The 112,500-nt window shown below is 42.9% G+C and overlaps 2 protein-coding genes, 1 non-coding gene and 1 pseudogene across 7 annotated transcripts; 2 read left to right on the plus strand and 2 right to left on the minus strand.

The window, feature by feature from the left end:
• The first annotated feature begins 2,637 nt into the window (after nt 1–2,637).
• On the plus strand, nt 2,638–7,416 carry Nxph3 (neurexophilin 3). The gene is made up of 2 exons (XM_032913601.1): nt 2,638–3,145; nt 5,736–7,416. Exons 1-2 carry the CDS (start codon nt 3,092–3,094, stop codon nt 6,438–6,440), a joined length of 759 nt encoding a protein of 252 aa, XP_032769492.1. The 5' UTR covers nt 2,638–3,091; the 3' UTR covers nt 6,441–7,416.
• A 16,229-nt stretch (nt 7,417–23,645) lies between these two features.
• On the minus strand, nt 23,646–103,927 carry Spop (speckle type BTB/POZ protein). 5 transcript variants are annotated; one of them, XM_032914526.1, is made up of 12 exons: nt 103,873–103,927; nt 103,636–103,708; nt 60,243–60,293; nt 44,766–44,909; nt 44,126–44,247; nt 41,087–41,238; nt 40,875–41,002; nt 33,820–33,997; nt 30,537–30,592; nt 29,893–30,015; nt 26,544–26,686; nt 23,646–25,323 (listed from the first exon to the last, which is right to left on the minus strand). In XM_032914526.1, the coding sequence occupies exons 4-12, from the start codon at nt 44,841–44,843 to the stop codon at nt 25,179–25,181; spliced, it is 1,125 nt and encodes a 374-aa protein (XP_032770417.1). In that variant the 5' UTR covers nt 44,844–44,909; nt 60,243–60,293; nt 103,636–103,708; nt 103,873–103,927; the 3' UTR covers nt 23,646–25,178. The 5 variants fall into 5 exon arrangements, with proteins under 5 accessions (XP_032770417.1, XP_032770415.1, XP_032770413.1 ...); XM_032914524.1 differs by lacking the exon at nt 60,243–60,293; XM_032914522.1 differs by lacking the exon at nt 103,873–103,927 and having other exon boundaries at nt 103,636–103,820.
• LOC116910598 lies at nt 52,252–52,506 on the plus strand (annotated as a pseudogene).
• On the minus strand, nt 80,999–81,142 carry LOC116910677. The gene has a single exon (XR_004389208.1). It is a non-coding gene; the product is annotated as a small nucleolar RNA SNORA4 (small nucleolar RNA).
• Nucleotides 103,928–112,500: the final 8,573 nt, after the last annotated feature.

Genomic DNA, 112,500 nt, shown 5'->3' on the forward strand with positions numbered 1-112,500 from the left:
CCCTGCGGCCCACTTTGCTCCTGGTTGCCTATCTGCCCAGGAGCTCCTGGGAGTGTTCTTCCTTTGCCTACTTTTTAAATGTCAGGTTGCCCAGAGCTCCTCCTCCTGCACCTCCAACTCCCAGCACACTCCACATCCCAGGACAGACTTTCCGGTGCCCTTGGATGGCCAACAGCAGCACAGCATAAAGATATGTCATAACCAAGGCTGAATTCCCCCAAGGCATCCTCCTCTGTAGACCAGGGCACCCCCCCAAGTCACCCAAAACAGGACACAGCCTGGTACCTTTACCCGCTCCCTGCGTCCTGTAACCTCAGCAACAGCCAAAGCCTGGCTGGTTTTCATTTTCCGGTTTTGCTTGCTGCCATGTCTTCAGCCCCCCCCCCCCAACCCTAGCCTTCTAATTGCTTCCCCTCCCCCTCCTCTTCCTATCGAATTCTCAGAAAGCTGTAACCAGTCCCTTAAAACCCTTTCAAGTTTCCCCATGAACATAGTTCCAGACCCCTTCATCTGATCACTGCCTCCTTTCTTCCCCGGGAGGACGCACCCCGGAAGAGCGAACTGCTTCGTGCCACAAGTAGCCCTTGTCAGACCTACTCCTCTTGACCTCCTGGATGCCCTGACCTTCCTGCCCCTCCCCCACCTCTCCGGGTGCATCCTCAAGGCCTTATGGGGACTGTGTCATTGCATTCGCCCCAGTGAGTTATAATGATCGATTTTCACACACAGGGTGAGGAGATCCTTGAGGGCAGGAATGGTGTCCCATTCATCTCTGTAGCTCAGACTCTGGCCTGGAGCCTGGTATGGAGGGCAGGCTCCACCATTGGCTGATGGATGAAGGCAGAGAAGAAACTTGAAGTGGGAGCCAGGAGTGTCCAAGACCGGAGTGGGGGCAAGTGCGGCAGGAAGAGCAGCCAGAGCAAATGTGTGGGAAGTGAAAAAGCGAGCCCTTCCATTCACTGCACTCCCACGGTGCCGCCAACCATGGCGCCCTCACTGGGTGCACACCTGTGTCTTCCCGCCTCCAAATGAAAGGTCTGAAAACTGGCATCCGAGCATGGCAGTAACCTACCCAAGGTCACACAATGGGCCAAGGCCTGGAGTGGAATCTAAGCCTGTCTGGCCTGAAAGCAGTACCCCTTCTGCTGGGTCACACTGCTTTCGGGGGGGGGGGGCAGGACTTGGAATGGGTGAGGAGTGGATCCAGCTTCGTCTCTGTCTAGCCGAGACCGCTAGCTGCGAGCGGGAACTAGCTGCCCACGCTCAGACCAACAGCATCTTCCTCCCAGCTGGACCAGAAGCTCCAAGGCCACACAAAATTTACCTGTTCCTCTCCCTAGCTTTGGGAGTCTTTTGAGTACACACACACACACACACACACACACACACACACACACACACACACACACACACACACACACCCCCCTCAAAGAGCCCCGGAAAGGCCCAGGGGTACCCAGGAGACCGGGGCTCATCCAAGCTTCTTCCTTCTGCAGTCTCTCCCTCTTCGCACTTGGCCCAGGCTGATATTAAGATTCATCTGCATTCCTCACACAACGCCTGGCAGATGGTGGGGGAGGAGGCTGGGTGTGAGCTGGGGGCTGCAGCCAGGGACCACACTGGATCTCAGAGGGCCACAGGAGCGCGTGTGGAGGGCTTCTCACAGGCCCAGTGTATGCTGGGGCCACTCCAAATGCCTCAAAGGGGTCCTAGGATTCGACCTTTTGTTTTTCTAAAGACTAAAGGAGTTCTAGAGAGCTAGGGAGGAGGTCTAGCCATTGAGAGCAGGAGTGACGGAGGGTGGTCCTGACCCTTTGGGATCTCTTGTCTAGGTCTTAATCTTTCTTGCTTTGGAGATTTGAAGAGACCAGGGCAACCTAGGATCCCACTGGGGTGGGGCCCTTCTCAGCCTGGTGAGCACCTGTGCCATGGGGAATGTGTAGGGCAGGATGGAAGGACATGCCCTGAGAGGCCTTGTTCACAGCATTCGCGCCTCTATTTCTCAGGAGGCAAACCCTTACCTCAACCTCAGAATGCAGTCTGGTCCCTAGTGGTCTTTTCAGCCCAGTACCAAATGCCTCATAATGATTGCTCTTAGGCTGTCTAAGAAGAAAAGGAACAAATGTGCTAAGAAAAAGGGGTGTGAGCTAGACACTTAGAAGAACTTCCCTCAGCACCCTCATCAAGTCTTGCAAGAACCAAGCAGCTGTGGTCCCTTGTTAATATCCTTGGGCCCTTAAAATTGGGTTTGGGTAGAATTGTCTTTACAAATTCCAGGACTCCTGGGGTGAAGGTAGGTAGAGCGACAGATTCCCGGGTGCTTGCTACAGAAAGAAGGCGCGCTGCCAGAAGGGCGGAAAAGCTAGCGTCCCCATCCGCGGTCTTCCAGCCTCTCCCAGTCTCCTCTCCCAGAGCTCCTCCGCCCTCCTGTCCCCTACGCTGGAAAGTGGGCATCCCAGGTCCCCAGGCTGCTGGCCGGCAGGGGAGGAGTTAACTCCGGAGGTACGGACTGGGCTCACCGTACCTGCCGCCGCCGCCGCCGCCGCCGCCGCCAGTGGGAGGGACGAGGAAGCGGGAGGCGCCTGGGCGCCAGGAGCGCTCCAGTCTGGCGGGGCGCAGCGCGGGGAGCGGGCGGCCGCGGCTCGGCGTGGCCCGGGGCGTCCGCCAGGGGGCGCGCCGCGACGGGGCGGGAGGGGCCGTCTGGTCTGGGGAATTAGCACCGGGGACGGGCGCGCGCGCAGGTCCCCAGCACATCTGGGTAAGAGCCGAGCCTCTGGAAGCGAGCGGGGCGCCGAGCGCCTGTCTGGAGCGGCAGAGCCACCACGCAGCCGGAGCCCCTTCGAGACGCTCGGGGCGCACATCTGGGACCGGGAGAAGGGACCGCGCGGCGCGCAGCTGGACGCGGGGAGGGGGCGGCGGCTGCACAGCTGGACCGAAGGGGGCGGGGTCGGTCCCAGCAACTGGCTGAGGGGAGGGCCGCAAGCCACCGGGGACCGAAGCATGGGACAGCGCGCCTGAAGGAGCAGTCCGGGGCGGAGGGGGCCTGGGACCCCGAAAGGAAAAGAGAGACGGGTGAGAGCAGAGGAGGAAGATGCAACTGACCCGCTGCTGCTTCGTGTTCCTAGTGCAGGGCAGCCTCTATCTGGTGAGTGGTCCGCGGGGAGCGGCGCAGGGCGGGGGCCAGGGGATGGGGAGAGCGCGGGAAGCTGCGGAGCCCTGAAACTTTCTCCCTACCCCCACCCCGGCATCCCGGGGTTGCGGTGAACGCTGGAGGCTGGGGGAGAGGGCGGGTCCGAGGCCAGAGGCCGGACTGTAAGGGTTAATAGGGGCGGGGAGGAGGGTGCTCGACTGGCCCACCCACTTCGCGGCTGATGGCAGGAGGTGCGAGTGACACTAGGGAAAAGGCCCCCCAAGCTGAGTAGCCAAGGATTACCCGACCTCTCGTAGCAGCATCCCAGGACGCGCGAAACGGGGGTGGGGCAGGTGACCTGCCTGGTCAGGGGACGCGGTATTCTTCTCTGACCTCTGGGGCCCAGAGAATCCCGAACTGTGGGCCCTGGCGCGCCAAGCCCGGGCGGACTGGGGGCGGCCCCCGCGTCCCTGCCTCCCGCCGTCCCTCCCGCTCCCTCCCTCCTCGCCTGTTGTTTTCCTCGCCTCTCCCGGCTGCGCGCAGCCCGAGCCCCACAGGACCTGGGCAGGCGGCTCCCGCCAGGCGCTCAGAGCAGCTGAGCTGAGCGCCCAGACCCCGCTCCCTCGCGGCCCAGGATGCTTTAGAACCCCACCCCCGACCCTAGCACGGAGCTGAAGTCCCTCGCGACCCGTGCCCGCCGCCCCACATCTGCCCCGACCTCAGTCCTCTCCTGGAGAAGCCTTAGCGCCACAGGAACTGCCCCCTTCCTCAAAACAATTCCCATTGACAGCAACCCTCCCACCCCTAGTCCACTCTCGGGGAGGAAGTCGTCCCTGCTTGGCCCTTTCCGGTGGCCCTCTTTAGTATTGAGCTAGTGACTGTCTCAACCATTCAGTTAAACCCTAGAGCCAAGTACGCACAGGTGGACAGCCTTGAACCCAACCCCAGGAACCTCCCTTCTTTACTCTCCTGACCCTGGGGCACTGGGGACTTGGAAGGCAGGACCAGTCTTAACTCCGGGACTGGCTTGGTAACCAAGGCCAGAACAAGAGGCATAAGGACTAAACCCTTTGGAGCCTCCCATCCCGTCTCCTCAGGATTCCCTCTGCCCCACCCAGGTCATCATCAGTCCAGATGTTGTGGCTGAGCTCCTGTCCCCTCATGGGTGACAGACACACTGGTAAGAACTCGTTTTCAGAACCTGAGCAAACACACATCCAGGCCACTGAGCCTAGGGAGCCAGGTAACCTCCCTGTTGCCCTACTGAGCCCCACTGGCTCTTTCCGCTCAGACTCCCCAAGGTGTGGCCTGTCACCATAGCTGAGCCTGCGTAAGCAAGACAAGCCCTGGCAGAGTTTGACAGGGCATTCCAGGTGGAAACAGGGCTTTGGTTAAAAAGTCTTTTGCAAAAGGTCGTGAGGTGGGACTGTGTCTTGTAATGGGAAGACTGACACTTGTGGCCTGTGTCTTGTGGTGATGTAACCTTCAAGGCCCGATGTCCTCACCTGTGAAATGGGACTCACAAGAACTGGTCCCTCATCATGCAAGTGCCATCTTGGCGTGTCATCATGTGTTCCCCAGAGAAGGGTTTTTCTCTCATAGCGTGGCCATCCTGGGTGTGGCACTCACTCCTGGTCTCCTAGCCTTAGCAAAACCTGAACCAAACTGGTACCTGACTGGGATTCTGGCTGGGTCCTGGCTTCTTGTTTTATGGTGTGTAGACTGTCTTTACCTCTAAGGGCAGCAGTTGTGCTAAGCTAGGAACACTGTCTCAGCAGGAGACTAAAATGTCATAAAGGCATAAGGTGTGTGTGTGTGTGTGTGTGTGTGTGTGTGTGTGTGTGTGTGTGTGTGTGTGTGTGTGTGCTGACAGAAGGGAGCTCCCAAGGTAGGATAGGGCTCCCCAAATAATTGCAACTCCCAACTCCAGGTGAAGGACTTCTGGAAGACAGCAACGAAACTTCCCTGGCTCCTTGGACATTTCAAGGATAGAAATTCTCCCCCTTGCAGGGCTTCTTGTCTGGCCTCAGAGGGAGAGGAAGTACTTAGACTTGCAGTGACTTGAGGTGTCAGGGTGGGTTGATATCCGGGAGGGACCTCACCCTTCCCAGAGATGAAGGAGAGGGTGAGATGGGGAAGGGCAGTTGGGAGAAGGGACTGGGAGGAGAGGAGGTCTTTGATCAGGGATATAAAGTGAATAAGAAAATGTGAGGAAAGGGGTAGAAATGCTACATCCCCTTCAGACTGGGGGGTTTCTGCAGGATCAGAAGCCAAGCCCCTCCCATCTGACTGGGGCCTATCTAGAGAGTAGAGTTGTGTGTCTCCAGTCCCCTAGTCTGGATTTTTGAGTAGCAGCCAAAGGCAGGGCAGTGAAGAAGGGTCACGGAGATGACTGAAGCATCAGAACATGAGGGTGGATTATGAAAAAGCCAGGATGCGCACCTGACCCCCCCACCCATCCAAGGGAACAAGCTCGTGCTTCCCCCTCCCCTTAGCCTGAGTAAACAGGGACAGAGACTGTAGATGGTGATGGGGTGGCCAGATCTCAAATCTTCTAGGTCCTCTGGGGACAAAGCTCTAATTCTCTTTCCAAATCCTTCCATAGGTCATCTGTGGCCAAGACGATGGGCCCCCTGGCTCAGAGGACCCTGAGCATGATGACCATGAGGGTCAGCCTCGGCCTAGGGTGCCTCGCAAGAGAGGTCACATTTCACCTAAGTCCCGCCCCTTGGCCAACTCCACCCTTCTAGGGCTGCTAGCCCCACCCGGGGAGGTTTGGGGTATCCTTGGGCAACCCCCCAACCGCCCCAAACAAAGTCCCCTACCCTCGACCAAGGTGAAAAAAATATTTGGATGGGGTGATTTCTACTCCAACATCAAGACAGTGGCCCTGAACCTGCTGGTCACAGGGAAGATTGTGGACCACGGAAACGGGACCTTCAGCGTCCACTTCCGCCACAACGCCACGGGCCAGGGTAACATCTCCATCAGCCTTGTACCCCCCAGCAAAGCTGTGGAATTTCACCAGGAGCAGCAGATCTTCATCGAAGCCAAGGCATCCAAAATCTTCAACTGCCGGATGGAGTGGGAGAAGGTAGAACGGGGCCGCCGGACCTCGCTCTGTACCCACGACCCAGCCAAGATCTGTTCCCGAGATCTTGCTCAGAGCTCCGCTACCTGGAGCTGCTCCCAGCCCTTCAAAGTCGTCTGCGTCTATATTGCCTTCTATAGCACGGACTATCGACTGGTGCAGAAGGTGTGCCCAGATTACAACTACCACAGTGATACCCCCTACTACCCATCTGGGTGACCTAGATGGGCCACAGAGGCCTGTGCAGGAGGCTGGCTGTCTGGACACTGGGCAGGGAAAGGGATGGGCCTCAGGAAGGGAGGGGGTGGAGAGGAAGAGAGGCCAGGCGGGTCAGGGTCAGGCCTCAGGTGTTGGGGAAGGGTCCCCAGTGCTGCGCCCAGCCTGAGGTTAGAATGTACTTGTTATGGAAGAGAAATGGGCCCTGGGCAGCCTTACAGGGCTTTCTCTCCTATTCAAAGCCGATGCTGAGCCCTGAGGCCCCTGGGCAGGCAAGCAAGGTAACCCCAGATCAAGCCACGGAGAAGACCTTAACCCTTGGCTCTCTCCTTGCCATTCAGAAGGAGGACAGTCGTCGGCAAAGGGGTGTCCAACTGTGTAGGCCAGATAGACAACTTAGGATGGAGAGCTCAATGGTTTGCCCTGTGGGGGCTGGCAGTGGGCAGCCCCAAGCCCCTTTCCTGCACTGAGGCTGAAGTGGCAACCTCATCCCCACCCTTGGGTGTTTGCTGTCATGACTACCTGTCACCAGCCGGGCCATTCCTTTCCAAAATCCCCTCTCCCTCCAGCACCTCTGCACCGCTGACACCTCTTGCTGATGGCACACCACCCTGCCCTTCAGCCGAGACAGGACTGCTCTTAGGTCCTGTTAGCATGAGAGGCACAAAGCAGAAGCTCGCCCGCCCTCGTGCTGTGTGCCTGTCCTCTGCCCTAACCACCTGCTGAGAGTGCTCCCTCAACAGCCAGCTCTACACGTCAGACTGGGGCATTCTGCAATAGGGATAGGGCCCTCTTTGCTGGGCCATGGGGCTATCAGCAGAGGGAGGCGCAGGAGGCTCTGTGGCCATGCTGGAACTGTGCCCTAGTGTTGTCTGTGGGGGTGGGGGGAGGGGTGGGAAGTCTTGTGAGATGCCCTGTCACTTCTCTGTGCAGAGTCTTGTCCTTGGAGCAGGAAATAAAGCTTTCCCAGGACACCGTATTCTAGTCCAAGTTATCTCGGGGAGAGGGACCACGGGCCGCCTGTCTGGCTAGCATGTTCCAAATGGGGACCAAAGCTGTAGATGGCTTGGAGCTAGGGGCTCACTGAGGCTTTTGGACTGACACTCTGATTGGCAAACTAGTGCCAGAGGCCCTAGAAACACTTACGGGGCTGGACATGGTACTGGTAGGTGCCAGCAGGGGAGGTAAGGATCTCATCTTCCTCCCTGGATTCTCCCTGAATTGCCACGTCTGGCCCTGCAGGGGGCAGTGGTAGATGCCCAGTGGTGCCCCAGCTCTGCCAGTATTGTGCTGCCCGGCCTGATCAAGCTCACTGTCCTCGCTGGCCCCTTCCTGTTTCTTCCTCTGTATCATGCAGCCTTCGCACCCATGAGACTCACCCAGAGGGCTGGTGCGCCTACGGTCTCTAGGGTCCTACCTAACTCAGCAGGAGCGTCTCTGGGACCTGGGCCCGGAGAGATGCTGACACACTTTGAAAACTGCCTGATGACCTCTAAGCCAGCTTGGCTTCAGCTCCAGAGGATGAAGAGATTCCTCTCTGCTCTCTCCAGCTGTGACTCCCATCTGCCTCTTAGGGGAGAAGGAACAGAGTGAGGTGGCTTGGGGACAAACAGAGTATGAGACTAGCCACGTACTCCTCCCGCCAGAGACAGCATCAGAGTGGTTAAATGCCCAGGCAAGGCTCCTTGACATTGGGGGCTCGGTGAAGGGAAGGCTGGAGCCCCCGCTATGATGTCCCTCTCTTTGGAGGTCAGCATTTAGGTTCCGGGTCCCTTTTCAGAAGTGTAGCCATAACAGGGAGAGTCCCAGAGTGAAGACCAACGGCCTAACCACTTCTGGTCATTGCTCTCTGCCCACTGGCTCTGAGCCCAGATGGTGCACAGGTACACACTGCAGCACACAGACACCTGGTTGTATGTAGCCCCTCTGTATGGGAAATGACCTAGAAACCAAGTTGGCTGGGGGTGAGCGGAGCGGGGAGCGGCACACTCCCTTTTCCATCTATGCCCTGAATCACCCTGAAGCCATTTCTCCTGAGGAGACTCAAGACACATGCGCCCTTACACAGCTTTCTCTCTCCCCGCCCTGTACCACTGACCAGAGTTAGAGCTTGCGTTTGGCCCCTCCCAACACCCCACCTTGGCTGCTTGAATCTGGAGGGTTCTCCCACCTGTGCCTCTTGTCCCAGGGCACCTGTAGGGTCTGGTGGACAAGGAAGAAAACGGTGAGGAGCCCCCAACCCCACCTCTGTGTGAAAACTAAACTCTAACAGAGCTTGGGCACTTTGACCCGCCCCTCCTCCTCCTCTTCCCCTGTGGAGAGCCAGCTGCTGCCGACAGCTGGAGGGCCCGGCCTTTCTGGCACACGGTACTGCCTGCACAGGGGGTGGGTTCATTTTAATAACTTCATTTCACCCTCATGCACACTCTGCCTCCTCTTCCCTGCCTATCTGCCTTCCCCGGCAACCAGGCCGTTCTCAATTCAGATTTGGCTAACAAATATCTTCCCAAACCCTAATTCATTAGTTGAACCCTCTGGTCTCTCTCTCTCTCTCTCTCTCTCTCTCTCTCTCTCTCTCTCTCTCTCTCTCTCTCTCTCTGTCCATGAGGCCCCTTGAGCCCCACAAGGGTAGCAGATCCATTTCCCCGGCTAAGAGGAAATAGCTCTGCACTTCTGAGCATCGGCTGTGACATCTCCTGTAGGGACGGACCTTAGGTCCCACAAGGTACCCTGACCTCTCACGTTGGCCTTTTGGAGGAGCATCCACAGGAAATTGGTTCTTCTTGACAGAGCCTTCCAAAATAAGGTCAAGGTTCCTACCTAACACCAACCCTGCAGCACCTTGAGGGCCAGCCTGCAACCTTGACAAGCTGTTTGGGGACTCTACTTCTGATCTGGCTGCTCCCCACAACACACACCCACTAAGTGGGTAGGGTCTTCTCTCTCCTATGGGCGTGGCCCCGGGAGCAAGCCTACTCCATCCTCTTCAAGGATGTGGCTTATGTCTCTCCATCAGAGTTGGGAGGGCATCTGAGGCATCCTCATGTCTCTTTCAAACCGTGAGCCTCTTTGAAGAGGAACTGGGTGGTGCTTCAGACTGAGGTAAAGGCTGTACCTCCCTCATCAGAGTAACATCTTCCTGAGGAGAACACTCTCTTCTGAACGCCAGGGACGCCTGGAGCTGCTTTGCTCTTCAGCACACAGGCGCCACCTGGCTTCAGCGGCCTCCATACTGCAGTGACTTTCTCTGTAACCTGTGAGCCAGGAGAGGCTTCCCTGTGAGCAAAGCCCAGTTAGTTCTCCTCCTAGTGAAGCTTAAGGCAAAACTGAATGGGTTCCTGTGCCTCCTCCCTCTCCCTCGTTCTCTTCCCTAGATGAGCAAGCGGGAACTGAGTCACCCCCCTTCCCCATCCTTGGCAAGAGAGCCGATGACCTTGCATGTGGCAGGCTCCTGTGGCGAGGCCCATTGCTCAGAGATACACAAGGTGGGTGGGTGGAGAGGGAAGCTGGAGGAAGGGGTCTATGGGGGTGGAGGCAGCTGAAGGTCATCGGGTGACCGGGGACTTGGATCATCGAGTGGGCTTTTGCAATAGGTTGCAGGAAACTCAATGAACCAGTTACTCTGAGTTGGGAAGCGATCCAATGTCTTGGCTGGGAGTGGGAGAGAGGAATGTTACTCCGGAAGATTCCTAGTCCTGCGGTGCTGCCTGGAGAACTGGGGGCTGGGGTGACAGGTGACAAGAGACTCCGTCAGTCCCACCAGGCAGAGGCAAGGTGGGATGGGGGCGGCACCTGCCAAAGTCACCCCCCCTTCCAGGACTTATGCCAAGTCACGGAGTGGCACGAATGCCACAAAAGAGACCTGGATCTTGCTGGTAAGGGGACAGGTACTGGCTCCGCTAGGAAACTTGTTTCTGGTTGACCGATTAAACTGTAAAAGCTGATGCAGTGAGAGGAGTCAAGGTTGCTGAGCTCCAGGCTTCTCGGTTCATTATCTCAGAGCCACTGGGCTAGGTGTCTCTAGGACTGTGCTAATTCCTCCGGAACCACAGAGGCTTCTAAGGGAATGGCAGCAAGACATGCAGGGAGCTCAAGATGGTCCCTAAGGTGGAATGGATCATCAGAAGGATCTTGGACAAAGAACCATGTCCAAGTGCCTCTTTGAGAGTGTTTTTGTTTTGCTTTGTTTTCTTTGTTTTGTTTTGTGACTGTTTCTGTGTATAGCCTTGGCCCGTCCTGAAACTACCTGGCCCGGGACTCAGAGATCCACCTGCCTCTGCCTCCAGAGTGCTAGGAGGAAAGGTGTGTGCCACTTCCCCCTTGAATATTTTGAGACGGGGATGTCACTATGTAACTTGGCTGGCCTGGAACTTGCTAAGTAGACCAGACTGGTCTCAAACTCAGAGATCCACTTGCTTCTGCCTCCTGAGTGCTGGGAACAAAGGTACGTGCCACCCCACTCAATGAGCCCCACCCCTCATTTGAAAAAGTGAGAGTTCTCTCTACCTTGGTGCATCGTTGGGGAAAATGTTGGCCCAAGGCTGGGCCACAGTGAGACATGATTCCTATTCTAGTTCTGCTCCATGATGCCTATTGGCAGAAATGGCAATTGTCTCATACTGTGTGAAGGCTAATCTACGTCGTCAGCCTGACTGGATGCAGAACTATATTAGGGCCATATCTATACCACTGTGTAGTGTCCACAAAGGTGTTTCCAGAGAGGTTTAACTGAAGTTGGAAGATTGGCCCTGGGTGTGGGAAGACTGATGTCCTAGATTGAATAGAAAGAAAAATCCATTCTTTCTCTGCCATGAAGGACTGTGTCTCTTCAAACTGTGAGCCTAAACAAACAAACAAACAAACAAACAAAGCCCTCGTTCATTTTATATGTTTTTGTTGTTATAAAAAAAAGAGAATTAACACACTATCAACGTCCCGTCTCCTTCATAATGGGGATCCCCAGCTGCTAGTTGGGCACACAGCTGTCTGACATGATCCTACATTTCCCTGTCCCCACCTGTACCCTTGTCTTTTACTTGTGACCATGTGACTGGGATCTGACCTTTAGGCCAACTGATTATACAGTAAGTTTCAAGCATCTTAAGATAGAGGTGTTTGGGGTTGGGGATTTAGCTCAGTGGTAGAGCTCTTGCCTAGCAAGCGCAAGGCCCTGGGTTCGGTCCCCAGCTCTGGAAAAAAAAAAAAAAGATAGAGGTGTTCACCCTTCGTTCCTTCTTCATACCTCATGAACCCAGCTATCTGGAAAATGTGGGCAATAGCCCTTAGACTGTAGCGTAAGTGCCACAGAGAAGTGGGAGAATGGTAGACTGAATGAGGACACGGTCTCCGAGAACCCTAAGCTGCCTGCAGACTTCTGTATGTGAGAAAAATGAAATTCCCAGCATCTTTAACCCTCTGTTTTAGGGTCCCCTCCTTCTGAGACAAGGCCTCATATAGCCCAGCTGGCCTAGCCTAGCTATATATACCAGAAGCTGGCCTAGACCTTTTCCCAGCCCTCCTGCCTCTACCTCCGAGGGCTAGGGCTATAGGCAGGGGCCCTCATACCCTCGGGATCTCCATTTCTTGAAGCTGTTGTTGAATCCAGTGTTGAAGCACTTCAGTTCCTTCAGACTTTGGTCTCCTCATCTGTAGAACCAAGCTAACACCCACACATGTCAACACATCCCAGAAATGTTAGAGACTCCTGGGCAAGAAGGAAAGTGCTGCTCTCCCCCTTCCATGGACTCATTTCTGGAGGTGGTACAAGTTGCTTTATTTCAGGGAGCCCCAGGGATTCTCTGTCCCCCTCTGAAGGACCTCCAGGCCCCAAATTCAGTCCTCACGTGTCTAAGTTCCCCATACACAATCTGATGTTGGTGACACACAATCCTCGTTAAGGGCCTGACTGATCCCAGCCAGATGGGATCCTAATTTAATTAAAACCCTTTAATTACCTGCAACAACACTGCTTTGGAAGTCCAGAGGCAGAAGGGGGTTAGTGACGGGAGGGGGTACTGTTGACAGGGCAGAGGAGTGGCTGGCCTTTCAGCCCCCGGGGAGTTGGCATTGCTTCCCATGCCTCCCATTGTGGTGGCTATAGAGTGTCTGGAGTAGCCAGCACAGCCAGAATTCTGGCTTGGTCTATAGGGCACAGCTGGGATGTGGTGGGGAGTGGTTTTGCAGAACAGATCCTTGGGAAACAGTGTACCAAGCTCTGAAGCCTGATGCTGTCCTTCTTGGCTCTGAGCTGAAAGCAGGACCTGCATGGCTTGGTTACAGGACCCTGGCCCTGCCCAGGCCAACCTGGGTAGAAGAAAGCACGGTTTGGATTCCTCCCCAACGGTCTGGTTAAAGAGACAGGGGTACCTCTGTACCCACCGAAGGAAAGTGGTGTCCCTATAACAATCTTTCTTCAGTCTCATTGCCTTGGGTGTGGAAGAGGAAAAGAATCACGTTGGTGGGCTGCAGAGGGGTTGTGTAGCTGAAGGATCCCTTCCTGTCATGGTAGAATGAGTCCGGCCAGGCCAGAGTCTGCCAAGCCCTGGCAAGGACAGACCGAAACCCAGACTCATGAGCTGGGCTATTTATAGGCCTCGTGGACATCATCCGTTAATACCCCTTCTGTTCTTCCTTGGTACTTATTCACTCAACAAATATTGTTTAATAAAGCCTCTCAAACTTCCAGCTGGTCTCCGCTGGGCCAGGAGACCCAGACAAGAGGCATGGGTTCACACTGGAGTGATCGCCTCAGAGGAAGTGTTCTATTGGGGTCAATGAGCTGCCAGGGGCTAGAACAGACTCAGGAGTTTCAGGAGGAAGTGACTCCAGGGTGTGGGAGCCACAGGGCCCACCCCTTCCCCACCCCAGTTTCCCACCTGAACTACAGCCCAGGAGCTTCTGGGTAAGCTTTATGGATAGGGTCTTTTAATACCTCGGGCCTTTGTATGACATCCTTACCGTCCTCCTGTACCTGATGCTCCAAAACCTGCTTCCTCCGCTCTCCCCATCCTCTGTAGAATCGGATCCTGAATTGGACTGTATGTGCAGAACTGTGTATGTGTATCTACTTACTTTGGGACTCTTGGAAAATGTGGACATCCCCAATGGACTCAGGAAAGGGGGGGGAAGAGGGAGGGAGGGAGGAAGAGAGGGAGAGGGAGAGGGAGAGGGAGAGGGAGAGGGAGAGGGAGGGGAGAGGGAGAGGGAGAGGAGAGGGAGAGGGTACATAGCACACTGTTGTTAGCCTGGAGTGTCCCTGAGGCAGGGGGATATGGGACCACATCTGGTCTGGGTGGTACTTCCCCAGGACTGTAGCGTGAAGCTACCTGAGAACCCAAGTACCCTGGCACATCGAGCTGTGTGTGTGACATCGCACCAATAGGACAGGAAGTGGCTGCACCACTGGCACCCCTGCATTCCTACGAAGAGCGAAGGCAGTAGAGAAAACACAGCATCAGTGTTGGCACACATCCATCCCATCCTCAGGGGACTATGCTGTTGAGCTACACTGTCGCAAATATAGAGTGGTCTTCAAAAACCCACAGTTCACTCTTGGGAAATAGTGACGGAGTGGGGCTAGGACCATCAATTGTAAAATAAATAAATCTTCTGGCCCCTAACTGTCATCTTTTTTATTCCAGGAAGCCTCACTTGGACTCCGTTTGTGGCTTGGGACAAGAGTAGTCTCCAGGGTGCCAGGGAACCTGAGTTCCCTTCTCCCTGACGTTAGGGTTAGGCTATGTAGAGTCAGCATATGTCTGAAGGGAGTTGGACTTCAGTCTTCCTTGCTAGGTGATTTTGATGAAGTCCCCTGGCCTCTCGGAGAGGGGGCAGTAAGTTCCCCCCATCTATACCTGCTCACAGGGTGGCTGGAAGGATGCACCTCGCCAGCAGTGAGAACCATGCCAATGTGATAGGTTCTGGGTTGTGTCACTCAGCTGCCGACCTCCTCTCATAAGCATCTCACAGGAGGAGCAATGATTTCTCCTTCGCAGGGCAGACGGTGTAGCGCAACAGCTGAGGATCAATTCTGGAGCCAGGCTGCCTGGATTCAAATTCTTGTTCTGACACTTCCTCACTGCAGGCCTCAGACAAGTTGGCGAACAACTTTGTATCTGAATTTCTTTTTTGGGGGGTGGGGTGGGGAGGCGGTTTGTTGAAGCAGGGTTTCTTTGTAGAATCCTGGCTGTCCTGGAATTTGCTCTGTAGACCAGGATCTCCTCTAACTCAGAGATCTGCCTGCTCTGCCTCTTGAGTGCTAGAATTAAAGGTGTGCGCCATTGTCTCTGGCTTGTATCCGAATTTCTTTACTCATAAAAAGGAGATGCTCGGGCTGGAGAGATGGCTCAGTGGTTAAGAGCACTGGCTGCTCTTCCAGAGGTCCTGAGTTCAATTCCCAGCAACCACATGATGACTCACAACCCTCTGTAATGGGATCCGAGGCCCTCTTCTGGTGTGTCTGAGGACAGCTACAGTGTACTTACATATAATAAATAAATAAATCTTAAAAAAAAAAGGAGATGCCCCCCTCTCTGAAGGTTGTTTTTAGAATGAGTTAAGTATTAAGAAATGTGTGTAGCATGACTGTAGACTGCAGCCACACATTACAGCCATCCAGGATTCTGGGTGAAAGGCTTGGAGGATGGCAGCTGTGGGCTCTATCATTTCCTTGCTCCAAGAAGAATGTGCAAGGGGAAAAAAATCTTAGGGAAGGTCAGAAGTCTTCCACGGCTTTTTACAAAACACATTAAAGACAGGGCCCTTGTTTGTATCCTGTAGCTTCATGGGTCAAGACCCCACTTCTGCAGACTCTAGAGAAGCCCCATCCTGTACACACTGCATATCTCTCCACACCTATACTCACAAACAATACATAATCCGGAGAGTGTGGTGGCCAGAGCGGCTTTATTCAATGAGATAACAATCAGAGTGCAGCCTCCAAACACACTCTAGGCCCGGGTGCTCTCCCATCCCACTCACCAGGGTTTCAGTCCCACTCCGGGGTCCTGAGCTGTGCCCAGGCCAAACTCAGCCCTTTCCCTTTCTCCTTGGCCACCTACATCATCTTCACCCACTTGAGAAAGAATGGTCTCCAAGGTGACCAGGATTCTCTTTCTCTGGTCCTGCCAGCATGTTTGAAGCCAGTTACATGTGAGTCTTAGACCTCTCCCCACTTCCTTGAGCATGACTAGTCCATTAGCATGGATGGCCCCATGGTCCCTTGTTAGTCCGCTGTTAGTAAGACATGGCTCTGCCTTGGATGGGGCCCTTGAGGGTGGTGACAACTGTTGTGCCTCATGGCGAGTTCTCTGATGGGCCCTGTGTGAACGGTGTCTTTTATATCCTGGTAGGGCTGAGGGCATGGGGGGGACACAAGACTTAGTCAGAAAGTCTCAATTACAGGTAAGTCCTGAACTTAGTAGCTATGTAGAAGCCTTCCACAGGGACAAAGAAAGAGCTAGAGAGGGGCTGCACTCCTCCAGGCTGTTTTTTAAGGACATGGCTGTTTCTGGTTTTGGGGGAGCACCAAGTTGAAATACGCAAGTGTAGGAAGGCACCTAACTCGCCTATTTACTGGTCCTGGCAGTTCCCTGGCCCGGGATGGGGGGCTACTGCGGCTCAGTCAGGCTCTGCCATCTGCCGCATCTCCGTGGAGATCAGAACTGAAGGGCTCATCGGAGGCAGGATTTTTTTTTTTCTTTTTCTTTTTCTTTTTTTTAATGCAGCAGGATCGGGCTCAAGATGTCACTCTGGTGAGCGGGACTGGAGACGGGAGGGAAATGTCTAGGAAAACAGGGGAGAAATAAATGGAAGCTTCCATGCTCCAGGAGGAGGGAGGACCAGGGAACAGCAAAGACAGGAAAATGAGAAAAGCAAGAGGAGGAGGATTGTGCAGAGAGGGGCTTGATTTAGCATCCATCTTTCCCGGGCCGCTCAAGGCAGCAGCAGCCCAGGAAGCAGGGCTCTGGGCGTCAAGTGACTTCCTCCTGCCAACCTTTATTTTTGTATAACTGCTGGCAGAAGTGGTTCTGTCCTGCCTTTTACCTCCTTCCAGAATGTCTGCTCTCCTGACCTTTGGAGATAGCAAAATAGTGACAGTGAGAATCAAAACTGGGGAACCCAAGAATGATTTCCCGGTGACCAAGATTCAGGGCAGGCTATTCCCTGGGACTTCTGTGGTCTCTTCCTCCTCCAAACATTACGACAATGAGACACCTTGAATCCACAGGATAATGGCTAGCCAGGCGCAAGACATTTTTTTCCAGAGTGAATCCTGCTGTCCAAGACCCTTGTACATCCAGAGGTGCTCGTATTTGTCAGTACCTCACTCCAGATTTGTGGTCAAAGAAATCCTGAAAGGAGATGGAATCTAAAGCCACCCATGGCACAGATTAGAAATGGAAATCACCATACAGAAACACCCATAATACCGCCAGCTGTTTTTCTGGAGGCTTTATTCAATGCCAAGTTCTGGGTTAGGGACGTGACTTTATTTGCTCCCCAACCTCTTAGACATCTGTCTGATATGCCCACTATACAGGTAAGCAAGTAAACACTTTACTCTGGTCTGCACTCAGGCCAGTGTCACTTAAAGCCCAGACCCTGCACGGTAGCACTCAGTGATGCCTAGGTGCACCACCTCCCACTCCTCTTCTACTCTCTCCCAGTTGTGGCCATGACCTCATTTCTACTTAACTAGAATGCACAGGTCAGGTGTGGTGACAAACACTTTTAGTCGCAGAGTTGGGAGGATCTCTGAGTTCCAGGACATCCTGGTCTACCGCAGCAAGTTCTAGAACAGCCTTATCTACATAAGAGATCTTGTCCCCACCCCATTCCCTCAACCCCCAAACAGACCAAAAAATGTGTCACTAGACACAAACAAATGTGCTTACCTCCCCACTAGTGGACAGGCCTGATGGTTCAGCACTGCTTGAGCCCACCTAGCCTTACTGTAGATTGAATGGCTTCCTCTCCATTGGGTTCTGTCTCCTTTGTCTGTCACCCCACCACGTCCAGTTCTAAACACGCTCATGTCTTGTCTGGAGAGATGACTCAACAGTTAAGAGCAAGTACTGCTGTTGCAGAGGACACAGCTCAGTCCCTGGCACCCAGTTCAGTCCAGCAGCTTACAGCCACCTGTAATGTCAGCGCCAAGGGGGCACCTATCTCGAAGCTGCTTCCACAGATAGCTGTGCTCATGTGCACGCACACTCCACCCTGATATGCCCATGATTAAAAATGTGTGTGGGTGTTTTAGCTGCATGCATGTCTGTATACATATGTGCCAGATGTCTACAGAGGCTAGAAGAGGGTATCAGATCTCCTGGAACTGGAATTATGGATGGGTGTGAGCTGCCAAGTGGGTGCTAGGAATTGAACCTGGATCCTCTGGAGAAGTGGCCAGTGTTCTTAACTCCTGAACCCTCTCTCCATCCCTACACATAATTTTCAATAATGAAAAATTCTTTAAAAAAACTTTCTGTAGAACACAGTCACACCCTCGTGTGACTGTCTCCTTTGTCTGTCACACCACGGCTGCACCTCAAAGACTTGCCTGCATACCTTGCCCGTTGACTACCTGCTCCATTTGTAGCCTTACCCTGAAATGACATCAGACACCAAGGATCGCTGCTGTGCCAATTCTTCTTTGCCTTCCAAGAGCTGGGATCAAATGAGCCACCGCCACCCAGCTGCCAGGTTGACAATTCTGTTTTTTTGTTTTGTTTTTTTTTCGGAGCTGGGGACCGAACCCAGGGCCTTGAGCTTGCTAGGCAAGTGCTCTACCACTGAGCCAAATTCCCAACCCCCAGGTTGACAATTCTTTTTTTTTTTTTCTTTTTTTTTCTTTTTTCTTTTTTTCGGAGCTGGGGACCGAACCCAGGGCCTTGAGCTTGCTAGGCAAGCTCTCTACCACTGAGCTAAATCCCCAACCCCCAGGTTGACAATTCTAATGAACATTTTTTACTTTTTCTTGACACTTTTAACATATTTTGTCCTGGTTCTCCTAATTGTATTTTCCTCTAGTTATCATCTCATCTCCATTGATGAATCTTCCTTTAATAAATATTTTTTTTTTTTTTTTTGGCTCTTTTTTTCGGAGCTGGGGACCGAACCCAGGGCCTTGCGCTTCCTAGGCAAGCGCTCTACCACTGAGCTAAATCCCCAACCCTAATAAATATTTTAAACAGTATTTATGGGCTTATTATCTTCTGCTAAACTCTAAACTTAACAAGGAAGAGTCGGTTTTACTTGTGGCTATGTGCCTAGAGACCAGCACAGTCCACCTGGCATTCTGTTGGATCAATAAGTGAATTATTAGCAGTAAACAGAAACAGCATAAAACCTTTAAAAATATTTATTTTTAATTATGTGTGTATATATATGTACAAATATGTACATGTGAGTGCAGGTGCCCTGAGGCCAGAGGTGACTGATCTTTGGGGAGCTAGAGTCACAGGCAGTTGTGAGCTGGGTGCTGGGATTCCAACATTGAGTCCTCTGCAAGAGCAGTAAACCACTGAGCCACCTCTCCAGCTCCCAAAGATTATTTTTATTTATTTATGTGTGTGTATTTGTATGCCATGTGTGCATGGGGTCTCAAAGAGGCCAGAAGAGGGTACTGGACTCCCTGGAGGCTGACGTTCCTGGTGGTCGTGAGCCACCTGACATGGGTGCTGGGAAGCTAACATGGGTCCTCTGGGTGAGCCAGGACAAACACTTAACCAGAGCGTTAGCCACTTTAGCTTCTCTGAAACCTTTGTCGAGCCAAATCAAGGCAAAGATTTTTTAACTTTAGTGTGGGGGGTGGGCTGGGAACCACCCACTGCCACCTGGACACACTCAAATGCCCTTTCTCTTCTAGAGAACTTTGAAGGATGTGCAGAGGAGGCCATGGCCCTGGAAGAACCGCTGGTAATGCTGCATAACTCCTTGGTGTTGATGTCTGCTTTCCATCAGTGCGCCAATCAACACAGATTTCTAGTACTGCTGAGACAGAAAATAAAAATGTGTTAATTTACCCAGAGAGATCGAAACGCGCAACCTGACAATTGGTTCGTGTATCAATGTCAACAGATCTAAAGATGTACAATAAAACACTATTTCATTTTGCCATTAAATGACACAAGGGCATTTTACATTTTAGTTTGATTTTGTGTGTATGTAGATTTGTCTGCTTTGTCCGGTCACCACAAGCATGTTGGTGCCCAAGGTGGCCAGAAGAGGGTGCTGGGATTGGAAGAGCAGCCAGTGCTCAGAGCTGCTGAGCCATTTCTTCAGCTCCACAAGGGCATTATTTTAAAGTACTGTGGGGTAACAGTCAATAATCAGGCACAGAGAGCTCAGAGGACAATCTAAAACCACTCCAGGGGTGTGCTACAGCTCGTTCACACTGGCTTTCTAGAGCCCACTGCTAAATTTTCAGGAATCTTAAGAGCTAGCTGCTAGATTACTATTATTAAGAATTAAATTGTATGACCATACAATTAGCAAAGACAATAAACACTCAATCTCTTCCTAATCACTTCGAGTCTTACTCCTGTCTATGCACATGAGGTTATTTGTATGTAGGGTGTCTGTACAGGGAAGATTCTAGAAAAGGGCCCAGAGCACATCTCTTCCTAGCTCTCATTCAGTAAGGTCACCTTGAAGATGCGAAGTGAGCCGTGGTGAGAGTACTTGCATCCTGCAGACTGGCAAAGGGCTTCTGTATTTAGGAGCTGCATACCACGCCTTTCATAGCCCGCCAGTGAACCAACCACTGGCCCATGAAAACATTTAAGGTGTGAAGCAAACTTTTACTTGAAAGATAGGCTGAAGCGGCACAGAAACGAGTCTTTAGGGATTCGTTCTCAAAAGAGTACGGATTGAATCTGGCTGTTTTCTTTCTCAACTGGAAGCTACAGTTATTCTACAGACATGACTTTCACAACATCAGTCAACCACGTGAACAACCTGTACACCCTTGCACATAGAAATAAACGTGTTCATTGACTTGACCGAATACGTTCTTGGGCGTCGGTTCCCTTCTTTTCTTTCTTAGGCAAACAGTAGCTTGTATCAATTTGTTGATGTATCCTTATTAGCTTTGGCTTCTGCCTCCACCGTGACTGAAAGTGCTTTACGGTAACCATTCTTGTCCTAATGCATGCTTTCTAGTTCTTAGTTCTAAGGCCCCTCTCTCTGGTTTACTTAATCGGTAGAGCAGAAATCCTATCCTCTATCCTAGAGCTAGCCCCGGGAAGTCTGAGCTCTCCCGTGCTACCTAAGCATTTGCTCTTAGTGGCCTAAGTTTTAGTCTCTGTCACTTTGAGCACACATCTTCTCTTTCCTGGACGTCTGTTTTCTCTGATAGGGAAAGATGAACTTCTTGGCCATTTCCTTCTTCAGTTTGGGAAGTAACCTTTAAGATATTTTCCCTGAGCATTAGTGGACAATCCCACGTTACTGCCAGGCCAAGTTGGCTTTTCACCTTCTCCTTGGTCCTTGGGGATATTCTATTGTTTTGTTGTTATTTCTTGGCTCTGGGCCAGGAGGCGTGACCTTGAGGAAGTGACATCTCTACCTTCCCAGTTCACACAACTGGAATGAGAGCCACGAGACAAACCAGCAAGTGCTCAGAATGCCGGTGACATCTGTCAGCTGCAGGTACATTCCTATACTGGGGTGGCCTGCATTTTATCTTCATAATGTCTCTCCCCCCAGAGTTGATCCCCTTTCAACTCCTTAACCATTTCTGCTGCTTATATCGAATTCCCTCAAGTTTAGAATTCCTCTTTTCTCAGAGTGCAGAAATCAGCAAACAGTCTGCAGATGTCACTTCCTCCTCCTGCATTAGAGGCTTTACAGAGGGGGGGGCCTCTGCACTTTGCTAACTGTTTAGAGATCCCATCAGCCAGCAACATTCAAGTTTCTGTTCTCATCTGGAGGGCAGAGCTTCTGGTTCTCCCAGCTCATTATCCCAAAGACTCATCTTCTACATCTGCTTTCTTGTTCACTGCATCCGAGAGGCATCCACCTATCAGGTCAAAGGTCCCACAGTGGCACAGTCACCTCTGAAATTAAAAGCGGGAGAGTATGGCTACCTTGTGCATGCACGTACACAGCAGGCCAGTGAGACTCACCTGAATGTCTGATTAGTCAGCAAGCCATCAGAAATGAATCTAAAAGATGGGGGGCACAGTACGGTGAAAAGTCAGGAGACGAAGGAAATACACGGGGCCCAGGCTGATTAAAAAGATAATTAGTTGTGGAAAATAAGGCTGGGCTCCAGCCAAGAATTTGTCTTTGACGAAGGTATACGGAAAAATGCAATGCGGCCATGTTGCATGTTGATTTAGTACTTCTTTTATAGGAGTTGAAGGGCCAGAACAAAGCGCCAGTCAGCCTCACGTGCAGGGCCACCCCTTCTGCCTGGCCTGGGTGTTTGCTCACAAACACAGACGCTGTTTCCTTTCATCTGCCTGGGTTCATCCAGTATGGAGAACCCATAATAGGCTGAAGCCACATTTTAAAAGGAACTCTCAGAACACTGGTCCAGCCAGAGATCTTCTGGCCTGCCTGCCGTAGGATCTTCATGTTCCTGGCTGGAATTAAAAAGAAAAGAAAAAAGCGGCAGTAGCTCTCTGACAGCTGAAGGCCGGCAGCCTTATCATGAGAAGGGAAAGAGGGACGTTTCTTTCCTAATTTGTTCAAACCTATAAAGGTCTCCAAGCTGCCTAATAACAACAGACAGGTTTAATCTTCATGTAAGAAATGGGGAAAAAAAAAATCTTCCCCCATGGATGGTCAGATGAGGCAGAGGCTGACCACAGGGAGGTGGGGAGATTGGGACATTGCCAGATATTCTATTTGGCCCCCAAACCACAACTCTGAAGGTTCTGTGGAACTACTTGCCTGAAATATTGTTTTGATAAATAAGCCATATCCTTGTGGAATTGCCATCTCCAACTGTTCCACTGGCACGGACATCTCTGCCGTGACAGCACATGCCCCAGATTGTGGAGTTAACTTGAATTAAATTTCAGATGTGGGGGAGCTAAGGGAAGAGGTGGTGGCAGTGGGAGGTTTATGAACAGTATGCTGGGGCTCTGATGTTGTCATAACCAGATGGCTTCAACTGTATCGTTTAAACAAAAACAAACATGGCCAGAAATAATGTAATAACAGAAGCATTGAGCCGCTCCATCTACACCTGAAATTCCACCAGTTTCCGATCCACAGTGAAGTCCGTGCTGGAAATTCTACAAGTATGGAAAATCCCAGAGCAGACCTTTATCCTGCCAAGAGCCAGATGTCAGGACAGCGCCCTTCCTGAAAGCGCTTTCTCCGAGTCCTCCATCTTCAACCAGGACGGTGTGAGGGAAGTTCAGGAAATCTGTCTCGCCCTGCTGGAAGCTCTGAGGAACAGGCCAGCAGAGGTACCTTTCTGGGGCTTTGTTCTTACTATTCCCAGAGGAAGCAAGCTTCACTTCCAATTTTGTACCTAAGCACTCCAGAAATGGAACTTCCTCCATTCCTTATGTAATCGTCAGGATATGACATTAGACGAGCTGGTGCTCGGTACTTGTGTGACCTTAGGCATGCGCCTTCCTCGGGTTTCACTGTTTCCAGCTATGGGTCAGCACTACCTGTCACCTGTCCAACCAAACTCCGTGAGAGGTCAGGAGGTTTGAAAAGGACCCTGTAGATGTAGGTCTGCTGAGAACTGAGAACTACAGAGCCCACACAGAGGCAGCATGGGTAGAGAAGATGCTGTACCCACCTGTCTCACTATGTCTATGCATCAATTTAGAAGTGGGGGTCAAAGTGACAGTGGCCAGTAGCCAGTACACAGGGAACCGGACACTTCCTTATACAGGTCATACTAAGGCGGAAACTGGGAAGTGCCACAGAGTACAATAAACAAGTCCCACTTGCGTAAAAACTGCTGCTCACCCACACATACCCAGCCAGTAGTAGGTACACAATGAAAACCAGAAAATTAGCCAAGAGAAAAGTCACTAAAAGATAATGGAATATGAAAAGAGCTAAAGTTCCTTCTAAGGTTAAATAATGCAACCTTGGCCACACAATGTATGTTTTTAGTGTGTTCCACTATCTGGCCAGTACTGTGTAGCTTGGAACCCCACAGTACTCTTGTGAGCTCCCTGGAAGTTAAGACCTTAGCTTTTCCAGAAATACATCAGTCAATGACAGGAACCAGAAGACACAACAATTTCCCTTTATTTATCTCCATGTTCATGACCCCTAAATATTTCTTTTTATTTTGTTAGGAGAAAGGAGATTTGGGATCAGGTATTAACACACACAGGGTGCAGAAGAGGCCCACTACAATTGTTTGCCTTGGTGGAGTGGGACCTGGTCCCAGACTCTCACCAGGACATGGTTGGCAGAACCTCAAGGAGGACAAAAGACTGGCAGATGCTGAGCTCACAAAGAAAACTTGAGACTATGGAGAATAAATAAACCCCTACTGCTTCTTAGACATTCTGAACATAATCCCTGCAAGATGAAGCTCAAACCAGGGCTTCGAAATCTCACAAGCAAGAAACTGAGACCCAAGAGGAAGCCAAGTGAATGAAACAAAAGACCAGAGATACCACACAGTACAAAATAGTAATTATTTATATTTTCAAAAAGAAAAAGTTAACATTTGAAGTCTCCCCTTTGGAAGAGGGGCTAATCAGAAGTGACAGGACCGGCTCCTATGCAGGCGACAAGTCAGGTACAAACAGCCAGGCCATCTGGGCTGGGATTTTTTTTTTCACATAGCAATAATAATAAAATTTCCTTTTCTCTTCTTTTCGTTTTATGTATTTTCTGTATTTGTTTCTCCTCTCTCTCCCTCTCTCTCTCTCTCTCTCTCTCTCTCTCTCTCTCTCTCTCTCTCTCTCCCTCTCTCTCAGAAAAAGGGAAGGGAAAACATAAAATCAGAGAAAAATGCCAAAAAAAATCCATTTTCCACGATATCTAAAAAACAGAATCATAGTTTTTATCAAGACAGTATGAATTCTGGATGAATTATTTTTTCCAGTTTTTAATACCAGTAAGAATTTCTGCAGAAGCCACTACTGTCAAACACTCGCTTTCCAGATCAGATGACTTCCTCCCTTTTGCCGTCATGGGCCACCTTTCAGAGGATAAAGGATGGCTTCTTCTTGCAAACAGTAAGTGCTAGCGAGAGAGCTCTTCTGACACTTGGGTGGTGGTGAGGAGTTTTCACAAATATCCACAGTTGGAAGGACTAAAATTTGCTTCTTTCAACATAAATACTACTGGAATCCACAAACTGATTTTCGAAAAAAATCTTTCTTCTTTCCTTTTTCCATCTCTTAAAACTAAATGTCCACTTGTTTCTGCTTTTTTTTTCCTTTTTGCTCCAGGCACCTGACGATTTGTTCTGCTCAGTCAGATGCCGATTTCTCCGAAGTACCACTGCTGGGATGTGCTTGAGGCCGGCGCCTAAACTGAATCCCAGTGTCAAACTTGGTCAGGCCAAAGGGCACACGGTGACAGAACAACAGGGTTTCATTAGGCTGAGTGGCCCGAGTCCTGGGCCCTTCCCTCCCCCAGCTCCCCTAAGTTATTTAGTGCTGTTAAAGTCTGGGTGGCCATGGTGCCATCTCCCCCGACACAGAGTAAAAGCCGCACAGACCGCGCGGTCTACCTGGCAGTCAGTGGCAGCAACGGTGGCTGCTGCTGCTGGAAAATGAATGGAGTCTCCCAACGGGCAGGATCTTAAGATTGCTTCAGGCGTTTGCGCGGGGGCCCCAGGAAAGGGCATTGTGCGGAAGCCAGAGAGCGGTACGCTTCTGCCACTAAGTGGGGATGTGACACCACCATTGACTTCCACCCAGAGGTCTCCAAGACATCCGAAGCATGACTAGGAGAAATGTGGAGAGAAAGGTTACCAAAGGGAATGTGCAAATGGACCAAATAGCTACCTAGATAGCCCACTTTTCCAGTGTGTAGTGTAGAGGGTGTTAATAAAATCAGCCCGACCCAGACAGAACTCTTAACATCCACGAGCTTGTGCTTCCTAGACAGTGTGCAGACCAGCAGGCTGGGCTGTGGTTCTTCTAACTCTGAAAACCTGGACTCTGAGGTAATACACTTTCAAATGTGGGCTGTACATCAGCTCAACTCTGTTGAAGACAGTTAAATTCGTGGATGCTAGTAAAGAGGAGCACAGCTCTGACTCCACCGCTCTGCCATTTACTGGTTTTGTTGACCATAAGGCACATCACAGCCAGGGCCTGTTGAGGGTCAGAAAAAGAAGCTAACACCCACCTTTTGCTCAATGGTTGTTGCCTTCTAAAAAGTAGCATCTATCCAACATACAGTGCACCCTGAACAGATCTGACACTTCCTGGTCCTTCCTTTTCTCTTCTGTCTCAGGCTACTACACCTTAGGGACAACCATGTAACTAGACCTAGAAGACATTATTTCCCCATATTTGGGTATTTTCTGTGTTACAATCCTTCACTCATCTACCCGAACATCTTAGACTTGCCAACCCCAAAGTGCTGTTAGGAGGGCTCCCCATCACACAAAGGAGTAATAAAGTGCACCCCAGTGAGAAGGACTATACTTATAACCTGTCCTGGCTCCTTCAAAGTACTCTAGAGAGTACTGTGCTGAGCACCTGTCACTCGGATTAAGTGGCAGATGTGGCAGATGTCTCCTTTTTAGAACAGTCTTTAACAATCAGTTAATGCCTGCTCCTCTCTTTCCCTGGCCCACCAGACGATGCAGCACATTTTACTAGCTCATCGTAAGACAGGGGCCTCTACTCTCCTGCAGACTATCTTGATTTGTCGGTCAAAGTAAGGGAGCTGCTGTCTGCCTAGGGAGCAGACAGCTTTTCCAGGCCAGCTAGTGTCCCTACTCAGTTCCAGCACTGTCTGGAAGGAAGGACTTCCCACGTAGAACCTGATCTATGCAAGCAAAACCATTCCTCACTGTTGAGCTGAATGCAAGATGAAATTTTCTATTTACTACCAAAAGGTTAATGAAGCTGCTTGCTCACTTTACCCACAAATGCAAAGTCTTTCTTACGTTATCCCAACTGTTCTGAAGGAGGACTCTGAAGATGTACTCACTAGTTGATGAAATCCACTGCCTGGGTTTTCAGCTGATCTGCGCTGTGGAGGTCAGCCAGGATGAGAATCTCTGCAGCGTTCTCCACAGAGAGGTTACTGCAGAGGGCATCCTCGCACATGACCTTCAAACGCTCCAGGGCGTACTGTGAAACAAGCAGTGCTGTGGTCAGAGCAGCAATGGGTCAGGGCTGATGCCACCAAAGCCTTCTTCTTAGGTGTGTGGCTGGGAAATTAGGCATCTGAACACAATTGCAGAGTGCAGGAAAAGTACCAACACAGTCATAAACACACCACACTCTGAAGGGCAGCTGCTTAAGCCTGAAGTGAAGAGAACTGAAATAATGTGGATAGCCTTGTCTATCAAATTCTAAAGTTCATCTCTTAGGAAATGACAACCAGAGCAGATTTATATCCCAACACTTACTTAGCACCTGCCTTTCTTACACAACCACCACCTACCCGGACAGTGAGGCACTAGCCAGCTGCAAGCCAGCAGGACATTCTACCACAACTTCTGCAGTCCTACCGCTCATAGCTGAAGCACTGTTTTGTTGGGGTGGGGTTCCCTCCCTCCCTCCCTCCCTCCCTCCCTCCCTCCCTCCCTTCCTTTTTTTGTTTTAGACAAGGTTTCTCTGTGTATCCTGGCTGTTCAGGCTGGCCTCAAACTCAAGAGATCAGACTGCCTCTGCCTCTCAACTCCCACCACATTTGCCACAGTTCTTTTTTATTTAAACATTGTTACTACCCTGGCAAAATACCCCAATTGACCTATCAAGTTGTGCAAAGGGACCCTGTGGTGGCTTTCACCAGCATCGCTGACACATATTGTTCCTGAGTGAGTGTGAGCCAAGGGCTCAAGTCTTATTTTATTGTGGTTGAGGTTAAGATTCTGAGGGTAAAAAGGACAAAGCAGAGATCCTGGTTCCAATTTCAGTTTGAACACTTCTATTTTCTAAATAAACAGCACACACATTCTGGAAGCAGAAGGTCTAGGTCGATGCTGGTGCGCTGATCCAACTGATTAGGTCTGATGACCCTTGGCTACCAGCTCTTTACCATAGCACGAACTTCCAGAGGAATAAAGAAGGCATGAAATAAAATGCCATTAACTAGTTCACAGGAGAAGCGTTGCTATGAGGCTTTCCAGAGTCTCTCTATAGGCCTCTACCTTCAGGGTCTCAGAATTCATGACACGATGCCCCTCCAGGCTGAATTACGGCAATCAAACCACTACAATTTTATTATGAATTTCAGGCAAGGAGGCAAACCTGCTGGCACTGTGATCTCCTAGAGCAAAAAGGAGTTTTATTGGTTTTGGTGTCACTTTAATTTCTTGCATTTAAGTAACCAACCGGAAGACAGTTTCCATGGAAAAGGGACATGACACTAGATAATCGAGAAATGACAGTGCTGGGAGGGGCTGAGGAAAACATGGTCAGCCTTTCTACAGGGCCACAGGGACTGTCCCTCTTATCTTTCTTTACACATTCTTTTAAAAGGACTTCTGCTGTGAATAGCTCTGATCCCGCCTGCACAATTAGACAAAAGTAGCCACTCATGTCTCTTGGGGGGACAAAGTTTTTTTCTTAATTATGCTTCTGAAAGCCTTGCCTAATGGCAGTGCTTACTCGGGAGATTGGAACTCTGTCTCTCAGGCCTGGCCAGCGTGTTTTGTTTTGTTTTTAGTCTAATTACACATGTCCCCAGGAGATTGGTAAGGCTCAGAAGAAGCTGTTTCAGCCTCCTGGGTAAATTCAAGATGTTCAGATCCTTCCACGAAGGATTTTTCACTGTTTTCCTAAGTTCACAGAGAGGTACAAAGGTAAAGCATGCTTTCAACAGGCCTGGAGCAAAGGCACCCCATGGGAAATTCTGAGGGAAGTTGAAAATGCACCCATTAGCTGCCGACACCTACTTCCCTACCCGCTACCCCCAAGATAAGGTTTCTCTGTGTAGCCTTAACTGTCCTGGAACTGGCTCTGTAGATCAGGCTGGCCTCAAACTCACCTACTGCTTATCTCTGCCTCCTCAGTGCTAGGATTAAAGGTGTCTGCCACCACCACCTGGCGACTTCTCATTCATACATTTATAGGACTGCTGGACTCAACTGCTTTCTTTTTAAAAATCAGAAGGAAACATGGTGCACTGAAAACTCCACCCTCGAGCAGCAGTTCAGCCTGATTCCCTTGCTCCCTGACCTGATGAAAACCCAGAGATACAGAAGTTCTAACTTCAGTTCTAAGGATGTAAAGCTTTGATCCTCAGTATTTTTGTCTAAAATATGAACTTTCTTTACAGTACTCATCACCCTTATAGGACTTCAAAGATAAGAGAATACAGACCTGAGATGTATAAGCATAAATGAGTACTTCACTGGATACTAGCGGCAGGTCAGACAGAACCACAGCTACTCTATGAGGCAGGCTTGGGACAGGCTTGGGCACACACAGCTAACCCCTAATACTTAGGACCTAAGCAGGATGACTGTGAGGTCAAAAGTCAGCCTGGGCTATAGAGCAAGCCCCAGTCTCAAATAAAATGAGCAGTGGGCAGTGCTAATTTTACACAGCTTAAGGTTAATACTCTTATTGCTTTTAATGAAACTAAGTTTCTCCTAGTCAGAAACGAGGCTGACTGGAAGAGTGTGGCATTTTCATGTTGCTAACTATTAGTCAAGTCTTAAAAGGTAGTAAGAATAGAGTTACTCTCTCAATCTTCATCAACAGAAACAATTGGTCTGGTCTATATGCTCCATAATGCTGATCAGCACAGAAAACCTCTGTTGTATATTTAGGCACCATCTTCTGTCCTTAGAAGAAGTCAATTTTCCAGAACAAACCCTAGAGAGGCTCTGGTGCTCTTGGTTATAGGAACTTTTTCTTCAGAAAAGTACCAGAACTCAGAACACAACAGAAAGAGGCAGTGCTCCCAGCAGACCTTTGAGTTTACAGTGAGAGTTCTAGGAAAGTCAGGGTTACACAGAAAAGCCCTGTTTCAAACAAAACAAAACAAAACAAAACAAAACAACAACAAAAAAAACCCACAAAAAATAAAATTTAAAAAACCACATCTATTTACTTATTTAATTCTTGACAGGGTTAAATTTCAGGTAGAACAAGAAGAGGGGTGAATATCAAACACACTCTTCTTTTCCATAGTTAAGGTGACCCTGAGAGTTTACCATATCGAGCAGGACACTTTTAGTACCAAAAGTACTGTGTTGGAACAATGTATTGCCTAAATAAAGATATATGTATGTTCAATTCACCCATACTAACACATACGCCCTTTCACAAAACTGAAGAGGTCACAGTAAGACCTGGTCTTACAACTATTTTTCTGTTCTTACCTTGTCAGCAGCTGCCAGCAAATCATCAGCCATTTTGTCAAGGTTTGGTGCCTTCCCCGTGTAGATGAAGCACATCATTTCCTTAAAAACTTCAGGTTCTACATCGTTAATTTCAACCCGATTCTATGCCAGAAAAGCCAAAAATGAGAATGAACCATCCTAACAGAACAAAATTCCTAAACTATATTCATGATTTTAAGTTCTGGTGAGGAAAGAAACTTGTATGAGTTAAACCTAAAACCATGGGTAGAAAATGCCTCCCCTCCCCCCCCCCGCCACTCACTCACTACAGTAGCTTTCCTCCCATCACTGTATACTAACTACCTTTATTTTCTCAAACAGTAGCAAAACAACTACTAAAATGTGTGATTAGTTTTTTTAAATCTCTGGACTTTCTAGTATCTTTAATCCAAACTGTTCAGATGACCTGCTCAGCAAGTACGTCTCCGTCACCTGGGACACTTCAGATCACCTCTCTGCTCTCAGAAGGTGTCTGTTCAAGAAACTGTATTTTAATAACACAGCAAGAAAAAAAAAAAAAAACACAGCAAGAGAAAGATAATTAGGAAAATAAGCCTGCCAGAGTGGTAAGGTCTGACTTTAATCACCCGGTTAAAAAGAAGCACATGCATCCTGGTACACACCTTTTTGCTCTCCTCCATTTCATGTTCAAACATGGCACTGAAAACTGGAGACCGAGCTACAACATGAGAGGGAACACTAAGGTTATCACGTGGGAATTGCTCAACTGTCCCAGTAATAATGAAGATCTTTGTTCTTCCTATCCCATTTCCAAGGATATGCTCTCAGATTCAAATCATATCAGAATTATAAAACATATGCTTTCAAAACATTCATTGGCTCTATTTTAATCATCTACATTTTACAGAAATTATTTATCTGTGTAGGACAACAATGGCATATGGGCTACCTGTATAGACACTGAAATTCCAACGGAAGGAAGGTATCCTATGGTCTACGTGGGGTGTCTACTACTTGGCTGTCTGGCTGGAACAAGGGCACCTCTAGAGAGACCACACAGCGAATGAGAAGGTCCGGAGTTGGGCTCAATGGCATGTGCCAGCTTGGTGATGAGCCCTTTGGTAAGCTGTCTCTCTTCCTCCAGCTATGTGTTCTCAATGAAGGTGGTACTGTCCCCAAAAGGCTATAGAAACCTTAGATTAAGTATAATGGTTTATGGCCCTTCAAAGCTCCCTGTATTTGGTAAAACCATCTCCCTTAGCATTTAATTTCTTTCATTATGGAGAATTCGGTTTTTTCCTTTAGAAATGGGAATGAAGAAAACAAATCAAGAAACAGAGTCCATGAACATTCTATGAACACTCATGAAAACAACACACACACACACACACACACACACACACACACACACACACACACACACACACGCACACACGCACAATTTACTTTCAACCATGAAGAGTAATAAAATGACTAAGAACTCAAAAGTTTTCATGTTTCTGAGTAAATCAGGGTTGGAGTCCCAGTTGAAACTCCCAGTCTAATACCTAAGAGTAGAAGAGCAGATGGAGAGAGTAGGAAGGTGGCAGGGACCTGGGACTTTTGGCCTGTAGTTTATGTCAGAAAGAACTAATTTTAGCCCTGTCATTTTCTAACCATTTCCTCTGAGCCCCTCCCCCCTTTTTTAAATTAACCAGCCATAGTAGTGTTTACTTGTAAGGCAGGAGAATTCTACACATGAGATCAGCCTGGGTTATATAGCAGAAATTTCTCCCCACTTTTTCAGATTTCAAATGTGAACATCATTATTTTAATCTATTTCAGAAGGTTATCTCTATGTTCTTATCTCAGAAGAGTTATAGGCTATACGGTACTTACAAGCTGGTACTTTGATATAGGGGGTGCACAGCAGCAGGCAGGGCTTAGAAAGTCATCAGTAGACAGACTGCAGCTGATGCAATGGGAACAGAATCACCAGAGAACAGAGGGAACACTGAAGCAGACCCTTAGGGCTGGCTGATGTCTGAAGGGACAGGTGAGGGAGAGGGAGGGAAGCCACACAGTAGAAATAGCTGGAGCAAGCAGGAGCGACAGCTCAGAGATGGAGTGCTTGCCAAGCATACATGGGGCCTAGGGTTCGATTTTCTGAGCCATAAAGGGAAAGAACAAGATAGTTGAAGAACTGAGAAAAAACTGGAGCATGGAGTCAACTAGCACATGATTGAGCCTCTCAAACTTAGAAGCTAGCAGGTCATTCATCTAACTTTGGAAAATTGCTTTTCTGGCGAGGAGGTGAACTGAGGACATTGTGGGGAAAGGAAGTAGACAGTGAATGTGCTACCTCAGAGTGTGTGGGGAGAAAGGGAGCACATACACCGAGAGAACGAGGTTTCTGGGAAGGCAGGACAAGTTCAGAGAGCCGAAGTATTCAAAACAATCGATTCTGCAGATGAGCAATAACTCCTTGCCAATGAGAAGGCAGGTGACAACAGCAGGCATCAAGGCTGTTCTTACAAAAGGGCGTCTTAGAAGGCAAGGAGTTAGAGGAGGTTAGAGAGGAAAGGCTGAAGTCTGAAATATCTACTGTTGGGGGGGGAAAGGAAGCTGACTACATCTACAGAAAGATACATGGGGTGGGTAGGAGGGCTGAGGAGACAGCTCAGTGGATAAGGGCTTGCTGTACAAGCAGAAGGACCTGAGTTCAGATCTCAAGCACCCACTTAACAACCAGGTATGTATCCGTAACTCCTGAACTAAGTGAGGACACGGGAGGGATACGAATGGATCCCTAGACCTCACTGGTGAGTCAGTAGTGTAAAAACAGTGAGCTTTATGTCAAAAAGTACAGTAGAGAGTCACAAAAGAACACATTCAACCTCTGACCTCTCACATACACACAAAGTACATGTACGTGCATAGACATGCACACATACATGTTTGTACCACATACACAAACAAGAAACAAACATTCAAAGGGAGGAGGGCTTGGGGGAAGCAAGCATGTTGAGGGTCTCGCTATACAGGTAGATATTAGCCTAAGTTACTCCCTTTCTTCAGCACTGACAATACCACCTAGCTGAGGCAGAGAAAGGAAAGTTGTCACATGGGACAGGCTGAGCTCATCTCAAGTGTGTACTTTAGAATGATGGAGCTGAGACATCTCAGCAGAGGAGCCTTGGGAAATCGTCTGTTACTTGGAGAGTCACTTAATACTCTGACATGCTCTATGGTGTGCAGAGCAGTGTGTGGCTACAGCTCTGCTTTTCTATAAGGTGAAGTCAGCCCTCACTCAGTTCTTCCTTGGGGTGACTCTTTCTGGTTTTAAAGATCAAGAACCTGACAAACAAGAGCTGATCCTCAGTAGCACGGTCCCGTTCTTCTTGTATGTTACAGTGGAAAGATGGCTTCACCATTCTGAGAGGCCTAGGTGTCAGCCTGACAGTACTTAGTCCCAGAACAGAATGCTCTCTATCACATCCAAAGCCCAGCTAGCAGCTACTACTTGCTCTTAGGTACTCCAAGAGCTACTTTCCCAGTACAAAGACATATAGTACCTTTGTATGACCACCATTTATACTTTTGAAATAGTACCTAAGACCACTTGAGATAAACCAGAAATGCCATTTTTATGAAGAGTAGCACTTTTGGTTATGAGAACTGTCTTTAGAATATAAAATACTGAATGGTGGCATATACCCATTACTCCGGCATTGGGGACTGGAAGTGGGGTGGGAGCTGAGAATTGAAGTTTGAGGACAGTCTGAGCTAACAATAAGTTCTAGGTACACATAAACTGTAAAGTGAGTCCCTATCTCAAAACACCAAAATGAAAATGAATTTTAAAAATGTATTTAGGTGCAGAGTTCAAAAGTTGAAGTTATTCCAAAAGGCAATTTGGTAGCCACTGAATCAAAATTATAAAGTGAATCATGAATAAACACCAACCTGCTAAGATAGCCTTGTGAGCCTGGAATTCTTGGCCAGCCACACACAAGCAGCAGTCTGTGAATCGAGAGTTCTCCCACAGCCCTCCTAACTCGTCAGCCAACCGGCATTCAGGGACCTTTACCATGTTCATAGTGTTCTGCCCAGAGATATTGACAGAGTCTTGGACTACACTCACCTGTGAGATAGGGAGACAGAAACAAAGCTTTTGTTACCAGCTTCACCAGGTGGAGAGAGGACTTCTACCTTAGTGCCACACATATTTAGATACCACATTTTCTTGAAATTACCTCGACAAATCAAGACTTTCTCCTTTGGCTTAATTGTCTCCCTATTTATTACAAACACACCTCTTTCATACCACACCTTAGGACAGTGACAGCCTCACAGAACAAGTTCTCCTACAGTTTCTAATGAGTCCCATCCCTTGCAAACTCAAGCACAGCTCCCAAGGAGAAACTGACAAGAACAAATGCTAAATTTCAAGTATTCCCCTTCTCCTACCTTAAAAGAAAGCTTACACATTAGAGTTGCTATAGAAGTCATCATATAAAACTCTAAACCATTTCACTTACTTCAGTTAGGTCAGGAAACACTGATAAATTATAGTTTCTATAGGGCTAGGTAAGTAACTGGTATTTTTCAAAGACATTTGATTAATGAATATGATGGCCCAATTCCCTTAAGGACTGAGCTAGAAAGGCCTTCCAGTAGGGATAGCTGGGTGAGTATGCAGTAAGTTTTACACCTGAACTCCATCATCTGTGACAATAACATTCAAGATGACTAACTTCAATTTACACATGCCTGGAATAGAATGACAGTGCCAAATGCATGAAAAGCTCCAACTTTCCACTCTGCCTTCAGTAGCATGTATCAACTAGTTGAATTAATCCAATCTAGATAGAAACCAAGCTAAATTTAGAGATGAGTTTGTGAAAGTCAGGTGTTAGGATATCAATTACAAGGATTTAGAAACCACATTAACATTATAAAATATGCTAGCCACCAAACAAACAATAAGCAGCCATGCACCCAACGACATTGCTTTTTCTCCTACAACCACACGTCATGTTAGAAAAGTTAAGTCTAAGCAGAACTCAAGCCCCGAGAATCAACTCCCTGTTTCTCTGCTAAGAGTCTGATGAGAAAGACAGTTTAAGAACATCCTTGATGACCCAGATTTCTTTTGACCTTCAAGATGCAAGTCATCCTTTAGCTGCAGTCATAAACCCAGAGGCAAAGTTAATGCTTGATCGAAATGACCTATAATACCTTCTTGTAAGAGTGAGAGGGGTTGGGGATTTAGCTCAGTGGTAGAGCGCTTGCCTAGGAAGCGCAAGGCCCTGGGTTCGATCCCCAACTCCGGAAAAAAAAAAAAAAAAAAAAAAAGAGTGAGATATTTACTACCAGGTCAAGAAATGTACTCATTTCTTTAAAACAAGCTGTTAGGATCTTGCACAAGGAGGGAGTCAAGTTAATCAATTATGAATGTGCTCAGCATTAGAGCACATTTATCAGTGACAGTTTATAAACAATATTTTAATAGCCCAGAACCCAGCACAAACCACCCCACAGAGATCCTCTTTTGTCCTTTGTAAGATTTCTAATTTGGTTCAACTGTTTTCTCATATTAGCACCCTCATTTCTTTGATATAATATTAACAGTAAAAGAGAAAGTTGTCTGTTCCCAGTTATAGTTCTAAATACTGATTTAAAAAAAAAAAGGAAAAGACCAATTAAATCCAACTTCCTCATAGGGAAAGGCAGGAATCCCCAGGGATGGCCAATGAAGGGAATAGAGAAAGCTTTTGGCACTATGTTTCTAGTTTGAATTAAACCAGGCTGACAGGAGCCCAAAATCATTAACACTTAATAGCAATTGAGTAGACTGGGTAAAATGAATTGGCAAAAGCTAAGCTGAGTTTCAAATGAACTATGGTTACCAGTGGACTTTCTGCTGGCTAGATACATGCTTGGCAATGAGTGGGGCCCAAAGTCTATGACACTTCTCCGGAGGGCAATTCTTCTCTCTGGACACAGACAGGGACACAGCAGGAAGGAGAATGTACCTTTATGGTCTGAGCCAGGCTTGTTCTGTAGATATATGGATGCCTGGATTCTCTAGAGCTCTGAATGTCTGGCACCTCTTACCAACATTAAATTCGCTTAATTAAAAATAAATTTTAAATGGCACTCACAAATGAGTCTTCAGAGCCCAAACTTTTAACTTAGAGAGGGATTGTTTTCCTCTGCAAATGATGATGCTAAAATGAGACCATTTTGAGAAGAACGAAAGATGTTTTTATGCCTATAAAGTTGACTACAGAGACTCATTCAGAAGTGCAGCTGTGAGGATGACGTGTCTGTGACATTTATGTCGTCTTATAAATGAACGCATGAAAATGTCTCAGGAAGGCTGTATAATCTCCTAAGCTCCAACTTCTTAAGGAGGGCCTCATTTTTTACATTTAATTTTTTTAAATTTATTTATATATTTATTTATTATGTATTCTGTCTGCATATATGCCTGTAAGCCAGAAGAGGGCATCAGACCTCATTACAGATGGTTGTGAGCCACCATGTGGTTGCTGGGATTTGAACTCAGGACCTCTGGAAGAGCAGCCAGTGCTCTTAACCACTGAGCCATCTCTCCAGCCCCAAGGGTCTCACTTTTAAAGTCAACTTCTCTTCACCACCCCCACGCCCCTCTGGTTTTTCAAAGACAGGGTTTCTCTGTGTAGCCCTGGCTGTCTTGAAACTGGCTCTGTAGATCAGGCTGGCCTCAAATTCAGAGATCCTGCCTATGCTTGCTGAGTATGGGATTAAAGGAATGTGCTAACATGCCTGGCTTCAACTTCTCTTTTGTAAAACAGGAAATTTATTTTAAAAGGAAATTTCATGAATGACTAAGGCTGTCCAGTATTGTATATTCACCCACATAAGAAGGAAATCCACAGAAACATTCAGCACCTATTAACAACTAAGGACTGCCAAATCTTGTACACTCATCTCCGTAAAAAGGAAAATCCATGAAAAATACTCTAGTGCCTATACAATAATTAAAAATTGAAAGAATAGGGGCTAGAGAGAAGGCTCAGTGGTTAAGAGCTCTTCCAGAGGCCCTGAGTTCAATTCCCAGCAACCACATAGTAGCTCACAATCATCTGTAGTGGGATCAGATGCCCTCTTCCGGTGTGTCTGAAGACAGTCACAATGTATCCCTATGCATTAAAAAAAATTAAAAAATATTTTAAAAATTGAAAAAATAAGAAAACACCACACACTGTTTATAGTGTAGCACATCATTCAAAGCAACATCAGCAACAACCTGAATGTCAGTCAGTAAGAGAAAAAACAGTACAACCATAAAACACGCCCCCCCAAAAATAATAATACTACAAAGTATACATCTTAGAAACAATGTTATATAAAGAAAGCAAGTCCTAAATGACCCAAGTCCATGTCTTATGAGTTTTATAAAGCTCAAAACCAAGTAAATCTAAAGACGGTATCGTTGAGGGAACAGCACACACAGGTTATCTTCAAGTGAGGATGTATGCTTATTATCAACATAGTTTGTAACCTACAAAGACGCTGCATATCAAGCTAACATCTTTGTAGGTCAAGAACAAACTGGTTGTTTTGTACAGTGCAACTATTGCATACCAACAATTCACTAATAAAAGAAAAAAAAAGAATAGACATATTTATTTAAAATTAAGTAAAAATACATATTCTGAAGCGTCAAAGGAATATTCTATGCATGAGAATGAAAAGTTATGTTTTAGAAGCATAAATGTCTGGCTATTTTGTAAGTGGTATTTCATATGGTGTTTCCTACTTCATTTTAATACCACCTTACAAAGGGAACTCTCTGATCTTCATAGGCCACGAAGGGGAAATCCATGCATCTTCACTGCTAACTAGTATTTGTTCTCAATATAAGTAACTAGAAAGGGTTAACGGAAGCTGAACATTTTTACGAAGCTTTTCTATGGCCCAAATTATTAAGGAGGAAATTAAAAATATAATTTAAACATGCTTTTTATGTCCTCCCTTTCATTACCAAAGTAAATACTCTGTTAAGAAAACTTGGGAGAGCCCTTGCTCTCTTGAGTGAATGGCATTCTGTTCCCCTGAATTCAGCAGGCAAGAAGTAGGAAATGAAGAGCTGACATGGCCTTGACATGAATTTGCTGGACAACGTTAGGAAAAATTACGTGACCTCCCAAGATACTAGTTTCTCTCTGTATAACAAGAAATGAGGAAAACAGATCTGAGTTCTAAAGACTGTGATAAGGGATGATACAAGAAATGCTTAGAAATCACTTCTAAGTATGTTAATTAAACAAAATCAATTTGGAAGGATTGACATATTTCCTAATAGACAAAAATCACAGAGATCTAAAAATGAACCCTGTGTGGCACATTACAAACAAGCCCACCCACCAGTATACTCAGTTTATAATCTAACTGAAATGTTCAGTAGCAGTAACACCATTGAGATAAAGGCCAAATGAACACATGTGTGGGCCTCAGTCCTTAACTTCAGGGTTCCCTTAGGACTGCTGGGTGCACCAGGATCCTTGAAGCAGCCACACTCAGAAGTATCTAGGCACAGCCTGAGGACGCACTGTAGCACAGTGGGCATTTGCAACTAAATTTCCATGTGGATATCCTTTCGTGAAAACCCCTAAATAATTAGAAAATAATTAAAATAGAAAATAAAATATAAACATGAATTAAAATAAACTTGTTTATAAATATCTGCTGATATAGGGGAAAACAGGTCAAAGGAACAGGACTTAAATGGAAAAGGTTTAGCTGTGAAAAGTGCTAAGAACTTGGATGAATTGCAGACATTTTAAAAACCCACACATCCAATACACACCCCCACGCAACCGTCTTGCAGTGTTGAATGCTACTAAGTCCACAGAGAGCCTTGGAACAGGAACGAGTCTCACTAGGCACAAGACCAAGTACGAGAAGCAACACTCGGCACCTGTGGCCAACTGGGAAGTGTGAGCGAACAGATGGCACACCTGGTTCTATGGTGAGAAAGCACGGCATCAGCAGAACTCAGCAGACGTTTCCCTGTTCAACATCTCCTCATCTCCAATGTGTCATCTCACTTCCCTTCTAAGTCAGTAAGGCAAAGCTAAACTTAACCACAGGATTTCTCCTAAGAGAATTTCATATGGGGAAGTGAAGAGAGGATGCTGGAACTCAGCCTCAGACCTAACCATAGGATAAGAGTAACCAAGTAAGGGCAGGCCAAACGGTGACAATCCAGGGGTTAGTGCAGCTAGAACAGTGTGGGGAAAGAGGAAGGGGCAGATGAGAAAAGCACTGACCCACAGCAGACCCACAAATGCTACAATATAAGTTGCAGCATTGCCAAAGGTGATATTTAGAGAAGATTCGCTTCAGAGAGGCTTGAAGACTAGCTTTCATTTCCAACAAAATTAGAATTTTCCACTGTCTTAAAATTTTTCTTGGAACACAAGTCTTCAGCACTCAGGAGGCTAAGCAGGAAGACAGTAGTGAGCTTGAGCTCATCCTGAACTACAGAGAAACCTCCTGTAAACAAACAAACAAACACCCCACAAATCCCTAGGACAGGCAACAGGCAAAGATCGAAACTGATGCTATTTATACCCCAGCTGTCCTCAAACAAAGCCATATAATATTCTCATTGCTCCATTGAGCTAAATGTGTGTGACTTGCAACTAATAAGACTAACATGAAGCTCACATTTCAAGTTCATTAAACATAAAACAACCGCCACATTTCATACACTTATGTAGATGCTGATACACCACCACTTCATGCAGTTACTCTGCAATTAAAACGGAGAGAGGATGGCTAGTATGCAAACTAGAGGGTTGGGGATTTAGCTCAGTGGTAGAGCTTGCCTAGGAAGCGCAAGGCCCTGGGTTGGTTCCCAGCTCCAGGAAAAAAAAGAACCAAAAAAAAAAAAAAAAAAACAAACAAAAAGCAAACTAGATTTTACCTTTACAGTGTGCAAAGCTTTCTAATCGTCAGCAGTGTCTGTTACCATCCACAAGCCTGTTACTGCTGGCCGTGCTTCTTTCACAAGAGGGACAAGCTCCTGGACTGCACGGTGTGATACGCCTTTAGAAAGGTCGTTAACTCACAATGCAGAGCTGGCAGTTGGGACTCTTGGCCTGGACTCTGCCTCCTGAAAAGCACGGTGCTTAGGTGCCTCACTCTCAGGAAGCGGTTCCCTGCCTATGAGATATACAGGAGCTAACATTCTAGTTTACAGGATAGAACTTGTATTTATTTACCCAAGCTGCATTTCTAATTGTATGGAAAGTGGCATAAAATGGCTCACTGCCATATTCAGTACCCATATTAAGAATTCCCTCTCAATTAGATCTGGGACTAAGGAAGTTTTCTAAGCTTCTCCAAAGGCTCTTAGGCCTCTGGTGAGAGAGACTGACCTTTTGGTCTGATAACAGCTACCTCTCCCCTCTAAGCCTCACGTTTCCACAGCTTTCACCCTAGGAGAAGTGGTCATTCACCTTCCAATCTTGTACTGAGTCCAGCAAGACAAACCATGTACACTCAACTCCTGCAAAGAGCCACCGAGTCCACAGAGCAAAAGAGGAGAGCAAGCAGTAGTTCAACACACCCAAACCTGTCCTTAGAAGGGGCCAGGAAGTTTAAGCAACAGATACCAAGTCGCAGTTGCTGGTCACTGCTCAGCTTCAAGTATCCGACCTTCCAAACACTATGTGAAAAAGCCCACAGGGTTGTTTTTTTTTAAAGTGAGGATCCCGACTCAAGCAACTGAAAACTGACAGATACAATCTTTGTTCGTATGAACAGTAACAAGTGGGGAGCTCAGGTGCCCAGCAACCTTGAAATCATAAGGCAGTTCAATCAGTCACATAAATAACATTTGTACAGAACCACTTCCCTTGGGGATTTTTCTCATTCCACATCCTTGACACAATACAATTAAGTCTACCAATACACATCAGGTCAGGGAATTGCAAGTCTCAAAGCCGGGCAAAAGGACTCACCTCGCAGAAGAGGGTGAGCTTGTCATCAGGGAGAAGTCCATTGGCCTCGTCCAAGAGAAAATCTCTACGGATGAATTTTTTGAATCCCCAGTCTTTGCCTTGCACGAACCTATAAGCTCGCTGGCTCTCTGGGATAGAAAAGTCATACTTAGTTACACAAAGACCAGCGTATCAGTGTATGGTGGGACTGATGTGAAGTAGAGAACATTTACCCATAGCTTTGGTTTCTTCTCCCTTGGCATTCAGGATGGAGAACTTGAACTTGGCCCGAACCTCACTCTTTGGACAGCTGACCAACAACAGGTAGAGCGACAGGTAATCTTTGCTTTCCTCATCCAGCCCTTTCGGGTTTACTCGCAAACACCTGCTCACCACAGAAAGAGATGTGCATCAAAAGAACCCTTGTGGCTCCTGCAGCCTAGCATGGACATCAGAATCCGGAGAGGAAGATTTGTTTCTGTTGATGCTGTTGTTAGGTTTTGCTTTTTTAAACTCTTAGCCCCTCACCAGGAGACAGACTTAATAGAATCGAAAACAACTTTTCTACACCATTTGGACCAACTTTTAAAAAACAGACAAGAATCAAGGAGCATTTAATCCCTTACTTCTCTGCCATTTCTTTAGTAATTGCCAATTCATTAACCTGTCTCACCCTAAAATATTTAAGAGTATTTAAGACTAGTCTGTTTTTCATTCTTCAAACTCAAAAAGGTAGCCCTTTAATTTTTTTTAAGTCAAAGAGCCTTTCAGTAACACTGTGGGAGAAAAATGTATTCTGGAAAAGTATGCACATGATACATATTCTTTGTTTTTCAAGGCAGGGTTTCTCTGTGTAAATAACCTTGGCTCTCCTAGAACTCACTGTGTAAACCAGGCTGGCCTTGAACTCACAAAGATCTGCCTGTTTCTCTTTCTCAAGTGTTGGGATTAAAGGCATGTGTTACCACACCTGGCTGATACATACCTTTGTAGGTATTTGAGTGTGTGTGTGTGTGTGTGTGTGTGTGTGTGTGTGTGTGTGTGTGTGTGTGTGTGTGTGTATGACACACCTGTGGAGACAAAGACATGGGATCCCTCCAGAGCTGGAGTCAAGGAGTTATAAGTTATTCAATGTGTGTTCTAGGAACTAAACTCAGATCCTTTTCAAAAACAGCAAGTATTCTTACCTGTTGAACCATACCTCTAACCCCCAGCAATTATACTTTAATATTTAAAATAACAGAGGCATTGTGGAAGAAGCACAGATAAAAGTAAAACTTATTCTATCAGGGAATGTTCCAAGTTTGGCTTCTAAATAAGAGTTTGAGATGCCAATCTGTTAAGGATGATTCAAAACAGAATCTAGACACAGAACTTAACAGGTTCAACTGAGTTAAATTGTAAATGTCATTAGCTAAAATGCATGCAGCTCAGACACTGCTCTGCTACCATAGAACACAAGTCACGTGTATTTCAGGCCTTGCCAAGGTTGTGCCACCTCTCTCAAACAGGTGGTCTAATCCAGTGCCTCTCTAGGGAGTACAGCTGCTATATATATCACTGTACAAGATGCTAGGGAGATTTAAATACATGCCTAGAACAAACATTTCGCTCAGTATATAGTCTGCTACTTAATGTACAAAAGTCAACAAATATTAAATTAATGAACTTTTCAATGGGTTATTGGAGATCAAAGTGGTGGTTCAGAGACAAAATATTTTGATCTTTGCTGGGGACATATGGCTGCAGCCTTAACCACCTGCTCCTATACCTCAAGATGATACTTGGTTTAGAAGGCATTAATCCTCATTCCCAGATCATATTCACCTGGCATTAGGCACTAGATCAGAGATCCTAGACTTAACCCACTCAGTGCGTGAACAACACACACTGGATTACACAGCCAATTCAGAGGAAGCTCGAAGACTTGTTGGCATGTGGTGGATATACCCATTGTTACTTCAAGCACAGGAAGCTACATTTAAGACATGAAAATGAGGTCTGCAATGTAATAAATATGTCTCCTGGAAGAAGCTTATCTCTACCCTGCCAGTTACAAAGCCAATGAAATCACCTTTATTGTTTAAAAGTAAGCTATTATTATTTAAGACAGGATCTTATATGGTTCAGGCTGGCCTCAAACTCCCTATATAGTAAGGGTGACCTTTTTGAGAAAGAGTCTCATTATATAACCCAGGCTACCCTGAAACTTGCTATACAGACCAGGCTGGCCTTGAATCCAGAGTTCCACCTGTTCCCCACCAAGTCCACCTCTCCAGTGTGGGGATGAAAGGCATGCGCCAGCACACACAGCACACCCAGCCTACCTTGCCTACCCTTAAAACTCGTGAGAGGTGGAAACCTCTGCCTCTGAGCAATGGGATTCAGGTATCTGCCTCCACACTGCATTTATGAGCTCTGGGGATGGAGTCTAAGTCTTTATATGTGTGCAGAAAAACTTAAAAGTCAAGATTTCAAGTTAAAAAACTTGGCTGTATTGCTAGATGTGATGACACACACCTTTAAATCTCAGCACTCAGGAAGCAGAGGCAGGTGGATCTTTTTGAGTTCAAAGTCAGTCTGGTCTACATGTTGAGTTTCAGGCCAGCCAAAACCATAGTGAGACCACATCTCAAAACAAAGTCACAAAAATTAGACTTTTTGCTTTTCTTGAAAAAAAAAAAAAAAAAAAAACCCAACAACAACAAAAAAAACAAACCAAAGCAGAAAATCTGATGGTGGCAGTCCCTTCTCCACACAGAGCTCTGGTCAGCTAGAGCAGGGTGGCTGCCAGTCCTTAGTATACTTACGGCAGTGCCGAGAACTCATACATGCTAGGTGAGCACTCTGCTGCTGAGCTACATGTCCAGCCTTTAAAACATTTAGATTATAGTTATTCATCCTTTTGGGTGTCCACAGTGTATCCATCCGTGCCATGGCAGTGGAGGTCAAAGGACGACTTACAGAAACCAGTTCTTTTCCTTGTACGATGTGGGCCCCAGGGATCAAACTTGGATCTTCAGGTAACATCGCCCTCTTTATTCATTTATATTATCCTATACTATTTGAGTTTGACAAATTATACTAAACTCATTAAATTATTTCAACCATTTGTTCTTGAGTACCTGTCGCTTCTGCAACTATTCTAAGCACCGGGAATAAGAAAGTAAGGTCCCTGCCTTTAAGAAGTTACATTCTGTCCATATCCTCTTCAAACCAAGCAAACAGGTAACTTATAGAAAAAGTTTACAACTAGAGGTGTTCTTCCTCACCATTTCAGCTTATCATTGGCTCCTGATGAAAAAGTTGAACTTTTTATGACTTCACCCATTTCCTCCCGGCAAAAACTAAAGTTATTGATGGTCCACATGTAGGAGAACTTCACTACCTTGATCTGTTGATAGAAAATTAGGAAGGCATTAAATAGGATGTGGGCAACCTGGAAAAACAGGCTGAAAAATCAGACAAACATCCTTCCCTTATCCCCACAGGAAGACATCAGTTTATTAAAAGAAATTAAAGAAATCTCAGTGACCTACTGGTTTTTAACCTTTTCAACTTCTGAAAACACTGGCTGTAAGTGAGAAAACCCCAGTCACAGAAAGAACAACGGTAATAACAAAACATGAGCAGGGCAGGGGAAGTCCAAGGCTCTGCAGCCCTAAAGAGCCTGTAATTGAGACTGATGCCATTCCTGGGGCTGAGGATCTCAAACACTGCTCCAAGCTTTAGAACACACCCCATCAGGAGGAGGCAAAGGATCTAGCCCAAGGTTCCCCTTCAACTGCCATGGAAAACCACTGGCCTTGGGGATTCAGATTCTGTCAGAAAAACAAGGCCAACAAGAAACCAGGAAACTCAGGTTAGAAAGTGATTGTGCTGCTTTTGCCCAGGAGAGAAACCTGACCTTACCTGTGTATAGCACCAACTCTCAGCAACAGGACCACTCGACATTTCTGCCGGAGGTGGAGGACTTGGAACCCTTGACATCGCCAGTTTGAAGGTTAAACTGGGTCTCCAAAGTCAGGGGGCAAAGATTTCTGGTCTTTCTTCACCCTGGTAAGATCCAATAATTAAAGACTTATTAGACTTTTTTTTTTTTTTTAAAGAAATTGATGTTAAATCTCAATTTTTAAATTATGCTCTCATATAATCCATACCAGCTGCAGTCTCCCTCCCTCCAGTTCTCCCAGGCCTCCCTATCTCTTCTTTCCCTCTACTATCCTATGATTTGATTAATCTTCGAAGAGACTGGAAACTTTGTGGCCCGTTGAAATGTTCTATCCTGATTTAAAAATTAACTTCAGAGAAGACCATGTAGTCTCTTGGGCAAAATTACATTATTGTTCAGGCATGGTGGCTTACACCTCTAATCCTCTAATCCTAGCACTCAGGAGGCAGACTAAGGTGGATCTCTGTGAATCAGAGCACTGCACAGCAAGTTCCAGGCCAGCCAGTGCTACATGAAACCCTACTCAAACAAATGAATGAACTGAATAAATAAAATCCCATTACTGTGCTTTGCCCTTATGCATAACGTTCAACATTATCTTAAAAAAAAAAAAAAACCAAAAAAACCAAAAACAAAACAGCTGGGCAGGGTGGCACACACATCTTTCATCCCAGCACTCTGGAAACAAAGGCTGGTGGGTCTCTTGAATTTGAGGCCAACTCAGTCTACACAGCCAGTATCAAGTCAACATATGCTACAGAGTGAAATAAAACAACAACAAAAAAGACAAGCTTAGCTGGGTACAGTGGTGCACACCTTTAATCCCAATACTTGGGAAACAGAAATGGGCAGATCTCTGTGAGTTCAAGGCCAGCCTGGTCTACAGGGTGAATTTCAGTATAGCCAAGGCTACACAGATAAACCCTATCTGGAAAAACAAAACAAACTTAATTAAAGGATATATTAAAGCAGATTTCTAAAAAGGCTGCTTGACAAACAGATAACATGGTTAATACTAGATATCTCCTTGCCACCAGAACCTGCTCTTAGGACACAAACGCTCTACTCCTGTTGAAAATGACCTTGATACCCTACCCTCCAATTTTCTTGTCTCCTGTGCCTCCCTGCAAACTTAAGAACAGCCTTCTGTTCCACTCCTCTGCCAGCTGCTCTCTTAAAGGGCAGCGTTTTTACACCTCTTTTAGATGTGTTCCTTTCTCTGCAACATCAAGTCAATTTTTCACCTGACTTTCTACATTTTTCTTGCTTTCTTTGCTAATAGCTCCTCGATCTCTACTTCTCTTTCTTTCTTCTCACCTCCCTCTGCCTTCGGAGTACAGGTATGAAAAGTGAGTGCCACATGTGGTCTTACTCAAATTTTTTTTTATTGGACTTTCTTTGTTCACTATCACTCCCCATAGTTTAATTCTCAATCATTTTCTCAATTTACATTCTTATGGCAATCAATCATTTCCACAGTATCAAATCTCACAAATATTTCCAAGTCCCTTTATATCTTTCTTATGGCTCCAGGCCCCTTTCCAATAGCTGCTACACACCTTGATGGGATGCACCACTAACAAATAAAATTCAACTCAAATTATCTTTAAAAATTTAAGTCATGGACCAACATAATGGTGCTTGCCACCAAGCCTACTGGCCTGAGTTTTTTGAGGCCTAGAATCCACAAAGTGAACTGATCCTAACCACAAGCTTCTAATTCAACTATTTGGGATGGAAAGAACCAAGCCCTACAAATTTTCCTCAGACCACATGTGTGTGCTGTGGCATATGCATGACATCCCCACAAAATAAAGTAAATGTAACAAAAGTATTAAAAATGTTGAGTTAGGTCAGGTATGCTCATATATACCTGAATCCTAGCATTTGGGAGTCAGAAGCAGCAGATCTCAATGAGTTTAAGGCTAACTTGGTCAATATAGAGAGTTCTAGACCAGCCATGACTAAACAATGAGACCTTGTCTCTAAAAACAAGCAAGCAAGCAAGCAAGCAAGCAAGCAAGCAAGCAAGCAAGCAAGCAAGCAAATAAACTAAGTCAAAGGAGGCAAAGTTGCAGAGATATAGGACAAAGACATTCTCATGACATTGGTGAGACAGTAGATCAAGAATTATACTAAGCGTGTAGTAATTTGGTCCTATCTAGCAAAGTTTAAAGTATACATACCAGAGAACTTAGCACTCCCACTTTGAACAGAATGCATACTGCAGCAGGGACTGCCAAGTTTGGAAGGCAACAGAATTACCTCTTAAGAGTATTGATCCTACCCCAAGCTTCTGATTCAGCAATTTGGGATGGGCCCAAGAGACTGCATTTCTAGCAAGGTCCCCAGTAATCCTGCTGTGCTAGTCCTGCAACCACAGTAAGAACCACTACCCTAGAGAAATTCTGCACTTATGCACAAGACAGACTAGAGTACTGATGTGATATTGTAATAGTAAAAAGCTAGAAAGAAACCAAAAACACTTTAGTAAGGAACAGGTAAGTAAATTGGGTTATTTTCAAACTATTTTAGGATTTAAAGTAACAACTAGATCTGTTACAGCACGGTCATCAAACACACTGTGGTACATTATTTCTGCAAATATAAGAACTGGTACAGACAAATGAATGCTGGAGAAGGAAAAGGAGAATAACAAAAACATGGCAAGCTGTTACTAGGAAAAATGAGGTTAGAAGAGAAGACACTTAAACTTCATCTCTCATGTTTTTGTTCTTAAAGATTTTTCTTTATTTTATGTATATAGGTATTTTGCCTTATATATGTATGTGTGCATATATGTGCCTAGTGCCCAAGAAAGCCTGAAAAAAACCTTGGAGCCGGAGTTATGACAGGTGCTATGTGAGTGCAGCAAATTGAACCCGGGTCCTCTGAAAGAGCGGCCTATGGTACTAATCACTGAGCAATCTCTCCAAGCCCTCTGATATTTACTTGAAAATAAGGATGATAGAAAGCAAATAAAACAATACAAGTCTTAGAGAACAGCTGCTTGAGTACCTACTATTCTTTTAAGTCAAACTGTTTGGCTTAAGTAATTTTTAAAATGATGATAGTATGGGTACAATGCACACATGTGTATGTGTGTGTAGGCACATGCCATGCTATGCATGTGGAAGTTATAGGACAACTCTTTACTCTTTAGCATTAGTCTTCTCTTCTCCTTTTTACATAGACTTCAGGGCTCAATTCAGGTAGTCAGGCTTGCATGGTGAGGAAGTGCTTTACTTACTAGGCTATCTCACCAATATGGTGCTGTCTGTCCTTTTGGCCTGGCTACTTGGAAGCTGCAAGACAAATTTTTTCGACTCATCTCCTAAAATGACATGTTTATACTCCTGCTCTATAAGTGCTGCTTTCTATGTAATTACACATTTACTCTACGTTAGTTTCAATTTCATGAATTTTGTCTCTTTGCTATAATTCATGAAGCTATTTTATCTATCTGTCTGTCTTTCTGTCTATAGTTTGTTTGTTGAAATAGGGTTTCTCTGTGTGTAGCCATCATGGCTATCCTGGAACTCACTCTGTAGACCAAGCGGGCCTGAACTCACAGAAATTCTCCTGCCTCTGCCTCCCAAGCGCTGGGATTAAAGGCGTGAGCCACCACCACCAGCTGAGCTTCTACTGTGTGGTGTGTGTGTGTGTGTGTGTACACCAACATGTGACAGGGTGTCTTCTTCTATGGCTCTCCACCTTATTTTTTGAGACAGGATGTCTCCGGGAAACTACGGGAAACTAGAACTCAGAAATTCAGCTAGGCTAGCTGTCCAGAATCCCTAAGCTCCAGGGATCCTCTTATCTGTGCCTCCACAGTGCTGAGATTACAGACCACCATCCACTATCCATGGTTTTTCATGGGTGCCTGGGATCAGAACTCAGGCCTTTATGTTTACATGCGTGTTTACTGACTAAGCTGTCTCCCAAATATATTTTTCAGTCTGCTTCAAATCCTGGTGGGGGATGGTATAAACGAGTAAGGGCAAAATCATCCAAAAACAATTCAACTCACACACAGTTGCTTAAGATAGCATTGACAGGATTAATAGATATATTTGTACCTATCCAGAATAAATATACTGGATAACAAATAATAAATGTAATTAAATGTTCCACTGGCCATAAACACTACCCTAGAAACATTTATAATTAAAGCATCATTTGCCATCACAGATGAAGTTAAGTGTCATATATACATGGCATACTGTTTCATTTAATCTTTCAAAACGCTGCATTCACCTGCTTGTTCAAGTCATAAGACCTGGTTTCACAGGCTCGTTGTCTAGTAACAAGGAATACACCTCAGGCAGTTTTACAAATTCCAGTTACCACTGCTGCCTGGAATGACGCTTCAGATCACCTACTTCTGGGCAGTGCAGCAAGAAGAAATGAATTTAACACGTGAGTTAAGAGCTTAAAACCTGGCTCCTGAGGCATGTGTTGAAGGCTCCACTCCACTTTGAGTCATCACAAAACACTGATTTAAACTTATTTTGAAGGTCTTTGATTTTTTTTAACTTTCACATCCATCTAACGGCTTTCAGGGCTGGAGATGTAGCTGAGTAGTAGCGTGTTTGCTGGGTTCAATACCCATTGCTTCAACAAGTACAAAATTTAAAAGTCTAGGAAAAGGACATATTTTTTAAGTGACATTCTTTTTTTTTTTTTATTAACTTGAGTATTTCTTATTTACATTTCAGTGTTATTCCCTTTCCGGTTTCCAGGCCAACATCCCCCCCTAACCCCACCCCCTCCCTTCTTTATGGGTGTTGTGACATTCTATTAATTCATTAGTTTCTTCCCTCTGGATATTCTCCGTTATAACTGGTAATAAAGACTGCTATTTTGTTGGGGTTGGGCAAGTATTTGTTTGAGTGGCTACGTTAGTCTATTATTTTAAAAATTAAAATAAAAAGAATTTTAAAAGAAATACTATTTTGGTCTTGGCCATTTTTCTCCCTTTTTGTGTTTGATTTGCTTTATAACCAAGTCTTTCTTTGAAAAACCCAAACAAACAAACCAAACCGCTTATTATCTCAATATCCAACCCAGCACCTAGGAGAACTGGAGACTCAGTCTCAGTTGGAGAGGCTCTAACCACACAGCCTGCTGGGAGAAAAATTGACTGCAATGGCAGAAGTTTAATTAATTTCACTCACAGTGAGCACCACGGGCAAAGTGTTCATCAGCAAAGTAACCTGGTACTGCATGAACTCTACAGTACTTCACGCCAAGTGCTGTAGAAGCTCGGCAAAAACAATCTTGGGAAGAAGAGACCTATTTGAGGGTCATTCTTTTGCGAATGTTTGCAAGAGACAACTTGAGCCAAAATATATTCTTCACAGCTTCAAACATGTTAAGACATGACCATCCAAGTTCTTTAATGAAAAAGTAAGTTTCCCAAGATTACCAAACGCTACTGCACTGACAACTCTAAGTTGAGAATACCTTTGTATACCACCATATTATTTTTCTGCTGACTCTACAAAATCCTGACCAGTAAGGAAAGACGTTCCTGGACTACACAGACAAACTACTTCAACATAGTCCTCTCAACTCTATTACTGGTTACAGTATTACAAGCTAATTGCCATCTATGATGGGATGTCTCCTAGCACTAGTATACGACCCTGAAACCATTAACCATTTTTTTGAAAAAGGATGGTTTATTGAAAAGAGATCAATAAATACCATATGATTTCTAACAAGAAGGTTAAACTGTGGAAGGCAGAGGAACTTTGAATGCTATAGTGGAAAAACAATATTTAAACTGAGTCTACACAGTTCAGTTTTCAGCTGAACCACCTCTTCCTGCCTTCTTGTAAATGTATAAACATCCTGCTACCTGCAGTAGACTTTAAAGTGACTTTAACATAATTTGCATCTGTTCTTTGCATCCATCCCTTTACCATCTAGCATGGTGTCTGGAAACAAAGGTATTAGTCACTCAGTAAAAATACTTTGCCGATTAAAAGATTTATCTAGTTACATTAGTCAATTTTTCTGGTTTTTATTGTTTCTTTTTGACAGATCTCTAAGGCAGGCTTTCAAAGAACACTAAATACATCAGATGTGTGATTTAATGACAATCAATCAGTAATTTGTTCTCTTCGATAAAAGATAAATATAGGTCCAAACTCCTAGCTTGTAATATCAAATCCCAGATCTAAAACAATGAGGCTTTTGGTCAGTATGAATTTATATCTTTCTTTTTCAAAGAAAAAAATGGCTATAATTTCCTTCATTTTAGAAACACAGGTATCAAGTGGGCTAATTAATTGGGGTTAGCCAATAATTAATTTGGGCTAACTTCTTATATAATCAGAATTCTTTCAAGACAGATATAGACAGATGCCATTAACAGTAAACAGAAAAGCCAATGGTTGATGTGTGGTATTCACTGAGCTAAGATACAGCATCTCTGAAAACTGTGTAAACACACAGTTTGTGCAACACACAGTTTCTGCTTAATCTTTCATAAGCATTCCTTCAGCAATCTAATCTACTCATCCAGAGAATTAAAATAAACCAACGTACACAGACATATATCTCATACATTCTCATTACATGCTATCTGAGTTAGTTGTATATCCATCAGCCTTAAAATGACAGGAATAAGATCATGAAGATACAAAGTTGAACCACGAAACTTGTTTTATGTGCCAAAGTAGGTTTGTGTTGTCAATTCCATGTGGTATAACAGAATGCCCAGCACAAATGAGCTAGAAATGGAGTGTGAGCTACGAACCGAAGTTTTTGCCAGAGAACAGGTAAGAACTCTAAAAAGCCTACCTCTACCTTTTTTTCTCTTTAAAGACTTATACAGTTTCTAAAGAAAACTCCCAAGGCCAGAAGTATTTTAAACCCGAGAGACACTTCCATTCTCTAAAATACAAGATGCCAAAAACATTGTTGATTTAAAAAAAAAAAAAAGTATAAAAGACTTGGGTATACTCACTTTCAAGAGGCTAATGTGACCTAAAAGGAGTTTCTTCTGTTACTGTGCTCAAGCATCTTCATCCCAGGAGGTAATAATTCTCATTATCTTAGAGACAGCTATGGCAGGTCATATTGACATCTTTTGTTGCAATATTTGAATGAGTTTTGAATATTTGTTATAAATAAATCCTTTGTATGATTGGCCTAATCTAATGTAATATTACTGGGTTGCTTTTTTTTTTTTTTTTTAAATGTAGAGACACTTCTTAAAATGAAACTAAAAGCATTGTGAAGAGAGATCTCACTCAGCAAGGGAAATGTTGGGATTTCTTGTATGTCTATCCAGTTCATATTCTGTACAATCTTACAAGATTGTAACTTTTTTGTTTGGTCTTGTTTTCATTTTTAAAAATCTTAGGTACCTATATAAGAACTTAGCAATATTAAATGGATCTAGGGGGAAAAAAGGCAACTACATCCCGCATGACCATGGTAGCCACAGCAACCACGAACCTGTTGCAAGTCCTGTGGCTAGAGCAAGTGTGTAGGATCAGCTATTCACAATTGATAAAGAAATTGTTGGTATACTTCTAGGATTTGATGACTTTGTCAATATGGTGCTGGAAGATGTCATAGAATTTGAAATGATACCAGGAGGAGGAGGAAGATCTAATTAGATCAGCTTTTACTAAGGAAAACAATGTAACAATGCTGGTTCCTAGGGTAGAGAGGCCTGAGGTATAAATGGATTTCCATGCCTTAAGCTAGATTCTGGCCTTTTTATTTAACTTTTCATTGATTCTTTATAAATTTTGCATCATGCACCCAAATCCCACTCATCTCCCTTTCCCTTCATATCTGCCTTCCAACCTTGCAACCTCCCTCCCAAAAGAAAAAGAAATCTTGCTATATAAGCTGCAGTGTGTCAGTGTGTCCCACGGTATACCCTTTTGTACACACATCTTTACTTGCACAAGTTCATTGCAATCAGTCAATGGTTTGGCTTGAGACTTCTGGATTTTGCCGCACAATCACTGCTGGATCCTCACCAGGACTCCTGTTGTTCCCCTGTGTCATGGCAGTCTAGTGATTTTGGATCTTCAGGACCCGCCCCTTTCTGCTCTCCAGCAGTTTATAGATAGGGTAGAGGTTGGGGTGGGCCAACTCAAAGCCCTGAATCTGGGCCTGTGTGGGAGCTGACTGATCAGCCTGCCAGTTCTCTTGCACCCACACCACCAGGGTGAGCTCTCCAGCACTGCCCCGGCAAGGTGCAGGTCTAGCTCACACCAGGGACTTCTACCTGGCCTTTGGTGCTAAAAGATTCCTGCTACTGGAGGGCCACAGACCTGGACATGCTCTCATTGACAGCATGGGCCTGGACCTCACCATGGCAAGGTAGCACCACTAGCTCCTCACATCAGGCTGTTCCTCACTACCTTCAAATCTCAGTTCATTGTGCCTCTCTTCATTGTGTCCACATCCTTCTGCTTCTCTTTCTCCACCACTTACTTGCTCATCTTAGTGGCACTCAGGGCCTCTGGGTATCTAGGATTGTCTTAGGAGTGCTATGTCCTGCCTGATATCATCTCAGGGGTGCTCTGGCTGCAAGGGTGTCAATTGTCTCAAGGGTGCTCAGCCTGTCTGAGTCCAGCAGCACGGGGCAGGGATCATCTTGAGTATAGCTTTTTAAAACAAGAATAAGGACCTGAGCTCAGATCTCCAACACCGGCATAAAAAGCTGAGTTTGGTAACATACATGCATAATCCCAGTGCTGGGGAGGCAGAAACAAGTAGAACCCCAAAGCCTATTGTCGAGCTACTCTTGCCAAATGCTGATCTCCAGGTTCAGGAAGGATCATGTCTCAAAAAAATAAAATAAAATGGAGAACAATAGAGAAAGAAATCTGAGACTGACCTCCCTCCCTCCCTCCTACCTACACACACACACACACACACACACACACACACACACACACACGCACGCACCTTTAATAATACATTTTTAATCCAAATGAGACAAGACATAACTTCTTCGGCATTTTGTCCTGACTACCACGGCCTCTCTGCATCATAACCATGCCTGCAGTTCTTGTCAATCAATATGCTTTATTTAGTCTTTCATTCTGTTGGAACAAATCATTACCAAGCACATGGACTTTATCCTCAGACCATCGAGCTTTCTCTCCTCAATTCCCCTACCATGGGGACAAGGGTTGAAATAGCGTTTCACTATGTAGCCCAGGCTGGCCTTCATCTCACTGTCATCTTCCTGCCACAGCCTCCCAAGTACTGGCATTAGAGGCATGAGGCACAGCACTTGGTTCCACCAGGTCTTTCACAGATGACTCCTCCCTGTCCTTTAGATATCCTATTAAAAACTAGTATCCTAACAGATCTCTTCCCTAACCACCCAATCTGGGGCCGTTCTCACTTCTAAGCCTGTTTCTTTTACCATATTACCTCATTTTCCTCTTTATTGTCAGTAATTAAAATTATCTTGCTTGTATTTCCATATTTCCCCATCAGAATTTATGTTGCATGGAAGAATAGCATCTCCCTGTTGTCTCCATGGTGACATGACAGGCATTCAATAAATATTTGTTCCATAAGCCTGTTGTTGAATAGCTGGACTCTTATGATGTATTTTCCCTTAGTGTTTTCTACTTAGTAAATTAATCTTCATGAACTACTGACTGAATATAGATATCCAAATTCTGGCACAAACATAATATACATATATACATATATACATACATACATATATTCATGAATGCATGGATGTGCATTCACATGTTGAGTGGGTGCATTTGTGTATGTTCAGGTGAACCTGCTCTTATACATGCATGTGTCGAGGCCAAAAATTGATGTCAGGCATCTTCTATTACTCTCCCTTTTGTTTACTAAGGCAGGGTCTCTTACTGAACCCAGAAGCTTGCCAGTTCTGACTAGTCTAATGAGCCAGTTTGTTCCTGGATCCTGTTTCTGTCTGCTGGGATTACAGGTGGCCACTGGAAGAAGAGAGAGGTAGGGGGTTGGGGATTTAGCTCAGTGGTAGAGCGCTTGCCTAGCAAGCACAAGGCCCTGGGTTCAGTCCTCAGCTCTGGGGAAAAAAAAAAAAAAAAGAAGAGACAGGTGGATCTCTGTGAAATTTGAGGGCAGCTTGGTCCACATGGGGCTACACTGTGAGAACCTCATCATTAACAAAACAACAACAGGAAAAAAAAACCCACAAAGAAAGTAGCATTATAGGCTGGAGAGATGGCTCAGGGGTTAAGAGCACGAACTGCTCTTACAGAGGTCCTGAGTTCAATTCCCAGCAACCACATGGTGGCTCACAACCATTTGTAAGGGGATCTGATGACCTCTTCTGGTGTGACTGGAGAGAGTGACAGTGTATTCACATACATAAAACAAATAAACAATTAAAAAAAAAAAAAGATCATTGGGGTAAGACGAACATTTAAAAAAAAAGTAGGGCTGGGACTTAGCTCAGTGGTAGAGCGCTTACCTGGAAGCGCAAGGCCCTGGGTTCGGGCCCCAACTCCAAAAAAAAAAACCAAAAAAAAAAAAAAAAAAAAAAAAGTAGCTTATAGTAACAGTCAGGGTGTCAGTCTAAATCTAAGTTATTTCAAGTTAAATTCTATATAATAAAATTCCAATAAAATGATCAAATTAAATGTGTACAAATATGTACAATGGGAGGCACATCTGTCTAGACACTTAACTAAGTTTTCCTAAACCAGGTTAAGATGTAGACTATTTTTCTGGTATAGCTAAGTATTCGTTTAATTAAGGTTCAAACCTAGGCATGTCAGTGTGCGACTCCATTCTCACTTAGTTCCTTGGAAGGTTGAGGCAGAAGAACCAGTTGAGCATAGGAGTTCAAGGCTAGCCTAGTCAACATAGTGAGGCTCTCATCTCAAAAAGAGTCAAGATGTTTTTTCAAACTATTGTATATGCAAAAAATTCTGAAGCAAAGATGGTTTTCAGTGTACAAGTCAGTACCTTTAAGCAATATTTTTCCTTCTTATCCAGTACTAGAAGCTAGAGTTTTACAGAAATAGACTGGCAGGACTCATGCTTTCAAGTTAGGTTAGCATTGAAGAAGAAGGTATATGAAAGACTATCAAGTCCTTCCCAAAATACAACTGGTTAACAGCAGAATGTCCCCATTCATTCCCAAGCTTCAGGATATGCTGGGAATTTACAGCCTTACTGCCCTCAATAACCACAAACTGTCCTAATCTCTAAGGAGATCTAACAGCCAAGTCAAAGGATAAAATACGGAATAATGTTCACTTTAGGCACAACTTTTCCAGATATCAAAATTAATTAATTAAAATAAAAATCAAAATTTTATTGCCAATTTAAGGGTCTGGAAGTAATCTTCTTCCCATAAGATCTACCCATCATTTGAAGAGTTACTGATATAGACAAACTGGCTATCATCTTCTACCCTCAAAATACATGCTGGGAGAAGGCAATGCATCTATCTACCCTCTGAATTCAGAAGCTTGTCCTGGAACGACATTCCATTTAAGTACCTTGTAGAACTGAAAACTCCACAAATATCAGGAAAACTTATGGAGTTTCATTTTGCTTTTTAATTTAGGCAGAAATATCTATGAAACAAAGTACATGAAATATAACAGCACATGAGGGAAAAAAAATACATCTTTACTTGAGGAATCCAGAAGAATAAAACATGTCCAAAACAAGCCCTGGGCAGGTGATAATGCTGCTTTGTTAATTACAGAACTCCTGCTGGCAAGAAAAACTCTACTAGCTGCTTTAAAAAAAAAAAAAAGGGCAGGACAGATGGCTCAGTGGTTAAGAGCACTGGCTGCTCTTCCAGAGGTCCTGAGTTCAATTCCCAGCAACCACACAGTGGCTCACAACCATCTAAGCCCTTTTCTGGCATGTCCGAAGACAGCTAGAGTGTACTCATGTACATAAAATTATTAAATAAATAATTCTTTAGAAAAAAGAATAGAACAACAACAAAACAATCAAAAAATCAGCACATCAGAATATGGTCTCCACACTTCACTTTCAAATCTGTCACTTGGGAGATGTCTAAAACGGAATAACACAAATTCAAGTCAAGAAACAAATTTGCATATAAAGGGGCTATTTTACTTCAAAGTTCCAAAAGAAAGGAATCTTTAGAAATGTAGAAAGGCAAAATCAAACAATAAGCAATGATTCAGTTTTCGTAAATTAAAACCATGTGTTACTTCCAACGATCAGGATGGACAAATCTTCTGAGACCTCAGTAAGCAACCATGGCAAAGGAAAAGGTTTGAACATCTCTCACATGTCAAAAACTTTTCTCCTAAGTGAGGAAAATTTACTTACTCTAAACAAAAGCTGGAAAATAATCAAGAGATTTATCAGAAGAGATACACGGGGGGGGGGGCTTCAGAAAAACCTATGGTTAAATAGACCTTAATATTAGTTATTACCTTCAAAGCTCACCATACGTGAGCTACCCTCACACAAAAGATAGACAAATGGGAAAGAAAACATAGATTATTGTATGGTTTTTATAGGCATAGTTGAAGTAAAACTAAAAATATCACAATTTTAAGTCTAAGTAAGTTTGGGGGCTTTGGTCCATAAACCCACCTTCCTTCCTTCTTTCCCTACTCACTCACCATCTTGCTGGCTGACCCAAAACTTTATAAACAATAAACAGGGTACTCAGCAACTAAGAGTCATACTGCTCTTACAAAAGACCCAAGTTTGGTTCCCAGCACCCACCCATCTCAGGTGCTTCATAACCCTCTGCAATTCCCACTCCAGAAAGGGCTCTGAACCTCTGGCCTCCATAGGCACCTGCACTTATGTCTCTCTATTTACACATAGACACAAACACCTACACATAGGAATACTTTTTCTTTTATTAAGTTATAGCTGGGCAGTGCTGACTCACACCTTTAATCCCACATACTTGGGAGACAAAGGCAGGCAAATCTCTGTGAGTTTGAGGCTACCCTGATCTACATAGAGAGTTCTAGAACAGTCAGGGCTACACAGTGGAAACTCTGTCTCAAAAAACAAAAACAACAAACAGAAAATGAATACTTGGGGTTGGGGATTTGGCTCAGTGGTAGAGCGCTTGCCTAGCAAGCGCAAGGCCCTGGGTTCGGTCCCCAGCTCTGAAAAAAAAAAAAAAAAAATACCTTTTAAAAAAAAAAAAAGTTAGCTCTAATATCATGTATGTATGTCTAGCATGCAAGGAACTATTTTTTTTTAATATTTAACTTTATATGTATTGGTATTTTGCCTGTATATATTTCTGTGTGAGGGTGCAAGCCCCTACACACAAGGAATTAAAAAATTGAAATTATTTCAGAGAGAGAGAGAGAGAGAGAGAGCGAGCGAGAGAGAGCTGTCTATTACCCCCTCGTATCTATCCCCTGGCCTTATAAGAAGCCATTTAAAATATTTATTGCTAATAAAAACTGGTCAGGGGGCCCAAGGAATGAACATAAAAGAGTCAGAATCAGTATTGAGATATAGAATGTGGACTTAAAAACTTGGAGAAGAAAAGGCTCACGTGCTCCAGAGGACTTACCGTGCTACAAAAGCAACCCATTATGTTCTGCATTAACCACTACAACCTATTAGGGAACTCAATTTCGCTCAGAAATACTTTTTGAAAGGAAAAGCCCTTACCCCTTCCAACTATGATAAGCAAGCACTTTATCACAGAGCTACCATCCCAGCCTTCCTGTGTGTGTGTGTGTGTGTGTGTGTGTGTGTGTGTGTGTGTGTGTGTGTGTGTGTGTGTACACACGTACGGGGGGGGGGGGAGAGACAGACTTGTCATCTCCTTTAGGGTCTTAACTAAAATATCTTCTTATTAAGTGAAGCAAGGTATCTTACTTAAAACCTAAACATAGAAAATCAATTCCTTCTTAGAATAACTAAATCCTAAGCTAGGCATGGAGTTCAGGTGGTGACCTTGCGTAACCTACAGGAAGCTCTGGATTTAAGTCCCGGCACCACATAAACAGGGCATAATGGTACATGACCACGATCTCAGCATTTGGAAAGTGGAAGCCAAAACAACCAGTAGTTAAAAGATCACCCTCAGTCACATCATTTGAGGACAGGAATAAGAGAGATTCTATATTGGTGTGGGTGTCGGGGATGGAAGGAGTCAGAACAGAGAGAAAGGAAAGGGGAGAGATATAGGGGAACACTCAGAGGAGATGGCTCTTTTGATAAAGTGTTGCCAGAGACCTAGACTGGAAACCCCAGCACTGGGAGATAGATAAAGAGAGTCAAGTCTATCCAGGCAATGAACTATGTGAAGTTCCTAAGTCTCCAGCATGTATTCCAAATTCTTGAGTCAAAGAGAAAGTAAAAACACACAGGCAGACAAAACAGGGGAAAGTTGGCCAGGATATCTACCTTAAGAGAATGTCCCTAGTTCCTGATGGCCTTTGTCAGAAACATTAAAAAGCATTAACACCTACTTTACCCAGTAAGACTCTGTAAAAGTATACATGGAGGTCTAAGGCATAAATCAGAGCACAAAGTAAACACTTTAAGAGAGCAGTCATTTTGGTAGCAAGATTTTAAGTCAATATTAAAGAGCTGAGTTCTAAAGGACAGTATAAAAAGGCAAAATGCTCAAAAATCAAACTCCTTTTTACAGACTAAAAAAGCTACCACACTGTCAGTTGTGTTTCTAACCCACTGAGGAGCTCCCCTTACTCTACTGTTTCCATATCATGTATTATCAACCTTTAATTAAAAATTTAAACCCAGCTGGGACTTTTGTTATATACTTATAACCCTAGCATTGACAGGGCTGAGGCAGAAGGAAGCTGAGTTTGAAGCCAGTTATATAGTGTCACTATGTATCAAAAAATTTTTTTAAATCAAAATATAATTGCTTCTCCCAACATTAGTATGTATAATCTTTTCCTAGTATATAAAAGTCACCAGAAAAGACTAAAGGTGCTGGTTAGTTCCCAGCAGGGATATTTATAAGACCTTTATTGAAATCAGTCACAAAAATGTTTTCTGGTTGGGCTAGAGAGACAACTCAGTTGATAAAATGCTTACTTTGTAAGAACAAGGACCTGAGTTCAATCCCCAGAATCCACATACAGCTAGGCATGGTGGCACTCACTTGTGAACCCAGTCTATCCAAATTGGTAACTCCAGACCAACAAGAGGCCCTATGTCAAAGGAGATGAATACTGTTACTGAGGATGACTCAGATTGTCCTCTGGACTTTTGCTTGCACATGTACATACATTCGAGTACACGCACATTAAAAAGAAAACCAAATTCAGATGTTTTCTTTATATGACTTCAGCTTTACCTTTCATAGGCACTAAAATCAAACAGTAGCTTGCACTAAAGATGTGCATGTTTCAGTCATGGTAAATATTTCTACTTATCTCATTCTGTTTTACCCTTTCATTTAAATTGTATAAATAAAACTACATAAAACTCACCAAGTCAAATCTGTAGGAAAACTCTAATTTTTCTTGTCTAGCAGGAAATTTCTGTTGGAAACAGAGATGATGAGTCAGCTTAACTAGATTCTGAGTCTCATACATGTCTTACTTTTGCTGTTCTTAAAAGTGAAAAGTTCACAAAAATCAGATGATATATTTGCAATGAAATGACTGATAAAAGGACTTACTAGACAAAATTACTATTCTAATATCTCTGGCCTGAACGATCTAATTCATATTCAGTTCTCAAAAAGAGTACACTAAAAACGAAAGTCAGAAAACCATAGTTGGTTCTAATACTCTTGCTTATAAGCAAAAATAAAATATCACTCATCTCATGTCAATATTGTTGAAAAAATATTACAACATATAAAATATTCCTTTATTAAAGGTGCTATGTGGCTAAATTATACTAAAGCAAGACACATTTAAATGAAGTTATTTATCCAATGGTTTTAGGAAATAGCAAGAAGGAGCCCACAAATGACCAGGTTATTAATACTGATTATACAAAGGAGAAAAAGAAACTATCTACTGAAGCTTGGCAAGTTATCTTGGCTGCTGTCTGCAGCACAACTGCTCTAAAAATCTATCACATCCTAAGACAGGATTTGGGTTTCTAGGAACAAAACCTAGGCAAAAACAGGAAAAAGGAGAATCTTCTTTCCTATCATATGGGAAAATGAAATACCATGTAACTTACTGGTTAGCCTTCAAAATCTCTCAAATATGTGCATGTGAACTTTAACACACTGACTCAAATTAATTTCCCTTAAGAGTAGAACATAACAGATCTTGGTAACAATCAAATGTGGCTACCATTAGTAGTAGAAGAGCCATCGCCCTAAACAGGATGCTAAAGTAGGACAGCTTTAATCAGTCAGAGCCCATAACACAAAACTCAGAAAAATGTCACAAAGTTCTATCAAGAGAGCAGCAGTCAGAACAAATTCATTCAACAACTATTTGGTGAGCGCCACTGAACAAGGCATCTTTTGAAATGGAAGTAGTGAAAGGGACAAAGCTTCTGACATCCCAAAGGTAGGAAAAGAAATGCCTTTAAGTACTAGCTTCCAGGCAGAAGATAGCCAACTATCATAAATGAAAATTCTCTGAATATGTGTGATTTCTACCCCCCCTCCCCCATTCAGAGTCTCACTGTGTAGCCCTGGCTGTCTTGGAACTCACTATGTAGAACAGGCTAACCTCAAACTCAGAGATCCACCTGAGTCTGCCTGCCTCTGATGCCTGAATGCTGAGATTAAAGGTGTGTAGCACCATTCCCGGTTTGTATGTGTGATTCTTCAAGTGGAAATTTTTAGTTCCTCCTCACTTTTCCTCAGGTTTCTGGGGTTTGTCGTCAATTTTCCAGAACTAACATCTTTAGACTCAATACACTGGAAAAGCTAAAGAACCTGACACTACAAGCAAAGCAGGAAGAAACTGAGACTTGGTGCTGATATAAAAACAAGTAGGTACCACTATTTGGCAAATAATTTGTTATTTAAAATTTAAAAACTTTAAATTGGGCCGACAACTTTATGGCTCTGTGGGTAAAGGCACATGCCTTCCAAGCCTTGTGACCTGAGTTCAACTCCAGGGAATTGGAGGTCAAGGAGAAAACTGATTTGTCGCCAAGTTATCCTGTGACCTCCACACATCTCCCATAGCACAAGCACACACACACACACACACACACACACACACACACACACACACACACACACACACGTATACACACAAAATAAATTAAACTATAATAAAGTTTCATTTTAATGGAGTTGGGGATTTAGCTCAGTGGTAGAGCGCTTGCCTAGCAAACTCGAGGCCCTGGGTTTGGTCCTCAGCTCCAAAAAAAAAGTTTCATTTTAAAAGCTTTTAAGTTGACAAAAGAATATACATTTACAAAGTTTAATGTGGCATCTCAATACTTGTGTACAATGTACAGTGCTCAGACCAGGATAGTTAATATACCTGTCAACTCATTTTTTTTCTCCCTAGACAGAGTTTCTCTTCATAGCACCTGGCTGTCCTGGAACTCCCTCTACAGACGAGGCTGGTCTTTAACTCAAGGATTCACTTGCCTCTGCCTCCTGAATGATGAGATTAAAGGCATCCTGTGTGTGTATATAAGATAGTTTATTATATTGAAGATCCAGCAATTCTACTCTGAAATATGTGGCCTAGAAAAACTCCTGTTTGTGTCTACCCTCATGTGTGAGTAGTGTAGCAACTTTCCTAAGTGCCAGTATTAGAAACAACATGGAATGGATAAATTATGGTTTATTCATTTAAAGTATGTTGTAGGACAATGAGATTCAACTACAGTTCTACGTAGCATAGATCAAAGTCACAGACATATTTTTGAGTTCTAAAAAAAACCCCATAAAATATACACTGTATCACTATTCCATGTGTAAAAAAACAAACAAAATCAAAGTACAAGGAAGCTGAGGAGGGCAGCCCTATAGGAAGACCAGCAGTCTCAATTAACCCAGCCCCTCCAAGATCTCTAGACACTGGATCACCAACCAGGCAGCATCCACCAGCTGAGATGAGGCCTTCAACACATATACAGCAGAGGACTCCCAGGTCTGGGTTCAGTCAGAGAAGATGCACCTAACCCTCAGGAGACTGGAGGTCCCAGGGAGTTTAGAGATCTGGAGGGGTGGGTGGGGTGGAGACATCCTCGTGGAGACTGGGGGTGTGGTGGAGAGGAGGTATGGGATATGGAACGGTCAAGGTTGGGGAGGTGGACCAGGAGGGGAATAAAATCTGGAGTGTAAAAAAACTCAAAAACCTACAAAGTAGGCATGAAACCTGAGTGGTAAAATTGTGACGAAGGTTAAGTAAATAGTTATCACCATATCAGACTTGGTTCTCTCTAAACGATGGTAGGAGTTAAGATCTAGCCAGGCACTGTGTTCTTCTGATGCAGGCACTGATGTATTTCTAGGCATTTAACTGATGATTATATAATTATTTGCTTTTAAAGAAAAAACCACTTAATCCTTGAACTATAAAGCCTTATGTGCTGGTTAGTTTTTGTCAATTTGCCACAAACTAGAATCAACAGGGAAACTTCAACTGAGAAACTGTCTCCACCAGAACTGCCTGTGGGCATATTTTGAGTATCTTTTTAAATTATTGATCGATATGGGATGGCTCAGTCCACTGTGGGCTGTACTACCCTTGGGGAGGTGGTCCTCAGTTGTCTACAAAAGCAAGCTGAAAAAGCTGTTCCACAATGTTCCTCTGTGGTCTCTGCTTCAGATCTTGCCTCCAGGTTCCTTGCTCTGAGCTCCTTCCTGCCTCTCAGCTTTCCCAGATAATAGATCGTAGCCTGTAAGTCAGATAAACCCTTTCCTCTGCGAGGTGCTTTTGGTTAGAGCAGTTTATCACAACAACAGAAAGCTAACTAGGACATCATGCGTTGTGTATTTTTCTTGTCATAATACATAATAAAACTTTGAAACACACGTTGTTAAAGTGACACTACAGTATATGGCTATTCAGCTGCCCTCTACTATGTAACAGTGCACAAAGGTCTCCATAGAGCATGGCCTCGACTTCATCTTTTTTAAAATCTTTTTTCAAAGATAACTGAGGATCGAGAACTTGGTAATAAAGCAGTGTCACCTAAGAATATTTATAGGCTGATATCCTATCATATTACTTAAAACTTACTTTTAATACCTAAGATCTTTACTACAGGAGTTTCCTCTCTTGACATAAATGTTGAAATCTAGTAACTGTGACTACACACCAGGAACCATTACTCCAATTATATAAGAAACAAACCTTAAAAAAAAAAAAGCAAAAGCAGGACATAATGGGTTTTGTTTTTTGCTCTGTAGAATGTCACTGTGGTTGTGGGAACTTCCAGGCCCCTCCCCATCTGACTCTGAGTAAGAGTCCCAGTCTGTACAAAGGCCTGAAGAAGAGCCTGCAAAGCTGCACTCCATGACCTCCATGGCCTCGGCCCCCACTACGTACATCTCCTAAGTCGCTATGTCCCAGTCATGCCACTTTCCCTTGTACTTCCTCACAGCACAGGCCCATTCCTGTCTCAGGGCTTTGCTCTTGCAGTTTGGTTAATGCTCTCCAGTCCCCAAGAGATTATCGGGCACACTCCCCGCCACTGCTGCCTCCTTAATTGTCACCATCTCTATGAGAGCTTTCCGTGATATCCTTCCTCTCTCCCAGTCACAGTCGTATTCCTGCCTCACTGTTTCTATACTAGATAAAGCCATCTAGCATGCTACAATTTTTACAGTCTGTTTCCCCTCACTGAAAAACGAGCTGTACAAAGGCAGATTTATGTGTTTTGTTGCTGCACCTAGACAGTGTCTGGCACATGGAAAGCCAGAAACAGACCTATTTAATAAACGAATGATTTCAACTTTCCTTCTGAATTTCTATCCTTTAGAGATGTCACAGTAATTCATTCTATACATTCCTTTGGTGGCATATGCCTATCATCCCAGACAGAGAAAGATGAGGCTTGAGGATAAGTTGAGGTTACTAAGGGTGACAGGCTAAAGCTTCCATCCAGCTTGGAATACATAAGGATACCCTGGTTCAAAACAACAACAAAAAAATTACCTCTTTATAAATTAGCAATTTTTTGTTTTTTTGTTTTTGAGACGGGTTCTCTGCGTAGGCCTGGCTGTGCTGGAACTGTGAGACAAGGCTGCCCTTGAACACAGAGATCCGCCTGCTTCTGCCTCCAAGTGCTGGAAGTGTGTGCCAACACACTTGGCCTTAAAGATTTATTTATTTAATGGAAGCAGATAATTCATCTGCATTTATGTCTGCCCAATAGAAAATGACACTGGATCCCACGGGACTAGTTATAGATGGTTGTCAACTGCCATGTGCATGCTGAGAAATGAACCCAAGACCTCTGGGAGAGCAGTCAGTACTCTTTCTTAACCACTGAGCCACCTCTCCAGCATCTTAAAATTAACAATTTTTAATTAACAAGTTTTAGGTCTATGCAGTTTATATTAATGGAACATAGATGTCCAGAACGTTGATGAAAGCATAATTATCTTTCCCCCTAACAAAGCAAATTACCTGTTTTTAGTGATATCATCCTTGAGGGCAAAAAGAGTAAAGAAGCTCCGTGTTCTGGGAACAGCTGACAATGTACAATAGGGCTTCTTTTTTTTTTTTTTTTTTTTTTTGGTTCTTTTTTTCGAGCTGGGGACCCGAACCCATGGCCTTGCGCTTCCTAGGCAAGCGCTCTACCACTGAGCTAAATCCCCAACCCCAATAGGGCTTCTTTTGTGCCTTTTGTTATTTTTAAGTTTGTAAAAACTGAGCATGTTTTATTTTTATTATAAGATAAAATATTTTTAAAAATAAATATGTAAACAACATATAACCTTAAAAATATCCAGGCCTTAAGTGGTGGCACATACCTCTGATCCCAGAACTTGGGAGGCAGACACAAGATTTCTGTGAACTCATAGAGAGTTTCAGGCCAACCAGGGCCATATAGTGGCATTCTGCCTCAAAAAGCCAAAATAATAAAAAAGAAAAAGTTCCTTTTTCTGACACAGGGTTTCTTTGTATAGCACTGGCTGTCCTGGAACAATACTGTAGACCAGGCTGGCCTCAAACTCCTATTTTTGTTTTTTTTTTTTTTTTAATTCTTTTTTTCGGAGCTGGGGACCGAACCCAGGGCCTTGCGCTTCCTAGGCAAGCGCTCTACCACTGAGCTAAATCCCCAACCCCTATTTTTGTTTTTTAAATACCATATTTTTAAAGATTTATTTTTATTTTATATGCATGAAGTATTTTGGCTACATGTATGTGTATGTGCTATATGTGTGTTATATCTGACAGAAGCCAGAAGTGAACACTGGGTCTGGAATTAAAAGATGGTTCTCACTATTTGGGTGCTGGGAACTGAACCCAGGTCTTCTGCAAAGACAATTTGTCCAGCACAAAGAAAAGTTCCTCTTTTTTTGAATTTATGCTTGTGTGTTTTCCTGTGTAGGCATGGACATGACAGTGGACATGTGAAGAGGACACTTAAAGGAATGGGTCCTATCCCTAACTATGTGGGCGCCAGGAAACAAACTCATACACCGTTGTCATCCACTGAGCCATCTTATTGATCCTTAAGAAGAAAAAAATTTACATTATATTTTGATTTCCACAGAATAATAAATGCTGTTATGTATCCAGATGAAACGGCTCAAGAGGGTGACTGTAGTTTTTAAAAAAAAAAACATTTTGACTAAAAAGAGATTCATATAAATTTCTAGAATAGAAAGAAAACTCTATAGTGTTAGTGTTCTAAAGAAGATTTAAGACAAGAACATGTCTTTGGGCTGGTGAAACAGTTCAGTGGTCAAAAGCAAGTAGTGTTTTTGTAGAGGATTCAAGTTTGTTTTGCAGCAAGCACACTGGGCAGCTCACAACTGCCTGTAACTCCAGCTTCGGAGGAATCTGATAACTCGGGACTCCAAAGGCTCTACTCACATGCACATATCCACATATACATATAGTTAAGCAACTTATAAACAAACAAACAAATCTTTACAATATAAGATATAAAATGTGGAGTTGATGTGACAAAGAACAGGTTACCAATTCCATTCCAACTCCATGATTATCATGGCATAGGAAGAACGTTCACTAAATAAAACTGCCTAGTTGATGACATGAGACATCTATTTTAGTAGACTCAGCACTATAGCCTGGTTTATTTAACTACAACTCTCCAACTTTCCCAGTTGAATTACCGGCTGGCAGCAAGCCTCACTGCATCTGCACTTTTGAGGGAATACCTCATCCAAACAGACATGAGATTAAACCTAGATCTGAGGCACTTTCCAACCCTGGTACTTATGACCTGAACCATATCTGAAGACAAGAACAAATCCGAAAGAACACTAACATCTGGGACTCTGCATTTTTATGTTCTATTTCTGTGAAAGCCCAGTAGTTTAACAGCTATGACTGAGATACACTGAATATCTGAGGTAACACAAGAATTGCACAGACCAGGTCAGAGGTCACTAAACAGTCCCACATTTGGTGAACTAAATTATCTGAGTAAAAAGTATTAAAATGAGCATGGTGGTACAGCCTGTAATTCTAGCTCTTAGGAAGTAGAAACAGGAAAAATCATCACAAGTTCCAAGACCAGCCTAGTTTACACAGAAGAGGAAAATCTCAATAATAAAGAAGTTCATGAGAAGATATAGATATAAGGTAATAAAATATAAAATAAAATGTAAAGCTATCATTATAAAATTCTATAAAGGGTCCATAAGGAAAGAAATTTTCAGCACCTTTCATACCAATAAAAAAAGAGAAATATTACAAATTATAAAAGGTTTTCTTCACTCTTCTTCCTGTTTCAAATAATAACTATAGGGTGTTGGAATAAGCAGGAAACTCAAATGAAACTTTAGATAAGAAAATCAAAGAAATTTAAACCACTGAAGGGAAAAAGAAGGGAGCAGCAGGCGTCCACACGTACAGACACACACAGACAAAAAGAGAGTGACCCATGTTCTTTGACATTTTGTCTGTAATGGCAAATTAAATAACCATTAACATAACATAGTTGTGATATTATGAAATAAAAATAGTATCATTAGAACAGGAAGCCTAGGTCCAGGCATGGTGATACATGTCTTTAATTTTAAAACTCAGAAGGCAGAGGCAAGTGGGTCTCTGTTGAGTTCAAGGCTAACCTGGTCCACTTAAAGAGTTTCAGACCGGGCTGGAGAGATGGCTCAGAGGTTAGGAGCACTGACTGCTCTTCCAAAGGTCCTGAGTTCAAATCCTAGCAACCACATGGTGGCTCACAACCATCTGAAATGAGATCTGATGCCCTCTTCTGGTGTGTCTGAAGATAGTGACAGTGTACTCGCAAACATAAATAAATCTTTAAAAAAAAAAGCATCCCCAGCTCCGAAAAAAAAGGGGGGAAAAAAACAAAAAAACAACAACAAAAAAAAAAAAAACACAAAACTTCAGACCAGCAAGGGCCACATAATAAGACCCTGTCTCAAAACCAACCAAACAAAATATAAATGGCTAAGCATATGTATACCAACATAGATAGAGGTTAGGAAATAAGAATAAATGCAGAAGTGATTGTTGCAGAATCTTTAGCCAAGTGTGGTAGCACACATTTGATCCCAGCACTAGGGAGCCAGAGGCAGAGGTATCTCTGAGTTCCAGACCAGCCTGGTCTATATAGATAGCTCTGGGACAGCAAGGACTACATAGAGACCCTGTCTAGAAAAAAGAAAAAGAAAAAAAAAAGAATCTTCAAATAGGTACAGAATACATATGTGTATATACATACATAAGTACTTACATATCTATATAAAATTTATTATATGAAGATGAACCCATAAAGCAATACAATTTCATGTACATATATACATACGTATACTACAGCAGAAAGCATAAGTATTACATTTTCTATGGAACAAGGATAGGAACTAAGGATGACTTCTTTAACTGATGATATTTCTCATGATCTTTATTGGGCTTTCATCAAAATTCAGGGGAAACAGAATTAGAAAAGCTAAAATAATCTTTTAAATAGACAATAATGTAGTCTGAATGAAGCCCCATCACACCTACGAAGCCAATGAATCTAAGCAGATCTCATTAGTGAAAACCTTGTTAGTAAAATTCCTTTCCTGTAAGTGACAGAAATAATGTAGCACTGGGTGACTTAAGCAAAGAGACTGGTTTCATACTTTAGTAAGGAAGTGCTTTTTAAACAAAAGTACTGCTTAGTAACCCAACAGGCCTCCAAAAAGCTTTTGGTTTCGGTAGGGAATGTTTGCACAGAGCCCCTCCTCACCCCTCTCTACCATGCCACTCTAAAAAAAGACCAACCCTCCCCTTCTAATGACCTGGAGTTTTAGTACTCGAGAAAGGAAGACTACTTTGAAAGATTTTACATCTTTCTTCATCCTAATATTTCTTCTTCCTTTGCCTTTTCTGTTTGTTCTGTCTCTGGCATATTTGTACTTTTCATTTCTTGAACAAAAATATAATTCTAAAGAAGTCAAGTAAAACTCCATTTCATAGCCCAAATCTAAGATAAAGGGAGAAGAGGGGGAAAAGTAAGAAAAAAAAAAAAAAAACCTTATATTGCTGTCTTCATTTTAGCAACAAGACTAGAAGTAAAGTTCTGATTATCAAGTAAGGGTGGAATCAAACTTACTAGTACATTATAACATTCAATTAATTCCGTGTTACGTCTTTTACAAGTCATTTTGTTTATGAACCACAAAGCAAACCTGAATAGGTCTGTACAACTGACCACTAGAGTAGAATCTATAACTTCAAAATTCAGAGCTGTGATACAACCTATGTATCCCTACCTCATTCATCCTCCTGGTGTCCTCCGAGGACCTGTTTAGTTCCATGTATTGGGCAATGGAAGGGCTCCCTTAAAAGCAGAACTGCACTCAGTGCTAAGTGGCTTCAGTCTATTTTCAAAGCACTCTGACATTCATGATCTTATTTGGGATTTTTACCAACTTGGTGAAGCGTGCAAAACAAGCATTTTACAAACAAGGAAATAGGCTTCCCAGCTGGCCTGTCACATGGTTATTAAGCAGCTTAAGTTAGACTACAAGCCTTTTAACTACTAATCTAATAATTTAATCCCTTGACTTCCTGATCCTTACATAAGGTTATATGTAAGAACATGTCTTTTGTTCAACATGTAGAAATTTGGGAAAATATCTCACAGACAGTATGTTTAAATATGCTAGCTTGATATTTGATTTGATTTTTTTCTTTTCTTTTTAAAGTAGGATCTTACGAGCACAGGCTGGCCTCAAAGTCTCTATGTAACTGAAGATGGCTTTGAAATTCTTTGTCTTCTGCCTTCGCCTCCTCATTGCTAGAATGTGCCACTGTGCCTGGCTCAATTTCGGTTTTAAGTGGTAACTCTTTAGAAATGGTCTTAGGTTCTAGTGAATTCTGAGTATCATTATTAATGGAGACATCAGTAAGCTATTGACTAGGTTTATACCTTCAGCGAAGAACAGATACTATGTACCAAGTTCTTTCAGAATAACTTTCTACATATTAACACTTCATCATCAGTTCTTTGAAATAAAATGTTTACTATCCAACCTATCAGAATAATAGTCTATTGTTTCTAGGAAATCAGTAACTTTCCTTCTAAAGACCCCTACTATTCTTTTGCCAAAAGTTACAGAATTAAAAAGCAGAGTTTCTACAGTTCTTTATATTTATGGCATCCAGCATAATGACCAACATTAACACGGCCACTAACTTCAACACAGTTGTTCAGGCCAAATCCCTATATGTGCATATCCCACCCATTATCAAGTCCTTCCATTCACTAGGCTTCTTTACTCCTTATTATCCACTGTGTCCAAGTCACAGTGCTCTCTCCACTGAACAGTGTTACCTAATTCCTGATACCTTAGCTTCCTCTGTATGTAGCTCAGCCTATTCTCTACGAAGTAGCCATGGTAAACATTTTTAAATGCCAACCAAATCATACCACTTTTAAAATAAAAATCAGCCTTTATTATCAGACCCTATAGGGTTCTTATATATGGGAGGCCAGCTTATATTACATTTGTGGCCTATCTACCCTTTCTGCCCTTCTTTTAACTAAAAACCACTGACCTTCTATAAACAAGCCGAGCTTGTTTCCATCTCAGGCCTTTGGCTCTCCCTTGCTGAGAAGCTCCTTAAAGACCATTTTCCTAGACGTTTAAATTGCTAGCTCCTTTTTGTTTTGTTTTCTGAGACAGGGTAGTCCTGAATGGCCTGGAACTCACGGTGTAGCCCAGACTAGCCTTATAAGAGCTTCCCCTTCTTCAGCTCTTCTAGTGCTGGGACTGAAGGTGTGCATCACCACATTGGCTCAATGCTAGCTTCCTTTTACTAACTCAAGTCACCTCTTAAGGGGTAGAAAGAAAGGAGCTAGTAGTGGTAAAAGTGTCCTTTTTAATATAAAGACTTTCTAGCCTCAATCAAAATAACAGTTCAGTCTCTACACTTTGGATGATTTGTTTCATGTGTATTAACACACAGTGCTGTTTACCGTCCACAGCCTAACCCATCTTCTTGGTGCAGCTATGACATTCTAGACAGGTGTGGTTCACATGCCTATAATTCCAGTTCTCAAGAGGCAAGAGTTCAAGGACAGATTGAGCTATGTAGTCAGACCCTATATCAACAAACAAAAAGGAAAAGCAACAAAAAAATTCTGTTTCAACAGAACTGAGAACAGGGTAGAGAGGGCACTGAGGCTCTCCTGAGAAAATGCTGACTTTTTTTTCTTTTTGGCATCCAACAGGATTTTCTTGTTACTTTGGTCATAAACTTTTAAAACAAAGCCATAGACTTATGATCTAGAGTAAGTATGTTTTTGAGTCAGGGATTCACAATGCTGCATAGGTTGTGTCAATCTCCCAAGGACAAGTGACTCTCCTACTTCAGCTTCCAGAGTAGCTGAAGACAGCTGCATGCCACTGTGTCCAACCCTAGGCCATATTTAATCTCAGAAAATTCTTAAATACAATTATTTAGGTCTGATTTTTTTTTTTTAAAAATCATCATTCTGCCTCTAGATTTTATCTGTCTCTTTTAACCCAGAGTCCAATCAGTGCTGTCCATATGCACAAAGAAATGCAGGCCATCGTGAAATACCAACGAAGGAGCCGCCCACCAGAACTGTCCACAGTGTCAGCACTTCCGCTCCAGCCTCCCCAGCAGCTCCACAGAGATGGCGCCTCAGCTAAAGCCGCCTGCAGACTTTTCATCCTAATCCACAGGCCCAAGGAAAGGGGCATGGAAAGAGCCACTAGTCCCTGAGGTCCCAAGCTCAGAACCTGCAATCCCGCCAGTCTTCCATCTGGAAAGCTCTGCCCTGAAAAGCTCTGCTTCCTAAGGAATCCTATATATACCTTGGTCTTTGCCAATTCTCCACTGTCTGCTCCTGGGAGCAGAGGGCAGCCATCCCTGGATTCATTCCTCGTCTCCCGGGACCCTACAACAATCTCTTTCATGAGATTTCCTGTCTGGTGTGACCCTCTCATCGGAAGAAGCCAAGAAGCAATGAAGGGAAGAAGTGAAAAAGTAGAGCTGAGGCTCCTGAGCTCCTGAGCTCAGCTAGGGATCCCCTCCCCTCGGAGCTGCACCATTTCTGCTGAGGAGGCTTCCTTTCAGAGCTGTGTGATTCCTGGGCTCCCATGTCTCAGGATGCCCTTCCATATGAGCGGAAATACACCAGACGCTACTCTTGTAAAGTAAACCAAGTCTCCTCCTCCTCCAGAAGCCATCAACTGCCAATGACTAGCTCCTCAGCTAGGGTGCTGGGGCTTCTTCAGCTGCTGCTGCTCTTCTCTGATAGTGGGGGGGGGGGCACACACATGCCACAGTGTGCATGTGGAAGTCAAACAACTCTCAGGAGTCTCCTTCCACTTTGGGTTCTATGGATAGAGCACTCTATGATAGGCTGCAGGGGAAGTGCACCTCTGCACACTCTCAGAGTCCCCCTCCACTTGAAGAGAAATCACTAGATGGACACAGCTCCATGATAGAGCTCTTGCCTAGCATTCCAAAGGTCCTGGCCTCATCCCCCACCATAGAAGAATGGAAGGAGGGTTGAAAACAGGGAGGAAGGAGATGCAGACTAGTTTTTCTGACCACTAAATCTTTATTTTATGTGTATGCATATTTTGCCTGCAAGTATGTCTGTACCTCATATACATGCCTCATGCCCAAGAATACCAGAGAAGGCATCAAATCCCCTGAGTTTGGAGTTAAAAATGGTGACTGAGCCACCATATAGATCCTGGAAATAATACCCTAGTCCTCTGCTGGTGGTCTTACCTGCTCAGTCTTCTCTCTAGTCCTGTAATCACTGACTCTTACTCTACAGAGCTAAAGAGTGGGTTCCAGGAAGCCAGGGCTACATAGTGATACTCTGTCTCAAAAGAGAAAACAGCTAATTATAATGAGACATGACAACAACACTGGATAAAGACTGCTTATAGAAATAGAGTGCCGGGGAGACGCAGCAACATGAGCATTTTGGAGGATTATACCTCTAGGTTCATACTCATATTCTTCCCTCTCCCTTCCTCTCCTCCTCTCCCCTCCCCCTTCTCTCCTGTCCTGTCTTCTCTCCTTCCATCCTCTCTCCCTTCCTAACCCACTGGGTCCAATTAGTACTGTCCATATACACATAGGCATGGGTCATCCCCTGGGGCATGAGAACCATCCTTTAACCATGTTTGTAAAGAAAACTGACTCTCCCTCTTGAATCAACCGCTTTAACAATATCTTACAAAGTGAAAATTGAGAGAATTTACTAATACTAATTTTTCAGAAGTAAAAGACTAAATTGATCTGAAGTAAGCAAAGGAAGTTCTTTGTATTGAATACAACTACTCCCCTGAGGGAAGTGCACTAGACCCAGTGTGTCCTATACTGTGCTTGGCACATAAAATGGACTCCATACTTTAAAAAAAAAATCACTCTGAAACATAATTTTGTTCTACAGATCAAGAAGTTGGACTCCAAAGCAACTTACTGTCTTGTCAAAAGTGACATTGACACTGAAGCCAATAGCAGAGCTGAGACCAAATACAGTTCTATTAGGAAAGGGGTGTGCTAGGCAGCACATGAAAGATAACGCGGTGATGATGACTATTCAACTGCAGCCAAGAACACTGGCTCCAGTGAGGATGAGTAAATGAGAGAGTATCACACAGACTGGTGAAGTATTGGTTTCCCATCACATGGAGTACAAAGGGTCAAGCTAATTCTCTCCACTGTGAGGAAAGACGCTATAAAGAAACCAGAAAACAAATGCAACACTGACATTGCCATCCTAGCTCTCCAGTCTCACTGAATGTGACTGTTCCTAAGTCAAAAGTCAGGCTGCTCAACCCACTGCTCAGTCACAGCAACACAGAACTAAGGCAGCTTTATGACCTGCATTACTCCCTAAGGATATGGAATTATCCTATTTGGAAATCTATTTGCCCTTGACCCCAGTAGTCCTTTCCCCTTACAACAACTAATCATTACTGATTAAAACAGCACCTACATAGTTTGATTCTGATCTTCAAGATGTTAAAGGGCTTTCCCCTGAAAACTCTTTTTCAAGGCAGAATCATACTATCAGCTAAATCAAATGATTTCTATATTATTATATAAATTATATTATTATATTATTATATTAACAGACATTTCTAGTCCGTGCTAAGTAGGAAAATGCATAATGGTGAGGTTAGTAGCTCATTATGGGGCTGAAAATTAATATTAATATTTAGAGTTCCCATTTGAGACAGGCCTGTGATTTCCTTAAGTCTTATAAAAGTCTTCCTCACCCCTACTAGCAGTAAAGTTACAAAACCGATTTTTTAAATCCTAAGTCTAACTAATTTTAACATTAGTAAATAATTAAATTAGTAAATAGTAAAATTAGTAAATAGTAAAATTAGTAGTGTTCCTAATGCTCAAGTCAATCGAGCATAAAAAATATTTGTTGAAGTCTAGAGAAATGGCTCAAAGGTTAAGAACACTGGCTATTCTTACAGAGGACCCGGGTTCAATTTCAACACCTACATGCCCACTTACAATCATCTATAATGCCAGTCCTAGGAAATTCTATGTCCTCTTCTGGCCTTGTTGGGCACAAGGCATGTATATGTTGCATAGACATACAGGCAGACAAAACAGTCACATATGATAAAAAGTATTTTTTAATTTATTGAGTGTAATCTGAATGTCTAGTCCTATATTGAGCTACCTACCTCACCATATGCACTTCCCTGCTTTGCATGGACTGAAAATGTCTTTGAAGAAGTAGAAAAAGATTCAAGTTATAGTTGAAAGAGTAAGTATTTTCAAGAAATAAGAGATTCTCCACTATATAAACATATTTTTCCTCTTAAACATTTCCTAACATCTTTTAAAGGATTTACTTTTAAAGAGCAAATCATTAAAATGTCAGAGAATATTCATCCTGGTATATGAGATTTAATTTCTAAAATGATCATAAAATTAATCTAAAAATTTAGAACAATTAACTACCTAGTAGTTAACTATTAACTAATATTAATTAATAATATCAATTAACTATTCAATAACTAGTTAACTAGTTCAATAAAAAAGGAAGTACTAGACTTTAGACAAATCTCATTTCAAAGAATACACAAGGATCTCATAAGTGCATTTACTTTTTTTTTTTTTTTTCTTTTTCTATTTTTCGGAGCTGGGGACCGAACCCAGGGCCTTGCACTTGCTAGGCAAGCGCTCTACCACTGAGCTAAATCCCCAACCCCAGTGCATTTACTTTAAGGGGTCAATTGAGTCCCTTAAACTTATAAAACATAGGGAGGAGTTAATACCATTTTATCATGATTGGAAGAGGTACACCAACACTTTATTAGTTCTTCGAAAAACAGGAAATAGTCATTAGTTAAATAAACTTGGAAGATAAATTGGAAGAAAGCAAAAGTTGCCAATCTATTCATACGCTACTGAAAATGAATTCTACTGCAGCTTTACACATAACATTCCTAAATCTGAATTTTCTAAACTAAGGGCAACAGTGTAAGAATGTCACAAGACAGTCCCAAAGACTATCTATTCAACCCTGGATGTGCAATGAAATAAAAACAGTAAAATCTAGACTAGACAGAAACTAAGGTTCATCTGGTTTCCAGTTATAATTTTCTGTGCTACTTTAGAAATATTATAGAAACATGTTTAAAAGCAGTTTATAGGGCTGGAGAGATGGCTCAGCGGTTAAGAGCACTGACTGCTCTCCCAGAGGTCCTGAGTTCAATTCCCAGCAACCACATGGTGGCTCACAACCATCTGTAATGAGATTAGATGCCCTCTTCTGGTGTGTCTGAGGACAGCTACAGTGTACTCATATACTTAAAATAAATAAAACTTAAAAAAAAAAAAAAAGCAGTTTATATGGTTCAAAAGTTCTAGGAAGCATGAACTCCTAAGTAATCTCCGTCATCTCTGCACTTGGGAACTGAGACAGGAGAACTGAGTTTGAGGCCAGCCTGGGGAATATAGCAAGATTCTGTTTTTTAAAAAAAATAGGAAAGGAAAAGAAAGGAGAAAAAAAGAAAGAGAGAAAGAGAGAGAGAGAGAAAGAGAGAGAGAGAGAGAGGAAGAGAGAGAGTGAAGAAGGAAGGAAGGGAGGAGGGAGGGAGGGTGGGAGGAAGGAAGGAAGGAAGAGAGGAAGGGGGGAAGAAAGAAGCAAGGGAGAAATGTTAAAGTTTTGGAGACCCTCTTTAGAGGCCCACCAAGCATGATGACCTGAATTCAATCCCCACATGGGCAAACCAGTTTCAGCACATGGACTTCGGACTTCCATGTGTATACAGACATGCATGTACACACCAATAAAAATGATAAGCAGCAAAAAATTTTAAGTTAAAAAAACATAAAAACAAAAACAAAAGCTCTGTGTCAGAAAATATCTCTTGTAGGCACATACTACCTAATTCTTGTTTGTTTTTTGTTTTGTTTTTTTTTGGGGGGGGTGCTGTTTTATTTTGTTTCATTTTTTGACACAGGGTCCCACTTTGTAGTTCTGGCTACTCTGGAACTCACTCTGTAAAGCAGGCTGACCTCTAACACAGATCTGCCTATCTCCCAAGTGCTGGGATTAAATGACTGTGCCACCGTGCCGGGGAACACCTATTCCTTTTAATGATTATACAGAACTCCCTTCTAACTCAGCTGGATCATTTCCAGGGCTTTGCTACTACAAACAATTTAACAAACCACTCTATAAGGAGGCCCAGGAGTCTTGGCACACTGTTTGATAACTAATTTATCAAAATAACTGTCCTCCAAAATGTAATAATACATACTTCCAGTGTAATTCCTCACTGAGTATCTATCCATTCAAAATGGCCAGAGAAGGGAGAATATGGGAATAAACAAATTTTAAAGTAAAAGACTCAGTGAGGTTTAGACTAAAATAGGCCAAACTGTCTTTTATGAACTAAGTGAACAAACTTCAACTAAAACTACAGCAGATGTGATTATAGTACTGTCTATTGTTTGTAAGGCTGAAGTTCCGCTGTTGACAGAAAACACATTTCTATTCAGAGAACAGGTAAACACCTTGTATTGTGAATTCTACCAAACACAAGAAAGGCCAGTTCTGTCTCTGATCAAGATGTATTTTACTGAGAGTCCCTTTTCCTTTTCTATAAATTGCTATTATATACATTTATGAAATTTCAACTGTGGCACACTATCAAGTTTTAGATGGAGATCAAAAATACTTTCTTTTCTTTCTTTTCTTTTTCTTTTTTTTTTTTTTTCCAGACAGGGTTTCTTTGTGTATCCTGGGCTGTCCTGGAACTCTGAAGACCAAGTTTGGCCTCAAACTCACAGAGATTTGACTGCCTCTGCCTCCCAAGTGCTGGGATTAAAGTCAAGTACCACCACTGCCTACCTTAAAAATACTATTTTCAAGAAAATAAGGCAGGAGAATTATGAATTTAAGGTTGGCCTGGTCTCCATAGCAAGGCCTTGACTCAAAATATAAAAGTATTTTCAGCAAAAGCTCTCTCTAGTCCTATGGAAGAAAAAAACAACACAATTATTCTCAATACATTCTTTCTTCCTCATCTATGTAAACCAACTCCATCTAATATCAAACTACTTAAGAAAGTTGTTTCTCATTTCTGTTATTATCAGGGATCACCAAGGTGATCACCTTACAACTCTAGACATTAGCAGGAAATACTCATAATCAAGGCCATCTACCTGTAAAACTAACTGTGTCCAGTGCTGAAGGCCAGAATTTTTCTCAGAATGAGGCTTGTCTTTTAGCCTTTGTTTTGATTCTGTCAGTGCAGCCACCGACTGTGACAGGGACTCACAGCAAATGTTCCAGTCATCCAAAAAGACATCAATATGTACATTAATTGAATATAGTGTCAATAAGGGGCTGAGGTGATGACTTAATCAAAAAAGTGCTTGCCTTATTAACATGAGTTCCTAAATTCAATCCAAATCCATGTTTGTTTGTTTGATTCTTTGTTTTGGGAGATCTTTATATTTTTTAAATACCCAAAGTGGTAGAACACACTTTAATTCTATGCATTGAGGTGGGAGAGAAAAGCATATCCTGGGGGCTGGCTAAGGAGCCACCCTAATAAAATCAATGAGCATTAAGTATTAGTAAGGAATACTATCTCAAAAAACTAGGTAGGACAGGTTCTGAGAAACAATACCATAGTTGACCTCTAGCTTCCAAACACACACACACACACACACACACACACACACACACACACACACACACACAGAGGGGGATTTTCACAATCAACAACACAAAAAAAGGAAGTCAAGGCCAGGCAGATGTCTTTAATCCCAGCCTTTAGAAGGCAGAAGCAAGTTAATCTCTAAGTACAATGCAGCCAGGGTATATAACAAGGTCCAGGCCAACATGTGGATGGTTCCAAAATTCTAAGACTATTAAGCTTTGACCTTAAGGTTCATGACTTGGGAGGCTGTTTAAGATTGACTGAAGATTGAAGAAAAACTGAAGTCTTCCAGGTATGTTGGCAAGTTCTACCTCACAGCTCAACATTCTGTCTATCGGACAAGTTCTACACATTAGCAAGTAAGAATTCTCAAATAAAAAAATTTAAGCCAAAGAAAAACAAATATTCTAATCATACAATGAACTGAGATAAAATAATTATATTATTTAATACTCTCACTCGTTTGTTTCTAAGAGGCAAAAACATAATTGTTGGACTTAAGAACAGAGTCAAGTAGCTCAAGGAGAGACTACTACCCGATGTTAATCCAAACACCAAATCCAAAGCATCCCACAGCACAGAGCCTTTTTACTGTGTAAAGAACAAACTACAGCCATGGTAGGTTGGGCTGCTATGTCAAATGCTAAGTTACTATGGCATGAGAGAAGAAAAGGTCACGATTTGCTATATACAGCCTGATAGCTAAAGTGCATGTTCACTGGCTGCTTTTCACTAGCACCAGAAACTTTTATCCAACTAGATTATATAATACAAACAATTTACAAAAATAAATGACTTTAAAACTGATGGCGCTGTTTTTATAGTTTTATATTATTTATAATTGATTCAATGCTTTTATAAACTTTAAACTTTAATTTTCACAAATTATCTTAACATACCTTTGTACTGTGCCTAGAAACAAAAATGAAACTGCTTATTTTTACTCTGCCATAAAACTAAGACCTTGATTCATATACCAACCATAGTTGAACAAGTTTATTCAAAAAGAAATTTGAAAACAAAATATTCACTTGGAAAGCAGAGGCAGGCGGATCTCTGTGAGTTTGAGGTCAGCCTGGTCTACAAAGCCATTTTTAAGATAGCCCAGGGGTGTTACTTAGAGAAACCCTGTCTCAAAAAACAAAAAACAACAAAATAAAAAAAGGAAAAAACAAATACTTTTTGGCCAGGTGTGATGACTCACACCTGTATTTCTAGCACTTGGGATGTGAAGTGGAAGATAATAAATTCAAGGTCATCCTCAGCTACACTATAAGATAGAGGGCAGCCTGAAATACGTAAGATCTTCTCTCAAAACAAATAAAAAGTATTTATGTTAAACTATATGGAAAAGGAAGGCTGGAGTTCATTCAGAACCTACTTTGCAGTGTATGGTGTGTGGCTCTTAAGGACTTTTCCTACTTACTTCTCAAATGTATAAATAATCAAGTAGAAAAAGAACAGTTACAATCCAAACCAATGTTTACTTATGAACTTGACCAAAGATGCGGCTACAAAGTTAAGACAAATTAATTAAAATGAGGTTTGGAAGATTGGAGAAATAGCTCACATGTTAGAGCATTTGCTGTTCTTGAAAAGGACCTAGGTTTGATTCCTAGCACTCACATGACTCACATTTCCAAGAGATCCCATGTCAATGTCCCCTTTTGACCTCAGGAGGCTCCTGCACACATGCAGTACACATATATACACTCGGGCACACATATACATACACGCATAAAACAAATAGATTTAGCCAGGCAGTGGTAATGTATACCTTTAATCCCAGCACTTGGGAGGCAGAGGCAAGTGGATCCCTGTGAGTCTGAGGCCAGCCTGGTCTACAAAGCCATTTCTAGGACAGCCAGGGCTGTTACACAGAGAAACCCTGTCTTGAAAAGAAAGAAGGAGGGGGCTGGAGAGACGGCTCAGCAGTTAAGAGCACCGACTGCTCTTCCAGAGGTCCTGAGTTCAATTCCCAGCAAACCACATGGTGGCTCACAACCATCTATAAAGAGATCCGATGCCCTCTTCCAGTGTGTCTGAAGTCAGCTACAGTGTACTTATATATAATAAATGAATAAATCTTAAAAAAAAAAAAAAGAAAAGGAAGAAGGAACAAACGAAAAAGAAACAAAGAAGATTTAAAATAAATAAAATTGGGTTTCTAATATCATAAAAAGATCTAACCATAAGCTACTTAAGGGCGTAGACAGCATAATATCCATTGAACTCAGGAATAATCTTTTCTGTTACAATTTTATACTTTTTTGGTAAATAGTTCTGTGAATTCTGACAAATACCTATATTCATGTCACCCCAACAAAGGCGCAAAATAATATGTAAATTTTGGAACAACCACTTAATAAGAGCTAGCTAAAAACATTTATTTCAGTAGCAATTTTTCTTTTCTTTTTTTTTTTTTTTTTTTTGTTTTGTTTTTTACTCAATGTAGGCCACAATATAGTAATGAACCATACTAAGTGGTATGATCCACTGTGGAGTGTGGTCTTACTCATTCTGCCAAATAGCCTGAATTGAGTAGCAATTTTTCTTAACCAAGTTTGAAGCAGATAAAACAGGATCTAGATTTAGACAGAGCCAAGCATGGTAACACACACCTTTAATACTAGCCCTCAGCAGGCAGATCTCGGAGTTCTGGCCCACCCGGATTTACATAGGGAGTTCCAGACTAGCCAAGGCATCATAGTAAGACCCTGCCCCAAAATTTATATTAATTAAATAAAAATGTAGGTGAGTATTTAATGAAAACAGGGAAATGGTCCATTCTCTACTTCTAATCCTGTTTCCAAGTCAGTCCAAACTACCCACTGACCACCCTTTCTGAGTTGCAAGCTTGCCTATCTCTTCATAACTCTAACTTCCTGCTACTCAAACAGTTCTCTACTCTTCCACTTATACATCCAGTGTTCAAGTCAGACCTGATGGTGCACATCTTTAATCCCAGCAGTCAGAAACAGAGGCAAGAAGATCTCTGTGAATTCAGTCAGGTCTATTGAGACCTTGTCTCAGTAAAACAAAAATGAAACCCACACAAACTAAAAACACAGGAGCCAGCCTTCACTCTATTCTTCACTCTATTATTCACTCCACTCTATTCTTCACCTCTACCTCAACACCCCGCCTCCCAATTCTAGTCAATAGTATCTTAGAACTAAATCCCAAACTAATGTTTTTCTTGATCACATCTGTCCAGGACACCAATATACTAGAAATTATTTTAAGTGCAATACTATACTAACAGTAAACCCACTTTTGTTGTCGCATCCTCGAAGGCTTTTCTTCTACCTAGAAGGCTTTTCCCTCATCTTTGCAAATACCTACCGTAATCTTCCCAAGGAAAATTAAATGCTTCCTCCTGACTCTCAATGTGTAGATCTCTTGCTGTTGTAATTATTATTATTCTTTCCCACTAGACTGAGACTCCCTGGAGAGTACTTGCTATGCTGCATTAACCTTAGTAAGTCTAGTGTCTAGGCGCAGGTGTAGTGCTCAGCAAATTGTAGATGCTGAATAAATGAAGTAAATGAAAAAGGAACAAGTGTGTGCATCATGCTCAGGTAAGTCAGCCTCTAGGCCGCTGACTTTCATTGGCTAAGATTTCAGGCTTACCATGTAGTAGTGATCTTTTGATTGTTACAGCAAGAGTATTAGTTATAAAATCTCAGGCAAGTTACTTAAAAATCTTTCTGTGCCTCAGACTCTTCACCTGTAAAATACAGATGAGAATACCTTAGTAGAGAGTTATGAACATTGCATGAGTTAAATGTGTAAAATGTCTAGTGCAATGTTTGACACTTGTGCTCAAATATTTCTGTAATTATTTTTAACACTACTATGTCTCTAGGAGGGAAAGGACCAAACAGAGAAATGTTCTCTATCACAGAAAAAAATACACTTTGAAATACACTTTGACATACACTGGCAAAATGCCAGCCTAGTTTCTCTGTCATTCCCTGTGAATTTAATTACCTACGAAAGTGATCCTAGAAGAGAAATAAAGTAAATCACTAATTAGCTTTTAGCATTATGTACTTTAAAGAGAAAGTGCTTGAGTTTTTGTGTTGCTTTGTTTTCCAAGACAGGGCTTCTCTGTGTAACTTTGGCTGTCCTGGAACTCACTCTGTAGACCAGGCTAGCCTCAAACTCAAAGATCCATATCTCTCTGCCTTAAGTGCTGGGATTAAAGACATGCACCATCACTGCCCAGCTGAAAGCTCTTGAGTTTAAAAATTACTATTATCTGTACTCCATTTTTAAAAATATGAATTAAAAATAAATACTAAATAAAATTAAATTACTTAACATTTTACTTTCTTCTCTTTTTTTTTTTTTGGATTTATTTATGATATATAGGTACATTGTAGCTGTCTTCAGACACACCAGAAGAGGGCATCAGATCTCATTACAAATGGTTGTGAGCCACCATGTGGTTGCTGGGAAATGAACTCAAGACCTCTGGAAGAGCAATCAGTGCTCTTAACCACTGAGCCATTGCTCCAGCCCAACATTTTACTTTCAAACACATTAACATAATGTTTCCTAAAGACTTACATCCAAAATTACCTCCTCTATGAAATAATTTACATAGCCTTGATATGCATTAAAGATACCATGAGAGTGAATAAAGTCGGAAGCAGCATGAGTAAATTGAAAACAATTCCCTGTGACCTGCTCCCATCCTCTTGCTGTTTGTCCTTAGCCATAAGACACTTAAATGAAAATCTCTGGACCAGCAAGATAGCTCAGTGGGTAAATTCACCTGTCACCAAATCTGAGGAACTAAGTTAGAACCCTGGAACCTACACAGTACAAGGACAGAATTCCCACAACTTGTCCTCTGACCACCTTTCTCAGACACACACGCAAAATAAATAATATTAAAAAAATTTCTAAATGACATTTGAAAATAAAAGATGAGAAGAACCAAGTGCATGGAGTAGTACTGTGCCTAAGCCAGAAATGTGTACCAAACTGAATGCAGACCAGTCATTTAATATACCTCTTTATTCTTGGAAATTTCTGTAATAATTTCACTGTCAAAAAAAAGCTAAACTCTTTAATTTTACAAAAGAGTAAGATCCACAATAGTAGCAATATGCTTATCAAACTATAGAGCAAAATAAATATTTGTTGTTGGGAAGTTCACTCTTAAAGTAATTTACACATAAATAACCCTTAATCTGTTTTTCTTGTAAAAAGTGACTATACTATTTCTAGTTTGTTTAAAATTGGGCCAGGACTGTCAACTTTATCTTATATTTCTATACTATACAACTTAAACTACACTAAAAATAAGAGCAGTCCTCTGAGATACAGCACAGCTCTCATAAAGCCTTTCAACTGTATCACAAATAAACTCTCTTCTCCAACCAGCTGACTGTGGCCTCTGTCAGCTCACTCACCTGCCTTTCTCAAATTGATTCACGGCACTCTAAAAGCTAAAAACATTCCTCTTCCTCTTATCAGAATATTGCTTTTCTAGATCCAGGTCAAGTTCTACCTTGTCACCCCAGTTCACTCTGAATTCCTATCATACTTACTGTAAACTAAATGCTATTTAGAACTCAGGAGCTAACAATTAACTGGAAAGCCCAAAACTGTAATTCTTCTATAATGTCTTACTTAAATCTTACATACCCCCTTTTTACACATCTGAGTGTTTATCTGCATATATATGCATGCACTACAGTATGCCTGCTGCCAGGGAGGCAGAAGAGGGTGCCAGAGCCCCTGGAATTAAAGTTATGAACAGCTGTAAGTCGCCATGTGGGTGTTGGGAATGAAAACCCAGGCCTTTGCGAGAGGAGCAAGTGTTCTTAACGGCTGAGCCATCTTTCCAGTCTCACACATATCCTTTTGATAGAAAATGACACCCCGGATAAGTGCTTAGGAAAAAATAAAAAACTGGGGCTGGAGAGATGGCTCGGCAGTGAGCCTTGGCAACAGGCACCTTTATCTACTGAGCCATAGAATGGGTCCCATTGCACATGCTTTCACAAAGTAATGTCTCTTAAGAAGTCAATCCTCGGAGATCAGCATATAAAGATTTACACACAAGGATGTCTATGACAGTATAATTTACTGATAAAACTAGGAAAGAATATTCAGTTAATAAAGAGTTATGTATTCAGGAACTAGGATATAACTCAGTGAACTATTTGGCTAGCATGCACAAAGCCCTGTGTTCTATTCTGAGAGTCACATAAACCAGACATGATTGCATGTGCCTACACTCCCAGAACTTGAGAGTTCGAGGCAAAGAATCAGAAGTTCAAAGTTATTGCTGGTTACCCAGCAAGTTCCAAGCCAGTTCACAGTATATGAGACCCTACCTCAAAAATACAAAACAACTCAACTTAAAAAAAAAAAAAACAAACAAACAAGCAAACAAAACCACTATAGCTAACACATTATGTATCTACACAATGATGCTACCATTCATTTATTTGTGGTTTGTCTCTGTGTGTGTGTTTGTGTGTAGTGCATGCTCCTGAATGTGTGCATATGTGGAGGCCATAGGAGGTTGTCAGGTCTTTTTCTCTGTCATTCTTTGCTTCATTTCCTTCAGACTATGTCTGCCATTGATTCAGAAGATCACTGTTTTCCCTCAGTTGACAGGCTAGTGAGTTCCCAAGATCCACCTGTCTTCACTTCTCAGTGCGGGGTTACACACATATTACAGCCACTGACACTTTTTATGAGTTCTGGGAATTTGAACCCAGATCCTCATGCTTACACAGGAAACTATTTCCACAAAACCATCTCCTCAGCACTATTTTTGTTTTCATTTGAGATATGACCTCCTGTGACCCAGGCTAGCCTTAAGGTTCCTGTATGGCTAATGCTGGTTTGAATGCATAATCCTCCTGCCCCTCCTACCTATAATCTCAAATGTTGAGCTTACAAGAGTGTACCATTATACTCTGCTTTCCATGGAATTACTTTAAGAAATCGTGTTTTCTTTTCACCAGCATAGAAAAGATCATTTTTTTGAGATTTTTATTTTGTGTGTATGAGTGGTTTTGCTTGGCATGTACATACAGTGCCCATGGAAGCCAAAAGAGGGCATTGGATCCCCTGAGACTGGAGTTACAGTTTTGAGCAATCATGTGGGTGCTGTCAATTGAACCAGGTCCTCTAAAAGAATAGCCAATGTTCTTAACAGCTGAGCCATTTCTCTAGCCCCAATATAGTGAATTTCTAAGGCACCTTTTTTTTCAGATAGAGTTTCACTATGTAGCTCTAAATGGCCTCTTACTCACAGAAATCAGTCTCCCTCTGCCTTCCAAGTCCTAGAATTACAGGCGTGTGCCAACACACCTAACTATAGAGGCGAAATTTAAAAAATAATTTATAAAGCCTCTTTACATAAATATATAATACATACACATGGATATTAAAAGAATGCACAATAAGAGATAATGTTGGGCTTGTGAAATGGCTCACTGGGTTAAAAACTTGATGATCTCAGTCTCTAAAAAAAGAAGAGGAGGACTAGAGAGATAGCTTTGTGGTTATGAGTGTATACTGCTCTTCCAGAGGACCTGAGTTTGATTCCCAGTCCCAAAGTCAACAAGCTCCCAATTGCCTGTAACTCAAGCTCCAGTGGGACCCAATGCCTCTGGCCACTGAGAGTAACGGCATTCCTGTGAACAAACCCAGACACACAAAGTCCTACTTATTCCACTGTTCCTTCTGTTCTTACTGTGAGACTGCAGAGAGGAAAGAAAAGCACTCAGAAGCTTGTGAACCAACTAGCCTAGAACACACAGAGTGACAGAAACAAGACAGACAGACCCTGCCTCAACAAAGTAGAGACGAGACCTGACTGAGAACTGTCCTGTAACCTCTACACACCCCAGTGGCACGTGGCCTTCACATACTTGCACTTTACACAGACAGTAACAAATAGTTTAGAAAAATGAAAATGCCAACCGTGGTTAATTTCATGGACTGAATGTTAAGGTGATTTTTTTTTCCACTTTTACTTTTTTTTTTTTTTTTTTTTTTTTTTGTGAGTTGTAACAAGAAAAGGAGAATGCTTTTATTACAAGAAAGTAGTTTTTTAAAAAAATTATTTGAGGACTAGTGTATGAATTCACCACACCATCTACTACTTAAGGATGATAAAGTAGTAATCACTAACAGTATATCAGAGTCGGTTAAACTAAATCCTCAGCTCCTTTCTTGCCCGCCTCCCATGCAGTCCAGTCTGGCTTTGAACTTACTCTGTAGCCAAGAATGCCCTTGAGCTCCCAATCTGTTTGTTCCTACGCCACACTCATGGGCATAAATCACCACATCCCATTTATGTGGTGCTGCAGATCAAGCCCAGAGCTTTGGCATGCCAGGCATGCACTGCCAACTAAGGTACACACCCAGCTATCTTCTTCATTGTATTTCCAGATGTTTCCAAAATAATTTAGAGTCATTTTCACTGAAGGAAGTTTTTCACCTCTGCAGAATTTATTTCCATAAACAGGATGAATGACCATGAGTCAAGTCAAATTCCAAAGGTAACCATCACTGCCACCCCAGTGCTTCGGCATCTCTGATGAACAGATGTGAGTACTGGAGTACACTAAGGCCATCATGCACTGTGCCTTTGTGTTGACAGGGTTTTAACTTACTCAGCTTTCATAGCCATTCCATTTTAAATGCTAATCTGTATGACCATATCTTTTAAAAGAAAAAATACTAATTGTATTTTCATGTGTGTCTGAATGTATACATACATGTATATGTATTTGTATATACCTATGTACACGTAAAGGTCAAAGAGGGAGTTGGATCCCTCAGAACTGGAGTTACAGGTGTCTGTGGGATGCCTAACTTGTTACATAGGAACTGAGATCTGAACTCCAGTTCTCAGGATTGTGCTTCAAGTCCTCTTAACCACTGAACCACCTCTCCTGTCCCTATTCCCACATTCTACTTTTGGGACTTTCTTCATTCCTCAGATACTAACTTTTGAAGAATCAAGATGAAGAAAAAAAGCTTGAAAGCTACAAGGGGAAGAATAGTTATAGTGACCGAATGGAAGCACATTATACAAAAAGCAGCCAAGGACACACAACAGACACCCTAACAAAACAAAATTGGCTGTAGCTGTTACCATTTTCATAAACTTTAGTGAATCATTTTTACATAAATGAAATTTTTTCATAGAAATGGACTGTTTTGAACTTCATTTGCCCTTCCAAAACTCAGTGCAAAACAAACCCACCTGCCTGCTACTAAATGTTAATACATCTAAACCAACCACTTCCCAAACAACTCCTTCTGACTGGTTTATAACTGCTAACAGACCCACCGTTCATCTAAGCTTGACATTCCAAAGCCATCTTCAATTCCTTGTCCAGTATTCACCTCTACTGACTATGCTCCCACAGGTCCTCAGATCTCCAACCTACTTTCTGTTCTATCTAGCCAACATCATCCTGATTCGCACCACCACCACACTCCTTGTTCAGATAACTACGAGAGGCTAACTAGTTCCCATGCTCCAAGATCTTCATCCATCAAATTTATCTCCTGTAAGATGTCATTTAGACACTGTAAAGACCATCAATAAGCATATGGTATACAAATGTATTACCTTAGTGTCTGATTTCACTTGAAGCTCCACTCATATATCTGCCTACTTAACGTATTTATACTTAGCCTCATTCACATCCCAAATTTGACATATCTAAAACTGAACTCCTGATTTCTAATCTTTCATCTAAATTCCACACCTACTCCCATTCCTCTTTATCTCAACTCAGTAAGTGACACCTCTACCCATCCAGTTTCTTGAGCCAGAAACCTGGAATCATTCATGACATTTCCTTTCCCTCAACCCCCACATTCAATCTATAATTAAATGGATTCCTTCTTTGACATACTTCTCAAACACAGTCACTTCTCTCCCTCTTCCCTGCCACAGTCCTACCTGCAAAGATTCCTACTTAGTGGTATAGGCATAGCCCAGGAATTAGAACTCTTGCAGGGTCCCTGGATGTGCTATGCTAGCAAACAGTACTAGAAGAACTAGACTTCATTAGCTTCACTTCTACTTTGTCTCCCGCTCACTTAATTCTAGCTATGTTGGCTTCCTTGCTGAATCTTTGAACACACAGACACAAACATGCCTCATAGCTTTTGCCTCTGCTCTTGTCTCTTTGACCTCCGACAGACACTTTCTTAAATGTTATCTATACAGAGGATTCAAGAACCCCTAAGTAGACCTAGGATTATAACCCAATATTCCTTATCCCTTCTCCATCTCCACAGTTTTTCTCCTGGCATCTTCAGCCTAAATTTCCCTTTCCCTTCTCTGCCAATCAGAGTTCTATACTTTTTGATTCCTAGGATCTATATGGTGGAAGGAGAGAACAATCTCCTCTGAACTACCCTCTGACCTCCACACACACATGTGCAAACAAATAAATAAATAAAAATTTACTTAAATTTCCTAATGTTTGAAAATGTTAGAGACATGTTATTAAAATAGTTTATACCAAGATTATCACATACTTGAAAGAAAATGTAGCTGAAAAGCTTAAGGCCTTCAACTCTGGTGTTTGAAAATGTTAATTCCTAGCATATTTTTTTAGTCAAGAAATCTAAAACATTTTATGCACTTTTAAAATGTAGCATTCCTTTTGATAATCATGTTAAGCATCTCAAAGTGACTACCCTAGCAATCCAGTAAGACTACCCCATGATGCACTTGTATCTCTTCCTAAGGCTGAAGTTCAAAGTATGGTGTGCAGATATATGGCAGAGTCCTTTCAAAAGGTCTTCAAAGTCATAACTGTTTCAATATTAATCATAAGTTGTTTAGGTTTATGTTGACATTTGTTCTGATTACACAAAGTAATAATGAGTAGAAACTGTTGCACCTAGCATAAGGTAAAGTAAGTAGTATTAAACCAGTCCTAATTTTGAAATGTTGTCCACTGATGACTTAGAAAAAAGTCAACTGCACTAAGAATGTTTCTCCTGTTTTGTTGAGACAGGATCTCATGCAGCCCAGGTCTAACCTTCAACTAAATTCTAGATCCTCTTCCTCAACTCCCAAAATGCTAGGATTACAGATGTGGGCTTGGCTCAAGAATGTTCTTGATGAAGTAATAAAAATAAAACCATGAATATTTTGTGAACAGAAAAAGGAGGTATGCAGAAAGCACTTCTCAGCAGCCTCAAGCGCAATGGTTTCGAGGAAAAGCACTTGTGACTGAGTTTTGAGCTCAACTAGCTTCTTTTCAATGAAACACTACTTTTTCTTGGAAAAAGAACAAACTAGTTATTCAGACATAAATACATAGCAGAGATTTTCTTGAAAATGAAGTGAGTCTGTCACATTAAGGAAAACAACTGACAGTATTTGTTGCCAATGATAAAATCTGAACATTTAATGAAAAAAAAAAAACTTACAACTTTGGGTAATTGTAGCTGCTTGACAATTTCTTTTTTCATGAAAAGAATGGTAATCATAACTAAAGCGTTTTTTGAAAATGATGTTTTAGACATTTAGAAGCTCTGCTGAACTCAGTGAGTCAATAATTTTCCAAAGGACCAATGCCTGAGACTATTGGTAAAATCCATTCAACTGTCCACTTGTTCCAGCTACTCAGGAAGACAGAAGGATCTCCTGAAAGAGTTTGGAACCAGCTTGGGCAACACAAGGAGATTCAATCTCTTTAAATAAATAGCTTATTCAAATATAAGACATATCAACATATGTCAATAAAAGTTAGAGCAATATAATTTCAGATCAACAGTGCAAACTAACTTACAAAAAAATTAATGTTTGTCAGTTTTATTATAGTATCAAATATATGTGATTATCTGAAATGACTATAAAATAAAATACCTCTTCCTTTTCTAACTGTCCTTTGAGACTATACTTCCTTCCTGCATTTCAACAAAAATAATCTACCACATCAGATTGAATATAGAAGCAAAAAGCCAGGAGCATGGCTCAGTTGGTAAAAGTACTTGGCAGGAAGCCCTGACAACCCTGTAATCCTTGCACTGCGATGGGGAGGTGGGAGAATCTCCCAGTAGAATCACTCACAGGCTCAGAAACTGGCTAAACTGAGATATGCAACAACTGCAGAAACAAGAGAGGCTCTTCCTCTAAAACAAGGCAGAAGGCAAGAAATGACTTCTGAAAGTTATCCTCTGATCCTTACCTACTCACAGTGGCACATATGTGCTCATTCTCTCTCTTCCTCTCCCTCTCTCCCTCCCTCCCTCCCTCCCTCCCTCCCTCCCTCCCTCCATCCTCCCCCCCCACTTTCTCACAGAGCACACGCATAATAATGAAAGGATATAGAATGTTAGGAGTGTTCATACCTTTAATCCCAGGACTCAGGAGGCAGAGGCAGGCAGATCTGGCCCACATACCGAGTTCCAGGACAGCCACAGATTAAGTAAAAAGACTGTCTCAAAAAGAAACATGCTGGGGTTGGGGATTTAGCTCAGTGGTAGAGCGCTTGCCTAGGAAGCGCAAGGCCCTGGGTTCGGTCCCCAGCTCCGGGGAAAAAAGAACCAAAAAAAAAAAAACATGCTTTTAATCTCAACACTCAGGAGGCAGAGGTAAGCAGATCTCTGAGTTAGAGGCTAGCTTGATCTACAGAATGGGTTCTAAAACAGTCAGAGCTAAATAGAGAAACCCTGTCTTGAAAAACCAAACAAACAAACAAGAATATAGAACCAGATATAGAAATTTAGCTTATCTGTCTTCTATTAAGCTAGACATTGAAGAGATTTACAACCAAACTTAGTAATTTTTCAAGTTTTTGGGGGGTTTTTTTTGGTTGGCTGTTGGTTTTGCTTTTTTGAGACAGTTTCTCTGTGTAGCCCTGGCTATCCTGGAACTCACTCTGCAGACCAGGCTGGCCTTGAACTCAGAGATCTGCTGCCTCTTGCCTCCTGAGTCCTGGGATTAAAGGTATGAACACTCCTAACATTCTATATCCTTTTATTATTTAATCCCTAATGCTGGGATTAAAGGTGTGTACCACCACCACTTGCTCAACTTTTTAAAAATACTTTTAGTTTAATACAAGATGAGGACTTTGGATTGTTCATGTATTTTGAGAAAAAGTCTTACTATATAGTCCTGGCTGGCTTAGAACTTACTATTACTACATAGACCAAGTTGACCTCAAATTCAAGAGATCCACCTGCCTGAGTGCTGGGATTAAAGGTATTCTTCCCCATGCCTGATGACATGACTTTATTCTTAAAGTAAAAAAATTCTTAAAACTTTTTTCTTGATGTTTTCTTTTTCAGTATATTATATGTATTTAGAGTGTGCATGCCATAGTATACAAAATGAAGGTTGGAGGACAACCTGTAGGAATCAGTTCTCTTCTTCCACCATGGTGGTGGCAAGCACCTTGACCTGCTGAGCCATCTCTCCAATCCTGTATTCTAAGTTCTAATTTAGTAATGACCAATAGGTGCAACCTCATTGAAAAAAACAAATTAAAAAAAAAAAAAACCCTCACAACACTAAGGACGTTAAGATTGTAAGGAATCCTAAAATTCATCATTACTCAAAGAAAATCCTGTTTCCAATTCCAGCCATTCCCCAAATTTCTATTTATATCAAACTTCCCCTTCCCCACAAACAACTGGAGTTGAACCTGGGGCACATATGTGGCCCATGGGAAGTCAAGCCTTAGCCTGACCAAATCAGATCTCCCTTAGGAATCTGAATTACCCTTCATGGAAACTGAAGTCTATTTACAGAGCACCAGAGTCTACTGTTCTTACTGTTGAAGTCCATGCAACTGTTCTGGCTCCAGGGCGTTCTGAGGTCTAGTTGTTTAGCTTCCCTTGTGCTATACAGCTGCTATATATCTTTTTGATAATCTCTTTGTTTAAGTAGGTTCCATTTCCTTATTATCAGGGCTTTAACACTACTGGGCAGGGTGACTCATACTTGTAATCCATCATTTAGGAAGTTGAGTCAAGAGGATTGCCACAAATTGGAAGCTAATCTGAGATAAACTGAGATCATGTCTCCAAAATAACAACTGGGGGTGGGGGGGAGGAAGAGAGGTAGGGAGGAAGGAAGGGAGGGGGAGGGGGAGAGAGGGAGGGAAGGTGAGAGGGAGAAAGAGACAGAGAAAGGAGAGAAGTCTTCAATACCATCAGGTTCAATACCAAAACTGTTTTATTGATTTCTTTACACAACCATAACAGGTCACCTTTTCTATATAAAAATAAAAACTACACAAACAAAACAAAGGTGAGTTAAAATTATAGACTCATTCAAAAGTTATTAGTTACTTGATAAAAAAAAGCAAGGTTTAAATTTTCCCCCTTTTAGAGGTCATGATATAGCACACAATATATTTCAATGGCAAATGACTGCATTAAAATGTACCAAACAGGGGTTGGGGATTTAGCTCAGTGGTAGAGCGCTTGCCTAGGAAGCGCAAGGCCCTAGGTTCGGTCCCCAGCTCCGAAAAAAAAAACCAAAAAAAAAAAAAAAAAAGAGCACTGACTGCTCTTCCAGAGGTCCTGAGTTCAATTCCCAGCAACCACATGGTGGCTCACAGCTATCTGTAATGGGATCTGATACCCTCTTCTGGTGTGTCTGAAGACAGTGACAGTGTACCCATATATAATAAATGAATAAATAAATCTTTAAAAATAAAATAAAATGTACCAAACAACCAAACAGGGTTTTTCAAGGACCTTGATGAACATAAAAAAAAAAAAAAAGAGAGAGACACTGAGTCTTGCTTATCAGACAAGAACAATTATTGTAAGTCTCTAATAAAAATAGCCTTACAGGGCTGGAGAGATGGCTCAGTGGTTAGGAGCACTGACTGCTCTTCCAGAGGTCCTGAGTTCAATTCCCATCAACTACATCAGGTGGCTCACAACCATCTGTCATGAGATCTGATGCCCTCTTCTGGTGTGTCTGAAGTCAGTGGCAGTGTATTCACATACATACATATAATAAATAAAATCTTAAAAAAAAAAAAAAAGGGGGGTTGGGGATTTAGCTGAGTGGTAGGGTGCTTGCCTAGCAAGCGCAAGGCCCGGGGTTCGGGCCCCAGGTCCGAAAAAAAAAAAAGAAAAAAAAAAAAAAGGATAGCAGTACAATAATAGCACAAGAGAGGCCAACCAGCCAATGGCACAGCACAAGACAGGCCAACCTCATAAAGACAATAGAGAGAAAACCCTCGTATATGCAGACAAACACAAATGACATTTTAACAAGAATAGGGAACAAATGGATTATCCAAAACATGGGGTTGGGTCGTTGAGTTATCCTCATGGAAAAGTAGATCCCTGTTTTAAGGTTTTCTTATAGAAAAAAAGTTCCCACACTGAATATCAAAATAAATTGCTGGGAGAGACCTATATGTAAAAAGAAAAACTATAAACATATATGAGAAAATAAGACTTAATTATTACCCTAATATAAAGGAATTCCTTCTGTAAAGCAAACACACCCAAAGAGCAGATGAAATTAAAACCAACCAACCAAACAAACAAACAAACAAAAAGAGGTTTAGTGGCATATGACTGCAAGCCTCACAATAGGGAAGCAGAAACTTCACAAGTTTGAGGACAGACTAGGTTACACAAACATCGAAAGGACAGCAAAATTGGTCTGATTGTTAGAGTTTATCCTGATCATGAAGACTGACACTTGTAATCTAGACTCTAACACTTGACAGACTAAGGAAGGAGGATCATAAGTTTCAAGCCAGCCCGGCTACAAAGTGTCCCAAAAACAAACCTTGGGGACTGGAGAAATGGCTCAGCAGTTAAAAGCACATACTACTGTTCCAGAGAACCAGAGTTCGGTTCCCACATTAGGTATCAAAAACACCAGTAACTCCAGCATCAAGCGATCTGACTCCCTCTTTTAGTCTGCATGGCCACCCACATACACATAACACAGAGACATATACACATAAACAAACAAACAAAACATAATGAATTTTTAAAAAATTAAAGATAAATAAAACTTAAAACTCAACTTCAATAAAAGATAAAGCTAAAAAAAGAATTCAACAACACCTGTTAGGATGCCAGTACCAAGAAGGAAAAAAAAGTGTTGGTAAGGATATGGAGAACTTGGAACGTCTGTGTGGATAGGAATGTAAAATGGTACAGGCACCATGAAAAAATGGAACGAAGGATCTTGAAAAAAAAAATCAAAAATAGAATTACCATATGATCTAGGAATTCTAACTCTAGATCTATACACTAAAGAATTGAAATCGACTTTTAAAATCAAAGTTTGTATACCTATTATTCATAGCATTTCTAAGTTAGATTCTGAAAATCAACATAACAATGTCAGGCAAAGGGGCTGGAGAAATAAAAGGCTCAGCTGTTAATAGCACTGGTGGCTCTTCCAGAGACCCAGGGTTTGGATCCCAGGACCCCATGTCAATCCACAACTACCTCCTGTCATTTCTTCTTCAAGTGATCCAACACCCTATTCTGGCCTCTGTGGACACTAGTGCACACACACACTTGTAGGCAAACACTCAAACTAAAAATAAATCTTTTTAATAAAAGACTTTTCTTTAAAAGCTGGGCGTGGCTCGGGCTTATAATCCCAGTGATGGGAAGACAGTTGAAAGCAGAAGCTTGCTGGCCAATCTATACCAATTACTAAGCTCCAGGCCAATAAGAGACATGTCTCAAAGAACTTGGTCAGTGTTCCAGGAATGATACCCAAAGTTGTCCTCTATCCTTTACACACATATATACACATAAAAAATGATTTTATATAACTGTGTGATAGCATATGGGTGGCATTATTTATACTTTTCTACGTTTAAAGTAGCTCATACTTAGGATTACTTATTATTTTGCGTTGATGATATGGGTGCATGTGGAGGCAAAGGTCAGTATCAGGTGTCTTCTTTCGTCACTTCCCCTTGTGTTTTGAGACAGGTTCATTGAGTTCACTGGTTAGACTGCCAAGTCCCAGGAATATTCCTGTCTCTGCCTCCTGGCACTGGGTTATGGGTACAAGGTGCCATACTGGCTTTTAACAGGTTCCAGAGATCTCAATTCTGTTTACCAACTGAGTGTTCTCCAGCCCCTACTTTGTGTGTCTGTGTGTTTAAAGATTTATTTATTTATTCTATGTATGTGAATACACTGTCACTTTTTATGTTCTTAAGGCAGTATATCTCACTGCGTGGCCTTGTCTGCCCTCGACCTCCACACATAGACCAGACTAAGCTTGGACAGAGCAGTACTATGCTGCCTCTCCCATCCAAGGACTGGAGCTACAGGTGTGCGCCATACGCACAGCTCACAATTTAAAATGCAAGGCCAGCAGTACAAACAATGTTCGACATTGAAAAGCTTATTGTTATTTATAGCAAGCTTCTATATGTCTGCCTTTTTATAAATATCAGGTAAAAGAATATATACATCTCAATTTAGGGAAATAAATAATTACAAGTACATTTTCCCTCTTACAAATAAAAAATCAGATCTAGAGACAGGAGAAATTAGAAGTTTTTTGAAAAATTGTACAAGCTCTGTGGTAGCTGGTGACGGCAGGAAAATGTATGCCAACAGCTTCTTAGAACAGTCAAGAATAATGATCATGGTGTCCAGGAAGACTTACTATACATTTAATATCTACTCTTGCTATACATTTAATATCTACTCTTGCGATCTGTATCCAGTGCCAATAAAGCTACTCGACCAGCTTTGCCATATACAGAGAACACCTTTCCAACTTATGGCTACGACAATGTGACTATCACATCTAAGAGATGGCTCAGCTGGGAAAAGCACTTGCTGCCAAGCCTGATGACCTGAGTTTCATCCCTGAGACCCACACCTAGAAAAAGAGAACCAATTCTTGGAAGTTGTACATGTAACCTGGAATACACATTTACACACACACACACACACACACACACACACACACACACACTAGATTAGTTAATTAAAAAATACATAAAATATGACTATAATAATAATAATGGCCCAAGTGTTCCTTCAAAACTCTACTTTAAAAGTATTTCCTGTAATGGGAGCTTTATAAAAACAAAAGTGAAAGAAGGAACTGAATCCAATATATTAGCAAATATGTCCACAGAGTCTTGCAGAGTAATTTCACCATGCCTGAAAACAAACACAAGAAACAGGTGTGCTTCCTCAAACACACAAGCAGAATGTAATGTGGAGCCAGTATTGTTATGAAACCAGACTGAGAATAAGTAACCTTGTAAATATGACAAGATGGTAAAGAGAACTTGGGAAATGGATTTCAGATAGGTATCAGAATATTGTTATTGTCTGGCTCTGAGGAACATGAAATTATTCAAAGTATTGCTGCATAGGAAGCATCTCATTAAACATTTTTTACTAAGGCAAGAATTATTCTAGATTCTAAGACCAGCTACAAACTAGCCTTCATTAGTGTGACAGAGTTGCAAAAAGCACTCAGATGAGCAGACGTTTTTTCCTAAGTCTACAGTACACCAGTATCACAGGATGCAGCAATGTTCCAGACCCTGAGTTAAGACGACTGGGAATCAGAGGTCATGGTTTGGCTGAAAATTTTCCCTAATTAAGAACAATTTGTCTTGCTCCTTTTTAAAGATGAAAATCTAATGATAATGAAAAATATGTGCTGTAACAGCAGAATCTTACATAACATTCATGTAGAGAGATATATGTGGAAATTTTAAAAGAAATGCTTTAAATGAGGAAAGGAAAGAAAAGCAAATACTTATACATATCCCCACAAAGACTTCTTTTATAAAATGTCAGAACACCACATGCTCCAAAAAGTCTGTGTGACAAACTCCCTATGTAGCTAATGGATGCCTTGAACTTCTGATCCTCCTGCTTTGACCTCCCAAGTTCTTGGATCAGAAATGTGGGCCAGCAAGCCCAGTTTAGGTGGTGCTAGAAATCTAATCCAGGGCTTCCTGCATGCTAGGTAACCACTCTAAGAACTGAGCTGCATTCCAGCCCTCATTTCCTTATATCCCAGAAAAAAAGCAACATTGCAACATTGCCCTCAAAGGCAGGGAGGACGGGGGCGGGGGAGCTCCAATATTCTCTATAGCCAACTTTATGTTCATGTGGGAGACAGTAATGCCGTCACTTGGGACACCACCATTTTTCACAAAAAAAAAAAAAAAAAAAATTCAAGACAAAAAAGTTGTAGGTTCTAAGATCTAGATCTTAGCAATACCAGCAGCACAGAGAGTCAAACACTAGGTAACAGAGTTAAAATAAAGGCATCTTGGGGTTGGGGATTTAGCTCAGTGGTAGAGCGCTTGCCTAGCAAGCGCAAGGCCCTGAGTTCAGTCCCCAGCTCCGAAAAAAAGAAAAAAATAAATAAAATAAAAAAATAAAGGCATCTTTGTTTTTCATAATTTAGCTGCAGAGCCCCATAAAGGGCATGAACAACCTAATTTACTGAAAGGGAAATTACAAAAAGGTAAAGTGTGGGGCTGGAGAGATGGCTCATTGGCTAAGAACACTGGCTGCTCCTCTAGAGGACCCGAGTTCAATTCCTAGCACCCACATAGCAGTTCATAACTGTTCAGGGGGCTTCTTCTAGCCTCCAAGAGCACTGCATTCACACAGTGCACAGACATACATACAGGCAAAACACTATACACATAAAATAAAAATAAGGGTAAAAATTTTAAAATAAGAAAAAGAAAGGTAAAGCAATGGCTGCACATCTGGGACAGGAAAAAAAAATACAGGCAGAAACTTCTTGTGCCACAAGCAAGAATGCACTCATATTGGTGAGCTGAGAGGCCTCCAGAGGCAAAACAGAGAACACCATGTGCACTGTAAAGAATGTTGTAACTGCTGGTAAGACACAATATACATTAAAATCCATGAAAGCAATATAATACTCACAGAAAGAAAAAGAAGCTAGTCATTTGCTACCAGTAAAGATGATGGCTATGGGGAGAACCCAAGGTAGAGGACTTCCTTGCCTCCCATGTTCCAGGTCTTTAACAAATCCCCAGGACTGTTGTCTGTAGTCTTTCTTTTTTTTTTTTTTTTCCGGAGCTGGGGACCGAACCCCGGCCCTTGGGTTTGTTAGGCAAGCGCTCTACCACTGAGCTATCCCCAACCCCATCTGTAGTCTTTCTAAACTGCCTATTAATTATACCACCTCCTTACTCAGGAAATATTAAATGGAAAGAAAGATTCACCTCAGCCTTTTTTGGTAGAAACTGTAATTTACTCCTACCTAATAAGGGAAAGATTTTAGAAAATAAAAAAACTAGCCAAAGAAAAAGAATGGCAGAATTTTTTTTTTTTTTTTTTTTTTTTTTGTTCTTTTTTTTCGAGCTGGGGACCAACCAGGGCCTTATGCTTCCTAGGCAAGCGCTCTACCACTGAGCTAAATCCCCAACCCCAATGGCAGAATTTTTAAACCATCGCTTTACAACTACTTAACTGAGAAAAGTAAGGCCATCACATTAGGAGAAAGACTACTGGAAAAATAACAGTAGCCACAATGGGACCTTTCTAAAGACTATCTGCTAACGATAGAAGGAGGACATTTCACTGAAAAGTCTGAGTTTCATCACCTTAAGACATACAACTAAACCGTATATCATTAGCAGAGGCTCTAGTGCTGTTCTCTAACACTGATTTCCGGGAATCTAACCAAGCCTTTAGGTCTCAACACCATCTTAGACCAATAAAAGAACAAATTATGAAACCAAAAAAACCCAGAAAATTGTAAGAGATGATGTACATTGGAACACAAATGGCCTAGTCTCTTCAAAGAGCAAAAGCCACTAATCCTGAGTAGTTTCAAACAGCTCTGAAACTAAAGAGACATGTCTGAAGCAGGGAAAAATACAAACAACAAGGAGGTATAGCGGTACTCGCCTTTGATTCCAGGACTTGAGGGGCAGAGGCTGGTGGCTCTCTATGAGTTTGAGGCCAGCTTGGTCTAAACAGTGAACTCTAGACCAGCCAGGACTACATAGTAAGATTTTGTCTCAAATATAAAATAAAATTTAAAATTACTCAAATCGCCTTGTGACAAATACTATAAAAACAATTAAGTAAAACAATGTATTTCATCGAAAGGGTGAAGTATATTTGAAATATATAAAGGTTTGAATATTATATATCCTAACATGTATAGCACATATATATTTTATAATACAGCAAGTGTGAACAGTTAATATGGTAGACAGAAGGGTAATAACTGTACCTTTCTACTTTTCTGTATGTTTGAACTTTCAATAGTAGAAGAAAAGCAAACAACACACACCTCAGCATACACTTCCTCCCTCAGAAAGCCCTCCAAGCACTCTCTCTCAATCCTTCATCACATCTCAGAGAACATAAGCATAATATTATTTACACTTTATTTTCTGACTCATTTCATAGTCAGTGCATCTTGTTAGACCACAATCTCCTTCAGGTACAGACACCTCTTCCTTCCTTTATTCATTCATTCATTCATTCTTTCTTTTTTGTGGGGCTGGAGCTGGGAGAGGTAGGGGTCTCACTATGAAGTTCTGGCTGGCCTTAAACCCACATTGATCTGCCTGCTTCTGCCTCTTGAGTACTGAGATTAAAGGTGTGCTCCATCATACCCAGCCTTTTCTCTCTTTACAGCTCATAATAAGGTATTCTGCAGTCAGAAGACTGCTAAGGCCAACATTCTGCTGAGAAAATAGACACTTAGTAAAGTATCTTAGCTACTGAGTTATTTTTTCAACTCAACAAAAAGCAGCTCATTGGCCTTTGCTCATAGCTACCAAGATGATATCGCAAAAGAACACATAAACTTTTGGAGTTCCACACATACAGAACTGAGAGTGAAGATGAGGAAACTGGAATTCAGGTCTCATAGGCCTTCCTGGAAATGCCATGGGTTTGTTGTTACCCAGGCTATGTCCCTATGGCGTCACTCTTTCATAGAAGAGTGTCCCCTAATACTCTCGAAGTACAAAACAGGCACAGAGTTTGTCCATAACTCCTCAGTGTAATGAAATTTATGAAACTATACAAGAGCTTAACAGAAAAGAGAAAACACTGCATAAGATTTTTAAGTCATGAGTGTGGATTAGGAAACACAGATGAGCTGTTGGCACCAACATAAATTGATAAACCTCTGTGGAGAACAACTCAGCAACACTGCCAACATTAAAAATGCATATACCCGGGCTGGAGAGATCTCAGTGGTTAAGAGCACTGACTGCTCTTCCAGAGGTTCTGAGTTCAAATCCCAGTGACCACATGGTGGCTCACAGACCACCTGTAATGAGATCTGATGCCCTCTTCTGGTGTGTCTGAAGACAGCTACAGTATACTTCTACATAATTACATAATAAATAAATATTTTTTAAAAATGCATATACCCATTGTTCTGGCACATTCACAAAAAATCTAACCCAACAGACACCAGGACACACAAAAACATGAATTGTGGCTCTGCAATCCTAATGCTTACTAAGAACTAGTTGACTGATGGCATATCATACACAGTACAACCCTTGCACCTTTTTAAAAGGGAGATGCTACAGGTACTATAAGAAATGACCACCAAGATAAACTGAGTGGAAAAGTATAAAGTGTGCAGAGTATCTTAGCATTCGTGAAAAACAGACACCAAAGAATCTGTATGCGTTTGTGCTGTGCACACTCTGGAAGGAGGAGACACTGCCTTTGAGAAGGGTGACTTGATGGACGGGAGGAGAACCATGGAATGGAAGGGTTTTCACTCCATGAATCTTTCGGATTGTTTTTGACATCTGTATTACCTTTTATTTTTAAACAAAATTCTGCACCGATATGAATTAATTAACAACTTATTTTTAAGCCTAAACGCAACTCATGCTTTTGTATCATGAAAAACTTAAATAAGGCTTCAGTGAATTCACAGATAAAATGTTTCCAAATAACAACAAACATCCTAGATGAAGAAAGCCTAAGGGGAAGAGAGACAGGGATTACCTTATTAGCTTCACTTCTAGATTTTACAAGAGCATGATCCAGGCGAGGAGGCAGGCCACATAAAGTATCTCCAGCTACCATTCCAGCCACTCTAACAACTCTTTCAAGAGGTGTAGCCACTAAAATACCAAAGGACGCCAAGTGCCCTGGTCCTAAATGTGGAGCTGACACAGTAACTTATACTACTGGGGATTGGGGGTGGGGGTGGGCTGAGTATCCAGCTCTTTCCCAACAAGGATGATATATGTGCTCCCCACAACCCCTGTGCTGCTTCTGTCATCTCTTGGTTCCAAGTGCAACATGGCAACCGGAAACAGCACAATAGACAGCTGAACCACATAAAGCCCAGTGTTAAATGAGGAAGTGGAAAGCATATACTTTAAAGCCCAAGAACATGAGGTTCTAGAGTTAAAAGGCCAACCAAAATATGTCTTGTGAGAATACCAAAGAAAGAACACAAAGGAAAGGGAATTTCAAAACAAGGCTGATTCATATCCCACTCCCAAGAGGCTGAGACATTAGGTTAGCCAGACAACTGAAAAACAGAAAATGCCCTTCCCTTTTCCATTCTCTCCACTCAACAATAATTTAGCTATTCATTTTCAATACAATTCAGCAAACTTTTTGCTAGTAGAAAGTGTTTATCTTTGGGACCAAATGTGGTGGTGTATACCTAGCACTTGAGAGTCAGAGGTAAGCAGGATCTCTGTGAATCAGTCCTGAGACCAGCTTGATCTTCATAGGGAATTCCTGGCCAGCCATGGCTACACAAGAACTTGACTGTGTCAAAAACAGACCTTTTTCCCTCTATGGTAGAGCTAAGACAAAGTTTCTAAGAGGGATGGCACAGCAACAAACTAAAGAACCAAGTTTAGTCTGTCAGCTAAAACCTTGGGTCCTAAGTCACTGGAATATTTTTGTAAAGTTCCTCATTTTAATTTTTTGGAACTTGCCAGTTTGAAAGAATTATTGCTCAAATTATTTGAAACTAATACTTCTGCACAAGTTGTTCAATTGTTTCTGATTGCCTCTGTTTTCATATAGTCACAGAATGTACAACTTAACTGTACAACTAAATGTAAAACACTATGGAAGAACTTTCACACACACACACACACACACACACACACACACACACACGCAAAGAACCAAACCAAATAGGTCGCACAAAGTAAAAGGGCTGAAATGAAGCTACTGATGTCTTGATTTCCGTTTTGTTACCTCAAGCCTTAAACTGTGTAACACTTATCCTTCCTTATCTACTCTGTAAAGGCAACTCAAAATTTTACTAAAGAAAAATTCCCACCTTAGTTTCTTTTTTATGGACCTTTTAACAAGTCCTTTTTTTTTAACAAGACTATCAAAATCCCCTGCCAGAATAAACGAGTTGGACTTACTCCTATATTTAGGGGAAATTTGTAGTAAGGTTTCAGCATGACGACGAGAGTGGTGGAAAGGGAAGTAATTCTAGAACTAGAAGTTGCAGTTAGTTTCAAAAGAGGGGTCAGCGTGGGACACGTTGGCTCTAGGAGGCGTTGGTAGCCTGGGAGTCTCTAGGGCAACACCAGATGCAAATAGTGCTTTGTCCTTAAATCCCTCGCATAATTTAAATTCTCCCTCTCCGATCGGAGCGACAAGCTCACTATTGGGTGGCAAGTTTAGTGAAGAAGGCGGGCTCTTGGTCAAGGGGCTCTTTATCCCGCAGGTCCCTGCAAAACAGCAATGCGCATGCGTCCTGAGGCAGCGAACAGGCACCCGGAGCTCCTTCACATTCGAGCATGCGCAGTTTTCCATCTCGCCGCAGGCGACAGCTCACTATTTGGCAAGGGGGATGGGGTTGGGGCTATGATGGTGAAGGAGGCAGGAGACAGGGGGCGCGTTTGTGTTTTCAGAATGCTTGAGGTAGGAAGAACAGACCGCTGACTAGACTCTGGCTTCCTCAGGCCATGAAACCAACGTAGGAAATGGGGCAGAGAATAATACATTAGGGAAAGTGTGTGTTTGGGGGTTTAGTCACTTCTCAAGGAAAACCCCCGCAACCCGACAGGCCAACCCCCTTCTTCGACTCTTGAGGCACACACACACACACACACACTCACCTGAGAACGGCGGCGACAGCTGCTGGTCCCTGTCCCCCTGCGCTCGCCTCATACTGCCCGCAACATCCGGGACCTGCGGGACCGCCGATACACAAATACACTCTTGAGCGCGCACACACACAAACACACACACACACACACACACACACACACACACACACACACACACACACACACACACCACACACACACCACACACACACACACACACACACACACATACACACCGACACACACCGGCCTGGGCGTCCTGTCGTCAGCACGTCGACGCAGCGAGCGCGTACCCGCCGGGCCCCACCCCGCGCGGCCTCCTCCCCCGGCTTCCCGCCCCGCCCCACCCCGCCTCGCCCCGCCCCGTCCGGCCCCGCCCCACCCCGCCCCGGTCAAGACTCTCCAGCTCCTCCTCCTTTAAGACTCCGCCTACCTTCCCCAGTGCGCAAGCGTCGCGAGGCGGTATCAGGGCCCGGGGATTTGAGCGGAAGGCGGGGCCAGAGTGGAAAGAGGCGGGAACTCGGAGGGGGTCGCGTGCAGCGCGCAAAAGTTCGCGCTGAGGTGCGAGGCCAGAATGAAGGAAGGCAGCTGAGATCCAGGGACCGGGTGGGTGGAGCAGCAACAGGCATTTCACAACTGAAACCTAGATGTGCAGTTTGTGGATTACAGATGACTTTGCTCTTACTTTCTTTTTTAGCCACTCTCAGCTAAAAGACTTTTTAAAGAACTTTTTACTTGTGTTTTTGTTTTATTTATTTATTTATTTTTTGAGATAGGGTCTCGCTCTGTAGGATTGGCTGACCTGCCACTCTCTTTGTTGACAGGCTGGGCTTAAATTCAAAGAGATCCATGTCTAAGAAGCCTAGCCTGCAAATGCTAAAAGTATTTTTCTAGGGTACACCTTTAACCTCAGAACTCAGGAGGCAGAGGCAGGAGGAGCTCTGTGAATTTAAGGCCAGCTTGGTCTTTATACTGAGTTCAAGGTCAGCCAGGGTTACAAGGTGATACTATGTCTCAAAAAGTAAATAAATAAATTAGCATTTAAAATGATAACCAAACAGCCATTCTTTCTGAGAAAGGCGGAAGGGGTGTGTGTGTGTGTGTGTGTGTGTGTGTGTGTGTGTGTGTGTGTGTCCCAATGGAGAGGAAGCTGATTCTGTGACAATTTCTTGGCAAAGCCATCTGGGTCCCCAGTCTGTTTCATGTCTTAGCTCCCATGGACCAAAAGTGATTCTAGAGTTGGGTAGAATTGCCTCAGAGCATCTTGGCCCTGGAAGAAAATGGTCTTCTTTGTGTTGAAGTTGTGGGCAATGGGATATTTGTTATTGTTTCATTCTTTGATTGCCTTAAATTAAAGGAACTATTTTATTACTGAATCAAGCGCTCAAAATCAAAAGCAGACCGCCTCCTCTGGACACAAGAGATCAACCCAGTGACCCTGTGGGTCATGAGGTAACAAGGTTGCAGTCTGTTTGGGAGTAGCTTCCTGGAGCCCTACTGCTTTCCAGGCCTGTGGGACAGTCTCCAGGAGACTATGCTCCTGTCTCTTGCCACATGCTTCTTGGCACCAGGTGGCTGGTGAGCCTGTTCAGCAGGGAAGACTGGCAGCCCAGTAACCAAACCACTGGGTTTGGGAAAAACCCCTGACAGTGCCAAGCTGCTTTCCACATTTAAGTACAGAAGCAGACCCTGTAATCCCCATGTTGGATGTCCTAGGCATCATGGGCAAAACACTGGGAATCCCCCGGGGTTACACAATCTGTATTCCAGATGAAATTACTCTGGCTGTTTGTTTTCTGCTTAGTTCTTTTGTTTATGGGGTTTTGAAATGATCTCACATAGTCCAGGCTGGCCCCAAACTCACTATGTAACAGAGGCTGGCTTTGAGCTCCTGATCCTTCTGTCTCTACCTTCTGAGTGTTAGGACTGCAAGTGTGCTCCACTACGCCCAGCCATAATGGTTTGTTTAAGAACTGGAGAGCCTAGATTCTCTAATGATGTGGTCAGTGTGCTTGGCTCTGAGGCAGAAAGAGCTCTTGTCACCTGAGACAGATTCTTGAAACTTTTCAATTAGATTTCATTTACCATCACCATCAACAAACCCTCCTCTCTTGAGCTGAAGCCAGAGAGGTGTTTGCTCCCTATAAGAATTCAAAATGTCCCATAGGTAAGCCAGTAACCAGTTACAAGTCACTAACTCTTGGTGATACCGCGGTTGTTTGCGTACCTATTATTTTCTTGACTTAGGATTTCACAGAAAAGCAGAGAGAAAGAAAAAGATAGCGGCTTGGGAAAGACGTGTGGGGAAGAGGTGCAGAAAGAGATGGTTACGGGGAACGGACATCTGTTTCAGCTTCCTTGCAATTGAGACTAATCCTTACAGTTTAGCCAGACTCTGCCCAGGATACGGGAGAGGGCTCCTCCGGGTATGGAATATGTGCCGGCAGCTTGTCCAGTCCCCGGTCTGAATCCCCAGTGATCTGGAGGGCCATCAGAGGTCCTATCACCATCTGTAGCTCTGTGCAATGAGACTTCCATTTCACTGTGAGGACCACACCGCCCACCTGAGATATGATCCCTCCAGCCTCCGCGCAAAGGGCTTTGATTTGGTGTGGAGCTGATTAAGCGATTGTGGATGTCCTTGGAAGCACTACGTGTAAGAATTTTAAACAGCTTCTCCTTTTTAATATGCACTTCCTCTTCGGTTTTAATTATTTTGTTCCTACATTTTCCCTTTCAATTTACTAAAATCTAGAAATGTAATTAGAGCAGAGGCCAGGCTCAGAGAAGGCTGCCAGGATTTCTACAGCATGATTAAATATACCAGGCATCCCTTTAGTGTGGGACTGAAAAAATAAGATTCTCATTATTATCTTTCCCTTATCCAGGAAAGAATCGGCACCACGTACTGATCTGGATTTATTGAAAATGCGGCACTAATTAAAAACTCACCCAGCCTCTTGACAAGGTTTGGGTAAAGAAAAAAAAAGTTCAGTTATTTAATTATTTGCTCCATTTAATGTTTTGGTGCTGTAACCACAACAAGCAAAGAAGCCCTCGTTGCTCCTCTTTCCTCAAAATAAAATTTTTCTCTCCTCATGAGGGACTTAATGAGGCTTTTATCTATGCAACAACAATCAAGCTTACAATGGCACCAATTCAATTCGGTGCTCCTTGTGATGCTAGGAAACATGCAGAACTCATTTCCTTAATCCGAAACACAAACGACAAAATGTTCATTGGCTGTCATGTGCCAGGTCTGGGCAAGGGATCTGTCCCCCAAGACCCTGAGATGTCTGGTGTTTATTTATTTTGCCAACATGGATCTTGAACAGTTCAATAGGCAAAGGCAGATTTTTTTTTTTCCTTTCTGGAACCATAGGGGAGGTAGAGGCAGGCCAGCCTGAAGAGAAATATGAACTACCATTTTAGATGGAAGCACTTTTTTTTTTTTTTTTTTGGAGCTGAGGATCGAACCCAGGGCCTTGCGCTTGCTAGGCAAGTGCTCTACCACTGAGCTAAATCCCCAACCCCTAGATGGAAGCACTTTAAGGAGGTAATCTCTTGCCTTTGTAGAGTTCTTCAGTTGGTTCAATGGTAGCTTTGTATCCCACCGCCCAAGCCCAATGTCTGCCACATTTGAGTCTGTGTGGAGATCGATAGACAGGAAGACCAGTAGGCAATACAGTAGTCCTGTGTGCTGACGGTGTACAGCCCAAAGGAAAACACAAGTGGCACCTTCAAGGATACAGATAAAAGATCGCAAACAAGAAAAAAACCAAGAACACATAGATGGTGTTGCTCTAGGGTCATGCTAAGGCTAATAGAAAACTGACCGTGGAAACATGTTAATTGGTTGATTGAATCCCACAGCAAACCTGTGACTTAATGAATGAGCATGTTTCGTTTCTGCAGACCCAAGTTCAAATCCAGCACTAACACTTTCCATGGTATAGACATAAGCCTTGCCAAAACTCATCATTTTCTAACTTAGTATATGGTGATGAGGATGAACTGAAATAATATTTGAACATAACTCACCCCTGGCACAAGTAGACTTGCTTATTTATGCACATATCATTGAGCATGGACTTGGGGTAAATGTTCTTCACTCACCACTCACATCTGTGTACCCTGCTTAACCCTGCACCTAGGCGGTGCCCTTTTGTAGAATTCTCCAGGCAGCACAGAATCAAGGAAACAAGACAGCACAGCTGTCTCAGCCAGAACACCGCCGCTTGCCAGTTGAACAAACTCTCTGACCTTGGAGCCAGTTTCTTTACATTTCGACAAGAGTACTTGGTTGCAGGAGCCATGCCAACTCTGGTTCTATCCACCGGAACTGGAATTTCCTGAAGAAATACTGACAGGATCTTAAGAGGCTGATTTGGAAATTCAGCTGGAAACCAAAGGCTGGTGTAAAAAGAACCACCCTCAGACGGTGTGGGGCTGAGGTCCAACCTCTAGGCATTGCTACTAAATGCCACCTCAGGCTCATCAACCTACAAAGGATACCTAATCTCCCTTCCATTTTTGTGCTTTATATTGCAAACACCAAGCCCCCAGGGGGTTACACCCATCTGGGCAACCCCCTTCTGAGACACTGCTAAGAAGGGAGCACTGAGGAGAGGCCTCCCTGCTGCAGCGTGTGATGCAAATTGCACGAACTTCTGTTCCTAAATGATGTCCAAGGAAAGGGTCTCACAGGAGGCATGGCCACTGCCTTCCCTGTCTCCTTGGTGAAAAGGACTGTGCAAGGCGGGGTAAGACAAAGCATTGAACACCGCGTTTGTTCAAAAGCTCTTGGCATATAAAAGGTATTCTGTCATCTTACTCCCCTCTTTAATAAAACAAAAGGCTGGGAATGATGTACTTACTTGAGTATTTGATTTCAATAAGCTTATAGATATTGAAGTTCTGAATTTTTAACCCGAGAAAATGGCTGGGAATCATGCTCTGTGAAAGGTGGAGCGCCAGGCAAAAAAGCAGCAGTCAACGGACGTGTGTGTGTGTGTGTGTGTGTGTGTGTGTGTGTGTGTGTGTGTGCAGATTTAAATCCTAGATTTTGGCTGCACCAGCCACACAACTCCATCTGCATGTCATTAACTTTCGAGTCTGGTCTAAAGCCAGATGTAAGTTGCTCAAGCCTGTAATCCCAGCATTTGGGAGGTTGAGGCAGGAAGATCTCCCAGGAGTTCGAAACCTGCCTGGACTACATAGGGAGTTCCAGGCCATCCTGGGCTAGAGAGTAAGACTCTGTTTCAAATAAATCAATAATAAATAAATAATAAATATTCTAAAATGCATCAGAGCTCATCACTTCACAATAAATTGTGGAAGCATTAACATTTGTTTTAAACGAAGAATACACCAAAGACAGGAGGCAGAGGCAGGCCGATCTCTGTGAGTTTGAAACCAGACTGTCAATAGAAGTGAGTTTCAGGCCAGCCAGGATTTTATACTGAGACCCTATCTCAAACAAACAAACAAACAAACAAACAAAATAAATCGGAGATGGGGAAGATATAGTAAAGAGTAGATTTTATCCATGTTGCATATACCCCATTATCAATTATTATCAGTGCATTTTAAACGAGGTTGGTTTTATTATTTTATTTTGTTTGTTTGCTTGCTTGAGATAGGATCTCATTATGTAGGCCTGGCTAGCCTGGAGCTTGCCAGGTAGACCAGACCAGCCTCAAACTCAAGGGAGAACTGCTGGCCTCTCCCTCTTGAGTGCTGGGGTTAAAGGTTTACCCCACCACACCTGGCCTTTTTCTTTCTTTGCCGTTTTGAATGTGATTGAGTCACCTGCAGACATCTGCCCTAAAATGACATTTACCTAAATGCAGATGCAGATAATTAAGAAAAACAGAAAGTTTCTGCTTATGTAGGAATGACTTTGGCTTTTACAAGTTTAAATTAGCCTCACCGCAGCTCTACTTTCTCAAGGCGAATTGATTTCAAATGAAAGTTTACTCTACGTTAGAAGTACTTTTTTTTTTTTTTAAAGAATTTAATTTAAAATTCAATTTCAGAAGTTTGAAAAGTCAAGCAGCGATTGCTCAATGCTCCTCAGGCACGGAGCTCTCCTCAGGCACCGAGCTCCTACAGGTGCTACAGGATGAGCCCAAAGAAATGGCAAGACTGTTCCAATTTTCAGTCCATAACAAAACCAGGTTGTAACCAGAAGGGACTTCAGAGACTGCGGCTTTCAACTGATGCTTGTTTCTCAAGCTCCTGGCTTCTGACAGTTTGCCCAGACACTTCACAGAAAGACAGGGTTAACATCAGCCGCACCTCTCTGGGCTCGGTTAGTCTTCCTGGTTAGTCTTCCTCTCCCAGCACCTCACGTCAAATCTTTTGGGAACTTCCATAAAGCCCAATTGCAAATAGCTTTGGAACCACAACTTTTCACTGTCTTAGTCCAGTTCTAGCTAAGATTCTCAATTGCTTGGGTCTAGAAAGTCCTAACGGATCTTCTTAGTCATTATTTGTGTTTTTAAATTTGAGACACCATGTAGCTTTAGCTAGCCCGGCAATCGCTATGTAGACCATATGTAGAACTTGGGGAGGTCTGCTTCCCCAAGGCTGATATTAAAGTAGTGTTATGGGGCTGGAAGGATGGCTCAGCGATTAAGAGCACTGACTGCTCTTCCAGAGGTCTTGAGATCAATTCCTAGCTCCCACATGGTGGCTCAGAACTATCTGTAATGGGATCCAGTGCCCTCTTCTGGTGTGTCTGAAGACAGCTACAGTGTACTCATAGCACACATAAAATAAATAAGTAGTTCTTTTTTTTTTTCTTTTTTTTTTTTTCGGAGCTGGGGACTGAACCCAGGGCCTTGCGCTTGCTAGGCAAGCGCTCTACCACTGAGCTAAATCCCCAACCCAAGTAGTTCTTTTAAAAATAAATAAATAAAGTTTTGTTACCACAGTGGCCAGTGATTCTCCTAATCTTCTAAGTGTCCCTTAATCCATTTTCCCTTAGCAACTAGGGCAATCTAACAAAAACTAAAGTCAATTTTAAGTCCTAATTAAAATCTTTGAATGGGGAGTTGGGGATTTAGCTCAGTGGTAGAGCGCTTGCCTAGCAAGCACAAGGCCCTGGGTTTGGTCCCCAGCTCCGAAAAAAAAAAAGAAAAATAAAATAAAATAAAATCTTTGAATGGGCCGGGACTGATAGGGCGTGCCTGTAAGCCCAGCCCTGAGGAGAAGGAAGCTGGAAATCAGGAGTTCAAGATCACACTCAGCCACAAATCAAGGTTGAGGCCAACCTGAGATACAGCAGAGTCTGTGTCAAAAACAAAACAAAACAAAGAAACAACAACAAACAAGGTAGTGAAGAAATAGTTCAGCTCTTAAGAGCATTTCCTTGTCTTGCAAAGGACCTAGGTTTGTTTGGTTCCCTAAAATGACAAGGTGGTCCACAAACACATGCAATGCCAGTTTCAGGGTACCCAATGCCTCTTCTGACTTCCATAGATACCAAGCAATGCACACATGCAGGTACTTGTGTGTGTGTGTGTGTGTGTGTGTGTGTGTGTGTGTGTGTATGTGTGTGTGTGTGTATGCATGCTATCTTCATACACACCAGAAGAGGGCATATCAGATCCTGTTACAGACGGTTGTGAGCTACCATGTGGACGACGGGAATTGAACTCAGGACCTCTAGAAGAGCAGTCAGTGCTCTTAACTCCTGAGCCATCGCTCCAGACCCCAAACAAATACATCTTAAGGAAAAACAAACCTTCCGTGGAGGCTGCGTCTTACTGGCAGCTGCAGAAGCTTAAACTCAGGTGCAGTCCCACGAAGCAGCTTTGGCCTCAGATCGTGCTCCACTCACACCACCCATCTATCAAGCACCCACTGAGCTCGCTGCCTACATAGCTCCGTACTTACCACTCCTCTTGCTCTTCACAGGGCTGCTTCTGCTTCACCTTTCAGGTCTCAGCTTAAGTCTTTATATCCTCAGAGACCCTTCTCCGGTCACTTCATCAGGCTCCGAAGTACAAATCTTCTGTTATTTTCCATTATAGCATTCTGGTTTTATTTTCTCCTTAACACGAACAATAATTTATAAGTGTTTCTGGGTAACACGAACAATAATTTCTAAGTGTTCTGTGTAATCATTTGCTAATGAATCTTCCCCTGCTAAGATTGTCATCTCTCTGGGGACATGTCAGTTCAGCTGGCCCTGAAGTCCTGGTGTGTAGCCCATTGCTGACCGTGGCTAGAAAGTGCTTAGCACATATTTCCTGGGAGAACAAATGGTGACCATAGCTTCATCTGGAAGGTCAGAGAAGGCTTGAGGGAATGGTTGGCAGCTGTCCTGGTTAGTTTTTTTTTTTTTGTCAACTTGACACAAGGTAGAGTAATTTGGGAAGAGGAACCTCAATTGAGAAAATGCCTCCATCAGACCGGACTGTGGGCGAGCCTGCCATGCATTTTCTTGATTAATGATTGATGTGGGAGGGCTCAGAACACTGTGTGTGCTGCCACTGCTGGGAAAATGATCTACGAAAGACAACTGAGTAAGCTTTGAAGAGCAAGCAAGCAAGCTGCTTCGTGGGCTGTGCTTCGGACCCTGCCTCCAGGTTCTGGCCTTGAATTCCTGCCCTGACTTCCCATCATAAAGGAGTGTAAGTTATAAGCAGAAATAAACCCTTTCCTTCCCAAGTTGCTTTTGGTCATGGTGGTGTTTTGTTTGTTTTGTTTTGTTTTGTTTTGTTTTGTTTGAGACAGGGTCTTTCTATGTAGCCCTGGCATCCTAGAACTTGCTCTGTAGACCAGGCTAGCCTCAAACTCATAGAGACCCACATGCCTCTGTGTCCCAAATACTGAGATTAAAGGTGTGAACCACCACTGCCCAGT

This window comes from Rattus rattus, chromosome 9 (genome assembly GCF_011064425.1).
Source record: "Rattus rattus isolate New Zealand chromosome 9, Rrattus_CSIRO_v1, whole genome shotgun sequence".
Taxonomy (NCBI): domain Eukaryota; kingdom Metazoa; phylum Chordata; class Mammalia; order Rodentia; family Muridae; genus Rattus; species Rattus rattus.

Excerpts from the sequence above, each read along its gene's own strand:
- Spop (XM_032914524.1), bottom strand. The coding sequence starts at position 44,843 with ATGTCAAGGGTTCCAAGTCCTCCACCTCCGGCAGAAATGTCGAGTGGT. Across the intron at positions 41,239-44,125 it reads GCCAATGATAAGCTGAAATG|GTGTTTGCGAGTAAACCCGA; the intron begins GTGAGGAAGAAC and ends TGTGGTGAGCAG. Across the intron at positions 41,003-41,086 it reads AGAAGAAACCAAAGCTATGG|AGAGCCAGCGAGCTTATAGG; the intron begins GTAAATGTTCTC and ends TTTCTATCCCAG.
- Nxph3 (XM_032913601.1), top strand. The coding sequence starts at position 3,092 with ATGCAACTGACCCGCTGCTGCTTCGTGTTCCTAGTGCAGGGCAGCCTC. Across the intron at positions 3,146-5,735 it reads TGCAGGGCAGCCTCTATCTG|GTCATCTGTGGCCAAGACGA; the intron begins GTGAGTGGTCCG and ends ATCCTTCCATAG.